At 44.9% G+C, this 144179-nt stretch overlaps 2 protein-coding genes across 2 annotated transcripts; one reads left to right on the top strand and one right to left on the bottom strand.

Moving 5' to 3' along the window:
• Window positions 1-25312: 25312 nt before the first annotated feature.
• On the top strand, window positions 25313-67419 carry CIDEB (cell death inducing DFFA like effector b). The gene is made up of 5 exons (XM_068270183.1): window positions 25313-25537; window positions 25665-25809; window positions 26537-26686; window positions 55202-55389; window positions 67196-67419. Exons 1-5 carry the CDS (start codon window positions 25497-25499, stop codon window positions 67329-67331), a joined length of 660 nt encoding a protein of 219 aa, XP_068126284.1. The 5' UTR covers window positions 25313-25496; the 3' UTR covers window positions 67332-67419.
• Window positions 67420-76315: 8896 nt separating this feature from the next.
• LOC137547040 (myeloperoxidase-like) lies at window positions 76316-111489 on the bottom strand. The gene is made up of 14 exons (XM_068270177.1): window positions 111400-111489; window positions 111236-111316; window positions 103597-103690; window positions 99641-99816; window positions 97684-97804; window positions 95497-95626; window positions 91745-91951; window positions 90789-91104; window positions 88107-88267; window positions 86315-86567; window positions 84810-84980; window positions 82817-83054; window positions 80548-80756; window positions 76316-78327 (listed from the first exon to the last, which is right to left on the bottom strand). The coding sequence occupies exons 2-14, from the start codon at window positions 111303-111305 to the stop codon at window positions 78293-78295; spliced, it is 2181 nt and encodes a 726-aa protein (XP_068126278.1). The 5' UTR covers window positions 111306-111316; window positions 111400-111489; the 3' UTR covers window positions 76316-78292.
• Window positions 111490-144179: the final 32690 nt, after the last annotated feature.

Genomic DNA, 144179 nt, shown 5'->3' with positions numbered 1-144179 from the left:
ATATCTATAGCATATTGGTGGGGGTGGGAGGGTTCTCTTAGAATGGTAGATATTTTGCTGGAGTTTATACTCCTTTCAACTAGTTAGGGCATACCTTTCAACTATTATAGGCTTTTTAAAGGGTGGAGGGTAGGTTCCTTAGAGAAGATTGTGTTTTCCATTGGAAGATTCTTCTCTTGTTCAGTTAGCACGGGGTGGGTTGTGCCAACATATACTAGGTTGGTGAGATGAAGTAGTTCCCTGGGGAGGGTGTCTGTGTGATGTCACTTTTTGCTGTGACTAGGATCTCTGCTGCGCCTTCTGCTTATCACACAAATCAGTAAAACATCTCAGCAGCCAAGCTGCTACTGATGTGTGTGATTCCGGGGAAGTAGGAGACGCAGTTTGGCTCCAAGTCTAACTGAAGTTGACGCCACACATATAGTGAACCAGAGGTGCGGGTTGGGTCCCAGAGAAGATTGATTTCCAGTGGAAGATTCTTCTCGTGTCAGGTTAGCACTGGGTGGGAAGCCGACATACAGCATGTTGGTGGGATGAAATTGTTCCCTGGGGAGGGTGTCTTAATCTGGGCGTATTTTTTTGCTGATAAATCAGCAGTGTAGGGCCATTCACCTATGCTATTGTTGGTGTCTTGACTGAAGCTGAGACTTTGATCTCTACTGCGCAATCTATTTGTCGCACAAATGAAGAACGGTATCTCCGCTGCCAGAGTGGTACTCTTCTTGGTATGTGTGATTGTCAGGGGAAGTAGAATGCGTCGTGTGGGTCCTTGTCAGAAGTGAGGTTGAGACCACATCTATAGCATATTGGTGGGGTGGGAGGGTTCTCTTAGAAGGGTAGATTTTTCCCTGGAGTTTGTACTCCTTTCAACTAGTTAGGGCATGCCTTTCAACTATTATAGGCTTTTTAAAGGGTGGGGGGTAGGTTCCTTAGAGAAGATTGTGTTTTCCATTGGAAGATTCTTCTCTTGTTCAGTTAGCACGGGGTGGGTTGTGCCAACATATACTAGGTTGGTAGGATGAAGTAGTTCCCTGGGGAGGGTGTCTGTGTAATGTCACTTTTTGCTGTGACTAGGATCTCTGCTGCGCCTTCTGCTTATCACACAAATCAGTAAAACATCTCAGCAGCGGAAGGTTCGGTTCGCGTTAAAGTTCGCGAACCGCAATAGACTTCAATGGGGATGCGAACTTTGAAAAAAAAAAATAATTATGCTGGCCACAAAAGTGATGGAAAAGATGTTTCAAGGGGTCTAACACCTGGAGGGGGGCATGGCGGAGTGGGATACACGCCAAAAGTCCCCGGGAAAAATCTGGATTTGACGCAAAGCAGCGTTTTAAGGGCAGAAATCACATTGAATGCTAAATGACAGGCCTAAAGTGCTTTAAAAGATCTTGCATGTGTATACATCAATCAGGTAGTGTAATTAAGGTACTGCTTCACACTGACACACCAAACTCACCGTGTAACGCACCGCAAACAGCTGTTTGTGTAGTGACGGCCGTGCTGGACTGGTGCGCACCATGGCGAGAGTGCAGGTTTTGGTGGCTTTACAGCCCATATGGTCGCCTGGCTGATGTAGCTGAATGACAGAACAGTGACTGTCCAGCTGATCAAATTTGGTCTGACCACAATGATGCAGTGTATGCAGTGGTGGTTTCACAGCACAGGTATGCAGTGGTGGGTTCACAGAACAGGTATGCAGTGGTGGGTTCACTGAACAGGTATGCAGTGGTGGGTTCACAGCACAGGTATGCAGTGGTGGGTTCACAGCACAGGTATGCAGTGGTGGGTTCACAGCACAGGTATGCAGTGGTGGGTTCACAGCACAGGTATGCAGTGGTGGGTTCACAGAACAGGTATGCAGTGGTGGGTTCACAGCACAGGTATGCAGTGGTGGGTTAACAGCACAGGTATGCAGTGTTGGGTTCACAGCACAGGTATGCAGTGGTGGGTTCACAGAACAGGTATGCAGCCAGACAGGAACAAGTTAAGCCTAACTAATCTTTCCCTGAGAGACAGTCTGCAGCAGCTCGCCCTACTCTCACTAACGCAGGCAGCACACGAGTGACCGTAATGGCCGCCGCTGCCTGCCTTATATAAGGGGGGGTGGGGCTCCAGGGGCTAGTGTAGCCTAATTGGCTACACTGGGCCTGCTGACTGTGATGTAGAGGGTCAAAGTTGACCCTCCATGTGCATTATGGGGCGAACCGAACTTCCGCAAAGGTTTGCCTGCGGGACGCGAACGCGAACCACTGAAGTTCGCATGGAACCGTTCGCAGGCGAACCGTTCGGCCCAACTCTATAGGAGACCGGGTTTAGCGCCAAGTCTAACTGAAGTTGACGCCACACATATAGTGAACCGGAGGTGCGGGTGGGGTCCCAGAGAAGATTGATTTCCAGTGAAAGATTCTTCTCATGTTAGGTTAGCACTAGGTGGGAAGCCGACATACAGCATGTTGGTGGGATGAAATTGTTCCCTGGGGAGGGTGTCTTAATCTGGGAGGTTTTTTTTGCTGATAAATGTGCAGTGTAGGGCCATTCACCTATGCTATTAGTGGTGTCTTGACTGAAGCTGAGACTTTGATCTCTACTGCGCGGTCTATTTGTCGCACAAATCAAGAACGGTATCTCCGCTGCCAGAGTGGTACTCTTCTTGGTATGTTTGATTGTCAGGGGAAGTAGAAGGCGTTGTGTTGGTCCAAGTCAGATGTGAGGTTGAGACCACATCTATAGCATATTGGTGGGGTTGGAGGGTTCTCTTAGAAGGGTAGATTTTTTCCTGGAGTTTATACTCCTTCCAACTAGTTAGGGCATACCTTTCAACTATTATAGGCTTTTAAAAGGGTAGGGGTAGGTTCCTTAGAGAAGATTGTGTTTTCCATTGGAAGATTCTTCTCTTGTTCAGTTAGCAAGGGGTGGGTTGTGCCAACATATACTAGGTTGGTGGGATGAAGTAGTTCCCTGGGGAGGGTGTCTGTGTGATGTCACTTTTTGCTGTGACTAGGATCTCTGCTGCGCCTTCTGCTTATCACACAAATCAGTAAAACATCTCAGCAGACAAGCTGCTACTGATGTGTGTGATGCCGGGGAGGTAGGAGACGCAGTTTAGCGCCAAGTCTAACTGAAGTTGATGCCACACATATAGTGAACCGGAGGTGCGGGTGGGGTCCCAGAGAAGATTGATTTCCAGTGGAAGATTCTTCTCATGTTAGGTTAGCACTGGGTGGGAAGCCGACATACAACATGTTGGTGGGATGAAATTGTTCCCTGGGGAGGGTGTCTTAATATGGGAGGTTTTTTTTTGCTGATAAATCAGCAGTGTAGGGCCATTCACCTATGCTATTGGTGGTGTCTTGACTGAAGCTGAGACTTTGATCTCTACTGCGCGGTCTATTTGTCGCACAAATCAAGAACGGTATCTCCGCTGCCAGAGTGGTACTCTTCTTGGTATGTTTGATTGTCAGAGGAAGTAGAAGGCGTTGTGTGGGTCCAAGTCAGATGTGAGGTTGAGACCATATCTATAGCATATTGGTGGGGGTAAGAGGATTCTCTTAGAAGGGTAGATATTTTCCTGGAGTGTGTACTCCTTTCAACTAGTTAGGGCATACCTTTCAACTATTATAGGCTTTTAAAAGGGTGGGGGGTAGGTTCCTTAGAGAAGATTGTGTTTTCCATTGGAAGATTCTTCTCTTGTTCAGTTAGCACGGGGTGGGTTGTGCCAACATATACTAGGTTGGTGGGATGAAGTAGTTCCCTGGGGAGGGTGTCTGTGTGATGTCACTTTTTGCTGTGACTAGGATCTCTGCTGCGCCTTCTGCTTATCACACAAATCAGTAAAACATCTAAGCAGCCAAGCTGCTACTGATGTGTGGGATGCCGGGGAGGTAGGAGACGCAGTTTAGCGCCAAGTCTAACTGAAGTTGATGCCACACATATAGTAAACCAGAGGTGCGGGTGGGGTCCCAGAGAAGATTGATTTCCAGTGGAAGATTCTTCTCATGTTAGGTTAGCACTGGGTAGGAAGCCGACATACAACATGTTGGTGGGATGAAATTGTTCCCTGGGGAGGGTGTCTTAATATGGGAGGTTTTTTTTTGCTGATAAATCAGCAGTGTAGGGCCATTCACCTATGCTATTGGTGGTGTCTTGACTGAAGCTGAGACTTTGATCTCTACTGCGCGGTCTATTTGTCGCACAATTCAAGAACGGTATCTCCGCTGCCAGAGTGGTACTCTTCTTGGTATGTTTGATTGTCAGGGGAAGTAGAAGGCGTTGTGTGGGTCCAAGTCAGATGTGAGGTTGAGACCATATCTATAGCATATTGGTGGGGGTAAGAGGATTCTCTTAGAAGGGTAGATATTTTCCTGGAGTGTGTACTCCTTTCAACTAGTTAGGGCATACCTTTCAACTATTATAGGCTTTTAAAAGGGTGGGGGGTAGGTTCCTTAGAGAAGATTGTGTTTTCCATTGGAAGATTCTTCTCTTGTTCAGTTAGCACGGGGTGGGTTGTGCCAACATATACTAGGTTGGTGGATGAAGTAGTTCCCTGGGGAGGGTGTCTGTGTGATGTCACTTTTTGCTGTGACTAGGATCTCTGCTGCGCCTTCTGCTTATCACACAAATCAGTAAAACATCTCAGCAGCCAAGCTGCTACTGATGTGTGGGATGCCGGGGAGGTAGGAGACGCAGTTTAGCGCCAAGTCTAACTGAAGTTTACGCCACACATATAGTGAACCGGAGGTGTGGGTGGGGTCCCAGAGAAGATTAATTTCCAGTGGAAGATTCTTCTCATGTTAGGTTAGCACTGGGTGGGAAGCCGACATACAGCATGTTGGTGGGAAGAAATTGTTCCCTGGGGAGGGTGTCGTAATCTGGGAGTGTTTTTTTTGCTGATAAATGTGCAGTGTAGGGCCATTCACCTATGCTATTTGTGGTGTCTTGACTAAAGCTGAGACTTTGATCTCTACTGCACAGTCTATTTGTCGCACAAATCAAGAACGGTATCTCCGCTGCCAGAGTGGTACTCTTCTTGGTATGTGTGATTGTCAGGGGAAGTAGAATGCGTCGTGTGGGTCCATGTCAGAAGTGAGGTTGAGACCACATCTATAGCATATTGGTGGGGTGTGAGGGTTCTCTTAGAAGGGTAGATTTTTTTCTGGAATTTATACTCCTTCCAACTAGTTAGGGCATACCTTTCAACTATTATAGGCTTTTAAATGGGTGGGGGGTAGGTTCCTTAGAGAAGATTGTGTTTTCCATTGGAAGATTCTTCTCTTGTTCAGTTAGCACGGGGTGGGTTGTGCCAACATATACTAGGTTGGTGGGATGAAGTAGTTCCCTGGGGAGGGTGTCTGTGTGATGTCACTTTTTGCTGTGACTAGGATCTCTGCTGCGCCTTCTGCTTATCACACAAATAAGTAAAACATCTTAGCAGCCAAGCTGCTACTGATGTGTGTGATGCCGGGGAGGTAGGAGACGCAGTTTAGCGCCAAGTCTAACTGAAGTTAACGCCACACATATAGTGAACCAGAGGTGCGGGTGGGGTCCCAGAGAAGATTGATTTCCAGTGGAAGATTCTTCTCATGTTAGGTTAGCACTAGGTGGGAAGCCGACATACAGCATGTTGGTGGGATGAAATTGTTCCCTGGGGAGGGTGTCGTAATCTGGGAGTTTTTTTTTGCTGATAAATCAGCAGTGTAGGGCCATTCACCTATGCTATTGTTGGTGTCTTGACTGAAGCTGAGACTTTGATCTCTACTGCGCGGTCTATTTGTCGCACAAATCAAGAACGGTATCTCCGCTGCCAGAGTGGTACTCTTCTTGGTATGTTTGATTGTCAGGGGAAGAAGAAGGCGTTGTGTGGGACCAAGTCAGATGTGAGGTTGAGACCATATCTATAGCATATTGGTGGGGGTGGGAGGGTTCTCTTAGAAGGGTAGATATTTTCCTGGAGTTTATACTCTTTTCAACTAGTTAGGGCATACCTGTCAGCTATTATAGGCTTTTTAAAGGGTGGGGGGTAGGTTCCTTAGAGAAGATTGTGTTTTCCATTGGAAGATTCTTCTCTTGTTCAGTTAGCACGGGGTGGGTTGTGCCAACATATACTAGGTTGGTGGGATGAAGTAGTTCCCTGGGGAGGGTGTCTGTGTGATGTCAATTTTTGCTGTGACTAGGATCTCTGCTGCGCCTTCTGCTTATCACACAAATCAGTAAAACATCTCAGCAGCCAAGCTGCTACTGATGTGTGTGATGCCGGGGAGGTAGGAGACGCAGTTTAGCTCCAAGTCTAACAGAAGTTGACGCCACACATATAGTGAACCGGAGGTGCGGGTGGGGTCCCAGAGAAGATTGATTTACAGTGGAAGATTCTTCTCATGTTAGGTTAGCACTGGGTGGGAAGCCGACATACAGCATGTTGGTGGGATGAAATTGTTCCCTGGGGAGGGTGTCGTAATCTGGGAGTGGTTTTTTTGCTGATAAATGTGCAGTGTAGGGCCATTCACCTATGCTATTTGTGGTGTCTTGACTGAAGCTGAGACTTTGATCTCTACTACACAGTCTATTTGTCGCACAAATCAAGAACGGTATCTCCGCTGCCAGAGTGGTACTCTTCTTGGTATGTGTGATTGTCAGGGGAAGTAGAATGCGTCGTGTGGGTCCATGTCAGAAGTGAGGTTGAGACCACATCTATAGCATATTGGTGGGGTGGGAGTGTTCTCTTAGAAGGCTTGATTTTTTCCTGGAGTTTGTACTCCTTTCAACTAGTTAGGGCATGCCTTTCAACTATTATAGGCTTTTAAAAGGGTGGGGGGTAGGTTCCTTAGAGAAGATTGTGTTTTCCATTGGAAGATTCTTCTCTTGTTCAGTTAGCACGGGGTGGGTTGTGCCAACATATACTAGGTTGGTGGGATGAAGTAGTTCCCTGGGGAGGGTGTCTGTGTGATGTCACTTTTTGCTGTGACTAGGGTCTCTGCTGCGCCTTGTGCTTCTCACAAATCAGTAAAACATCTCAGCAGCCAAGGTGCTACTGATGTGTGTGATGCCGGGGAGGTAGGAGACGCAGTTTTGCGCCAAGTCTAACTGAAGTTGACACCACACATATAGTGAACCGGAGGTGCGGGTGGGGTCCCAGAGAAGATTGATTTCCAGTGGAAGATTCTTCTCATGTTAGGTTAGCACTGGGTGGGAAGCCGACATACAGCATGTTGGTGGGATGAAATTGTTCCCTGGGGAGGGTGTCTTAATCTGGGAGGGTTTTTTTGCTGATAAATCAGCAGTGTAGGGCCATTCACCTATGCTATTGTTGGTGTCTTAACTGAAGCTGAGACTTTGATCTCTACTGCGCGGTCTATTTGTCGCACAAATCAAGAACGGTATCTCCGCTGCCAGAGTGGTACTCTTCTTGGTATGTTTGATTGTCAGGGGAAGTAGAAGGCGTCGTGTGGGTCCAAGTCAGATGTGAGGTTGAGACCATATCTATAGCATATTGGTGGGGTGGGAGGGTTCTCTTAGAAGGCTAGATTTTTTCCTGGAGTTTATACTCCTTCCAACTAGTTAGGGCATACCTTTCAACTATTATAAGCTTTTAAAAGGGTGGGGGGTAGGTTCCTTAGAGAAGATTGTGTTTTCCATTGGAAGATTCTTCTTTTGTTCAGTTAGCACGGGGTGGGTTGTGCCAACATATACTAGGTTGGTGGGATGAAGTAGTTCCCTGGGGAGGGTGTCTGTGTGATGTCACTTTTTGCTGTGACTAGGATCTCTGCTGCGCCTTCTGCTTATCACACAAATAAGTAAAACATCTCTGCAGCCAAGCTGCTACTGATGTTTGTGATGCCGGGGAGGTAGGAGACGCAGTTTAGCTCCAAGTCTAACAGAAGTTGACGCCACACATATAGTGAACCGGAGGTGCGGGTGGGGTCCCAGAGAAGATTGATTTCCAGTGGAAGATTCTTCTCATGTTAGGTTAGCACTGGGTGGGAAGCCGACATACAGCATGTTGGTGGGATGAAATTATTCCCTGGGGAGTGTGTCTTAATTTGGAAGGTTTTTTTTGCTGATAAATCAGCAGTGTAGGGCCATTCACCTATGCTATTGTTGGTGTCTTGACTGAAGCTGAGACTTTGACCTCTACTGCACAGTCTATTTGTCGCACAAATCAAGAACGGTATCTCCGCTGCCAGAGTGGCACTCTTCTTGGTATGTTTGATTGTCAGGGGAAGTAGAAGGCGTCGTGTGGGTCCATGTCAGAAGTGAGGTTGAGACCACATCTATAGCATATTGGTGGGGTGGGAGGGTTCTCTTAGAAGGGAAGATTTTTTTCCTGGAGTTTGTACTCCTTTCAACTAGTTAGGGCATACCTTTCAACTATTATAGGCTTCAAAAAGGGTGGGGGGTAGGTTCCTTAGAGAAGATTGTGTTTTCCATTGGAAGATTCTTCTCTTGTTCAGTTAGCATGGGGTGGGTTGTGCAAACATATACTAGGTTGGTGGGATGAAGTAGTTCCCTGGGGAGGGTGTCTGTGTGATGTCACTTTTTGCTGTGACTAGGATCTCTGCTGCGCCTTCTGCTTATCACAGAAATCAATAAAACATCTCAGCAGCCAAGCTGCTATTGATGTGTGTGATGCCGGGGAGGTAGGAGACGCAGTTTAGCGCCAAGTCTAACTGAAGTTGACGCCACACATATAGTAAACCGGAGGTGCGGGTGGGGTCCCAGAGAAGATTGATTTCCAGTGGAAGATTCTTCTCATGTTAGGTTAGCACTGGGTGGGAAGCCAACATACAGCATGTTGGTGGGATGAAATTGTTTCCTGGGGAGGATGTCTTAATCTGGGAGGGTTTTTTTTGCTGATAAATCAGCAGTGTAGGGCCATTCACCTATGCTATTGTTGGTGTCTTGACTGAAGCTGAGACTTTGATCTCTACTGCGCACTCTATTTGTCGCACAAATCAAGAACGGTATCTCCGCTGCCAGAGTGGTACTCTTCTTGGTATGTGTGATTGTCAGGGGAAGTAGAATGCGTCGTGTGGGTCCATGTCAGAAGTGAGGTTAAGACCACATCTATAGCATATTGGTGGCGTGGGAGGGTTCTCTTAGAAGGGTGGATTTTTTCCTGGAGTTTGTACTCCTTTCAACTAGTTAGGGCATACCTTTCAACTATTATAGACTTTTAAAAGGGTTGGGGGGGTAGGTTCCTTAGAGAAGATTGTGTTTTCCGTTGGAAGATTCTTCTCTTGTTCAGTTAGCACGGGGTGGGTTGTGCCAACATATACTAGGTTGGTGGGATGAAGTAGTTCCCTGGGGAGGGTGTCTGTGTGATGTCACTTTTTGCTGTGACTAGGGTCTCTGCTGCGCCTTGTGCTTCTCACAAATCAGTAAAACATCTCAGCAGCCAAGCTGCTGCTGATGTGTGTGGTGCCGGGGAGGTAGGAGACGCAGTTTAGCGCCAAGTCTAACTGAAGTTGACGCCACACATATAGTGAACCGGAGGTGCGGGTGGGGTCCCAGAAAAGATTGATTTCCAGTGGAAGATTCTTCTCATGTTAGGTTAGCAGTAGGTGGGAAGCCGACATACAGCATGTTGGTGGGATGAAATTGTTCCCTGGGGAGGGTGTCTTAATCTGGGAGGGTTTTTTTGCTGATAAATCAGCAGTGTAGGGCCATTCACCTATGCTATTGTTGGTGTCTTATCTGAAGCTGAGACTTTGATCTCTACTGCGCGGTCTATTTGTCGCACAAATCAAGAACGGTATCTCCGCTGCCAGAGTGGTACTCTTCTTGGTATGTTTGATTGTCAGGGGAAGTAGAAGACGTTGTGTGGGACCAAGTCAGATGTGAGGTTGAGACCATATCTATAGCATATTGGTGGGGGTGGGAGGGTTCTCTTAGAAGGGTAGATATTTTCCTGGAGTTTATACTCCTTTCAACTAGTTAGGGCATACCTGTCAACTATTATAGGCTTTTTAAAGGGTGGGGGGTAGGTTCCTTAGAGAAGATTGTGTTTTCCATTGGAAGATTCTTCTCTTGTTCAGTTAGCACGGGGTGGGTTGTGCCAACATATACTAGGTTGGTGGGATGAAGTAGTTCCCTGGGGAGGGTGTCTGTGTGATGTCAATTTTTGCTGTGACTAGGATCTCTGCTGCGCCTTCTGCTTATCACACAAATCAGTAAAACATCTCAGCAGCCAAGCTGCTACTGATGTGTGTGATGCCGGGGAGGTAGGAGACGCAGTTTAGCTCCAAGTCTAACAGAAGTTGACGCCACACATATAGTGAACCGGAGGTGCGGGTGGGGTCCCAGAGAAGATTGATTTACAGTGGAAGATTCTTCTCATGTTAGGTTAGCACTGGGTGGGAAGCCGACATACAGCATGTTGGTGGGAAGAAATTGTTCCCTGGGGAGGGTGTCGTAATCTGGGAGTGGTTTTTTTGCTGATAAATGTGCAGTGTAGGGCCATTCACCTATGCTATTTGTGGTGTCTTGACTGAAGCTGAGACTTTGATCTCTACTGCGCAGTCTATTTGTCACACAAATCAAGAACGGTATCTCCGCTGCCAGAGTGGTACTCTTCTTGGTATGTGTGATTGTCAGGGGAAGTAGAATGCGTCGTGTGGGTCCATGTCAGAAGTGAGGTTGAGACCACATCTATAGCATATTGGTGGGGTGGGAGTGTTCTCTTAGAAGGCTTGATTTTTTCCTGGAGTTTGTCCTCCTTTCAACTAGTTAGGGCATGCCTTTCAACTATTATAGGCTTTTAAAAGGGTGGGGGGTAGGTTCCTTAGAGAAGATTGTGTTTTCCATTGGAAGATTCTTCTCTTGTTCAGTTAGCACGGGGTGGGTTGTGCCAACATATACTAGGTTGGTGGGATGAAGTAGTTCCCTGGGGAGGGTGTCTGTGTGATGTCACTTTTTGCTGTGACTAGGGTCTCTGCTGCGCCTTGTGCTTCTCACAAATCAGTAAAACATCTCAGCAGCCAAGCTGCTGCTGATGTGTGTGGTGCCGGGGAGGTAGGAGACGCAGTTTAGCGCCAAGTCTAACTGAAGTTGACGCCACACATATAGTGAACCGGAGGTGCGGGTGGGGTCCCAGAAAAGATTGATTTCCAGTGCAAGATTCTTCTCATTTTAGGTTAGCAGTAGGTGGGAAGCCGACATACAGCATGTTGGTGGGATGAAATTGTTCCCTGGGGAGGGTGTCTTAATCTGGGAGGGTTTTTTTGCTGATAAATCAGCAGTGTAGGGCCATTCACCTATGCTATTGTTGGTGTCTTAACTGAAGCTGAGACTTTGATCTCTACTGCGCGGTCTATTTGTCGCACAAATCAAGAACGGTATCTCCGCTGCCAGAGTGGTACTCTTCTTGGTATGTTTGATTGTCAGGGGAAGTAGAAGGCGTCGTGTGGGTCCAAGTCAGATGTGAGGTTGAGACCATATCTATAGCATATTGGTGGGGTGGGAGGGTTCTCTTAGAAGGGTAGATTTTTTCCTGGAGTTTATACTCCTTCCAACTAGTTAGAGCATACCTTTCAACTATTATAAGCTTTTAAAAGGGTCGGGGGTAGGTTCCTTAGAGAAGATTGTGTTTTCCATTGGAAGATTCTTCTTTTGTTCAGTTTGCACGGGGTGGGTTGTGCCAACATATACTAGGTTGGTGGGATGAAGTAGTTCCCTGGGGAGGGTGTCTGTGTGATGTCACTTTTTGCTGTGACTAGGATCTCTGCTGCGCCTTCTGCTTATCACACAAATAAGTAAAACATCTCTGCAGCCAAGCTGCTACTGATGTTTGTGATGCCGGGGAGGTAGGAGACGCAGTTTAGCTCCAAGTCTAACAGAAGTTGACGCCACACATATAGTGAACCGGAGGTGCGGGTGGGGTCCCAGAGAAGATTGATTTCCAGTGGAAGATTCTTCTCATGTTAGGTTAGCACTGGGTGGGAAGCCGACATACAGCATGTTGGTGGGATGAAATTATTCCCTGGGGAGTGTGTCTTAATTTGGAAGGTTTTTTTTGCTGATAAATCAGCAGTGTAGGGCCATTCACCTATGCTATTGTTGGTGTCTTGACTGAAGCTGAGACTTTGACCTCTACTGCACAGTCTATTTGTCGCACAAATCAAGAACGGTATCTCCGCTGCCAGAGTGGTACTCTTCTTGGTATGTTTGATTGTCAGGGGAAGTAGAAGGCGTCTTGTGGGTCCATGTCAGAGGTGAGGTTGAGACCACATCTATAGCATATTGGTGGGGTGGGAGGGTTCTCTTAGAAGGGAAGATTTTTTTCCTGGAGTTTGTACTCCTTTCAACTAGTTAGGGCATACCTTTCAACTATTATAGGCTTCAAAAAGGGTGGGGGGTAGGTTCCTTAGAGAAGATTGTGTTTTCCATTGGAAGATTCTTCTCTTGTTCAGTTAGCATGGGGTGGGTTGTGCAAACATATACTAGGTTGGTGGGATGAAGTAGTTCCCTGGGGAGGGTGTCTGTGTGATGTCACTTTTTGCTGTGACTAGGATCTCTGCTGCGCCTTCTGCTTATCACAGAAATCAATAAAACATCTCAGCAGCCAAGCTGCTATTGATGTGTGTGATGCCGGGGAGGTAGGAGACGCAGTTTAGCGCCAAGTCTAACTGAAGTTGACGCAACACATATAGTAAACCGGAGGTGCGGGTGGGGTCCCAGAGAAGATTGATTTCCAGTGGAAGATTCTTCTCATGTTAGGTTAGCACTGGGTGGGAAGCCGACATACAGCATGTTGGTGGGATGAAATTGTTTCCTGGGGAGGATGTCTTAATCTGGGAGGGTTTTTTTTGCTGATAAATCAGCAGTGTAGGGCCATTCACCTATGCTATTGTTGGTGTCTTGACTGAAGCTGAGACTTTGATCTCTACTGCGCACTCTATTTGTCGCACAAATCAAGAACGGTATCTCCGCTGCCAGAGTGGTACTCTTCTTGGTATGTGTGATTGTCAGGGGAAGTAGAATGCGTCGTGTGGGTCCATGTCAGAAGTGAGGTTAAGACCACATCTATAGCATATTGGTGGCGTGGGAGGGTTCTCTTAGAAGGGTGGATTTTTTCCTGGAGTTTGTACTCCTTTCAACTAGTTAGGGCATACCTTTCAACTATTATAGACTTTTAAAAGGGTTGGGGGGGTAGGTTCCTTAGAGAAGATTGTGTTTTCCGTTGGAAGATTCTTCTCTTGTTCAGTTAGCACGGGGTGGGTTGTGCCAACATATACTAGGTTGGTGGGATGAAGTAGTTCCCTGGGGAGGGTGTCTGTGTGATGTCACTTTTTGCTGTGACTAGGGTCTCTGCTGCGCCTTGTGCTTCTCACAAATCAGTAAAACATCTCAGCAGCCAAGCTGCTGCTGATGTGTGTGGTGCCGGGGAGGTAGGAGACGCAGTTTAGCGCCAAGTCTAACTGAAGTTGACGCCACACATATAGTGAACCGGAGGTGCGGGTGGGGTCCCAGAAAAGATTGATTTCCAGTGGAAGATTCTTCTCATGTTAGGTTAGCAGTAGGTGGGAAGCCGACATACAGCATGTTGGTGGGATGAAATTGTTCCCTGGGGAGGGTGTCTTAATCTGGGAGGGTTTTTTTGCTGATAAATCAGCAGTGTAGGGCCATTCACCTATGCTATTGTTGGTGTCTTAACTGAAGCTGAGACTTTGATCTCTACTGCGCGGTCTATTTGTCGCACAAATCAAAAACGGTATCTCCGCTGCCAGAGTGGTACTCTTCTTGGTATGTTTGATTGTCAGGGGAAGTAGAAGGCGTCGTGTGGGTCCAAGTCAGATGTGAGGTTGAGACCACATCTATAGCATATTGGTGGGGTGGGAGGGTTCTCTTAGAAGGGTAGATTTTTTCCTGGAGTTTATACTCCTTCCAACTAGTTAGGGCATACCTTTCAACTATTATAAACTTTTAAAAGGGTGGGGGGGTAGGTTCCTTAGAGAAGATTGTGTTTTCCATTGGAAGATTCTTCTCTTGTTCAGTTAGCACGGGGTGGGTTGTGCCAACATATACTAGGTTGGTGGGATGAAGTAGTTCCCTGGGGAGGGTGTCTGTGTGATGTCACTTTTTGCTGTGACTAGGATCTCTGCTGCGCCTTCTGCTTATCACACAAATAAGTAAAACATCTCAGCAGCCAAGCTGCTATTTATGTGTGTGATGCCGGGGAGGTAGGAGACTCAGTTTGGCGCCAAGTCTAACTGAAGTTGACGCCACATATATAGTGAACCGGAGGTGCGGGTGGGGTCCCAGAGAAGATTGATTTCCAGTGGAAGATTCTTCTCATGTTAGGTTAGCACTAGGTGGGAAGCCGACATACAGCATGTTGGTGGGATGAAATTGTTCCCTGGGGAGGGTGTCTTAATCTGGGACGTTTTTTTTTTGCTGATAAATCAGCAGTGTAGGGCCATTCACCTATGCTATTGTTGGTGTCTTATCTGAAGCTGAGACTTTGATCTCTACTGCGCGGTCTATTTGTCGCACAAATCAAGAACGGTATCTCCGCTGCCAGAGTGGTACTCTTCTTGGTATGTTTGATTGTCAGGGGAAGTAGAAGACGTTGTGTGGGACCAAGTCAGATGTGAGGTTGAGACCATATCTATAGCATATTGGTGGGGGTGGGAGGGTTCTCTTAGAAGGGTAGATATTTTCCTGGAGTTTATACTCCTTTCAACTAGTTAGGGCATACCTGTCAACTATTATAGGCTTTTTAAAGGGTGGGGGGTAGGTTCCTTAGAGAAGATTGTGTTTTCCATTGGAAGATTCTTCTCTTGTTCAGTTAGCACGGGGTGGGTTGTGCCAACATATACTAGGTTGGTGGGATGAAGTAGTTCCCTGGGGAGGGTGTCTGTGTGATGTCAATTTTTGCTGTGACTAGGATCTCTGCTGCGCCTTCTGCTTATCACACAAATCAGTAAAACATCTCAGCAGCCAAGCTGCTACTGATGTGTGTGATGCCGGGGAGGTAGGAGACGCAGTTTAGCTCCAAGTCTAACAGAAGTTGACGCCACACATATAGTGAACCGGAGGTGCGGGTGGGGTCCCAGAGAAGATTGATTTACAGTGGAAGATTCTTCTCATGTTAGGTTAGCACTGGGTGGGAAGCCGACATACAGCATGTTGGTGGGAAGAAATTGTTCCCTGGGGAGGGTGTCGTAATCTGGGAGTGGTTTTTTTGCTGATAAATGTGCAGTGTAGGGCCATTCACCTATGCTATTTGTGGTGTCTTGACTGAAGCTGAGACTTTGATCTCTACTGCGCAGTCTATTTGTCGCACAAATCAAGAACGGTATCTCCGCTGCCAGAGTGGTACTCTTCTTGGTATGTGTGATTGTCAGGGGAAGTAGAATGCGTCGTGTGGGTCCATGTCAGAAGTGAGGTTGAGACCACATCTATAGCATATTGGTGGGGTGGGAGTGTTCTCTTAGAAGGCTTGATTTTTTCCTGGAGTTTGTCCTCCTTTCAACTAGTTAGGGCATGCCTTTCAACTATTATAGGCTTTTAAAAGGGTGGGGGGTAGGTTCCTTAGAGAAGATTGTGTTTTCCATTGGAAGATTCTTCTCTTGTTCAGTTAGCACGGGGTGGGTTGTGCCAACATATACTAGGTTGGTGGGATGAAGTAGTTCCCTGGGGAGGGTGTCTGTGTGATGTCACTTTTTGCTGTGACTAGGGTCTCTGCTGCGCCTTGTGCTTCTCACAAATCAATAAAACATCTCAGCAGCCAAGCTGCTGCTGATGTGTGTGGTGCCGGGGAGGTAGGAGACGCAGTTTAGCGCCAAGTCTAACTGAAGTTGACGCCACACATATAGTGAACCGGAGGTGCGGGTGGGGTCCCAGAAAAGATTGATTTCCAGTGCAAGATTCTTCTCATTTTAGGTTAGCAGTAGGTGGGAAGCCGACATACAGCATGTTGGTGGGATGAAATTGTTCCCTGGGGAGGGTGTCTTAATCTGGGAGGGTTTTTTTGCTGATAAATCAGCAGTGTAGGGCCATTCACCTATGCTATTGTTGGTGTCTTAACTGAAGCTGAGACTTTGATCTCTACTGCGCGGTCTATTTGTCGCACAAATCAAGAACGGTATCTCCGCTGCCAGAGTGGTACTCTTCTTGGTATGTTTGATTGTCAGGGGAAGTAGAAGGCGTTGTGTGGGTCCAAGTCAGATGTGAGGTTGAGACCATATCTATAGCATATTGGTGGGGGTAAGAGGATTCTCTTAGAAGGGTAGATATTTTCCTGGAGTGTGTACTCCTTTCAACTAGTTAGGGCATACCTTTCAACTATTATAGGCTTTTAAAAGGGTGGGGGGTAGGTTCCTTAGAGAAGATTGTGTTTTCCATTGGAAGATTCTTCTCTTGTTCAGTTAGCACGGGGTGGGTTGTGCCAACATATACTAGGTTGGTGGGATGAAGTAGTTCCCTGGGGAGGGTGTCTATGTGATGTCACTTTTTGCTGTGACTAGGATCTCTGCTGCGCCTTCTGCTTATCACACAAATCAGTAAAACATCTCAGCAGCCAAGCTGCTGCTGATGTGTGTGGTGCCGGGGAGGTAGGAGACGCAGTTTAGCGCCAAGTCTAACTGAAGTTGACGTCACACATATAGTGAACCGGAGGTGCGGGTGGGGTCCCAGAGAAGAATGATTTCTAGTGCAAGATTCTTCTCATATTAGGTTAGCACTAGGTGGGAAGCCGACATACAGCATGTTGGTGGGATGAAATTGTTCCCTGGGGAGGGTGTCTTAATCTGGGAGGTTTTTTTTGCTGATTAATGTGCAGTGTAGGGCCATTCACCTATGCTATTGGTGGTGTCTTGACTGAAGCTGAGACTTTGATCTCTACTGCGCGGTCTATTTGTCGCACAAATCAAGAACGGTATCTCCACTGCCAGAGTGGTACTCTTCTTGGTATGTGTGATTGTCAGGGGAAGTAGAATGCGTCGTGTGGGTCCATGTCAGAAGTGAGGTTGAGACCACATCTATAGCATATTGGTGGGGTGGGAGTGTTCTCTTAGAAGGCTTGATTTTTTCCTGGAGTTTGTACTCCTTTCAACTAGTTAGGGCATGCCTTTCAACTATTATAGGCTTTTAAAAGGGTGGGGGGTAGGTTCCTTAGAGAAGATTGTGTTTTCCATTGGAAGATTCTTCTCTTGTTCAGTTAGCACGGGGTGGGTTGTGCCAACATATACTAGGTTGGTGGGATGAAGTAGTTCCCTGGGGAGGGTGTCTGTGTGATGTCACTTTTTGCTGTGACTAGGGTCTCTGCTGCGCCTTGTGCTTCTCACAAATCAGTAAAACATCTCAGCAGCCAAGCTGCTGCTGATGTGTGTGGTGCCGGGGAGGTAGGAGACGCAGTTTAGCGCCAAGTCTAACTGAAGTTGACGCCACACATATAGTGAACCGGAGGTGCGGGTGGGGTCCCAGAAAAGATTGATTTCCAGTGCAAGATTCTTCTCATTTTAGGTTAGCAGTAGGTGGGAAGCCGACATACAGCATGTTGGTGGGATGAAATTGTTCCCTGGGGAGGGTGTCTTAATCTGGGAGGGTTTTTTTGCTGATAAATCAGCAGTGTAGGGCCATTCACCTATGCTATTGTTGGTGTCTTAACTGAAGCTGAGACTTTGATCTCTACTGCGCGGTCTATTTGTCGCACAAATCAAGAACGGTATCTCCGCTGCCAGAGTGGTACTCTTCTTGGTATGTTTGATTGTCAGGGGAAGTAGTAGGCGTCGTGTGGGTCCAAGTCAGATGTGAGGTTGAGACCATATCTATAGCATATTGGTGGGGTGGGAGGGTTCTCTTAGAAGGGTAGATTTTTTCCTGGAGTTTATACTCCTTCCAACTAGTTAGGGCATACCTTTCAACTATTATAAGCTTTTAAAAGGGTGGGGGGTAGGTTCCTTAGAGAAGATTGTGTTTTCCATTGGAAGATTCTTCTTTTGTTCAGTTAGCACGGGGTGGGTTGTGCCAACATATACTAGGTTGGTGGGATGAAGTAGTTCCCTGGGGAGGGTGTCTGTGTGATGTCACTTTTTGCTGTGACTAGGGTCTCTGCTGCGCCTTGTGCTTCTCACAAATCAGTAAAACATCTCAGCAGCCAAGCTGCTGCTGATGTGTGTGGTGCCGGGGAGGTAGGAGACGCAGTTTAGCGCCAAGTCTAACTGAAGTTGACGCCACACATATAGTGAACCGGAGGTGCGGGTGGGGTCCCAGAAAAGATTGATTTCCAGTGCAAGATTCTTCTCATTTTAGGTTAGCAGTAGGTGGGAAGCCGACATACAGCATGTTGGTGGGATGAAATTGTTCCCTGGGGAGGGTGTCTTAATCTGGGAGGGTTTTTTTGCTGATAAATCAGCAGTGTAGGGCCATTCACCTATGCTATTGTTGGTGTCTTAACTGAAGCTGAGACTTTGATCTCTACTGCGCGGTCTATTTGTCGCACAAATCAAGAACGGTATCTCCGCTGCCAGAGTGGTACTCTTCTTGGTATGTTTGATTGTCAGGGGAAGTAGAAGGCGTCGTGTGGGTCCAAGTCAGATGTGAGGTTGAGACCATATCTATAGCATATTGGTGGGGTGGGAGGGTTCTCTTAGAAGGGTAGATTTTTTCCTGGAGTTTATACTCCTTCCAACTAGTTAGGGCATACCTTTCAACTATTATAAACTTTTAAAAGGGTGGGGGGTAGGTTCCTTAGAGAAGATTGTGTTTTCCATTGGAAGATTCTTCTTTTGTTCAGTTAGCACGGGGTGGGTTGTGCCAACATATACTAGGTTGGTGGGATGAAGTAGTTCCCTGGGGAGGGTGTCTGTGTGATGTCACTTTTTGCTGTGACTAGGATCTCTGCTGCGCCTTCTGCTTATCACACAAATAAGTAAAACATCTCTGCAGCCAAGCTGCTACTGATGTTTGTGATGCCGGGGAGGTAGGAGACGCAGTTTAGCTCCAAGTCTAACAGAAGTTGACGCCACACATATAGTGAACCGGAGGTGCGGGTGGGGTCCCAGAGAAGATTGATTTCCAGTGGAAGATTCTTCTCATGTTAGGTTAGCACTGGGTGGGAAGCCGACATACAGCATGTTGGTGGGATGAAATTATTCCCTGGGGAGTGTGTCTTAATTTGGAAGGTTTTTTTTGCTGATAAATCAGCAGTGTAGGGCCATTCACCTATGCTATTGTTGGTGTCTTGACTGAAGCTGAGACTTTGACCTCTACTGCACAGTCTATTTGTCGCACAAATCAAGAACGGTATCTCCGCTGCCAGAGTGGTACTCTTCTTGGTATGTTTGATTGTCAGGGGAAGTAGAAGGCGTCGTGTGGGTCCATGTCAGAAGTGAGGTTGAGACCACATCTATAGCATATTGGTGGGGTGGGAGGGTTCTCTTAGAAGGGAAGATTTTTTTCCTGGAGTTTGTACTCCTTTCAACTAGTTAGGGCATACCTTTCAACTATTATAGGCTTCAAAAAGGGTGGGGGGTAGGTTCCTTAGAGAAGATTGTGTTTTCCATTGGAAGATTCTTCTCTTGTTCAGTTAGCATGGGGTGGGTTGTGCAAACATATACTAGGTTGGTGGGATGAAGTAGTTCCCTGGGGAGGGTGTCTGTGTGATGTCACTTTTTGCTGTGACTAGGATCTCTGCTGCGCCTTCTGCTTATCACAGAAATCAATAAAACATCTCAGCAGCCAAGCTGCTATTGATGTGTGTGATGCCGGGGAGGTAGGAGACGCAGTTTAGCGCCAAGTCTAACTGAAGTTGACGCCACACATATAGTAAACCGGAGGTGCGGGTGGGGTCCCAGAGAAGATTGATTTCCAGTGGAAGATTCTTCTCATGTTAGGTTAGCACTGGGTGGGAAGCCGACATACAGCATGTTGGTGGGATGAAATTGTTTCCTGGGGAGGATGTCTTAATCTGGGAGGTTTTTTTTTGCTGATAAATCAGCAGTGTAGGGCCATTCACCTATGCTATTGTTGGTGTCTTGACTGAAGCTGAGACTTTGATCTCTACTGCGCACTCTATTTGTCGCACAAATCAAGAACGGTATCTCCGCTGCCAGAGTGGTACTCTTCTTGGTATGTGTGATTGTCAGGGGAAGTAGAATGCGTCGTGTGGGTCCATGTCAGAAGTGAGGTTAAGACCACATCTATAGCATATTGGTGGCGTGGGAGGGTTCTCTTAGAAGGGTGGATTTTTTCCTGGAGTTTGTACTCCTTTCAACTAGTTAGGGCATACCTTTCAACTATTATAGACTTTTAAAAGGGTTGGGGGGGGTAGGTTCCTTAGAGAAGATTGTGTTTTCCGTTGGAAGATTCTTCTCTTGTTCAGTTAGCACGGGGTGGGTTGTGCCAACATATACTAGGTTGGTGGGATGAAGTAGTTCCCTGGGGAGGGTGTCTGTGTGATGTCACTTTTTGCTGTGACTAGGGTCTCTGCTGCGCCTTGTGCTTCTCACAAATCAGTAAAACATCTCAGCAGCCAAGCTGCTGCTGATGTGTGTGGTGCCGGGGAGGTAGGAGACGCAGTTTAGCGCCAAGTCTAACTGAAGTTGACGCCACACATATAGTGAACCGGAGGTGCGGGTGGGGTCCCAGAAAAGATTGATTTCCAGTGGAAGATTCTTCTCATGTTAGGTTAGCAGTAGGTGGGAAGCCGACATACAGCATGTTGGTGGGATGAAATTGTTCCCTGGGGAGGGTGTCTTAATCTGGGAGGGTTTTTTTGCTGATAAATCAGCAGTGTAGGGCCATTCACCTATGCTATTGTTGGTGTCTTAACTGAAGCTGAGACTTTGATCTCTACTGCGCGGTCTATTTGTCGCACAAATCAAAAACGGTATCTCCGCTGCCAGAGTGGTACTCTTCTTGGTATGTTTGATTGTCAGGGGAAGTAGAAGGCGTCGTGTGGGTCCAAGTCAGATGTGAGGTTGAGACCACATCTATAGCATATTGGTGGGGTGGGAGGGTTCTCTTAGAAGGGTAGATTTTTTCCTGGAGTTTATACTCCTTCCAACTAGTTAGGGCATACCTTTCAACTATTATAAACTTTTAAAAGGGTGGGGGGTAGGTTCCTTAGAGAAGATTGTGTTTTCCATTGGAAGATTCTTCTCTTGTTCAGTTAGCACGGGGTGGGTTGTGCCAACATATACTAGGTTGGTGGGATGAAGTAGTTCCCTGGGGAGGGTGTCTGTGTGATGTCACTTTTTGCTGTGACTAGGATCTCTGCTGCGCCTTCTGCTTATCACACAAATATGTAAAACATCTCAGCAGCCAAGCTGCTATTTATGTGTGTGATGCCGGGGAGGTAGGAGACTCAGTTTGGCGCCAAGTCTAACTGAAGTTGACGCCACATATATAGTGAACCGGAGGTGCGGGTGGGGTCCCAGAGAAGATTGATTTCCAGTGGAAGATTCTTTTCATGTTAGGTTAGCACTGGGTGGGAAGCCGACATACAGCATGTTGGTGGGATGAAATTGTTTCCTGGGGAGGATGTCTTAATCTGGGAGGGTTTTTTTTGCTGATAAATCAGCAGTGTAGGGCCATTCACCTATGCTATTGTTGGTGTCTTGACTGAAGCTGAGACTTTGATCTCTACTGCGCACTCTATTTGTCGCACAAATCAAGAACGGTATCTCCGCTGCCAGAGTGGTACTCTTCTTGGTATGTGTGATTGTCAGGGGAAGTAGAATGCGTCGTGTGGGTCCATGTCAGAAGTGAGGTTAAGACCACATCTATAGCATATTGGTGGCATGGGAGGGTTCTCTTAGAAGGGTGGATTTTTTCCTGGAGTTTGTACTCCTTTCAACTAGTTAGGGCAAACCTTTCAACTATTATAGACTTTTAAAAGGGTTGGGGGGGTAGGTTCCTTAGAGAAGATTGTGTTTTCCGTTGGAAAATTCTTCTCTTGTTCAGTTAGCATGGGGTGGGTTGTGTCAACATATACTAGGTTGGTAGGATAAAGTAGTTCCCTGGGGAGGGTGTCTGTGTGATGTCACTTTTTGCTGTGACTAGGATCTCTGCTGCGCCTTCTGCTTATCACACAAATCAATAAAACATCTCAGCAGCCAAGCTGCTATTTATGTGTGTGATGCCGGGGAGGTAGGAGACTCAGTTTGGCGCCAAGTCTAACTGAAGTTGACGCCACATATATAGTGAACCGGAGGTGCGGGTGGGGTCCCAGAGAAGATTGATTTCCAGTGGAATATTCTTCTCATGTTAGGTTAGCACTGGGTGGGAAGCCGACATACAGCATTTTGGTGGGATAAAATTATTCCCTGCCTGCGCAAAGACCCAAGGGTAAAGCAGATGCGTGCTCGGGAGCTCATCTGGATCATCCTGATGCTGGACCCACGGCTCAAGGTGAAACTGGCTCAGTTCCTACCTGTAGGAGGAGACCCTGTGCGCGAATGAGGGACTTGCAGCAGATTCTTTTTCGGCGCTTGTAGGAAGCCGTCCCCCAGACTCCCCCCCCCCCTGCTGTCACAGTCCAGACAGCACAGCAGCAGGTGTCTGCATCCAGCAGCAGCAGGCGCCCAACAAACCTGCTGTCTCTTACAAAGGCACTCTAAGCCACGCCAGTACCGCTGCCTATAGAGGAGTTGCCTGCAGCAGCATCCGGCTATCAAAGCCAGAACCAGCACCTGACCCGGACGGTGGCTGACTACATGGGGTCCTACAGTGGGCTTGACACCGACAGCCCTGTGGACCCCTTGGATTACTGGGTCAAGCACCTGGATATCTGGAGCGAGCTGGCGCAGTATGCCCTGGAAGTGCTGTCCTGCCCGCCTTCCAGCGTGCTGTCAGAAAGGTGCTTCAGTGCGGCTGGTGGCGTGGTCACCGAAAAGCGCTTTTGTCTGTCCACCCAGTCTGTGGACAGACTGACTTTTTAAAAAATGAACCAGGCTTGGGCGGTTGGTGAGTTCCTGGCCTCTGTTGTTGGCAAGAGGGGTAAATGAAGTGGCTGAGTGGGAATCACCATTCCTGCCTCACCACCCTTTACCACCACAACCTCCTGGCTCCATCTTCATTAAGCCAGGTTCAAATTTTTTTTTACAGCCATGGTACTACCAACACTAGGTGCCATAACGATTCTCTAAACACAATAGTTGTGTACATTTTTTGGAGGTGTCTGTGCTGTCCAAGTCGTGGGGAGGCCCTAACTGTGGCAGTACAACCACTTCCTGGAACCTCTCCTTTTTAATGTTTTACCTGTGCCGTGGTACCAACACTAGGTGCCATAGCGATTCTCTGAACACAATAGCTGTGTAATTTTTTTGGAGGTGTCTGTGCTGTCCAAGTTGTGGGGAGGCCCCAACTGCGGCAGTACGACCGCTTCCTGGAACCTCTCCTTTTTTAATGTTTTACCTGTGCCATGGTACTACCAACACTAGGTGCCATAGCGATTCTCTGAACACAATAGCTGTTTAATTTTTTTGGAGGTGTCTGTGCTGTCCAAGTTGTGGGGAGGCCCCCAACTGCGGCAGTACGACCGCTTCCTGGAACCTAGTCCTGATGTTAATTGACAACCTTTTTTCTTTGGGGGGGGGGGGATTTTAAGTCCCCACATCATCAATTAGTGTTCCCCTTAAAAAATGATGATGCTACATGCCTCATTTACCCTAAAAACCCTTTTTAAAGCAATTTAAAGGCCACTTCCGGTTTTCTATCCGGATATCCGAATCCGTCGGATACTGAGGTCGGATATCCGATTCGGATCGCAAAATTTTGAAATCAGATATCCGACCCGGATTGGATATCTAGGTATCCAGATCCGAATCGAATCCGGATTTTGAAAAGGGGTATCCGAGCAGCACTGCCACCACCGCCAGGTGCCATTGGGACTCATCATCACCTGCCTGCATTGTTGTAGTTTGCTAGGGACTCTGTAATTGCTTAAAGTGTATTTCCATGTTTAAAAATACTTATTACTATTATTAATAGCCACCTTTAAAGTGATAATTTCTTTAACATCGATTTTCTCAAAAACTAAAAGTTATTTTTGATTTTTTTTTTCAAGTTGTAGCCCCTTCTCACCCTTATAATCCATGCAATTTGGGAGATTGTAACATATATGAGGCTTTGCTATTAACGTTAAAGTCTAATCTGTGATCAAGGCAGTGTATACAGATTTTACAGGCAATCATGGCGAAAATCCAAGTCGAATTCGGAATTCCGTTTCAAATCCGGATCGCAATCACAGCTTATCCGGATTTTAATACCGCCGTGGCCGGATTTACTCGAATCCGTGATCGGCGGTATCCGAGCACCACTAGTTGATAGTACTTTTTCAACTACTTTAGGTACTTTTTCAATGGCTAAATACAGAAAAGTTATTTTAAAAAGAAGTTGAGAACTCCTAGGAGAAAACTCAGGCGAAAAAGTTAATTGCATATGGACCCTAGAGCACTGGCGTAACAATAGGGCCTGCAGCCCCTGCTCCCAAGGGGGGGCCCGCTCGGGTCCATTTTGGGGGGCTGGAGCTGTTGCAGCATGAGGGTAAAGCAGTGGCCACGGTCGGCGGGGAAGGAGGATATTCCCCCCTCCTTCACCTCGGGGCTCTCCCCTCTGCGCTCCCCTCCAGCTTAAATAAGTGTCCATGGGCAGCGGCGAGCAGCGACGGGCAGCAAACAGATGCATACCTTCCATGCGCTCCAGCCTGCGTTTCTCTCGCTAGCCTCTGACGCGACTTCCGGTATAACAGGAAGTCGCATCAGAGGCTAGTGAGAGGAACGCAGACTGGAGCGCATGGAAGGTTTGTATCTGTTTGCTGCTCGCCGCTGCCCACGGACACTTATTTAAGCTGGAGGGGAGCGCAGAGGGGAGAGCCCCCTCCCCGCCGACTGTGGCCACGGCTTTCCCCTCATGCTGCGACCCCTCCAGCCCCCCAAAACGGCCCAGAGCGGGCCCCAGGGGGGGCGCTCTGAAATTCTGCAGGGGGGCCCAGTGGGGCCTAGTTATTCCCCTCCCCTAGAGAGTAAAGAAAAAGAAGACTAGGAACCATCAGGAACCTCTCTGAGTAGGTGAGAATGTTTTCTTTTTACCAGTGTTTTTCTGTTTTTTTTCCCCAAAGGTACACTTTAATATGTTGCTTATAATAATATAGAGGAATGTATAAGCATGAGCAATCTTACACAGTAGTTTCAAAGTAGGTGATTTCTTTTTAATTAGTTGAACCATAAATTCCTGTAACGCCAAGTAACGGTCAACATGCGAAGTCCACATCATCGGTCGGTCATATTCTTACCTACAACTAGAGTCCAGTTCTGTAGCTGTATTATCTTTGCTTTCTGCAATCCGTAGATATGAATATGAGTAACTATATGTGACATCACTGCTGGCTTCGGTCACTGTCATAGTGTTGCAATGGCCTGTCTGAGTCTCTGTTATATTCTGCTGAACTTTGCCCCTGTGTTTGCCTGCTGGAAGGTTTCATAGTTCACCAGAGCCAGCTGAGGATTCAGAACGCTGTGAAGAAGCAAGAAGTAACTGTGTATCAGCAAACGGCCATGGACTTTATTTCAAATCTCGGTCCCACAGCTTTAATCAAGTATGTGTCTTTCGTTTTAACATTTAGTGACCATGTGTAGTAGATTGTTAGTCATGTACACAGTGATCTGACCGACATTGGCTTTGTATTTCTTCCTAAGTAATATTCTTTTTTTGTTGTTTGGCAGGTCTGTCTCTTCTGTTGGTTCAGAGATATCACGGAGGGTGAAAACTGTATCTGCTCCACCTCAGAGGCCTTTCCGTGTTTGTAACCATGACCGCAGCGTCCGTAAAGGGGTCACTGCTGGCACGCTCAGAGAGCTAATAGGCAAGGTAGGTCATTTTAGGTAAAATAGGTACAAGTGAATGTGAGGCCTCTTCCATTTTAGTACTGTAGTGATTGTAAATTTGGTGTGACCGCCACAATACCTGAATTAGGAGCCCCTAAGGAGCTTGGGGCCCTGCACAAATGCTCACTGTACCTCTCTAGAAGCACTGACCCTCTATGAACTAAGAGCTGGTTCACACTAGACTGGAAAAAACGCTCCAATTCATGGAATGCACTAACAGACGTGTCATGGATCCCATGTCAATGAAAGCCTATTAGAACAGACACTGTCCATTCTTATTAAGTTCCTGCACTTTCTTCTGTTCTCGGTAATAAGTAATACCGATAGTAGAATATCGGTAATTTTACTGATGTTCTACAAACCCTCTGTACCCTAAGTCTTACTATAACCCTCCTTTATCAATGTATCAATGCCTAACACTAACCACCCACCTTTAAAGATGCCCACTAATGATCCAATAGAGCGTTGCAATTTTTTTTTAACTGTCACTGTTACAGTGTGCATTATGCGGTAATGCACTGCAGGTAGTGCATTGGGATGCAGCACTCCACAAGATCGCAATGCACCGCACAGGTTTATCATTGCAGAGCAACCTTCTGCATTACGATGTGTCTAATAAGTTGCAACGCCCCATGGTGAACCTAGCCTAAATGTTTAATGACAATGAACCTATAAACTACACTGACAACTTCCATTTTGTTCCTTGTTAGGCTATGGATGCTCTCTTCCTAACGGGGATTGTAACTTTGGTTTTGGAGGAAGATGGGACACTGCTGGATACAGAAGACTTCTTTGAAATGCTTGAAGATGGGTCAGTGGTCATGGTCCTAGAAGCAAAACAGAAATGGAGTCCCAAGAAGGTGAAATATTGACGTGTGCAATTGTGTGTGCATGTATATGTGTGTTTAAATAAGGAACGCCAAGAGCCCCAATAGTGTAGTATGTATTGACAAAGGGGATAATGACAAAGAGTAATAGTTGTTATACTCACAAGCATGGGTCACCAATAGGCAACCACTGTAAAGGCAGGTGGGGAGATTATCCTGACCCCACTCAGGAATAAGAAGTCGCTCTCTGTAGATAGTAGAAAAGGGTCGCAACACTCCACCCAGGGTGGAAACAATATTATATAGGAGAGAACAGAGGCGCCAAAACGATAAAAGGGGTTTTAAATGAGCTTAAAAGCCAAAAATTTGGTAATTAGAGTAGGCAGTGGTGGACTTACCTCCTCCAAGCAGACACAACACGACTGTACATTTAGTCTATTTATTAACGAACTCCAGATAAAACAAAGCAACACGTTTCACGGGTCAGTGCCCACTTCCTCAGGAAGAGGGCACTGACCCGTGAAACGCGTTGCTTTGTTTTATCTGGAGTTCGTTAATAAATAGACTGAATGCACAGTCGTGTTGTGTCTGCTTGGAGGAGGTAAGTCCACCACTGCCTCCTCTAATTACCAAATTTTTGGCTTTTAAGCTAATTTAAAACCCCTTTTATCCTTTTGGCGCCTCTGTTCTCTCCTATATAATGTGTGTTTAAATGTGTGCGTACGTGTGTGGTGTGTATGTGTTTGTGGGTGGGTATTTACAGAGTACGCTTCTCAAATTTTTGTAGATATTTTACTACATCATTTCATAGGACAACACTGAAGATATGAAAGTTTGATACACTGTAAAGTAGTCAGTGTACAGCTTGTATAACAGTGTAAATTTGCTGTCTAATCAAAATAACACAAAACACAGCCATTAATGTCTACAGCAAAAGTGAGTACAGTATATATGAGCAGTATAAGTGAGTTATATATATATATATATATATATATATATATATATATATATATATATATATATATATATATAGCTATATCTATCTATCTATCTATCTATCTATTTATCTATCTATATCTATATATATATCTATATATATATATATATATATATATATATATATATATATATATATATATATATATATATATATATATATATATATATATATATATATATATAATGTATATATACAGTACAGACCAAAAGTTTGGACACACCTTCTCATTCAAAGAGTTTGCTTTATTTTCATGACTATGAACATTGTAGATTCACACTGAAGGCGTCCAAACTATGAATTAACACATGTGGAAGTATAGTACATAACTAAAAAGTGTGAAACAACTGAAAATATGTCATATTCCAGGTTCTTTGAAGTAGCCACCTTTTGCTTTGATTACTGTTTTGCACACTCTTGGCATTCTCTTAAAGAGCTTCAGGAACTAGTCACCTGAAATTGTCTTTCAACAGTCTTAAAGGAGTTCCCAGAGTTGCTTAGCACTTGTTGTCCCTTTTGCCTTCACTCTGCAGTCCAGCTCACCCCAAACCATCTGGATTGGGTTCAGGTCTGCTGACTGTGGAGGCCAGGTCATCTGGCGCAGCACCCCATCACTCTCCTTCCGGGTCAAATAGCCCTTACACAGCCTGGAGGTGTGTTTGGGGTCATTGTCCTGTTGAAAAATAAATGATGGTCCAACTAAACTCAAACCGAATAGCATGTCACTGCAAGATGCTGTGGTAGCCATGCTGGTTCAGTATGCCTTCAATTTTGAATAAATCCCCAACAGTGTCACCAGCAAAGCACCCCCACACCATCACACCTCCTCCTCCATGCTTCACGGTGGGAACCAGGCATGTAGAGACCATCCGTTCACCTTTTCTGCGTCGCACAAAGACACAGTGTTTGGAACCAAAAATCTCAAATTTGGACTCATCAGACCAAAGCACAGATTTCCACTGGTCTAATGTCCATTCCTTGTGTTCTTTAACCCAAACAAGTCTCTTCTGCTTGTTGTCTGTCCTTAGCAGTGGTTTCCTAGCAGATATTCTACCATAAAGGCCTGATTCACACAGTCTCCTCTTAACAGTTGTTCTAGAGATGTCTGCTGCTACAACTCTGTGTGGCATTGACCTGGTCTCTAATCTGAGCTGCTGTTAACCAGCGATTTCTGAGGCTGGTGACTCGAATGAACTTATCTTCCGCAGAAGAGGTGACTCTTGGTCTTCCTTTCCTGGGGCAGTCCGTATGTGAGCCAGTTTCTTTGTAGCGTTTGATGGTTTTTGAGACTGCTCTTGGGGACACTTTCAAAGTTTTCCCAATTTTTCAGACTGACTGACCTTCATTTCTTAAAGTAATGATGGCCACTCATTTTTCTTTACTTAGCTGCTTTTTTCTTGCCATAATACAAATTCTAACAGTCTATTCAGTAGGACTATCAGCTGAGTATCCATCTGACTTCTCCAGAACGCAACTGATGGTGCCAACCCCATTTATAAGGCAGGAAATCCCACTTATTAAACCTGACAGGTCACACCTGTGTAGTGAAAGCCATTTCAGGTGGCTACCTCTTGAAACTCATCAAGAGAATGACAAGAGTGTGCAAAGCAGTAATGAAAGCAAAAGGTGGCTACTTTGAAGAACCTAGAATACGACATAACATATTTTCAGTTGTTTCACGCTTTTTGGTTATGTACTATACCTCCACATGTGTTAATTCATAGTTTGGATGTCTTTAGTGTGAATCTACAATGTTCATGAAAATAAAGAAAACTCTTTGAATGAAAAGGTGTGTCCAAACTTTTGGTTGGTACTGTATGTATGTATGTATATATATATATATATATATATATATACATATATATATATATATATATATAGATTACACACACACACTCTCAACCAGTGGGCAGTTTGTAATTCAAATTTGTTTGTAATTCGAGTCATGTGTTAGGGATGGTTCAGACTGCCATCTGCCCTGTTTCCAGCAGCGTCTTGTTCAGCCTGCATCCTGACGGCAGCGTGTTCGGTCTTTTGGTGGCTTTCCTTTGCAATCAGGGTTTTTGTCCACACAGGGGGACACTAGCCGCGACGGTTAACCGACTCTAGAATCTACATGTATCGTCCAGGGTCACCTCAAATGCCAGAGAAAATGGCTATTTTCTATTGTATGCATGTCAAAGTGTGTCACACGCCCCGTAGTGGCCAGACCACTTAGTGCTTCACAATCTACATCAGCCCACAGACCATCCAATCTTGTGAATGCAATCAATATGTGTATGTAGAAGTTGGAACTGGGCAAACAGACAGGCCAGGAGAGAACGCGTGAGAAACACCAACACTTGACTACACACAATTTTACGGTAAAAGGCTGTCACTCTGCCGACGAAATAGCCTACCCATTGATTACCTCTTTTAAGATACATAAACACGTCCTGATTTTCCAAACAACTTGTCGTCCAACTTGTTATTTGAACGATAAGTTGGATGTGTGTAAGCGCAGTTGAGTGACTGATAACAGCCGGTTTGCCCGATCCGCTTGGTGGATTAGTACATAGCAAGGAAATGAGCAGCGCTACTTAAAAACAGACTAGTGCCTACCTGCAAAAGAGTGCAAGTCCCACTTGTGGGGTCGAATACACACCGAGCATACACATGACCTGTCTACCACTGGAGGATGTTGGTTTCCTGTAACAGCTTGCATGCAACCTATTAAGTACTCGTCCCTCTCACTGCGAAGAAGTCAATCCTCCATGGGAGGGGCCTAACACTAACTAAATCCTAACCTATGTATATGCATAGCCTGGGTGCGCTACCAAGTAAAATTGAAAAATCGAAAATTGCGCAAAAGGTGGATCAGCACAACACCAGGCCCCCTCCGAATGGCCTCCAATCAGAGATGCGCTGAGCCCCCCCAGGAACTACAAATGCACCTTGAACCCAAACAGAAGCTCTGCATATACACCAAAAGCATGGCTGTTAAGTGGGAGCAGCTGACCAAAAACGAATTAAATTAGTACATAGCAAGGAAATGAGCAGCGCTACTTAAAAACAGACTAGTGCCTACCTGCAAAAGAGTGCAAGCCCCACTTGTGGGGTCGAATACACACCGAGCATACACATGACCTGTCTACCACTGGAGGATGTTGGTTTCCTGTAACAGCTTGCATGCAACCTATTGAGTACTCGTCCCTCCCACTGCGAAAAAGTCAATCCTCCATGGGATGGGCCTAACACTAACTAAATCCTAACCTATGTATATGCATAGCCTGGGTGCGCTACCAAGTAAAATTGAAAAATCGAAAATTGCGCAAAAGGTGGATCAGCGCAACACCAGGCCGCCTCCGAATGGCCTCCAATCAGAGATGCGCTGAGCCCCCCCAGGAACTACAAACGCACCTTGAACCCAAACAGAAGCTCTGCATATACACCAAAAGCATGGCTGCTTGGTGGATTAGTTGGACCAACTGCTGTTCAAATGACTGTTAGGTCTGTACGTGTGTACACACGAACAGCGGCCGTTTAGGCCCCTTTTACACTTAGGGCCTGTTTCCACAACATGCAGATTGGATGCAGAATGGATGCAGAAAAACTGACTCCAATGAATGCCTATGGCCCTGTTTCCACTAAATGCGATTTTTCTGATGCAGATTTTCACATAGGCATTCATTGGAGTCAGTTTTTCTGCATCCAATCTGCGTGTAGTGGAAACAGGCCCTAAATCAGTTGCTCTCAGTTATAACTGATAAAAAACATGATTTTCAAAGTAATGCCCATGTTTTCCTAGAGCACCTTTCACACTTAACACGTTTTAACTGAAATCTTCTTCCCAATGCTGCCCTTCCATGGAAAAAACGCGTACTAACGCATACTAATGCACACCAACTGATTAAGTGTAAACGGGCCCTTTACCAACTAAAAAGTCAAAGGACAAAAAGTCAGACGACATCTAAATTGGTTTATATAGATCAGACACAAGGTGCGCTCCTTCCTTGAATAATACCCTTAATCGGAATCAATATTTGGATCGCTTAGACTTATGGTTTTGATGTCAAACCTCTCACAAATGCATTCAAATAGTCCAGCGCTCAACAAATCTATGAACAAAACATAGAATCCTATGAGATTGCTTAGTGATAACATCAGTCAGCCAGGGGCTAGAGATTAAAAATGGTTACAAGTGTTCCCGCAACACTTTTGTAACGATCGGTGGGCGCAGAGAGTATCTGATTACCGGTGATCTGCAGTATCACCGGAAATACAGATATATACCAGATTATAAGTGATCTGCAGTCTCACCGATAATCCGATATACAAACTAACCTCTGTTCGCCTGAGTAGAGAGTAGTGTTTGGTGCAACAGTAACACTTAGAGGACAAGGCCTCAATGCAGCAAGGAGTACTGCACAGATTCCTTCCGCAGACCTGAGCTCTCCAAGACGGGAGGAGTCAGACTGACAGTAGGAAGGTATATCTGAAAGTGACCCTCAGGAGGAAGGATCGCTAACAGAGCGAGGAACCGCCTCTAACGGTAAGGTCGGTTCTCGAGGTCGGACAAGCCAGGTCGTACACACACGGACAGATAAAGTACAAGATCAGGAGGCAAAGGCGGAGTCAAAGTACAGGCAGGGTTCAGCAACAGGGTATCAGATATATCGGGGTACAAAATCAGGAGGCAGAAGCAGAGTCAAGGAACGAGCCGGGGTTCGGCAACAGAGTATCAGAAATATCGAGGTACAAGATCAGAGTTCAGGAGGATAGTCAAGGCAGGCAAAAGTCATAACAGATAATCACAATCAAACTAGTACTTTAGCTATCAACAGAATCTAGCTAAGTGTAGGATTACAGCTCCAGCTGGTCCCGGCACACTTGCGGATCTGACTACGGATCTGGGTGCTCCCACATATGTGATCGCACGCCAGACAAAGAGCAAGTGAACAACCAGCAGTATTTATACTCTAGGACCTTTCCAGGACCTCCCTAATTGCTGGTCCAATGGGAGCAGTGGAATTTGTCAGCTGACCCAGCTGATCAGCCGACTCCCTTCTAACTGCTATTTAAACTCTGCCTCTGTGCTCGCGCGCGTGTAAGTCTGAATCTTGGTGGACTATCAGTCCCAGCCACACCAGTACTGTCTTGCAATGTATCTAGTGAACCAAGTGCGGGAGCCGCCTCCAATGCGGATTCCGCCGTTCCCAATGCGGATTCCGCCGCTGTCCCTGAGCGGCATGCAGCGTTTTTTCCGCGTTGTGGCGTCCTGCTGGACGCGGAAACAGCCGCCTCACCTTGAGAGGTCGCGGCTTTTCCGCGTTTCATTACAGTACCCCCCCCCCGAGGAGTGGACTCCGGACAACTCCTACCAGGCTTCTCGGGGTGTAAGGTATGAAATTCTTCCCTCAACTCATCTGCATGCATGCGAGTCCCTGGGACCCATTGTCTCTCCTCAATGCCATACCCCTTCCAGTGTACCAGGTACTGTACCGAGTTCTGGACAATGCGTGAGTCCAAAATTTTCTCTATTTCGAACTCGGGTTGGCTGTCCACCAGAACCGGAGGAGGCGGAGTAGGGCCCACATGGACTGCGGGTTTGAGCAGAGACACGTGAAACGACCTTACGCCCCGCATGCTGGCAGGAAGATCAATAACGTAAGTGACGTTGTTAATTCTCCTAGTCACGGAAAATGGACCCACAAACCTGGGGCCCAGTTTGGCAGAAGGCTGCTTCAAGGTCAAGTGACGTGTGGACACCCAGACTAAATCCCCTGGCTGAAATTTCCATTCCACGGACCGTCTCTTGTCCGCTTGACCCTTCTGATTCTGGAATGCCTTCTGCAAGTTCCCCTTAACGATTCCCCAATTGTCCCTCAGTGACCTCTGCCAATCCTCCAGTGCTGGAAAAGGAGAAGAGACAATTGGAAAAGGGGAGAATTTGGGTGACCTCCCTGTCACAATCTGGAATGGAGAGAAACCAGACGAAGAATTCTTTAAATTATTTTGTGCGAATTCCGCAAAGGGTAAAAATTTTACCCAGTCACTCTGAGCTTCCGCAACGTAACATCTCAGGAATTGCTCCAAAGACTGATTAATTCGTTCAGTCTGCCCGTTTGTCTGTGGGTGGTAGCCTGACGAAAAAGACAATTTCATGCCCATCTGGTTGCAAAATGCCCTCCAGAATCCAGACACGAATTGGACTCCCCTATCTGACACAATGTCTTCCGGAATGCCATGCAGCCGGAAGACGTGAATGATGAACAATTCGGCCAGTTCTTGGGCCGAGGGGAGTCCTTTCAGAGGCACAAAATGGGCCATTTTGCTAAAACGGTCGACTACCACCCAGATGACCGACATGCCTTCGGACCTGGGCAATTCCCCCACAAAATCCATGGACAGGTGGGTCCATGGCTCACTCGGGGTGGGCAAAGGCTGCAACCTTCCTACAGATGCAAGCCGGGAGGGTTTACTCTTGGCACATACCGCACACTCCCTGACATACTCCTTGCAATCTGTTGCCAAAGAAGGCCACCAAGCGCACCTGGCAATCAGATCCTGCGTTCTGGCAGCTCCAGGATGACCAGCATTCTTATGGTCATGAAAGAGTTGCAGGATTTGTAAGCGAAATGGTAGAGGGATAAACATGACCCCTTCAGGTTTTCCCTCAGGAACATCCTGCTGAAAGGGACCCAACACCTCTGTCCAATCCTCCCAGGTTTCCGTGGCAGCTAATACTAGTTTCTGTGGGATGATGGACTCAGGAGCGGGGGACTGTGCTGTCTCTGGTTCAAAACACCTGGAGAGGGCATCCGCCTTGGTATTCTTACTACCTGGAGTATACGTAATCAGGAATGTGAACCTCGAGAAAAACAGAGACCATCGGGCCTGCCGAGGGCTTAATCTCTTAGCCCCCTCGATGTATTCCAGATTCTTGTGGTCGGTATAAACCGTGATCGTGTGCTCCGCTCCTTCTAGCCAATGACGCCATTCCTCGAAGGCTAACTTAATGGCTAGAAGCTCCCTGTTGCCTATATCGTAGTTTCTCTCCGCAGGAGAAAACCTCCGAGAAAAATAGGCACACGGGTGTAATCTACCCTGTAAGCCTGAACGTTGAGACAGCACAGCTCCCACTCCAACCTCTGAGGCGTCTACCTCAACAACGAAAGGAAAAGAAGTGTCCACGTGTCTCAGTATGGGTGCTGAGCAGAACAGTTCCTTTAACGTAGAGAATGCCTGTAAAGCCTCAGGAGGCCAGTGAGTGGTGTCTGCCCCTTTCTTTGTAAGACTGGTGAGGGGTGCGACTACTGTGGAGTACCCCTTTATGAACCTCCTATAATAGTTTGCAAACCCCAAGAACCGTTGCAAAGACTTCAACCCCACCGGCTGCGGCCACTCCAGTACCGCGGAGACTTTGGCAGGGTCCATAGACAGGCCCGAGGTGGAGATTATATATCCCAGAAAGGCGACAGACGTAACCTCGAAAATACACTTCTCAAGTTTTGCGTACAACAAATTCTGCCTCAGCTTGTCCAGTACAAATCTGACATGGGTTCTGTGATCAGGGAGATTGTTAGAAAAGATAAGAATGTCATCCAGGTAGATTAACACAAACTTTCCCAACACCTCCCTAAATACCTCATTAATGAGTTCCTGGAAAACGGCCGGGGCATTACATAACCCGAAGGGCATCACTAGGTACTCGTAGTGCCCGTTAGGTGTATTGAAGGCCGTTTTCCATTCATCGCCCTTTCTTATGCGCACCAGATTGTATGCCCCCCGTAAATCCAGTTTCGAAAAAATCCTCGCATCAGTGACCTGTGTGAACAAATCGTCTATTAACGGCAACGGGTAGCGATTCTTCACTGTGATTTTATTTAGGCCCCGGTAATCGATACATGGTCGTAAACCCCCGTCTTTTTTCTTAACAAAAAAGAAGCCTGCCCCGGCCGGCGACCGGGACGGGCGAATGAAGCCCTTGGCCAAGTTTTCACTGATATACTCCTGCATGGCTAGTTTTTCAGGTCCAGACAGATTATACAAATGGCCTCGAGGGGGCATACAACCAGAACGCAGGTCAATGGGGCAGTCGAAAGGGCGATGCGGGGGCAATTTATCCGCAGCCTTGGGACAGAACACGTCAGCATAATCCGAGTACTGTTCAGGTACACCTTCCACTTGTACCCTGGTTTGACCTATCGTCAGCCTCCCTAAACACTGCTGGAGACAACGAGGTGACCATGCTGTTAACTGCCCCGTGGCCCAATCTATCTGTGGTGAATGGATTTGTAACCACGGCATGCCTAGGATGATTGTGGAGGTGGACATATGTAATACAATGAACTGTAGTTTCTCTTTGTGCAGCACCCCTATAGTGACTCCCACTTCTGATGTCTGTGATAACGGATGATTCCTCTGCAGAGGGGAATCATCCACTGCAGTAACCTGGACGGGTGGTTTTACTGGGGTGAGTGGAATACCCAACCTTTTAGCAAACTCAAAGTCCATAAAATTAGCTGCAGCGCCAGAATCAACAAAGGCTTCCGTGAGCTCGGTCTTACCTTCCCATGTAATCGTACACGGGAGGAGCAACCGTTTATCCTCTAGTGACCGCTCCGACCGACCAATCTGTATTGACTCGAGAGAAGGTGGGGTCACTGGGGTTGTGGCGCAAGACACCATTCTGACATGGTGACTACCCCTGGTTTGTCTTTGATAGCGCAACCTGCGGTCGATTCGAATGGCCGCTGAGATGGCCTCATCGACTGTTCTGGGCTCGGGTTGACTTAACATTAGGTCGGAGACCTCATCCGACAACCCAGATAGGAAGTAATCTAAGAGGGCATAGGTGTCAAACCTGGCCGTAACTGACCACCTACGAAATTCGGCCGCGTAATCTTCGACTGCACCCCTGCCTTGCCGTAAAAGCTTAAGCTTCCGCTCAGAGGTCGCAGCAAGGTCAGGGTCGTCGTAAATTACCGCCATGGCCTTAAAGAATTCCCTTACCGAGGTCAGAGCTGTATCTGTGGGGGGCAGGTTGTACGCCCAGGACTGGGAATCGCCAGTTAACAAAGTTTTAATAAAGATGACCCGTTGGGTCTCAGTCCCCGAGGATCGGGGTCTCAACTCGAAATAAGATAACACTCTACTCTTAAAATTCCGGAAGTCAGACTTGTGGCCGGAAAATTTGTCTGGTACGGGCATACGTATGTCATCACTAGGAGGGGATCGCACTGAATCAACTGACGTCTGGAGGGTTCGCACAGAGCCTGAAAGGACATCAATCATAGTCTTGTGGCTACCCAGCACTTGGTTGATGTTTTCCACCGAAGTGGCAAGTGCGCCCAGACGGTCAGTGTGTGCGTCCATCTGCATTTTTTGGTCTGGCGTTCTGTAACGATCGGTGGGCGCAGAGAGTATCTGATTACCGGTGATCTGCAGTATCACCGGAAATACAGATATATACCAGATTATAAGTGATCTGCAGTCTCACCGATAATCCGATATACAAACTAACCTCTGTTCGCCTGAGTAGAGAGTAGTGTTTGGTGCAACAGTAACACTTAGAGGACAAGGCCTCAATGCAGCAAGGAGTACTGCACAGATTCCTTCCGCAGACCTGAGCTCTCCAAGACGGGAGGAGTCAGACTGACAGTAGGAAGGTATATCTGAAAGTGACCCTCAGGAGGAAGGATCGCTAACAGAGCGAGGAACCGCCTCTAACGGTAAGGTCGGTTCTCGAGGTCGGACAAGCCAGGTCGTACACACACGGACAGATAAAGTACAAGATCAGGAGGCAAAGGCGGAGTCAAAGTACAGGCAGGGTTCAGCAACAGGGTATCAGATATATCGGGGTACAAAATCAGGAGGCAGAAGCAGAGTCAAGGAACGAGCCGGGGTTCGGCAACAGAGTATCAGAAATATCGAGGTACAAGATCAGAGTTCAGGAGGATAGTCAAGGCAGGCAAAAGTCATAACAGATAATCACAATCAAACTAGTACTTTAGCTATCAACAGAATCTAGCTAAGTGTAGGATTACAGCTCCAGCTGGTCCCGGCTAGTGTTGGGCGAACATCTAGATGTTCGGGTTCGGGCCGAACAGGCCGAACATGGCCGCGATGTTCGGGTGTTCGACCCGAACTCCGAACATAATGGAAGTCAATGGGGACCCGAACTTTTGTGGTTTGTAAAGCCTCCTTACATGCTACATACCCCAAATTTGCAGGGTATGTGCACCTTGGGAGTGGGTACAAGAGGAAAAAAAAATTAGCAAAAAGAGCTTATAGTTTTTGAGAAAATCGATTTTAAAGTTTCAAAGGGAAAACTGTCTTTTAAATGCGGGAAATGTCTGTTTTCTTTGCACAGGTAACATGTTTTTTGTCGGCATGCAGTCATAAATGTAATACATATAAGAGGTTCCAGGAAAAGGGACCGGTAACGCTAACCCAGCAGCAGCACACGTGATGGAACAGGAGGAGGGTGGCGCAGGAGGAGAAGAAGGCCACGCTTTGTGAGACACAACAACCCCGGCCTTGCATGAGGGCAAGAAGCGTGCGGATAGCAGGCTTTGTACCGCCATGCAGTCATAAATGTAATAAAGATAAGTGGTTCAATAAACAGGGACCACGCGGCAACGCTAACCCAGCAGCAGCAGACGTGATGGAACAGGAGCAGGCGCAGGAGGAGAAGGCCACGCTTTGTGAGACACAACAACCCAGGCCTTGCATGAGGGCAAGAAGCGTGCGGATAGCAGGCTTTGTACCGCCATGCAGTCATAAATGTAATAAAGATAAGTGGTTCAATAAACAGGGACCACGCGGCAACGCTAACCCAGCAGCAGCAGACGTGATGGAACAGGAGCAGGCGCAGGAGGAGAAGGCCACGCTTTGTGAGACACAACAACCCAGGCCTTGCATGAGGGCAAGAAGCGTGCGGATAGCAGGCTTTGTACGGCCATGCAGTCATAAATGTAATAAAGATAAGTGGTTCAATAAACAGGGACCACGCGGCAACGCTAACCCAGCAGCAGCAGACGTGATGGAACAGGAGGAGGCGCAGGAGGAGAAGGCCACGCTTTGTGAGACACAACAACCCAGGCCTTGCATGAGGGCAAGAAGCGTGCGGATAGCATGCTTTGTACCGCCATGCAGTCATAAATGTAATAAAGATAAGTGGTTCAATAAACAGGGACCACGCGGCAACGCTAACCCAGCAGCAGCAGACGTGATGGAACAGGAGCAGGCGCAGGAGGAGAAGGCCACGCTTTGTGAGACACAACAACCCAGGCCTTGCATGTGGACAAAAAGCGTGCGGATATAGCAGCAATGCTTTTTGCCGCCATGCAGTCATAAATGTAATACAGATGAGAGGTTCAATAAACAGGGCCCGGAAACGCAACACCATCCCAGATGTTCATTGGTCATGTTACTTGGTTGGGGTCCTGGAGTGTTGCGTAGTCATTTCCAATCCAGGATTGATTCATTTTAATTTGAGTCAGACGGTCTGCATTGTCTGTAGAGAGGCGGATACGCCGATCTGTGACGATGCCTCCGGCAGCACTGAAACAGCGTTCCGACATAACGCTGGCTGCCGGGCAAGCCAGCACCTCTATTGCGTACATTGCCAGTTCGTGCCAGGTGTCTAGCTTCGATACCCAATAGTTGAAGGGTGCAGATGGATGGTTCGACACAGCTACGCCATCTGACATGTAGTCCTTGACCATCTTCTCCAGGCGATCGGTGTTGGAGGTGGATCTGCACGCTTGCTGTTCAGTGGGCTGCGGCTGCATGGGTGTCAGAAAATTTTCCCACTCCAAGGACACTGCCGATACCATTCCCTTTTGGGTACTAGCTGCGGCTTGCGTTGTTTGCTGCCCTCCTGGTCGTCCTGGGTTTGCGGAAGTCAGTCTGTCTGCGTACAACTGGCTAGAGGAGGGGGAGGATGTCAATCTCCTCTCTAAAGTCTCCACAAGGGCCTGCTGGTATTCTTCCATTTTGACCTGTCTGACTCTTTCTTCAAGCAGTTTTGGAACATTGTGTTTGTACCGTGGATCCAGAAGGGTATAAACCCAGTAATTGGTGTTGTCCAGAATGCGCACAATGCGTGGGTCACGTTCAATGCAGTCTAGCATGAATTGAGCCATGTGTGCCAGAGTCCTACCAGAATCCTCATCATCCTCTTGTGAGCGTTGTGATAGTTGTTGTGATGCATCATAGTCGTCACCTTCCTCCTGGTCTGCTTCTGCTGACCATTCGCGTTGAATTGTGGAAGTCCAACGTGCACCGCTCTGGCCCTCGTCAGTGGTGGCATGAAATTCCTGCTCCAACTCCAGCTGTTCCTCCTCCTCTTCTTCGTCATAGCTGCTGGGGCCAGCGTTCCCTGAGGCGGATGGCCTGATGTTGGTACCATCACGCTGATCGTTTTCTCCTTCAGATTCCCCCAGTTGCATCATGACAGCTGTTTCCTTGATTTTTAACATCGACCTCTTCAGTAAACACAGCAGTGGTATGGTAATGCTGACTGAAGAGTTGTCACTGCTCACAAGCAACGTGGATTGCTCAAAATTTTGGAGGACTTGGCAGAGGTCCAACATGTTGGCCCAATCGGATCCACAGAAGCTTGGCAGCTGGCCGGATGCGCCTCGGTACTGCGCCGTCATGTACTGGACCACTGCACTCTTCTGCTCGCAAAAGCGGGCTAGCATGTGCAGCGTAGAATTCCAGCGCGTAGGGACATCACACAGCAAGCGATGGTGGGGGAGATTGAAGCGCTCCTGCATCTTGGCGAGTGCCCCCGAAGCAGTACTGGAATTTCTACAATGTTTGGACACTCGACGCACCTTCAACAGCAGATCGGGCACGCCTGGGTATGTCCTCAGGAACCGCTGAACTACTAGGTTCATCACGTGCGCCAGGCAAGGGATGTGTGTCAGCTTAGCCAACCTTAAAGCGCGAATGAGATTACTCCCATTATCACACACAACCATGCCCGGTTTCAGGTCCAGCGGTGCCAGCCACAAATCCGTCTGTTCCTTTATTCCCCTCCAAATTTCCTCCCCTGTGTGCTGCTTATCCCCAAGGCAGATTAGCTTCAGCAACGCTTGCTGACGCATGCCAACAGCTGTGCTGCACTGCTTCCACGATCCTACTGCTGCTGGGTTAGCGTTTCCGGATGAGGTACAGCTTTGAGATGCGTTGGAGGAGAAGGAGTCAGAGAGGTAGGTGCTGCTGTTATCCAGTGGGAGGGACGGCGGTGCAGCTGTTTGTGGCGTGGGCAACACCCGTGCCGTAGCAGGTGAGGAATCGCTGCCAGGCTCCACAAGGTTCACCCAGTGCGCGGTAAGGGAGATGTATCGACCCTGGCCGAACGCACTCGTCCAGGTGTCAGTGGTGAGGTGAACCTTGCAGGCAACGGCATTCTTCAAGCTTCGGGTTATTTTGCTGACCACGTGCTCATGCAACTCAGGCACTGCAGAGCGTGCAAAGTGGTAGCGGCTGGGAACCACGTAACGTGGGATGGCCACTGACATCATGCCCTTGAAGCTGTTTGTCTCCACCAATCGATATGGCAGCATTTCGCAGGCCAGAAGCTTGGCTATGCTGGCTGTTACTGCCACGGCCCGGGGGTCATTTGCTGGCAATTTCCTCTTGCGCTCAAACATCTCCGACACAGACAACTGAACCGTAGCGCTGCACACGGAAGGGCTGTTGGTTGTTGTGTTTGATGAACACTGGGAGACCTCAAGAGCACTACTCCGGAAAGTGACAGTGTCAGCGTCGTCTGATGTTTGTGAATGTTGTGAACCACGCAATGGCTGGGCTACTGCTGCTGCTGAGGCGGGTCTGGTGAACCCAAGGGAGGCAGTGTTGTTTCTGGTACCCTGTCCTGACGCGTTTGCCCAAAGAGTGGGATGTTTGGATAGCATGTGACGGCTCATGCTGGTGGTGGAGAGGTTGTTAATATTTTTCCCCCTGCTCAGGCGGGTCTTGCACACCTTGCAAATCGCCATGGTAACATCCTCAGTGCAGTCTTCAAAGAAAGCCCAGACTTTGGAGCACCTGCCTCCTTGCTGGCGATTTCTGTTTGCTCCTCTTTTGCCTCTCACTTGAACTTCCACGCTTGTGGTGCCTGAAATTGCGCGCCGCCTACCTTGTGGCACAAGGCGAACTCGTGCAGCAGTGTGTTCTTCAACAGACTCATCTGTGCTGCTGCTACGACGGCGATGTTCTCGTTCACAAACAAAATCTGGGTCTCTGTCCACATTGTCCATACCCTCCTCTTCCATCTCCTCAAACTCGTCATATGTCATTGTGGGCCACCGCCGTGGAGTAGAGCTCCCCACAACAACCTCTGCGCAGCACACTCCAACGTCGTCTTCCAGATCTTGTCGGCCGACCTCCTGCAATTGCAACCCCTCCTGCCCAAATTGCTCTGGGATTTGGGTTTCCGAGTCCTCTTCGGACTCGCCTCGTATTTCAGTGCGCGGTACATTTCCCACAGTTAACGGTTGTGAATCCAGGCACAACATTTCTGGCTGTTCCTCCATTGACCTTTGAAAGGTGGAAGTTTGTTGGGCTGGGAATAGCTCCTGCGAATACCCCATTGTGTCCTGAGGTAATTCATCGGACTGGTTATCTGGCAGTTGTGTGCGTGGTGTCGCTGCCGGTTGTGTCAGCTTTGTGCCCACTGGCTCCTTGTAACTGGCTGAGGACTCGGACCTCGTGCGTGATGTGCTGGTGCTGCTTAACCCACTGCTGGACGCTTGAGAGGTCATCCAAGTAATTATCTGGTCCTGTTCTTTTGGATTTGTGAGGGTTGTTGTCCTGGACAACATGGGTGGTATTGAGTGGGTTTTCTTGGGTGCTCCCCTGTGGCCTGTACGTGAACCGTCAGGGGAAACACCTCTTCCCTTGCCCCTCCCTCTTTCACCGGATTTCTTCCTCATTTCACTTATCCTTACAGTACACGCTGACTGGCAGCAGTACAGTGGCAGTACAGAAATGCTATACAGTACCACTATTCCCAGCAGCGACACAGAGCACAATGCTATACAGTGACGGGTGAGCGGTGTACCACTATTCCCAGCAGACACAGAACAGTGAACAGAATGCTATATAGTGTGGCTGAGCGAGCGGTGTACCACTATTCCCAGCAGACACAGAACAGTGAACAGAATGCTATATAGTGTGGCTGAACGAGCGGTGTACTACTGTTCCCAGCAGACACAGAACAGTACACAGAATGCTATATAGTGTGGCTGAACGAGCGGTGTACTACTGTTCCCAGCAGACACAGAACAGTACACAGAATGCTATATAGTGTGGCTGAACGAGCGGTGTACTACTGTTCCCAGCAGACACAGAACAGTGAACAGAATGCTATATAGTGTGGCTGAGCGAGCGGTGTACCACTATTCCCAGCAGACACAGAACAGTGAACAGAATGCTATATAGTGTGGCTGAGCGAGCGGTGTACCACTATTCCCAGCAGACACAGAACAGTAAACAGAATGCTATATAGTGTGGCTGAGCGAGCGGTGTACCACTATTCCCAGCAGACACAGAACAGTGAACAGAATGCTATATAGTGTGGCTGAGCGAGCGGTGTACCACTATTCCCAGCAGACACAGAACAGTGAACAGAATGCTATATAGTGTGGCTGAGCGAGCGGTGTACCACTATTCCCAGCAGACACAGAACAGTGAACAGAATGCTATATAGTGTGGCTGAGCGAGCGGTGTACCACTATTCCCAGCAGACACAGAACAGTGAACAGAATGCTATATAGTGTGGCTGAGCGAGCGGTGTACTACTGTTCCCAGCAGACACAGAACAGTACACAGAATGCTATATAGTGTGGCTGAACGAGCGGTGTACTACTGTTCCCAGCAGACACAGAACAGTACACAGAATGCTATATAGTGTGGCTGAACGAGCGGTGTACCACTATTCCAAGCAGACACAGAACAGTGAACAGAATGCTATATAGTGTGGCTGAGCGAGCGGTGTACCACTATTCCCAGCAGACACAGAGTGGCAGTAAACAGAATGCTATATAGTGTGGCTGAGCGAGGTACACAGAGTGGCAGTAAACAGAATGCTATATAGTGTGGCTGTGCAAGCGGTGTACTACTATTCCCAGCAGACACAGAGTGGCAGTAAACAGAATGCTATATAGTGTGGCTGAGCGAGGTACACAGAGTGGCAGTAAACAGAATGCTGAGCGAGCGGTGTACTACTATTCCCAGCAGCGACACACAATGACTGGGGGGGACCCTGGCTAGCGTGGCTGGAGCGCGAACTACCCTGCCTGCCTACCCAAAGCTAAACCCACAGACAAATGGCGGAGATATGACGTGGTTCGGGTATTTATTTACCCGAACCACGTGACAGTTCGGCCAATCAGAGCGCGTTCGGGTCCGAACCACGTGACCCGTTCGGCCAATCACAGCGCTAGCCGAACGTTCGGGGAACGTTCGGCCATGCGCTCTTAGTTCGGCCATATGGCCGAACGGTTTGGCCGAGCACCGTCAGGTGTTCGGCCGAACTCGAACATCACCCGAACAGGGTGATGTTCTGCAGAACCCGAACAGTGGCGAACACTGTTCGCCCAACACTAGTCCCGGCACACTTGCGGATCTGACTACGGATCTGGGTGCTCCCACATATGTGATCGCACGCCAGACAAAGAGCAAGTGAACAACCAGCAGTATTTATACTCTAGGACCTTTCCAGGACCTCCCTAATTGCTGGTCCAATGGGAGCAGTGGAATTTGTCAGCTGACCCAGCTGATCAGCCGACTCCCTTCTAACTGCTATTTAAACTCTGCCTCTGTGCTCGCGCGCGTGTAAGTCTGAATCTTGGTGGACTATCAGTCCCAGCCACACCAGTACTGTCTTGCAATGTATCTAGTGAACCAAGTGCGGGAGCCGCCTCCAATGCGGATTCCGCCGTTCCCAATGCGGATTCCGCCGCTGTCCCTGAGCGGCATGCAGCGTTTTTTCCGCGTTGTGGCGTCCTGCTGGACGCGGAAACAGCCGCCTCACCTTGAGAGGTCGCGGCTTTTCCGCGTTTCATTACAACTTTCACAAGACTATGCAAAACTGTATATTACCCTCCATAAGACTCTAGATGTGTTGTATTTAATTGCATTATGACAAATCTATGCAACCGACTTACCTTGCAGTCATGATATAGATAAAGAGCCCTTGATGTATACGTATCTACACAATAGCATGTACAGATTTCTTTAAAACCAGATACTAAGCTCCTGTCTTGTACCAACTTATGGTATGATATGCTATGTTATGTAATGACATGTTGTATGTTGTAAGTATGGAAAATTTAAAATAAAAACTTTTAGTAAAAAAAAAAAAAAAAAACATAGAGTCCTCCAATAAGTTTAGTTCAATTGTTCTAAAATCCAGTTCATATAGTCCTGAGATAATTATGTGCTCTCAGATTGTGCTCACCAAATTGTAGTGCTAATCGATTACAGATCAGCTCAATCGCTTTTGGCCTTGCCAATAATGCTTCTTAGTCTTTATCTTCTCGATACCTCATGGAAGAGAAAGGAAACTCCAATAGTGCAGTATGCTCAATCAGATTGCATCCCATTACCCACATACATACAATGCGCTCACCAAATAATATTCCTAATCGATGACAGATCAGCTTGTACACTTTTGGCCTCGCCACTCGCCAGTAATAGTCCCAGGGGATCTCTTCAATGACAGATCTCGTGGCCAATCTTATAGATCAGCAGCATCACTTTTGGCCCAGCCATTAAATCTCTCCTGATCTACAGCCTCCTTCACATAATCAGCTCCCGTAGCAAGATATAAAAGCCTCCTTTGGTGCAGTCTTCCACCTTAACTCAGCAATCCAACCACTCCAGAGGGAAATAAAAACAGAGCCTCTCACCAATGTATGTAGCTGATCCGCACGGACCCAGCCAGTATATCTAGGGCTCACTACCACATTCCTCTTCAAACAGGATCACCTTAAACTTAAAAACAGGCTCCCATAGCGTAATACTGTTTTATTGAAAATAGCTTTAAAAGTAGTGCACTTACAATTGTAGAAGTTTCTGCGCATATAAAAACAGTTGCAACAGCGTGGCCAGCGTCTCCCGTCCTGTCAACAGGCTGGCTACAATTTGGTAAACGCAATCTGAGAGCACATAATTATCTCAGGACTATATGAACTGGATTTTAGAACAATTGAACTAAACTTATTGGAGGAGTCTATGTTTTGTTTATAGATTTGTTGAGCACTGGACTAATTGAATGCATATGTAAATTGGTTTATCAGCCGCTTTGTTTGGACGTGTGTACGTGACGATTAAATGACTTGTAGTTTTCCTGACATCGTTCAAACGACTGATCCAAATGACAATCAGGTGGAAAGTTGGATGTGTGTATGCACCTTTAGATTCTTCATGGAGCATCTTCCCTTTGATATGTCAATGGAGAGTCCACACACTATATTGTCTGAATGGAATGTAGTTCCACACTAAAAGTGTGTACACACGCACTATTGTAACAAATGACGGGTCCGTCAGACCCTTCCGCGGCGGATCAGTCACAAACAGTCTTATCAGTCTGCCGACAGCCTGTACTACTGACTGCAGAACGACCGCGTCACGGGAGGATCTGACGGACCCGTCGTATATTACAATAGTGCGTGTGTATGCACCTTAACAGAAACAAAACCAAAGCATACACAATACAATCTCAAATTGGATTGTGATTGACAAATGATGTGCAAAGCCAATTGTGATTGTGATTTATCATTTTGGCCTTGACCGTGCAGCCCTCTTTATATGCATCCTAAGTTATCTGCAAGCATTATTTATATATTTATGTTATGTGAACTTTATCAGTGAGTAAGAAATGCATACAGCACACTTTGGGATTGATTCACTAAACCTTGACAACCCATATCATGGCCGCACTAGCGTTTTCGAGCGCAATCGCGAATTTACGCAGGCAAATATTCGTGATTTGTGAAAACACGCACAAAAATGCTAGAGCATCTGTGATATGAGTTATCACGGTTTCCGTGATATGAGTTATCATGGTTTAGTAAATCAACCCCTTTCTAGGGTTTCCAAGTTCTGGACTAATGCACAAAACTTCAATTGTCTACTTGTCCTCTTAAGTGCATAAAAAAATAAAACTTGTCAATTTCCTAAAAGCTCCATATGCAGAGAAGTGACAACTGTGCCATAGTGCACTGCCCCTCCAATCCACACTGGTTCCCAATACTGATGTCATCTATTTCTAACAGATAGCTGTATTTGTGTCTTGAGGACACACAGGAACTGTAACCAAAATAACATAATTAATAACATTGCTTATTATAATATTAATTTAGAAATGAGTTAGTCAGTATTTGCCCTTTGTAAAATCTTTTCTCTGTCTGAGGTGACAACATCTTTAGTACTGGCAAGTGATCTCTGCAGAATGTTCATTTACTGAGCGTTCTAAGGCCAGTACAACAACATGGTTGGTCTCCCAGAATGCTCTGGGGGATTATTCCGCATAATAAACAGACTAGGCCTAAGCCTCAGTGGGCCAGTGGGGCTATGTACTAGTAATAGCGATATATAGCTATAGAAAGTGTTAAAAAAAAAGTGGGTGTCCTAAATAATTTACTGTATTCTGCCATATGTCATTAACCTTCCTCTTTAAGGCAGAAGATCCGTTTTTTAAAAATGTTTTTTATAAAGGGTAGGTAAATTGCCAAGTGCTGCTATATGTTTAGTGTCTGGATGTGCGCTGCCCACAGTATCACCAATGCAAGTTATTGCATAGCTGTAGCAGGAAATTCATCACTCTCTACAATTTGAGGTGCTTTAGCACCACAAAAATCCAGCGGGGAGGTGACAAGCTATATCTGAGTTTTATTAATAATTCTATTGCGCCTCTCAATGTCATCTCTCTTGGGAAATTCCAGATGTTTCCTCTTATACAGATTTCCATCACGCAAAAATGTTTTCACTTAGGAATTATATATATCATTCAAACCACATATTCTGCGGTTACATATCAGTAAAGCATGTTCAGGCTTAAAGGGAACCTGAACCCAGAACTCATCTCTGCTCTAAAAGATACACAACAGCATAATAACGTTTCTTTGTTACAGCTGATACAAATCCTGCAATACATCTGCAGTGTGTCTACTCCCTGATTCATGGAAGCAGACATATTGTTAACAGCCTGTGCTTTCAAATGTGCTTATCTGCCATCTCTGGGTGCATTTATCTATGTTTTCCTTCTGTCCTGTGCAAGAGTGCAGTTCCACTTTAAAGGGAACTTGAAGTGAGAGGAGTTATTTTTTTCTTATAAACAATGCCAGTTGCCTGAGCAATATATGTGAAAGAAAGGCAGGCACTAGATGCTTGCTGGAAACTGACTGGAAATACCGGATTATGTGCAGTCAACCATATGCTCTCAGGAAAATACAGATCAATATGCCAGTAGTAGAGAAGATTGAGGGACTGTAGATTGCAAAACCTTGGGGTGAAGAGAGCCTGACAGCCGTTTCCCTTTATTAAAGCTTCCTCAGAGGCTAATAGAGGATATAGGATTATAGAATAGGTTATCCTAGTAGCCTCTGAGGAAGCTTTGTTAAAGCGAAACGGCTCTCAGATTCTCTACACCCCTACTGTATACCGGGATGTCTGTCTACTGTGATTAAGGACCAGGGGATTTTCCCCTTGTCTGTGCTGCGTGGGCTTTTTAGCCCACAGCACAGATCGTGTTGGCAGCAGGGAGATCAGACTTCCCCCCTTTTTTCCCCACTAGGGGGATGTCCTGCTGGGGGGGTCTGATCGCCGCCGGCCATAACTGATTTGCGGGGGGGGGGGGGGAGGGCTCCTCAAAGCCCCCCTCCGCAGCATTTTCCGCCCCCCCGTCCTCTCCCTCCGTCTCCCTCCTGACCTGTGCTGTGCAGGACGGATATCCGTCCTGCGCATTGTAGGATAGGCTTCAGCCTATCATATGCCAGCAATCCCCGGCCAATGAGAGGCCGGGGATCGCCGATCTGCCTTACGGCGCTGCTGCGCGGCAGCACCATATGATGTAAACAGCGGGGATTTCTTCCCCGCGTGTTTACATTTTGCCGACGAGCTGCGATCGGCGGCTCTCCAGCTGTTCACGGAGACACCCTCCGTGAACTGACATAGAAAGGCCGTTTCCATGGAAAACCACTTAAGACCTGCCGACGCCTATCGGCGTTAGGCGATCGTTAAGTGGTTAAAGGTACAAGGTTTTGCCATCTACAGTGCCTCAACCTACTCTACTACTGGCCAGTTGCCCGAGTCCTGTGCTGAAGCTCTGACTCCAATACTTTAAGTCACTGGTACCAGAATGAGCATTCAGATCAGATGCTTCAGGTCGTTTGGGCATGGGAATCGCAGACATCTAATAGACGCCTATTGGTGATGAGTTTGGTGCCCGATGTGGATAGTAGCCACTCAGCTACTATATAGAAAATAATGGTTATAGCTGATCATAGATGATCGGCTACAACTAGTGGTCATTTGAAGGCCAGCACTAGTGTTAGAGATTAGGAGGGGGAGGCACCTTATAGTGCCTTAGTGATAGACATTAGGTGAGGAAGTTAGTTAGTAAGTTAAAATTACCATTAATTTTTTTTTCTAGTGGCACCACCCGTACGTACGCAGATACTTTGACTCTGGTCTGACTCTATTGGCTGCATGCTTGTTGCAGGAGTGCGACTTAAAATCAACTAAAGCCAAAAGCTCAACATGACAGCCAGGCAACTGGTATTATGTAAAAGAAAGTGAAGATGACAGCCACTTTATTACTATTTACTTCAGGTTCATGACAATCCAATATATTTTCGTTTATAATCCACTCGTGTCAGTGACACTTTAGTGTAGCAGTCAGGAAGCCCAAAGACAGCAAGGTCATTCTGTGTAGGAGGGACTCCATACAAGACAAGGAGCAACTTACACTGATTATCTGAGACTTGACGTGTTTTTTAAAGGGAATCTGAAGTGAAAATAAACTTATGATATAATGATTTGCATGTTTAGTACAGCTAAGAAATAAAACATTAGGAGCAGAGACGTGAGTCTAATATTGTTTCCAGTACACGACGAGTTAAGAAACTCCAATTGTTATCTATGCAAAAGAGCCACGGCACTGATCTCTATGACTTTCAAAGTCGCAGAGAGCTCTGTCTTCTGAAGCTTATTATCTCAAGTGTCTGATACTGTATTTTGTTTTATTCTGTAGAGGAAAGTTAAAATGTTCACTAGCCTGCTCTTTGAAATCATTTAGAATGCTGAGTGTAGTGTGTAAACTGCAAATATTAGAGAATGATGCAATGTTATAAAAAAAAAACTATATAACTGAAAATAAAAAAAAATGAAAATATTTTCTTTGCCACTAATGTTCTAGTAATTATCCGTACTACACAACCAATTTATTATATCATAATTTTTTTTTTCGCTTCAGTGTCACTTTAATAGGGGCCCCTCACACATTATCAGGCCTGGGCCCCCAACTCCCTGGGTCCACCCACTAGCTGCTGTACCCACCCACTAGCCACCCCACCCCTGTACCAGCCACCATTTACAACAGATGTCCCCCGGTATGGGCTAGCTAGGTACAGGTGTCACCCAGTATAAGCTTGGCAGGTACAAGGGCCCTTCAGTAGTCCAGTATAGGTGAGCAAGGTACCCATGTCCCCCCAGTATAAGTTAGCTATGTGTAGGGGCTTCAGTAAAAGTTAGTCAGCAATTGGGGAGCTAGTATAGGTGCTCTAGTCCTCACCACTCTATTTCCCCCGATCCAGGAGCTGTTACTCACCGTACCTCTGTCCAGTGATCGCTGCATCCTCCCCGCACAGCTCCAGTGTTCGCTGTGGGGAGGATCGGGACTGAGCAGCTGCATGATGTCGATGACGTCATGATGTCATCGACGTTGATGTCATAACACTATCGACGTCATGACACTCAGTCCCGATTCTCCCCATAGAGAATACAGCTGGATAGAGGTTCGGTGTGTAACAGAGTCTGGATTGGGGGGGAACCTATACTAGCTCCCCAATTGCTGGCTAACTTTTACTGAAGCCCCTACATATAGCTAACTAATACTGAGGGGCACTGCACCTTTTTAACCTCCTGAGCAGCACGCCCAACACAACGTTGGACAAACTGCTCAGGAGGTTAATGCAAGCGCATTGTGTGTGTGTGGGGGGGTCTGGGCCCCTCACTCTATTGTTAGTTATCCCCCCGGATGACGGCCCTGCTTACAAACACCAGAGTGTGTTCCTATGTTCTTTCTTCAGGAGATTGCAGAATCTATCAGATTACAGTGAAATAATAATGCACTGGAGTGGTTCTGTGCCTGCAACTTAATGTAGCAACAGCAGTAAGGTGCACACAGTTCTGGGTGTCAGTGGGCTGTGGTGTGTCACACACACAAAAAAAACCACAGGAGACAGATGTACTAGCCCTCAAAAGCAAGCACTTTAATTACAGCGCAGGTAGATTTGGGCGCAGCCGCCGCCACCATAGGCTGTAATAGGAATTACAGCTATAGTAGCGCACACAGAGTAACTCCGGTGCCGTCAGAAGAGCTGAAGTTTCTTTTAAAACACAATAATTATTTCATTCCCCCACATCCATGGCGGCCTGGAGGGGGATGTAATGCTGGGGGGGTCATACTTTCTGACCACCCAGCGCAACAAGGCTTAGAGCTGAATAGTGGAAGAGGCTACATAGGCTGCCCAGAGCTCCTGCAGCTCTGGGCTTTCGATATCGCTACAAATGGAACACAATGGCAGCACAGTGCGATGTTGCGCTGCCTTAGTTCGCACTGTGCTGCCTTAGCGATAGCAAGCATTCAGACAGGTACAAGACAGGACTATAGATTGGAGCGTAACTAGTAGCAACTGCAGCTCACAGTCACGTCTACAGAAGCCGAGAAAGCTGGCTATCAACAGTCACCAGGCAAGACTACAGGATAGAACGTAACTAATAGCAACTGCAGCCTATAGTTAAGTTCCCAGAAACTAGAGTAGCAGGAATACTACCAGTCACCAACATGGTGATGGTAGAATCCAAGCTATCTGGATAATGGACTTCACTGACCCACCGCGGATGCAGCGAACGTCCATCAAGCATGGCACTAGGCAATACACAATAATAAGAAAAATAACAAACCGCTCAACTAACGGATAAATATATATTAGCAAGTCTGCATATATATTTATCAAGAACTAGCTAAAGCACAAGTAATAAGGTCGCATAGAACTACAATAACAGAACTATACAGAGTAACAAGGTGCCCAGCAGATCAGCGTACTGACCACTATGACGGGCGGGGTATGAAATGGGAGGCAGACTTTTATGCTGGCATCAACCAATGGATGCAAGTATGAAAATTTCCACACAGCTGAATGGTAATCGCTCAATCCTGAGCTGGCTTGATTACCATTTGCTAGCTGGCTGTGAATGCAAAGGACCCCCATAAGAAAGACATGCAGTATTATGTAACAACATGCATGCAGGAAATCCAGGGCTATCTGGCCGCAGCTCAGCTGCAACAAGTTATTGGTGGAGTGATGACAGCATCCTAAGCTGCCTAGAACTGCAGAGCGATTGCAAATAACAATAAGACCCATTGCAAATGCACAACCGAATGCAAGCAGATAAGCCAGAACTGTCCGTTTGCAGCTCCACTGCAACGGACAGAATACGCTACAGGAGGGATCCTTGCAGGGGAATAGTATTTAGCGCAGCCGGGAACTTGTGCAGCAGCAGGATCAGCCATATACTGGCTGTATCCTGCGCCCAAGTCTCCCGGCACCGATTTTATATGTATCCCTCAAAAGGGCTGTTTGCTTTCACAGCTAGTGAGGAACAAGGACACAGGCCTAGCTAATGCTTTCCCTACCTATCTGCAGCAAGTTTGACCCTGCTCTCACTAACAGTCAGCAGCCAGCAGAGAATGAATCCAATATGGCCACCGCAATTGCTTTTTAATAGGGGGTGGGGGGTCCAGGAGCTGATTGGCTGCCATGTGTCTGCTGACTGTGAGGTAAGGGGTCAAAGTTTAGCTCCATGATGAAGTATAGTGGGGCGAATCGAACACGCCAAATGTTCGCTGTTCGCCGCAAAATCGAACAGCCGATGTTTACAGAATACTGCTCACTGTCGAACTGTTCGGGCCATCTCTAATTTTGACACCCTTAAATAAAATAAATTTCACATGCTGTTGCTGCTTGTTCTACTACACTATTTACTGTAAATCATGGGAAATACAAATTCTCCTACTCTCAGGCACTCATCACTAAGTAGGCTAGGATTGCAGTTCCAGCATATTCTAGCTCACACAAACTATGTTAGACAGCACAGCGTCTAGTGATTAGTAGTGATGGTCATGCTAATCCAAAATTTCATACAGCGCTCAGATGTCAACAATAATCAATATGATTTAAAAATATTATGACATATGCAATGTCCACACCAATATGGTATATTCCACTAAGGATCAACACTATGTATCACACAGTTCCTATGCAATACTATGGGTGCGCTTCTGGGAAAAAGGCTTGAGTCAGTCCTTCAATGTAAAATGCAGTCTCTTTACCAGACCAGCGCTTCAACCATTAATTTGTTCTGTGGGAATTATACCACCACCAGGAACACCCTAAAGGGTCCACACTCACCGATACCGGTGGGCCAGGTATTACAGTGTCCTTATTGCACCTCTGGGGTACTTTTCAGGCTCCCCACACCCTGTGGCTGATACCACTCAGTCGGCTTTCCCTTATAACTTCTTCGATCATGTATGTACCTCAATGCAAACAAAGGCTATCATTGCGCAGATATCTATTTAAGATGACATTTTATGAAAAGGTTCCACTCACATACCATTAGCTGAAGGTAAGCCTGTGGAGTATTGGAACGGGCTCCACCCCGTGCGGCTTCCCGGGCTGGCCGCCCTGTAGATGTCAATGGGGTGCCGCTCGCTCCACCACACCACCGCGTCCCAGCGCTCCGGTGTGTGTTACTTCCGCATGTGGCTCCTCCCTATTGATTTCATCATAAATGACTCATTCAGGGGCTCATCCCCTGAATGAGTAATTTATGCATAAGTAACACACGTCAGAGCACTGGGACGCGGTGGTGTGGCGGAGCGAACGGGACCCCATTGACATCTACACGGCGGCCAGCCCGGGAGGCCGCACGGGGTGGAGCCCGTTCCAATACTCCACAGGCTTACCTTCAGCTAATGGTATGTGAGTGGAACCCTTTAGCGTGTTCCTGGTGGTGGTATAATTCCCACAGAACAAATTAATGGTTGAAGCGCTGGTCAGGTATAGAGACTACATTTTACAGTGATGGTCATGCCTAGGAGAACTCATGAAGAAACATGTGATTAGTTTGGTCAGGTGATAAATACGTAAGTCTCTGATTTGCTAGTCATGATCATGTTCCAAAGCAGGATGTGATCACAGCAAATCAGAGCTTTGCAAATCTAGCAGCTGATCAAACAAATCACAAGTTTCTCTATGAGTTCTCTTAGACACAACCATCACTAAATTAGACAATTGCAGGGCAGAACTGAACTAGTCAGCACTAGCTCTGCTATTGTTTTTTTTAAATCTTATAATTACTACAATGTTTATGTTTTATAGATGTAAAGTGAACCTAGATAGGGGAGGGTCAGGAATGTGTATGGTGGATTTTCTAGCAGTCCAGAAATGTTCTTTGACTTTGGCCATCATGATTATCTAGTAGTAGGGGCGTATCTGGGTAATATAGAGCTTATAGCAAACACTGATATTGCGCCCCCCACCTCGGATCAGAGCCCCCTTCCCCTCTAAAAACAGCATCCTTCCTCGCGTTCATTTGTTAGGTTGTCTTACTTTCTAGGAAATATTTCTACTTATTCCCTCTCTGTCCTCTTTTCTTATGCTGGGAATACACGGTTCGTTTTTTAGTCGATTAGATGGTTCGATAGATAATTTCCGACATGTCCGATCTCCCTTTCAATCCTTTGGCCACTCGTTTTCTGATAGAAGTGAATGGAAAAAGTTAAGAAAAACGAGCGGAAGATAAGAGAATCAACTGCAGAATTGAGGGGCAAAAACGATCCAGAGCAGAAACGCACGGCAGAAACGAACCGTGTGTTCCCAGCATAACACGGAGCCAAGTGCATCCTACTTACATAAGTTATGTTTCCTTGATAACAGAATTGTTATCTGAGGTCTGAGTGGCAGGGAGACACAGGGGCAAGCATGGGGGTGCAACACGGGCAGGCATGGGGGTGCACACAGGGGCAGGCATAATGCTCATGGTGCTGTGGCGCCCATGGCATGAGCCATACCTGTACCCCTCTAGATACGCCTCTGTCTAGTAGGTCTCAACAGTTTCTGCATGTTAAACCAACATCTTTTAAGCTAGTATTAATTTCCCTTCTGGTGTGCTGGGTACAATAGCTTTTAATGTTACCATGTTTCTCTACCTGATCTAAATTCAAGTTGCAACTTTCTAATTTTTGTAGTTTTCTTCAGGGTGTGTTATCATACTCCTTGCAGCAGGAGAAACCGAAGAACAGCCGGGATATTGCAAGAATAACGTTTGATATCTACAAGCTGAACCCCCGGGATTTGTTTGGCAGTCTAAATGTTAAGGCCACATTCTATGGCTTGTATTCCATGAGTTGTGACTTCCAGTGCTTGGGACCCAAGAAAGTGCTCAGGTGAGACACCCCCTTCCCTCAATCACTTCCCTCCTTCTCCCCTTCATGCGTATGCAGCGTTTTTATCTTCATAACTGTTTCTCCTTCTTATTCCTCCCTTTCCTCCCTTTTAAAATAGTTCGTTCTTTTTTCTCTTTTCCTTATTATACTTAACATACGTTCATATATTAGCTTGATGTGGTCCGTAGTCTGGGCAAGCGGAACTCCGCCCACCTGAGTGATCATTGTATAGTATGTCACCACGCGAGTGCGTCATGTGGAACGCACAGCGCGATGACATCATGGGGCGTGGCCACGCCTATCAGGAAGTAAGAGTGGCGGCATACAGCGTTATTACACGCTGTATTAGGACTATAAAAGGGGCTCCCCGTATCCAAACTTTTCATCTCTGAGGAAGCAGAGGGGGTCTGTGATACATGTGAGATGGCTTGAGGGGTGTTGGCTAGCACATCCATGGTGGTGTCTTTGGTGGTAAGCATTGCATCAATCTTTCTTTTTCTAGCCTTCTGCCAATAGGTGCTGGTTCTCAGCTTTACTATTAGACCATGTATTAAAAGTGTTGCTAGATCAGTGGAGTCTCTACCAGCGCACTGGCTGTAAATTAGTAGTTATCACTATATACCTCCTTTGTACCCATCATGTAATTATTTGCACTGATTTTGTATGTGTTATCTATGACCACTATTGTATGTGTCATTTTTGCTATCTAGCCACACCCCTTATTATGTTTTAATTGTTTTTAGAAGGGATATGTCCCTAATAAAATTGTCTATACTACATGGACTTGATTTGTCATGAGTATTAATTTATTGCTAGATGGATGGCTTTCTCTTGTTGTGTTTAGTCCTTCCCCCCTTCAATCACACCTGAACTAAACCTTCCTCCATGTGACCTTGTCATCTCTTCCTGCTCTTCATAACTAAATAACATAATTTTATGAATGCATATTGACATCTAACCTAGGTGGCCAGAATGGCAGAATGTGTCATGTTTTCATTTTTGGCAGCTGTCATCTTGCTTTTTGCAACCGACTTCACCTGCATCTGTCACTCATTTTCTGACTTTAGTAAGTTAATTTTCTGAGGCTGCGTTAAGACTATCAAGCATATTCATTAGCAGACAGAATATTGGTGTGCGTAGACAGTGCACAGCAATTTTATTGCTACTAATAGCACTGTTGGAGCACAGGTTGCAAAATTAGCGCAAAGCACGTTACCTAGGTGACACATGTATTGTGAGTGTAACATGTGGTACACAAGCAGCGTACTGAGCTTTACCCTAGCAACGTGTACATGACCTAGGTAGTGAATGATGAGCTAATTGCACAACCTGCACTACGCTAGTGGCATAATTATTGGTACTTGTGCACAGCAATTTTTCTGTCTATTAGCGAATGCCTGTTTGTGCGTTGCTGTGCACAGCACTGCTCATACCATTGTATGGGCATGTATGGGCTTGTTCACATTTCTGAATTATCTAAACACACTTTTCTACAGTGCATTTCTGAATATGAGTGAAAACAATGTTACCATAATAATTGTTCATGCTATGAAGTAACATGCAATTTGTGTTATGTCCATGTAGTAGATTGAATCAATAAACAGGAAGAAAAACACGCCAGCCACTTAAATGCACAAATCAATCATTACTCTTTGTCACAGTACTTAGTTTGTGGGTTCGCAAGCAAAAAAGTTCCAGATTAATTGGATGTCAGCATAACGTTCCTCGCTGTGCTCTCCATTACGAATGATCAAAGAGATGCAAATACTTCCAAATGTATGCAAATGTATGTAATTTTTTATGCAAATATATTGCATGCAGCTTAAAAATGGACCAATCAGGTTCCACCCAGATTTAAATTGATTGGCCCATTTTCAAGCTGCATATATTTGCATAAAAATGTATGTACATTTGCATAAACTCTGAAGTATTTGCATATCATTGATCATTCCTACTATGCACACTTCCACCTTCTGCGGGTAAAACAGAACTTCACATAGTGTGATACTGCCGCTTGTAATGTACACTGCTCTCCACCAAGTGCCTATGATTGTCACCAGTGATACGTGTTTAGATGCACAACACACATCGCCCCCCTGTCGTGCAAGAGCTTACCAAATAGTTGTCACCTCACTAACCAGGTGGATCTAATGTTTGTATAATCAGCTGTATCCTCATGACAAATTATTCCGCAGTACTCCTTAAAGCGGACCCAATCCAAACATTTTTTTAATTCAAAATATTTAGTTGCACCACTCTGACACATACAAAGATAAATAAACACTCCTTCAAACCTATGAGCATTTCAGTGCATGCTTTTCCCCCTTCTCTTTTCTTAACTAGGGTTATACAGGTGGCAGCCATTACTTCTGAGTTTAGTAGGAGGTTTTAGATCATGGGTGTGTTTGTCATCAGCTACCCTCCCTCACAGGAGTGTCGCCTATATGAAATCTCACACAAGCTGAGATCACCTCCCCTGTGACATCATCAGTAGCAGCCTGTGTTTTGTTTTTTATCTCCTCCATCAGTCCGCCGGATTCTGTCCCGGCAATATGAAAGGAAGGGAGGGGTTCCTCCAATAAATGTAAAATATTTTATATTTGTCATCATGCAGCTGAAAAAAGGCTGCTATTTATTATTATAATTTAGAAAATAGATTTTATTTCAAAAATCTTATATTTTTAATTTGGGTCCACTTTAACCAGCAATTCTTGAATATATTTTGAACACGTGGTCGAGTGGTGACCTGCTTCACAATCATACAGTTTTCCCACTGCAATACAGGATGCCTTATGATTGGCCTCCACAATGTGCGCTAAATTTAAGGATCTTTTTAAAATAGCTAGAGACAGGGATGTGCAAGCAAAACTCATGCATGGAATTGTCTTGCAAAATTCATGTTTTGCAAAACTGTTCTTGAGTTCAGGTACACCTTAAAGTAGGAGGGACAGCCATACTATCCCAGGGCAAAAAACACATATATAATTAGATTCATACTTGTTCTACGTACATAACATATGAATTGTACTGTCCACGTTTTGATTTCAGTGAATTTTATATAGTATATAAAGAGAAAACGGTTTTACGCATTTTCCACTTTTCCTTTTTCTGACTGAAGCCAATCCTGATGTCATTTCCTCCCTTACTCTTTTTGTCTCCTAGAAACTGTACTGTCATATCTACCTTGCTGTTAAACATGCGAGCACAGCATTAATCATATTATAACAGACCACAACCAATCAATGAGGAGCAGGAATGTTGGAGTGGAGATGACAAGCTTCCCTCTCGTCGGCAATGTACCAAATAGAGCCAGGCTGACTAAGATAAGATTTATTAGAGCAGAATCATTTGTGATGAAATTGCAATGCTTGCAATGCAGGGTAAGGTTGTAGAATGCATAACAAACACAAAGCAGTGGGTAAATGGGGGAATTGTATTTTGTGGCTTACAATCCTGCCTTATGCAAGGTACATATGCTAGATTTCCATCAGCAAAGACTATCATTCATAATTGTCTGGGATGGTTCAAAAGCTGTGGTTCCAGCACATTGTTGACAACACAGATATTGAATCTCTGCATTGGATTGTCCTTGTTTGACTGCTGTCGCATTTCTCCTGTAGTTCCTAAAGAGGGCACCTAACAGATAGCACCTTTGTGACAGGACTGCCAGTAACTGACAGCAAAGCTGATGCAGGGCCCTAGCTGAGTACTCCATCTCAGGAGGAGAGTGGAGAAACTATATGGGAAAAAGCAGGGATGCTGTGGTGCAGCTCCCAAGTTCTTTAACCACTTAAGGTCACAAAATAGGCCACTGCAGATTTAAGGGCTCACTGCAGGGCCGTACAACTCAGCACACAAGTGACCCTTACCCCATTTTCTGCCCACCAACAGAGCTCTCTGTTGGTGGGCTCTAATCCCTCCTGGGATGTTTGTTTATTTTTTTTATAAATATTTATCTAGTTTTTTTGTTAAATAAATAACTGTATTTTTATTTTATTTTATAGGCCACCTTAGCTCCCTCCCTCCTCCCACCATCCAGTCAGCGCAATCAGCAGCCTGTGACAACAGATTGCCTCCCTGTCGCCAAGGGGGGCAGCCATGTCACACGGCTGTCCCCAGTACAGCGCTGCCATAGATCACAGCGCTATACACAGTAAATAGACTGTGAAACAGTCTCCTAGTCTCTCAGTCTAACAGTCTCTTAGCGGCGCTCTCCTGTCCGCCCGAGTACTTTATGCCGATTGGCGTCAGGCGGTCCTGGGGCTGCCGCCGAGGCCACGCCCAATGGCCCGGCACGTTCAGCAATAAGTTAAAAGGAACCTAAAGTGAGGAAACTCACTTCAGGTTTGATACATACCGATGTACAGGGAAGGCTCTGGATATCGTAGAACCTTCATGGTCCTCGGTCCGTTCTATCATTCTTGCGGCATCCCTGGTTCAATTTATTTGACCTACTAGGTAGAATAGCTCTTTGATACTCCTTGAGTAGCTTTCAGAACTACTTACATCTCCAAGTAGTACCAAAGACAAGTGCATCCGTGCGCGCACACACACACACGCGCGCACACACACACACGTCTGGGCTTGCAGATCTGCAGTACTACGGACTTTAAAATTTTCTCAGGGATGCGAGCAGTACTGAATGTTGTGAGTAGCATGGAATTGCACTTGCCCATTATACCCAATTAAAACTAAAATAACTACACACCATTGCTGGATTAAGGCTGCGGCCATTTTTATTGGGATTTCAAATGTATAACTTTGTTATCTTTATTAAATAAGAACAATCAACATTTTCTTTATTCAGAAATACAAAAACAAACTGAAGTTTTTTATAATAACTGCCAGTAATCTTTACTGGTCACTCCAAACGGACCACCCATACCTGGGTGCCATTTCCCATGAACTTCACCTAACTGATTAGGCAAATGACCCCAATAAACAAATGGCCAGCGACAGGGAAGGGGGGGCGGGACAGCTCCTCTTCAGACGGGGATTTTGAATGACGCCATCCACCCGCTTCCTCCTTTTATAATCCACACTCGACGCGGATTGGCTGCCTTCCTCTGCCAGCCGGCTCGTGCGCCCAATTAGCGCTAACAGCTGTGAAGCTTTCCCCAGATACTGGGGGAAAGCGTGCATCTGCGTGGAGAGAAGAGAGAAAACACCTGCAAGGTAATTAAACCCCCCCTTAGGCAGGGCACGGCAATTCCATGCAATGCTTTGCTCATTCTCCGCTCTGTACATGAGTACCAAAGACCTAGGTGGACAAATAACTTTGACTGGGCGTGGCACAAGAATGACAGGATTGACCGAGGTCAGAGAAGGCTCTATGGTGTCCAGAGCCTTTCTTCTACTGTATCAACCCTGAAGGGAGTTTCCTCACTTTAAAGCAAACCTGCACTGAAAATAAACTTATGAGATAAATCATTGTATGTGTAGTACTAAGGGTAAATATAACTTTAGTAGCATAGGCCCAAAAGCAATTCAATTTTTCTCCTGAGTTTTCTCAGTGATCATTTTAATATTGCCAATAAAATGCATTTTAAATCACCAACAAGCAAGAAAATACTTAAACTCATTTTGATAGTACTTTTCCATTTACTTTTTGGTACATTCTAGTACTTTTCCAATTGCAAAGTGCTGAAAAGTTATTATAAATACATGAAAAATTGTCTCCTAGAAGAAAACCCTGGAGAAAAAGATAATTGCATATGGGCCATAGAGTCTCATATTTTCAATTTAAGGTCTAAATTTCTAAGACTAGAGTCTTAACCTCCTGAGCGTTAGCTAGCTAGTATTGTCTGCCAGCACCTCCGGAAACCTCCCCCCCCCCCTTGATCCCACCAATTGCCTGGTGGATATATTACCCTGCCTGGATCCTGCGATAGGTGCAGCCTCCCCGCTCAGCTCCAGTCTTCACTATGGGGAGGATCGTACATGACGTCATGCGCAGTCCCGATCCTCCCCATAGTTAGGACCGGAGCTAAGCGGGAGGCTGCTAGATCGCTGTATCCCGGCGTGGTAATGTATCTAGCAGGCAATCAGGGGGATTGCGGCCAATCGGGGGGTGCCGGCAGACAATACTAGCTAGCGTAATGCTAGCTAGTATCTAATGGACACAATTGAACAAATAGATTAATTCCGGCGGGTCCCGATCGACAGCAAAACCTTTGCAGCGGCATGCCTGACACAGTGTCGGGCATACCGCTAAGGAAGTTAAAGCGGGATTGCCACCATAAAAATCAAATTTCAACAGCAACTGGTCTGAGTGTATTAAATGATAAAGATGCTAATCCTGCATTTAAAACTTTCAAAACTTTTTCTGCTGTTAGGGTTTGGAGTTATTACATACCTTAGGAGCACTGGCCCTTTAATAGCCATTGCCAAACAGTTGCATGCTGAGGGGTCTTTTTATCTTTAATGTATCCTCCTCATCCCTTTATTTCCCTGCCTAGCTGAAACATAATCCTGTGCTCACTTGTGTTTACAAGCAAGGCTGAGGTGACTCAGAGATTGGAGGAGAAAATTAAAAAAAAAGTTAAGGGAAGAAATTACATCAGTATTTAGCCTCAAACTGTGGGCAAAAGACATGGTTCCCACCAGGAACAGAATTCTCTTCATTTACTATTTAAAATTCACTGTAATCAAAAGGTGGACAGTACAATACATGTGTTATGTAAGTAGATCAAGTATTTATCTACTTGTATATGTGTTTTTTTTTCCCCTGACATAGTATGGCTAATCCTCCTGCTTTTAGACTAAAGCTACATACACACGTCAGACTTTTACAAGCTACCGTGGGTCTGATGACTGGTAGCTTGTAAAAGTCTGTCATGTGTATGAACCTTAAAGAGAACCTGAGGTGGGTTCTAAGAATGCTATCAGCACACAGAGGCTGGGTGTGCATATAATGCCCAGCTTCTGTTGCTATACTGCTCCCCCCTTGCGCTCTGCTTGTCCCCCATAAATCAAATGCCATGCTAGCGAGACACAGTGTGTCGCAGCTGGCTGTTTACCTTTGGCAGTGTCAGTCTCGCTGCTCCCCTGCCTCCACCACATCGGCGAGACTGACACTGCCAAAGGTAAACAGCCGGCTGCACCACGCTGCGTGTCGCTAGCCAGGAGTTTGATTTATAGGGGGCAAGCAGAGCGCAGAGAGGGCCTGGGGGGTGCAGTATAGCAACAGAGGCTGGGCATTATATGCAGACCCAGCCTCTGTGTGCTGATAGCATTCTTAGAACCCACCTCGGGTTCTCTTTAAAGGGACTCCGAGCAGTGCAGAAACTATGGAAAGATGGATATCATTTTAAAGCTCTCTTTCTCCTCTTTCCAATGATATATAAACCACCGCCCTACGCCTTTTAGTTTTCGTTATTTTCGCTAAATGGAGCTGCTGACTTTGAGAAAAAGTCGCCCTGTGTAATACAATATAACTATGCAAAGATGGATATCATTTTAAAGCTCTCTTTCTCCTCTTTCTGACGACCCCTAAATCGTCGCCCTACGTCTTTTAGTTTTCTCTATTTTCGCGATCGAAGTCGCGGACGCGGCAATTTCGATCGCGAAAATAGCGAAAACTAAAAGGCGTAGGGCGGTGGTTTATATATCATTGGAAAGAGGAGAAAGAGAGCTTTAAAATGATATGCATCTTTGCATAGTTTCTGCACTGTTTGGAGTCCCTTTAAAGGACTTACAAGGGGAGAAAAAAAAAAAGTGAAGAATCTGCATCAAATTTGAATGTACGGAGGATGCCATCCGCGCCCTCCATGCAGTTCCGCTGGGTCCCCGCTGTTCAATCACCCCCTGGGCCTCTCCCGACCCACCAGGCTGTCTCCTGTGCGTGGATCGGGGGAGGCCCTAGAGCTGCGCAGCCGCACTCGCGTCTATGCAGACTGCACAGCCGCGGCCAACTCCGGCGGCCATTTTACATGAGACAGGAGAGCCCGAACCGGGCTGTGGGGGTCGGGAGTGGCCAGGGGGCGCCATTGAACAGCGAGGACCGGTGGAACTGCACAGAGGGCGCGGATGGTGTCCTCCGTGCATTCAAATTTGATGCAGGTACTTAACTTTTTTTTTTATTTCGCCTCGTAAGTCCTTTAAGGCTCTAAGGGCCATATGCAATTAAACATTTTATCTGCATTATCTCTTAGGAGATACTTTTTATCTTTTCTTAAAACTAACTTTTCAGCATTTTACAATTGAAAAAGTGCCAGATGTTGGTAGAAAGGTACGATCAGATTTATCTTGAGTGTTTTCTTGCTTGCACTTTATGACAAGTTATGAAAATATCACCTAGGACAGTGGTCCTTTAAATTAGGCCCGCGGGCCAATTGTGGCCCCCTGAGGCTTTTTTACCAGCCCCCCACACACAAAATGTATTACTTATAGATGTGGTCAGCTACATCTTTAAATGGAGAAAAAGTGAATTGCATATGGCCCTAAGGATTCTAAACAGCCGTCATTCGTGTGATGTAATATCTGCTTCCTTCAGTTCGAAAACAAACTGTTTGAAATTATGAAAATATGATTGTTGGCTAAAAATTGCATTGTTAATGGACACCTACTTTCTATAAGATCATTCAGACAAAAAGAAAAGATTGTGTTTAATTGATCCTGAGCATTGAAGAACCCAACTAAAAATTGTACAGTTAAAGGGTTACTTAAAGCGGTATAAAACTCTGACATAATATTCAATAAGAACATGTTTTCCTACTTTTTATATGCCATACAATTATCATATTTGCTTTTGCGCATAAGTATTATTATTCATTTAGAAATTACAAGTTCCCAAAGTACAATTTTGTTGCTCTGAGATTGACCTGACATTGCATTTTACTCATAACTGGTTTATTCATATTGTAATGTACCCAGAAATGCTTTCTGAGTATCTGTCTGTGTTCTGGAGTGTCTGAATTGCCAGAGAATGTTTACATTCCTCACTTGATAAAATTCAGTAAACACAAGATAATGTTATCTCCAGTTCAGATGCGTCCAGCTTTCCCTGAAGGGAGCTTGTACGTCCTGTGTTTAACTAGTTGAATGCTGTTCTAGTAAAAAAAAATGGTGGTAGTATATACAGGATCTTCTCAAAAAATGTGCATATTGTGATAAAGTTCATTATTCTCTGTAATGTACTGATAAACATTAGACTTTCATATATTTTAGATTCAAATACACACAACTGAAGTAGTTCAAGCCTTTTATTGTTTTAATATTGATGATTTTGGCATACAGCTCATGAAAACCCGAATTTCCTATCTCAAAAAATTAGCATATTTCATCCGACCAATAAAAGAAAAGTGTTTTTAAAACAAAAAATGTCAACCTTCAAATAATTATGTTCAGTTATGCACTCAATACTTGGTCGGGAATCCTTTTGCAGAAATGACTGCTTCAATGCGGCGTGGCATGGAGGCAATCAGCCTGTGGCACTGCTCAGGTGTTATGCAGGCCCAGGATGCTTCGATAGCAGCCTTAAGCTCATCCAGAGTGTTGGGTCTTGCGTCTCTCAACTTTCTCTTCACAATATCCCACAGATTCTCTATGGGGTTCAGGTCAGGAGAGTTGGCAGGCCAATTGAGCACAGTAATACCATGGTCAGTAAACCATTTACCAGTTGTTTTGGCACTGCGAGCAGGTGCCAGGTCGTGCTGAAAAATGAAATCTTCATCTCCATAAAGCTTTTCAGCAGATGGAAACATGAACCCACTTTTGAACCAGAAACAGCGGCAGAAGCGCCTGACCTGGGCTACAGAGAAGCAGCACTGGACTGTTGCTCAGTGGTCCAAAGTACTTTTTTCGGATGAAAGCAACCTTTACATGTCATTCGGAAATCAAGGTGCCAGAGTCTGGAGGAAGACTGTGGAGAGGGAAATGCCAAAATGCCTGAAGTCCAGTGTCAAGTACCCACAGTCAGTGATGGTCAGGGGTGCCATGTCAGCTGCTGGTGTTGGTCCACTGTGTTTTATCAGGGGCATGGTCAATGCAGCTAGCTATCAAGAGATTTTGGAGCACTTCATGCTTCCATCTGCTGAAAAGCTTTGTGGAGATGAAGATTTCATTTTTCAGCACGACCTGGCACCTGCTCACAGTGCCAAAACCACTGGTAAATGGTTTACTGACCATGGTATTACTGTGCTCAATTGGCCTGCCAACTCTCCTGACCTGAACCCCATAGAGAATCTGTGGGATATTGTGAAGAGAAAGTTGAGAGATGCAAGACCCAACACTCTGGATGAGCTTAAAGGCCCATACACACGTCGGATTTCCGCGAACGACGGGTCGTTTGAACGTCCTGTCGTTCCATCGTTCGCCCGCTAAATCGGGCGTGTGTACAGGCTGTCGTTCGCTTGATAAGGGCGAGTTTGCGGATCGCTCAAACTCACCCTTATCAAGCGAACGACAGCCTGTACACACGCCCGATCTAGCGGGCGAACGGCGAAACGACGGGACGTTAAAACGACCCGTCGTTCGTGGAAATCCGACGTGTGTATGGGCCTTAAGGCCGCTACCGAAGCATCCTGGGCCTCCATAACACCTGAGCAGTGCCACAGGCTGATTGCCTCCATGCCACGCCGCATTGAAGCAGTCATTTCTGCAAAAGGATTCCCAACCAAGTATTGGGTGCATAACTGAACATAATTATTTGAAGGTTGACTTTTTTTGTTTTAAAAACATTTTTCTTTTATTGGTCGGATGAAATATGCTAATTTTTGAGATAGGAATTTTGGATTTTCATGAGCTGTATGCCAAAATCATCAATATTAAAACAATAAAAGGCTTGAACTACTTTAGTTGTGTGTATTTGAATCTAAAATATATGAAAGTCTAATGTTTATCAGTACATTACAGAAAATAATGAACTTTATCACAATATGCTAATTTTTTGAGAAGATCCTGTAATATGCTGTAAATAATCTTTTAGAGCAAAGAAGAAATTCTGGGTTTCATACCACCTTATGTCTCCTTAAAGAGAACCCGAGGTGTGTTTAAAGAATGTTATCTGCATACAGAGGCTGGATCTGCCTATACAGCCCAGCCTCTGTTGCTATCCCAAACCCCACTAAGGTCCCCCTGCACTCTGCAATCCCTCATAAATCACAGTCGTGCTGTGAGGCTGTGCTTACATCTGTAGTGTCAGTCTCAGCTGCTCCTCCGCCTCCTGCAGAGCTCCGGTCCCTGCCCCCGTCCCTTCCCTCCAATCAGCAGGGAGAGAAGGGATGCAGGCGGGGACTGGAGTTTTGTAGGAGGCGGGAAGAGCAGCAGACTGACACTATAGAGATAAACACAGCCAGCTCTGACAAGCTGTTTATCAGCAGCGTGGCTGTGATTTATGAGGGATTGCAGAGTGCAGGGGGACCTTAGGGGGGTTTGGGATAGCAACAGAGGCTGGGCTGTATAGGCAGATCCATCCTCTGTATGCAGATAACATTCTTCAAACCCACCTCGGGTTCTCTTTAAGCCTTCCTTCCGTGACCATACAGCCAGCAGCGGTGACTCCCTCAAAACTGGCTGGTCATGGCCAGTGTTCTGCACATGCATAGTATTAATTTCCCAATACTGCGTATGCGCAGAATGCTGCCGTGCACAGGTACACAATGAGGAGGCCATTGGCTAGCCAGCTTTGATGGGGTCCCCGCTGCTATCTGGAGGGTTGCGAAAGGACAGTGCGGACACAGGATGACTGGGGGGGGGTGGGGCAGCAAGAAGCCTCAGGTAAGTAAAACTACTCTTTTTTTTAAGACATAAGAGTTCCTTTAATGTAGTGTGATCATTCAATGACAAGTGTCATTCTTCCCTTCAGGGAATTGCTACGAGTTTTGTCAACTACTCTACAAGGAGTGGGCCGCCTGCTGCTTGCTACCGCTGGAATGCTGAGACGCCTGCTGGAGGGGTCAGATCAGTGGCAGAACAACCGCATTTGTGAATACGAAGGGTGACGTGCTGCTTTGTAACGTTTCTGTCTACAGAACTTTGTCATACAGGGATGTATGAATATTTGATTAAAGGATGGATAATCTCATCTAATTAATGTACACATCATTTCTTTTAGTGAATTAAACAAAGCAACACATGTTAAAGTCATGGCACGAGCTTACCAAGCACAATATCTTACTTTGCCTGTTTGATGAATGTAGACAACAAGCTTATGTACCTTCACTAGAATTGGGATTAGTTCTGTCTCCATTGATTAGTAAGGAGCTGATTAATATTTACCTGCCTCAGATCTCCTCAGTTCTTTCTGGCAGATGTACAGTATGCTCTATGCTGCACACCTCCAGCTCTTGATCACATGACATGAATTGGGAGCTACATGATGGCAGCATAGACTGTGCGGCAACCAGGAAGAACTGAGGAGATGCAATGCAGTGTAGGATCAGGTAAAATTACACTATTCCTGCACTTTTTTGCAAATTGTGGCCAGACTTACAGAGGAAGATGGGGTTATTAGTGTTCTAAAGTCCAAACTTGCGGGGAGGAGGGATTGCATCTGCAACGGAGGGGGCCTTGGGACACTGGAGCTGTGGTGAGGGACAGATAGGCTGCCAGGGGCTGAAGGAAGCCCCAGGTAAGTAGATCATGTTTTTCATGTCACCTCGGATCTGTCCTTTAAACAGGGTACTTATGGAGGGAACCCATTACACCCTTCTGCTTTGTCTGCAAAGGTGGCCACACCCCATATAATTAAAAGATCCAATTTTACACCATTTCGATAAATATGATTGGTTGTACAAAAAAATTGAATGCTTTTTTTCATTCGTTCAAGAATTCTGATCAAATTTCCCATTTTTATTCAATAAAAGAAGACCGGGAGTGTTGGATTTTTCTGATCAATTTTTATGAAAATTGAATGGTGCAGGGTAGATTGTCAATTACTTGATGTACAGACCCAAGCAAAAACATTTTTTTTAAATTTTTAACCTCCTTGCCGGTTCAATTCCTCCGGCAAGGAGGCAGCGTAGGAGGTTTTTTATTTTATTTATTTTTTTAAATCATGTAGCGAGCCTAGGGCTCGCTACATGATAGCCGCTGAGCGGCGGCATCCCCCCACCTACTCCGATCGTCTCGGCGATCAGAGTAAGCAGGAAATCTCGTTCAGAACGGGATTTCCTGCAGGGCTTCCCCAGTTGCCATGGCGACAGAGCGGGATGACGTCACCGACGTCATGGACGTCGGGACGTCATAGGGAATTCCGATCCGCCCCTCAACGCTGCCTGACACTGATTGGCCAGGCAGCGCAGGGGTCTGGGGCGGGGGAGAGCGACTCGGCGTGGCGGATTGCGGCGGATCGGCGGCGAGCGGCGCCGATTGGAAGTTACAAGCAGCTAGCAAAGTGCTAGCTGCTTGTAACAAAAAAAAATTATGCAAATCGGCCCAGCGGGGCCTGAGAAATCCTCCTGAGTTCGGGATAACCGGCAAGGAGGTTAAACATTTTTTTTTCATAATTGGGAAAGAATTGAATATACATGTGTGGTACATTAGCCAGATTTCTGAAATGTTAGAATCAGTCAGAAAAATTGATTACAATTCTTGAATTGAAAATATATTTTAAAAATGGAATGGTGTGTGGCCACCTTTAGGCTTTGCCCTAACATGCAGGTGATTCTTATCTGCAGGAATCCAAGCAGCTAAGTGTATGTTTGTATTTGGTCACTAGATGGTGGTGCAGTCATAGATTTGTACAACTTCTTATTCACAAGTGCGCTTGGTAGTATAAATAGATCAACCTCACACAGCTTCTTATACAATGCATTTCAGATTTGCACCACTGTACCAGGTTGGTGTGGGGAGCTGCTGTGTGATCCACCTGAAAAGGCTAATGCTACTCGCTAAACTGAGAACCAAGACAGTAGTTATGGAACGTAGGGGGGTTGCTTTGTATTCATGGGGTGGGAACAGGACAAATACTTAAAAGGAAGCAGTTCCTGGACATGTAAGAACCAAAAGAGACAGATGTTGTGGGTTGTTATTTCTAAATTATAAATAATAATTTAAAGAGAACCCGAGGTGGGGTTCTGACAATGCTATCTGCACACAGAGGCTGGGTCTGCTTATATTGCCCAGCCTCTGTTGCTATCTCAATCCCCCCTAAGTTCCCCTGTGCTCTGCTGTCCCCCATAAATCACAGCCGCGCTGTCGACACGCAGCATGTCGCAGCGGGCTGTGTTTACCTCTATACTGTCACTATCGCAGCTCCCCCACCTCCTGCATAGCTCCGGTCCCCGCCCGCGTCCCTTCCCTCTCCGCTGATTGGAGGGAAGGGACACGGGCGGGGACCGGAGCTATGCAGCAGGCGGGGGAGCATGCAGAGTGACAGTACAGAGGTAAACACAGCCAGCTGCGTGTCTACAGCGCGGCTGTGATTTATGAGGGCATAGCAGAGTGCAGGGGGAACTTAGGGGGGATTGAGATAGCAACAGAGGCTGGGCAATATAAGCAGACCCAGCCTCTGTGTGCAGATAGCATTGTCAGAACCTCACCTCGGGTTCTCTTTAAAGAGGAAGTTTAACCAAGGATTGAACTTGATTCCAAGCAGTAGCTGATACCCCTTTTCCCACAAAAAAATCTTTACCTTTTCTCAAATAGATCATCAGGGGTCTGTATGGCTGATATTGTGGTGAACCCCTCCCACAGTGTGATGTCATGACAATGGTTGGTCCCAACAGTTTGCTGTCTGTAAATCTGGTTGCATTGTGGGAAATAACTGCTGAAATAGCAGCTATTTCCAACTGCCAAGCAAGCAATATCTCCCTCTGCGCATAGAACTCTCAGTAACCAACATTCCTCAGCGATAACCTGGCAGAACTAAACATGTCACCACAAATTTCAGACTGTAAATCAGGGAGAGGAAAGATTTTACAATGGGCAAATGCTAACTACATAATTTATAAGTGGATATTGTAAAAACTAAGCAATTTTATATTATTTTCACTACAGTTCCCCTTTAAAGATGCTACTTATGTGGTTTTGATTTTCCAACAAACCATTACTATGGAGCTTTGGGGGTATTCCTTCACACCTCCCCCTTATTTGGTGCGACAACTGTTTTCTTTTATTAGTCGCTCTCCTTAATGGTTTCCTCTTTTTTGGTAACATTAGGGGAAGTTCAAAGGGAGTATTAGTAAATTGGTAAAATACCATGCTGAAAAAATAAGCGACAAAAATGGAAATAAAATTATAATAGATTTCTTTATAAATGACATGTTTCGTCGATATGCACAACACTCGTCAGGTGTCTCTTTTCCCACACTAGTTGTTCTGTTCCTGGACATGGCTTTAACCAGCCGACAGCTGTAATCTTATGTCATAGTATTAATTTGCATGTTGATGAGTTAAGGTTTCTTTTTATAGCTGCTACCCTTGTTTTCTATATTAGATAAGTATTTTGAACATATCTTTTTGTTATATTTGTTACTTTGTAAAGTCATTTAATGTTGTAGAAGATGGATCAGTGTAGTAATGGGAGTTGTGTACAATGGATGAATGCACACAGCGCTGAGATCAATTTAAAACTAGTAATTTATATTTTGCCTGTGATTTCATACTGTTACTTGGTATTTGCTAATGGAAGTGTGTGTCAGTGGTCGTGCGCAACTAATAAAGACTGTTTCTTAAATAAATCTGTACAGTGGGATTGCAAACTTGTTCCTTAAATTGTCTTTCCACCTTCACTGGAGAGGAGAGCCCTTCCTTTACTTGCACTGTAATGAATGGCAAGGATGAATGGCATCCTGGAAGCTGCAAAAAGAGAAATTTTAAACCACAAAACACTGGTTCACATGACAATCAGGGATCCCGGAATCTGCCACAGACCGGGACCCCTAAACTATCATGCGATACCCAGAGGGAGATACAGGTGAGCCCTGGACCTCTCACCACCAGGGAATCACCCGCACTGCCTCTGAACTGAATGCTGACTGCAAAACACAATAAGCAAATGCGCACTCCCAGCTAGCACATTCCTACCTTATACAGTATCTGATCAGCAGACGCCTGTCGGCCAATCGGGTTCAATGGTATACATTGTGAACCAGTGTTATGTGGTTTTAAATTTCTTTAGTAGCTTCCAGGATGCAGTTGATAGGTGAGGGGTTAGGGAGGGGACCAAGTGGGGGGGGGGGGGGGGGGGTAAACCTGCACACGGTGTCCCTGCTGAGTGACTTGATCTACAATTACATCCAAACCGAAGCCTCCCATCTGAATGCAGCTAAATGTATGCAATACATGCAATTCCTGCTAGATTTAATATGGCAGACAAAGGGTATAGACCGTTGCACCTGATTGGCCGACGGGCGTCTGCTGATCAGATACTGTATAAGGTAGGAATGTGCTAGCTGGGAGCGTGCATTTGCTTTTCGTGTTTTGCAATCAGCATTCAGTTCAGAGGCAGTGAGGGTGATTCCCCTGGTGGTTAGAGGTCCAGGGCTCACCTGTATCTCCGTCTAGGTATTCAAGTAGTAAAGAGGTCTCCCTCTAGGTATCGCATGGTAGTTTAGGGGTTCCGGTCTGTGGCAGATTCTGGGACCCCTGATAGTTATGTGAACCAGTGTTTTGTGGTATTAAGTTACATTAGTTATGTTAATTAAAATAGATAGATAATATAATCTCTTACCCATCCTGTTTTAAAAGAACAGGCAAATGTTTGTGATTTCATGGGGCAGCCATCTTTTTGGTTGAAAGGAAGTGACAGGGAGCATGAGACACAGTTCCAACTGTCCTGTGTCCTGATCACCCCTCCCAGCTGCGCACGCCAGGCTTCAAATTTCAAATTCAAAATTTAAAAAAACAAATTTGCGCCAAAACAGCAGAACGAGAACAACAACATCAGAAATCCCATCATGCTTTGCACAGCAACAGGGGGGAAAAGCCCGGGCAGATTTCTTTGATGGGGTGGAGCTTAGCTTCTGTGCAGATAAAAATGAGGCTTGGGTAAGTGAAAGGTTGTATTAATGTGCTACTTGAACCACCCTGATATTAAAAGATATACAGCACATCACATTTTCATTTTGTCTCCTGTCTGGCCAGAACACACATTCTTGTGCCATACAGGAGACAAATCTGTATTTGAATACCCACTTGGTATATTACCATAAAAGCTCTTCAACAGAGATCTGAAGATTTAGAAGGACCTGGGGTGTTTGAAAATTAACACATGTAACAAATTCTACCTCTGCCAGTGTGTACAGAAAAACAAACCCTATTGTCTGCTGTCTGTACTATTGTCTCAAATAACTCACATGGTAATTCTGGTTCAATCTGGTTTTCCCCCATCATCAGTGTGTATATAAGATTCAGTTGTAAATAAAGACTTTAGATGCTGTTCCACCAACTTGAGTGTTGTGGTTTCTGTATCTCCCAGCTGGAGAGAGACTATTCACTTAGAAGGGGGAGAAAGTTAACCTGGGTTGCAGATCTGGGATCTGCTAAATCATCTTGTAGCTGCCTCCGATGAAATCGAGCTATCAGTAAGAAAAACAGAGTTCCGATGCTGTGAAACTGTTAAAGAAACACCAAGTTGTTTCAGTGCTGCTAAGTAGAATTTTAGTCTGGGGGTTCACTTTAAGGCAGTACATAACACTAAAAAGTTCTGTAAGTGTAATTTCTGTGGATCGTATGTCATGTTGAAGAGAGCATAAGAATGATGGTCACTCAATCAGGCTAATAACCATCAAATGAGGAGCTCACAAGGATGGGCAAATACACAGAGCAGCATTTAAAGAGACCCGAGTTTTCTCCTAGGAGATAATTTTTAATCTCCTCTTCAACTACCTAAAGGCAGCAACGCACCAATGGGCATGACCGTGGCGGCAGCCCCAGGACCGCCTAACGCCAATTTGCGTCTAGTCCTGGGGTCGGCTACTGCAGGAGATTGTGCGCACGCTGCACGAGCATCTCCTGCTTCAGTCTTCCAGCGACAATCGCCACTCGGAGACTGTTAGATGACGAAACCGCCGTCTATTTAGCTTAGTAAAGTGCTGCGATCTACAGCTGAAGCCTATGACAGCCGATCGCATTGGCTGGTGGGGAAGGGAGGGACTAAAACATAAATAAGAAAAAAATACACATTTTTATTGTAAAAATAAAGCAAAACATATTTACAAAAAAATAAACAAACATTAGGGGTGCGATCAGACCCCACCAACAGAACGGTCTGTTAGTGGGGAGAAAAGGAGGGGGGGATCACCTGTGTGCTGACATGCACAGCTCTGCAGCGAGGCCTTAAAGCTGCAGTGGCCAATTTAGTGAGAAGTAGCCTGGTCTTTAGGGGGGTTTAACACTGCTGTCCCCCAGGGGTTAAAATAACTTTTCAGCACTCTGCAATTAAAAAAGGACCAACAAGTAAATGAAAGAGTACTATCAAAATTATTTTGAGTGTTTTCTTGTTTGCTAGTAGCTTAAAAAACATTTTATTAAGAATTAATTAAAATATCACCTTTGGGAAAACTAAGAAAAAAAAGTGAATTGCATATGAGCCCTTGTCATAAAATGCTTTTTGAACCACCATCAAGCAAGAAAATACTCAAAATAATTTTGATAGTATTTTTTCAATTTTGGGGTATTTTTCAATTGTAAAATGCCTAAAAGTTATTTTTAAGAGAATATGAAAATTATCTCCTCGAAGATAGCTCAGGAGAAAATTGCATGTAATTGCATATGGGCCCTGGGCTCAAAACTCACAGAGAGCCAACCCAGCAGCTAACACAACGGCCCATATGCAATTAACTTTTTCTCCTGAGTTTTCTCCCAGGAGATAATTTTTCATCTCGTATTTAACTACTTAAAGAGAGTCTGAAGCGAGAATAGATCTCGCTTCAGACCTCATAGCTAGCAGGGGCATGCGTGCCCCTGCTAAAACGCCGCTATAGCGCGGCTTAACGGGGGTCCCTGTCCCCCCAAACCCCCTCCGAGCAGCGGGGGAGCGCTTCCTGGTTGGGGCAGGGCTAACCGCCGCAGCCCTGCCCCATGCGCGTCTGTCAGACGCGTACCTCCGCCTCTCCCCCGCCCCTCTCAGTCTTCCTTCACTGAGAGGGGCGGGGGAGAGGCGGCGATGCGCGTCTGATAGACGCGACTGGAGGCAGGGCTGCAGCTGTTAGCCCTGCCTCCAGGAAGATCAGGTCCAGCGACCTTTTTTCCGACCCAGGTTTGCGGGGGGTGGGTTGGGGGTGAAGGGACCCCCGTTAAGCCGCGGGATAGCGGCGTTTTAGCAGGGGCAGTCTTTAAAGAGACACTGAAGCGAGATTTAGTCTCGCTTCAGTGTCTCTTTAAAGACTGCCCCCACGCCAGTCCTGGGGCTGCATTTTGCAGGAGATCGTGCAAAGGCTGCGTGTGCATCTCCTGCTCGGCGGGCGGAGCACCGCCCCCTCTTCAGTCTCCGAGCAGCTATTGCCGCTCGGGAGACTGTTAGATGGCGTGATCACTGTCTATTTACATGTACAGCGCTGCGATCGGCAGCAGCGCTGAACTGGGGACAGCCGGGGCGATCAGACCCCACCAACAGAGAGCTCTGTTGGTGGGGAGAAAAAGGGGAGGGAATCACTTGTGTGCTGTGTTGTGTGCGTCCTGCAGCGTGGCCTTGAAGCTGCAGTTGCCAATTATGCAAAACACAGCCTGGTCTTTAGGGGGGGTTTACCACTGTGGTCCTCAAGTGGTTAAAATAACTTTTCAGCACTTTGCAATTGTAAAAGTGCTAAAAAGTAGGTGAAAATGTACTATCAAAATTAATGTGTGTTTACTTGCTTGCTGGAGGTTTAACAGGTATTTTATTAACAACTTGTGAAAATATGACCTAGGAGAAAAATCAGGAGACGTGAATTGCATATTGTCCAACATCTCAAGAGATTGTTGGTGCAACATACCCAACTGGCAAAATGCCTTCTGCAAGGCTGTATCGAGTTTCCCAGCTCTGGAACCTGGAAGAAAGCACTTTGGAAGTGCGGTTTTATTGAAAAGCAATTTTATGCATAAGGGTCCAGTTTGCAGGGAGTGCCCTCCAATGTAAGTTTTTATTGCTGGCACTTATGTGTAAATAAATGTTTGGAATCTTTGCAACAAATATTTGATGCATTCTCACGGTTTATGTGCTGGTGGACACTTGGGAGTCTGTTGCACCTGGTGACTACAGGTAGTCAGAAGATTGTTTCTAACACTGAGGAATTACTGCATCATTCAAGAAACTGGCTTACCCAGAAAGGAGCAATCCAGCCACCGAGTGAGTGAAACTGACCAAAGCCAATAAAAAGGCTTTTTTAAACATTTTAAAGAGAATCTGTATTGTTAAAATCGCTCAAAAGTAAACATACCAGTATGTTAGGGGACATCTCCTATTATCCTCTGTCACAATTTCGCCGCTCCTCGCTGCATTAAAAGTGGTTAAAAACAGTTTTTAAAAGTTTGTTTGTAAACAAACAAAATGGCCACCAAAACAGGAAGTAGGTTGATGTACAGTATGTCCACACATAGAAAAATACATCCATACACAAGCAGGCTGTATACAGCATTCCTTTTGAATCTCAAGAGATCATTTGTGTGTTTCTTTCCCTCTGTTCTCATGCACTGAAGTTTCAGGCTGCTCTTTTCTTCCTGCAAACAGCTTTGCCCTTGTCTGTAATTCTTCAGTATGTGAAAGCCCAGCCAGCTCAGAGGACGATTTATCCAGCTTGTAAAAGATAAGAGAGAAGAGAGAAGCTGCTCTAATCTAAATAACACACAGGCAGTGTGCAGAGAGGGGCCTGCAAGGGGGAGTTTATAGCAGAACCACAACACTGAAGAACTTGGCAGCCTTCCAGACACAGGCCGACAAGTCTGACAGGGGAAAGATACATTGATTTATTACAGAGACATTGATAGTATAAAGTGCTGCAGTTAGCCAGAACACATTAGAATAGCTTTTGGAACTTGTAGGATGATAAAAAACAGGATGCAATTTTTGTTACGGAGTCTCTTTAACTTTATTGTTTTTACCATTGAACAAGACATTTCAGGACTTCACAGTATGTTTACATTATCTAATGTATCTCTTATATAACAAATCTTTATGGCAGGTAAGATCTGGCTAAAGAGGATGTACAGTAACGTTTGTTTTATTTTTGGTTTAAGTGTAATCATAAAAACATAAAACCTTTTTAAAAACATTGTAAATGAATATCATAAGTTATCTCCATTGTAAACAAAATGGTGGAGTGATCAGTTATTTGATGATAGTGCCCCGAAAACTTGGTTATTAGAATATCTGAGATTTGTTTGCTGCAACAGAAAAATTACATTTGCTTGTCAAACTCGACAGATGAAGAGCCAACAATTTAAAAATATTTACCGTAGTTATTGTGCATGTAGTAATTAAAACAATTTCAGTGCCAATGTAATAATAATTGAAGGAAAAATATGTTAAAAATATACCATACATTTCCTTTAAAGTGCTTTTATAGATTAAGATAAAAACCAATAGAGACAAGGAAAAGTACATTCTAGGGTATTCTCCTCCCCGACACTGTCAGGTGTATACAATAAACTGCATTATGCAGAATAACGTGTGTAAAGTATTACTGTACGATTAGTAGAGTGTAATGCATTGCATGTAATGTCTTGCTCTCCTATGCATAGATTTAGCAATGGTTTCCATTGTTGACACTTGGCTGCTCCTAATGTCGTGATACTGCAAAGATCATATACGCGACCAAGCCTACAAAAATTGACTAAATCCTAACAATATAGTTATCAAGGTTTATTGGACTTTAAAAAAATAAGAATAAATGATAACATTTAAAAATATAAATTAGAAATGTATAGAAAGTGTAAAACATAATTATTTTACATTTACTGTAAATCAACCACAGGAGTACAAATTACTTCAACTGCTTAAAGGATGCATGAGGCAAATGTATAAAAAAAATCAGATTTACTTACCTGGTGCTTCCTTCGGCCCCTACAAGCCTACGTGTCCCTCGCCGCAGCTCCGCTCTAAGGGAGTCTTACAGGGTCCTCGCTGTAGCGGCCACTAATCTTGCCAGGTTGGCGGCTCTGCGCATGTGTGTGTGGGTGACCGTTCTACACGTGGTCTTGCTTCCGTGGCTGGGAGCATTCTGTGCAGGTATACTACTGTGTCTGCACAGAATGCTCCCGTCCACAGGAGTGACCACTAGTGGCACGGCCGCACACTCACGCATGTGCATAGCCGCCAACCTGGCCAGATTGGTGCCGGCTACGATTAGGACCCTGTAAAACTGCCTGAGAGTGGAGCTGCGGTGATGGACATATAGGCTTCTAGGGGCTGGAGGAAGCCCCTCTCAATAGAGTAGATTCCCAAATTACGCTCTTTGCATGATCCAGCAGTGAGTAAATCTGTCCCTATGGGTGATAGCACTGCCTCAATACATTCAAACGTTCATGTGTGACATTTCAGTGAATATTTTGATGATCTGATGAAGAACAGTCTCAACTTTTTTTTTATAGATGCTATAAGTTCACCAACAAATATGCAATTAATGTTTTTATATACACACATTAAAAGTAACTTTATACTAGATATTCATCTAGCTTTTGTAAACTGTATACATATTGCTTGATAAGGCAGAAACACGTTTTTCCTTATGTATCAAAAAATTACTTTAGTGGTTCTAAAGGTATTATATAAACAGAAAAAAAATTACAAAACAAATATAATTAACAACATTTTCACATTTCATGTTATATGGCCAGTCTGTAGTAAAGTCAAAGTTGGCCCTGGGAGGATGTAGCAGATGGGATTGTTCTTTGAGTTGGTATAAAAAGTAACATCAAGTTTGTAAAATCAAGAGAAAGTCAATAATCCAGCAAGGATAGATGTGCCCTGTACCGATCTCCCCAGAGGTAAGACAATGGACACTTTATATCTGTCATCTGGCCATTCTGGAGATGGTAAGGATCATTCTTCAAAACTGCTTTCTGAATTACTGTTAACTGTAATAAGAAAATAGGCACCATGTAAACAAACTTTGAAGGCGATTTTTTTCAACAATGTGATATCGTAATGCACTGCTTTGCAGCGCATAAGTGAGAACATTATATAGTGCAGACTATATATGGTGAGGACACTCTGCTATGCTAATACTCTGCAGGGAGCCTACGGAAGCGGTATAGATGGGGGGAGACCTGGGGGCGAGTCTCACTGGCTGTCAGCCCACAGCATAGATATCATCGTGGCCTTGTCCTGCCCACTTTTGACCACAATATTTACTGCCTGATCTAGAATGTGGATCGATTTCGATGGAAATTGATCAAAATTCTGATCGTTGACATGTAGGGGCATCATTCTTTGGCAGTGTTGATCACAGTGATCAATTCTACTGGGGAAAATCACATAGTGGATGGGTACCTTAAAACTGTTGAGAAATTGATCCCATATCCTTTCTGCTATAAGATGTACAATGGCCTGCTCTTAGCGCACTACTGCTTTATCGGTTTCAAAACTGCATGCCAAACTGCAAGATATTAACAGGAATGAATATATCCTCAGTACATCTGAAGGTAGAATGGAACAGTCTGACTCGGCTTAGAATTTCTGGACCTCCACAGGGCTTTAAATAATTAATTTCAACAAGTCCCCATTATACAGAACTCGGGCAACGGGAAGCCTCAAATAACCGGCATGCCTGAAGGGATTGTGGAGACTACGTTTTGGTGGTTTGAAGGGGTTTCGCAATGCTTAAATACCGGACCTCCAGCGATGTCTTCTAACCTTCCTGTAGGTCCCGGTGGCTTTTTCGGCGTCTCTGCACTGTTCCCGGCGTGTCGTGACGCGACGCGGGTCAGGTGACATTGTGGGAGCCGTGCACGGAGCACACCGGAAAGCCACCGGGAGCTGCAGGAAAGTTAGAATACGTCTCTAGAGGCTCGGTAAGTATTTATTGCTGCATGTGGGGGGGGGGGGGGAGGCACATGTATCAGGCATCGTGCAGTCTCCACCGATGACGGATACTAGGGACTTTGCTGTATATTGAAGTAATAATCCTTACTAAAAGCGCTCATCATTGATAGAATGGTCACCCACAAAACTTTATTTGTTTTTCTTCTCTCTCCTAGCCTCCTGTTTTTTTCTTATTTTCTCAGAAAAGTTATTATCTATATAAATAATATCTGGTAAATTCAGAAAAAAATAACACTGACCATCAGTGATTAGTTTAAAGTTATGTTTATTGGCTTAGAACATTTGCTTACGTGAACCTTTTGTATCACACATATAGTTTCTATATGTGTAATGACATTTATGTACTCTGGTTCCTTACATACACAGACAACCACTTTACAACATATGGTATTAGTTACATACATTTCTATGTTTGGTGGTTTGTACCATTTCATATAATAACATGTATTTATACAATCATTTGAACTTAAAAATTACCAATAAAAAAACATACATATAATACAAATGCCTTCATTATTTTCTGTAAATAAGGTAACAATATAATATTTAAACCAGCCTTTCATAAAATTTACAGATCAACAGCTTTAATAGCTGTATATTTTCTAGTATATATTGGTAGTCAATAGAGTTGGTCAATTAAATGCAAATAATTCTAAGTTGATGCAGGTTTATGCAAATTTTTTTATGAAAATGTCTGCAGCTTGAAAATGGACCAATAGAATTTCCCCCTGGCTGGACTCAACTGGTTAGTTTTCACAATACATAAAATTGCATTCTAAAGCTGCATCATCCTGCAACAACTCAGAATTTTTTGCATCTCATTAACCAACTTTAATACCCTACATAATTTTATGTATGGATAAGTTATCTGTTTGTAAAAAAAAAATGGATTGCTGGCTGAGATTTCTCCTAAGTGATATTTTCAAACTTGTCAATAAAATGCCTTTTAATTCACCAACAAGCAATAAACTACTTTAAAAAGGTTTGATAGTACCTATTTACCAACTTTTTGGTACTTTTTCAATTGCAAAGTGCTGAAAAATTACTTTAAATACAAAATGAAAAAATATTTCCTAGGAGAAAACGTGAATTGCATATGGCCCATTCTGTCTTAAATTCCAAATTCCACTAATTAGCTCTAAACGTGATACATTCATGACCTTTATCTCTCAACACATCTGTCAACAGCAAGGTGGAGTTAAAACCCTACATTAAGAAAAAGAATGGCTAGCTTATGGCAGTACTGAACTTACCAGCTGTAGGGGACTCCTTCCATGGACTCAGGTCCAACGATGGGATGCTGGAACAATCAACAAAATCTCCAGGGTACTGGTTCCCCAAGAAAACATTCAGAGGTACTTCAGTGATGTTTGTATTGGCACAGATTACCTGGGCCATTGTCACTCTCTCTATGGATATTCTCTGAGCTGGCTTGAGAACTGATGGGTTCTCATAGTAGAACCTAAACATAAGAAAATTATTGATTATCATAAATGATCCATCTATATACAATTCTTGTCACCAAGACTACTCTGTGGGATTATAAGAAATCTCAAAATAAATATCCTCAAAACATAAACATACCATAAATGGAATTCAATATAAACATATTGGCGTACATAATTCTGGAAAAGAACAGTGAGCCATTAATAATTGCTGCACTTCACCCCATAGTGTTGGAGGAACATTCTTATAAACTGGTTTACAGTACTCCTTCATGACCTCATCAGCATGGGCAGCTCTACACTGGGGCACGCTGGGGCACTGCCCCCCCCCCCCCCTGGGAATGACTGTGCCCCCATGAGTGCCCCCCTCCCCCTTTAACTGTTTCCAAGCTCCAGTAGTGTACAGTAAACAGGATAGTGTGTGACATGTCTTCATGTCAGTCTGAATCTATGTAGACATTAAGGCTGGTTTCACAGTGGGACGTTACAGGTGCACGTTAGAGCAGCCTGTAACGCAGCCCACCGCACAGTAATGAAAAATCAATGGGGCTGTTCACAGTGCGGACGTTGCGTTACACTGTAACGCTGCGTCACAAGGCAACGTACTGCATGCAGTACTTTAGACGCGGCTGAGCCGCGTTAGACTGCTTGCACATGCTCAGTAATGTTGGGGAGAAGCGGAGAGCGGCCAGGCACATGGCTAATTAATATGCACTGCACGTTATGACGTGCAGTGTTTACTTCCTGGAGCAGCCGCTCTGTGCGGCAATTGGCCGGCGGGACCACGTGATGCCGCATAGGCACAAGAGTGTGCATCACGGCATCACTGACGCCAGAGTGAGCTGCACAACGCGGCTCACTCTGACGTCCAGATCCAGCACCACCAGGCGTTGAGTTAGGGGGACGTTATGCGACCTTAACGCCCCCTCTAACGCAACGTCCTGGTGTGAAATTAGCCTAAGGGTCTTATCTATTTGCCATAAATACCTCTCAATCCTTTCAAGACCCCTTGTAATTAATGTATCTGGATGACATGCATCCCCTAACAGCCCATTCAGTAAGCCACCCAGGAGCATCAGGTAGTGTTGCCAAAAAACTTCTTACTGGTTGGGTAATGGCAGCCAGGATTAAAACCTTGTACACCAAACATGCTGTCGTTAACCAGTACACTATTAAATCACTCTATAAACATTTATTTTTTCCTGATTTTCTTGATAATCTTGGTTATGGGAAACTAAGGTTATCATCCCTTCTGCACAGCAGCGTTATAACTACGTCAAATGCTTCAATCTATGGTCAGTTTTGGACAATTGTACATATCATAATTAATTATGATTAATGTTGTTAACAAATTCTAACCATTATATTTTAGATTTGGCAGCCTCTTAAAAAAAGTAACTAAGTACTGAAACCCCAGACTTTTTATTCCATTTGGATAGACTGGGATAGACATAGAATTTGTCATAATGCTGGGAATACACGTTAAGTTTTTACTTTAGATAGATGGGTTCGATAGATAAATTCCAACCTGTCGGATCTGGTCGATTCTACTTTCGTTTCGATTCTCCTCATTCAAGTGAATGTAATTGATAAGAAAAGATAAGGAATCGAGAGGGGAATCGAGCAGTGAATCGAGAGTAGAATCTATCGAAAGCGAAAACGACGACAAAAACGAACACAAAAACGCATCGTGTATTCCCGGCATAACCTTGCATGCAGAAAAGTTCCAAGTTCCATCCCATAATGCCCAGCATGACCTCTGACCTGAAGTCGGCTGGCCAGTGGTGTTCACAAACTGCAGCAATGTTGTTTCATGAAATCAGTCACTGTGGCAAACTTCATCCCTACTGGCAAGCTGACAGGTCAGAAGTCATACTGGGCATTATGGGATGGAAGTTTGCCACTAGTGAAACTATTTGTGGCAAATGGGGGAATCCTTTGTGAACACCATCAAGGGATGGGAAAATCTGTGTAACAGAGGCATAACCAACAGTAAAATTTTGTCAGAGATTGCATTTTTTTTCATTCTGTTCAAAACTATTTTTGTTTTAAGTTTGAATGAATTATGGAATCTTACCTGTCACCATCTCGAGTCCTGCGGAACTGATCACCAATAAGACAAGAGAGCAGCTTCCCAGTCCTTCCACCTGACACCAAGGGCTCAGACACGCCTCCAACCCAGAGGTCCATGTTTTCAGGTGTCCCATAGAGATTAATTAATTTTTGAGCTAGATCCCTGTTGTTGAGCACTGTAGTCAACTCGTCCAGATTACGAGGGGCAGAAAGTCCACAGAATCTCCTCCAGGCATTATATCCTATATAAAGCAAAAATTATTAATTGTGCACTGAAAGAAACACACATCACATGCATGTGATCACAACCTTTATGAAATACACACACGCACACCACACACACACAAACACACGCACACCACACACACAAACACACACAACACACACCACACACACACAAACACACACACACAACACACACACACCACACACAACACACACACACCACACACACACAACAAACAAACACACACACACCACACATACACACACAAACAAACACACCACACACACACACACATTTCTTCAAACAGACATCAAACAAGTGACAGTGCTCCAGGCTGCAAACTGAAATGAAAGCCAACAGAGGCATACAGAGCCCAACTGGGGCTAAATACATGCCTTGAATGCAAATCAGATGCAAATTATGTACTAATTCCTAATCCAAAAATGTGAATGCAGATTGAAGCACATGAATGCAGCTAGCCAAAAAGTATACTTACATCAATTTTGTACAGCAGGAGAAATTGGCAGCGCTGTCACTTGTTTGATGTCTGTTTTCTGTTATGTGTATACCATTTATGATTAGCAGCACTAGGAAAAATTATGTTTTTATTGATAGACTAGCAGTAGGTCTTCCCCGTGAGGGTCTTTCATCGCCGTGGGGAAGTCTAGTAGGGAATAATTTGTGCACATATTATTTATACTGCAGCTAACGCCCTCCTTTGCTGTACCTGTTTTGAATGCATGTTGTGTAATTTTGTCCTTATTTTGGAGCTCTGCACATCTTTGCAAATAGCTAATTCAGGTACAGCTTCTGTCTCAAAGCGCTGCCAATTTCTCCTGCTGTGCAAAATTGATGTAAGTATACTTATTGCCTAGCTGCATTCATATGCTTCAATCTGCATTCACATTTTTAGATTAGGAATTAGTACATAATTTGCATCTGATTTGCATTCAAGGCATGTATTTAGCCCATGTGGGGCTCTGCGCACTTGTTCAGGGTCTATGGCTTAAAGTATTAGAAACACAGGATCAGGAAGACAGCCAGGTAACTGGTATTGTTTAACCTCCCTGGCATTCTGATTTCCCGTGGCCACACGGCCGCGGGTGGTTTTTTTAACCTAATTTTTTTTATCATGTAGCTAGTCTAGCACTAGCTACATGATACTCCCCTCCCTGCTCCCTCCCTCCCACCCTTCTGATCGCCGTCGGTGATCATGCCCATCAGGAAATCCCGTTCTGAATGGGATTTCCTTCAGGGCTTCCCCGTCGCCATGGCGACTAACAGAATGATGTCATCAATGTCGTGATGTCACCGGGAGTCCCGATCCACCCCTCCGCGCTGCCTGGCACTGATTGGCCAGGCTGCACACGGGGTCTCAGGGGGAGCCCTATTATGCGGTGGGTAGCGGCGGATCGGCGGCGAGCAGCGGCGATCGGAGAAACTCTCAGCTAGCAAAGTGCTAGCTGCGTGTTTCAAAAACAATTATTCAAATCGGCCCACCAGGGCCTGAGCGGTGCCCTCCGCCGTTACTGGACAAGCTCAGTTTGTCCAGAACGCTAAGGAGGTTTTAAAAGGAAATATGTATGGAAGCCTCCATACCCCTTTAACCTCAGGTTCCCTTTAAGCCATAGAGTTAAGAAGGTAGTAAATGGTTATTCATAGGAATCACACAGGCCATATGGCAACAATGGGTTGTTCTATCTATTTCCTTGCTTTAGCTTGTGGTGTGGTCAAACTCATTTGTAATATGAAGCTGTTTTCCATATCTTACCTGGTAGCCCATGTTCCCGACCTCTTTGAATATTAAGTGCTGCTAAATCAAGACCTACGCGCTTGACCATGTCAAAGAGGCGATCTCTTAGTTCATCAACCATGATCTGATTCTGGCGGTTCAGTTTAGCCTGATTGCCCATCATGCCCCGGAGGAAAGGGTCAATTCCACCTGCAAGTGAGATTGTTGTTTAGATTTGTACATTTACAATAATTACATATGAAGTGCTGTATATATATTGTTCCACCATTATACTGGGACTCATTAATAGAGCTGTTATAGTACAAGAAGCAAGTCTGACAAAGGATCTGGTATGTCGAGTCCTCATGTTGCACATGGAGTCTAGAACACTATTCTACATAATTATTGGTAGTCCCCAGCTTATGAACAGTTGACTTACACCCACTGATAACAACAGCCTGAAAATGGGAAATTTGAATCTGTGAGAACACGTACATTTTCTTACTAAAAACAAAAGTTTGCTTTCCTAAAACAGAAAGAATTTGCGATAATTCAGGTTGGCGTGAGCTTGAGATGTCTCCCAAGGCACCACTGCTGAATATATGCAAATTAACCATTGTACCCTTAGAAGCTAAACACACCTCCAGAACCGCTGGAATGCAATGATGTGTCAGCTTGTTAATATGTACAGAGCCATAATAATCCAACATGCATACAGACTGTTTTGGATTGTTTGATCCTCATCAGTGCATGGCATGGATTAATTTGGCTCTATGGAGTAGGGCTTGTGCTTCTTACTAAAAGACATTGTCGTTTTTGAGATTTTAAAAAATGTTAAGAAAAGATGGTTTTTAAACGGGTAAAATGGCATTTTGCTGGGGTACACTGAGCGCACAGGGGGGCAGAGATGACACAATGGGGGACACTGGAGGCACAGGGGGGCATAGAGGAGGTACAGGGGGCAGAGATGGCAGAGTGTTTCAACTTATGGACAGATTCATGTTAACAATGAACCTAGAGTCCCTATCTTGTTTGTTAACTGGGGATTACTAGTAGTCACAAGTGTGGTCCAGTGTTAGTCGAGGAGCAGAAATGCAGACATCAAACCAGCAATCCACATGTGTTGTTTTAATGTCTGCATTTCTGTAGTCAACACGAGATACCTCAATTTTAACAAAAAAAAAAAGTTTCCTTTTAGCACATGCATTTGAAAATATTATCATTATAAACCATTTTACCCAGCGGCGTAGCTGAGCAGCTTGGGGCCCCAGTGTGAGTTTTACTTGGGGCCCTGAGCAATCTTGATATGAAGCCCCAAAACCTACCAAGGACAGTTTCAGTGTCAGAGAGGTGTAATCAGAGTAGGTAAACAGTTAAGGACTACATCTATTCAATGCACAAATAGAGGTGTTCATTACCAACATAGCACCAATGAAAACCTAATAAGGTGGCTTAAGGAGGGATCCCAATGTGCCCCTCTGCTCCAGGAGCCCCAATGCGGTCACAACCTCTGCATCCCCTATTTGCTACGCCACTGATTTTACCTTGTTTCACTATCCTCCATGTGGCAAAGAAGATCAGGTGAAGAGGGACTGCAGGGTCTATGTCATGGAGGCGGTATCCATCCTTCATGCGGTATAGCACTGGCTGCACCATAGTGTGCCCCATTCGGAATGCAATAGTGAAGACATTCGACACTCTTGGATCCTCTGTATTGTTATAAGACGTATATGGAGGAAGAACACGCACAGTCTCACCGCCGAGCAATAGTGGGAGCCAGTCTTTGTATGTTATTTTCTGTGAATAAATATTGTTAAATGGTGTGAGATTTGTAGATAAATAGATGGACACAAGTCCAGAGAGAGAGATATATACATCAATAGACACAATAGACACATCATACATCAGTAGATACCAGGCAGAAAAGAAGTCATACATTCGAAGTTGGAAAGCTATGGTTAGGGTGGCCATACATGGTACAATAAAAATGTTCGATTATCCCGTTTATTCGATCTAAATCGAATCGAAGGAAAGTTGAAAATATCGAGAATCGAGAAAAATCAGATCGGACATGCTGGAAAAAACTTTATATTCGATCTAACGGAATAGTCGAACTAAATTATCTAATCGAAAAAAATGAAAAATTGTACCATGTATGGCCACCTTTAGAGTGTTTCAGAAGACCTCTTATATGTCGTCTGCAGAATATAAGGCTCTTCAATAGCTTAAATGGAAGATGATGCGGGAGCTATATGGAGGCTGCCATATTTATTTCCTTTTAAACAATACCAGTTGCCTGGCAGTCCTGCTGATCTCTTTGGCTGCAGTAGTGTCTGAATCATACACCTGAAACCAGCATGAAGCCAATCCGGTCAGAGCACCTGGCCTGTATGCTTGCTCAGGGTCTATGGCTAAAAGTATTAGAGGCAGAGGATCAGCAGGACAACCAGGCTATCGGCAGTATTTAAAATGAAATTACTGTCATCCTCCATATTCCTTCCACTTCAAGTGTGCTTTAAAGAGGAACTTTAGGTAAAAGGGGAACAAATAAATGAATACATTTTAAAGTGAGAAGTTAAAAAAAATAGGAGAGATCAAGAAATGATTAATATTTATCACCATACTGTATAATTTGTTCATATTGTTTGATTCTCAATCAGCCTGCACATAATCATTTTACTACTGGTAAACATGAAAAAACAGAGATTGACAACTGCCATTATCTATTATCACACCCCTAACAATCCGATCGGCTGAAAGGTTGTATTTTTTTTATAGATATATATATGCACAGAGGGAGATACTAGTTGCTTGGCAGTTGGAAACATTGGTTATTTCCCACAATGCAACAAGGCTCAAACACAGGAAACTATTAGGACCTAGGTCCTGACATCACACTGTGGGGCGGTTTCACAATATTAGCTATAGAGACCCCCCTGATGATCTATTTCAGAAAGGAGCATCAGTTACTGATTGGGATGAAGTTCAATCCTTAGTTAGAGTTCCCCTTTAAAAGCCTCATAGTACTACAGGAATGAATGTGGGGAATGGGCTGGGAAGGGAATTAAACCATTTGGAAAATGTTGGTGTCTTGGTGACATAAAGGACATTACATATAGAAAATATTTAACATGAGCACATCTTAAAGTACTTCATTACTGTTATTACTAGAATAGAACGATTATACTGTCTGTATGCACTGGCTTAGAGCAGCAAATCATATTCAACTATTTTTCCCATTCGCCATGTAGTGCTGAATATGAAGACAAATGAGCGCTAGGATACCAATTTCTTTTTCACAGACTTTAACAACAAAAGTACATTAAGCCTACCGACCTGCAATATGCTTCCGATGATCTTGCGGGTCTCTTGGTACAGGATCTCCCCAGACCAGTGTGGATTTAATTCATGAAGCTTGGTTGCAATGCGGTTGTGTTCCCGAAGAAAGAGGGTGTGGAAAGTTGTAAGGCCAAGCTGCTCATTGACCCGACCATCCCCTGGAAGACAGGAAAGCCATCAGAACCAAGGCCAAATTTATACTCCCCACCTCCTCTCTGGTCAAGTAAATTGTGGCGCCCCTCCATGTGCAGCCCCCCTTCCATGTGTAACATCCATGTACTGCAGCCCCTCACTTTCATGTACAAACTCAATTGGGCATCATTTTTCGTTTTCATGTATGGGACTGACTTTGCACGCAGGAACAATCTGATTTTATCTCCTGCAATGCAGAATTGGGCTGACAACGTTTTACGTGTGTCCCCTCTTCAGATTCCCTTGTCTAAATATCTCTTATAGGTCAGTAGTAAGGATGAGCTCAAACTTTCCGCAAAGTCACGTTTTTAAACTGAAGGCTACGTTTTCCCGATTGGAACTTTTGACAAAAATATTACACATTTTCATACAAATGAGACTTCAATGCATTTGGCAAATGTACGTGTTTTGTCATGCCCAAACATTTCCCAAATATTTTAATCTGCGCAAACAAATGTGAGACTTTTGTGCAGCAATCATCATAACTAGTCAATTATAGTGAACTTTATTTCACATATGCACTAAAAATAATCTGGTCATGCTAAGCTTTTACTCAGATCTTTCTAAATAAGCACAACTTGGTATTTATGGTAAGGACTGAATCACAAACCAACAGAGAGATGTGTCCAATGTCATTCCCAACTGCTACCTCCTTATTGAAGGGAGCATTTACAGAGGCATTATTATCAGGGAGAATACTTTACATATCAGCCTCAGTTTCCGATCTGCTTAGAACCGATTCATCCACCATTACATACAGATTTGGACTGCTTGTATTAAAGAGCCACCCACTACAGATCACCACCAGAGATATTCTAGAACTCATCATAACTCTTACTCATATAGTACAGTATATACCCCAACAAAGCAAATAGGGAAACCAGTTGGGTAGACAGGAGGCAGTAATCTTGGTTGATGCGAGATATACCACTGACAAAGCGAATAGTGAAATTTGTCAGGTGGACAGCAGGCAGAAACCTTGGTTGATGTGAGTTATACCTCCTGTATAGGTTCTGCAGAGGAATAACTAATAAAACACACCTCAGTCCGTGTCCCCCTCACCCCCCCCCCCCCCCCCAAAAAAAAAACCCTCAAATCTATCACCTGGGACTTGATTCACTAACCGGGGCTAAGCCAGTTAATGTGCCCTAAATGTTAGTGTGCGCAAATCATGGCGTTAGGTGGTTTGCGCCCACACAGTTGAAATAATCCGCTCACTGCGTGCACAGCGCGGATAATAATGCGCATTGCTGGTCCTTAAAAGTCGCACCCGATGCGCACTACATTGAGCGCACTATGCGCTGTGCAGAGCGAGATGTAGCTTTGTGAATCTGCACAAAGCTACATAAGGGGCACTAAGTGGCTTTTCACTCCGGCGCTAACACTTAGCGCCGGTTAGTGAATCAAGCCCTATATGTGTATATTTAAATGTTACAATTTTTTGCAATAGTGGTTTAATGTGCAGGAACTTAGCTGTCAGTGATACTGTAGATTCTTAGGCCTGGGAGCCACTGGGGGATTGCCGGTGATTGACAAAGCGCTTCAACAGTGAAGCCCTATGAGGTGGTTCCACTTGCAGTGTAGCAATCACAAAGCACTACATGTGGCGTCACGTTTAAAATTGCTGAACTTTCACGATTCAGGAATCACAAGAGGTTTGCGAGCTCCTGAAAAGTGCCGCCAGTGGGCCCCAGGCCTTAGGCCCCTTTCATACTGGCACATTGCGTTGGCCTAATTTGCTGCAGGCCAACATTATGCCAATGAAAGTCTATAGGGCTTTTCATACCTGTGCAGATGCGATGCCCTGGAAGTGATGTTTTCGCCGCACAACCTACGCTAGATGGGCCAGAAGTCATGGAAGTCTATGGGGTGACGCAGATGTTTTATCAATCAGGGCTGGTGGTTCTAGCTACACTGTGGCCATGAGGAAAAAGTAACTTGGGGGGGCCCTGACGACCCCCTTGCAACCAAAACACCCCCAGAGTCCTGGAGCCGGCTGCCAGGCTTGATCTAATCCCCCTCCCCTGGTCAAAGAATATCATTAGGTGTCCAAATGTCCCCTAAAAATCATTTTTGGGGTTCCCATTATTCACCTCCTCCTTTTTCTATATGGCGTGTACACACAGCATCCCCACTCCCATGGGTCATCATAGCTCGAGGGGAGGGGGGAAGCACTTTGGGGGGGTCCCTAAAGGGCTCTGGGGCCCTAAGGCAATTGCCCCCTTTGCCTCTATGAAAGCGCCAGAGGGCTTCCATAGAGTGAGCGCTACAGAGCCGCACTTCCTGCTTGGCTTTCAGACAGAAAGGGGATTACATTGACTCAAAAATCCCCGAATGCTGTATTAGCGCTGCAGTGTGATGCGATCATCGCACTGCAACACCTTCCTAACACCAGTTAGCAGTGCAAGACTGGCCTAAGGAAATAATAATGGCACTATAGATATATATTTTCATCAATCACAGCAGTATAGCTTGCAAGATTCTCACCTGCTAGAAAACAGGGAATTGCAGCAGACCTGTTTGTACCGGCACACACGTCCAATGAGCTTCCAGTGAATGGCAAGAGGGAATATCCATTGTCTGTGTAGTTCTGATTAACAGCCAGTAGGCCTAGATCATTTGTATTGTTACGAAGTTTCTCAGCAGCAGCTATGTCACTGCCATATACTTGGCTTCCATCCACATATGATGTCAGGACATTGATCTGTTCACGCACAGGAGAAACTATATTGCACACTGGGGCTGAGCGGAATAAAGGGATACAGTCACTCGTGTTCCTAATCCTGGGGTCATTTGCTGGAATCTGTAAATAAAACACATCACAGTTTAACAGGTGAAGACAGGTCAGGTGATTTCAAAACATGGAGCCCCACAGGATAACTTTGTATCTCTGCTACAGGGCACTGTTGCAGAGGTTACAAGACAGTTGTGCTGTAATACACTATGATATCTCTCCTACAGGCCAAAGTTGTAGAGCTCACAGGAAAGCTATGCTGTAATACACTATGATATCTCTCCTACAGGCCAAAGTTGTAGAGCTTACAGGAAAGCTATGCTGTAATATACTATTATATTTCTCCTACAGGCCACAGATGCAGAGCTTACAGGAAAGCTATGCTGTAATATACTATGATATCTCTCCTACTGGCCAAAGTTGTAGAGCTCACAGGAAAGCTATGCTGTAATATACTATTATATTTCTCCTACAGGCCACAGATGCAGAGCTTACAGGAAAGCTGTGCTGTAATATTTTATTTATTTAAGTATTTATATAGCGCCGACATATTACGCAGCGCTGTACAGAGTATATTGTATATATATAGCCAGCGCTGTGTAATATGTTGGCGTTTTATAAATACAATAAATAATAATAATAATATTGTCAATCAAAACAAACTAAATCCAAAATAAATACAGCTTTACTGGCACAGTATATTTCTTACCATCAGTGGGAAACAGGGATGGGACTGGACACAGCTGCTGTCACAGTCTACACCACCAAAGAAAGTTGATCTTGCTGGGGTGTCAGGGGAGAGGTCAGTGTCATGATCCAGGAACTGTCCCCACTGCATGAACATGAGTGATCTGTCTGGATCCAGTGTCAGAGTGTTGTTAGGAAACTGGACAACCTGATTTGACACGTTGCGTGCCTGGCAAAAGAGTAAAGAAATGTAGTTGAGTTTTGACACTTGTCCCATAGCCATGGTAACAGCAGTAACAACAACAGAAAGAGCTATCTGGCTTCTGTGTCAGATCCTGAAACAAGAATACTTTTCCTTTACTTCTTATTGCACCTACATAATATTATATCATCAGCCATTATGGATTTATTATTAATACGGAAGAGATTACCTTATGCAGTTATCTTGAGCAATGCAACATTTTTGTTACAATAGGGACAACTGTAGTAGAGATCTAGGCAAATCTGATTCCAGAGGAAGTTAGCAGAGCCCAACTAAAACCAAAATAGAGGGCAAATTCTAATAGCAACCAGGAAGAAGAGTAAATATAAATAGTGTATAGCATCAAAGTGCCAGACAGTATGCCTTCTCATGGACTAAATGTACTTGTGACTGCAGTACATCTTTCTCTCTCCCTCTTGGTTGCAGCTGCTGGGAGGGCCAGCCAGCTGTGATCAAGTGACACAAAAAGTAGGAAGAACAATAGATGACAGAATCTAAGCACTCCAAAGAAACCACACAAGAATAGGCGAGGTAAAGGTGCCCATACATTAGGTGATCAAGAGACAGATCTCTCTCTGAAGAAATCTGATCGTGAGAGATCTGTTGCCTGCCCATACACTGCAGGCAGATTCCTGATCAATTTCAACATGAAATCTCTTGGGAACCGGCCTTGTGCAGCCACATTCGCGGCCCTGGCACTGCTTTCCCCCTCCCCCAGGGACCTGTGTAGTATACTTTACCTGTCGCTTTCTGCCGCTGGCTCCAGGCTCCGTCCTCATACACGCTCCAGGCTCCGTCTCATACATGTGCCCCAAGTGTTTGCCAGCGTAATGTGGGCATGTGTGTGATGTCACACATGCACCCACGTGTACGCCGGCAACCACGTGGGGCGTGTGTATGTGAATGGAGGACGGAGTGCGGAGTCAGCGGTGGACACTAACAGGTAACACATATTTTACACTAGAGGGTACAGTACCAGGGGTCCCGTCGCGTTTATCACTCATCCCAATTTGCGAAGGCCATTACTGCCGTGCATCCGATCAAACATGGTAGCCCTACAGCTTGCAGCATGTCCAATCGACACACACTACCAATTTTGGCCCAAAATTGGTTGCAACGTCGATCGAGCATGCTCTTGGCAGCACCTATTTTCATCTGATCTGATTATAATAATCGAATCGGATGGTCGATTGCTGCCAAGTCACCTGATGTATGGCCACCTTTCTATTTCACAGGAAGTAAGTGTAAGACCCCATCTATGATAACAGGAAATAACAGTCCCTAGAGGACTTAAAGAGAATCTGAAGCGAGTATAAAACTCGCTTCTTCTATATCTATTCAGCAGGGGCATGTGTGCCTTTGCTAAACGGCTGCTATCGCGCCGCACAACGGGGGTCCCTTACCCCCCAAATCCCCTCCATCCTCGCCGGGGATCTCTTCCGCATAGAGGCAGGGCTAACCGCTGCAGCCCTGCCTCACGCGCGTCTGTCAGCGCGTATCTCCGCCTCTCCCCCGCCCCTCTCAGTCTTCCTTCGCTGAGAGGGGCCGGGGAGAGGCGGCGATGTGCCACTGATAGACGCGCTGTGAGGCAGGGCTGCAGCCGTTAGCCCTGCCTCTAGGAGCAGCAAAATCTACGACCAAGTTGGTTGTACATTTTGCAGGGGGGAAATTGGGGGGTAAGGAACCCCTGTTTAGCCGCGGGACAGCTGCGTTTTAGCAGGGGCACACATGCCCCTGCTGAATATAAGAGAGGAAGCGAGTTTTTTACTCGCTTCAGTGTCTCTTTAAAGGGAGTCAAAAGTCAAAACAAAGAAAAAACACTTACCTAAGGAGGGGGAAGGCTCTGGGTCCTATAGAGCCTTCCCGTTCCTCTCCTCGTCCCGTTGTTCCAGTGCTAGCTCCCCCATTAGCAGTTTCTGACCCATGGGGAAGAGACTGCTCTCTTCCGCTGTGGGTGGGCTTCAGAAGTCTTCAAGAGCACTAAGGCTCCCGAAGACGGGCCGCTCCCTACTACACAAGTGTAAGCGCCCTCTCTCGTGCACTCGCACATACGCAGAAGGAAGCGGCCCATCTCCGGGAGCACTTAAAGACTGCTGAAGCTTTCCACGGCTGGAGATTTAAAAAGTAGGAGCCTGCGGGGGACTGAGATGATGAGGAGAGGAATGGGAAGACTGTGTAGGACCCAGAGTCTTCCCTCTCCTTAGGTTATTATCTGTTTTGTTTTGTTTTTTGCTACAGATTCACTTTAACCATTAATAGATAGATGAACACCAACAGCAAGAATAGCAAAAACAAAGCATTTTCAATCTGAAAAGTTAATTTTCAAAGTTAATCATAACTGACTCTATTCAACATTATTTAAAAAAAAAAGGGGGGGTCACCTTGTTTAAAGGACCTCTATCGCGTAAAAAATGTAAAATTTAAAATGCATGTTAATAAGAAGTACATTGCCCCCAGATTGAAATGCAACATAAATTACTTTTCTCTTATGTAGCCGTGGTTTACCATAGGAAGTTAAAATCTGACAGGTTTTGGACTAGTCCAACTCCTCTCGGGGGATTTTCAGTATTTCCTTTATTCTTAACTAAAGGGCTCTATGAAAAGGATCTACATAAGGATGTTGGCTGGTCTACCTACTCGGTTACAAGCTATTTTGGCAGTTGGACTGAGAAACTTCCATTCAGTAAGTGCTTTCAAAAATAAAGAAAACCCTGGATAATCTGCCATGAGAAGATGGACTATTCCAAAACCTCACAGATTTGGCAGATTTTTACTGCTTACTGTAAGTGACAGCAGGGGCATAGCAATAGACCCTGTAGGATGCAGCTGCAGGGGGGGCCCAGAAGCTGCAGGGGGCTCCGTGGGGGGAGAAGTTTCCTTTCCCTCTCCTGAGAACTAAAGCATGATAATTGCTATCACAGCAGTTATCACGCTATCTGCCGCGCACAAAGGTTTACTTTGCATGATAAGCGAAGGTTTGCGTGCGATCCCAAGTGCTTTTCACGTGAAACCTTTGCGCGCGGCAGATTGCGTGATAACTGTTGTGATACCAGTTATTACGCTTTAGTGAATCAAGCCCCATGTGTGTCTGTATGTGTGAAAACATGCACGTTTTATCACAGAAGCTAATGTAATTGATAGAGAAAATGTGTGCAGTGCTTCACTGTTTTCTGTTTTTATCTGCATGGGGAAAACACATTTTGCTGAGAATCCCTCATGAAGAGATGGACTAGTCCAAAACCTGTCGCTTCTGTCAGATTTCTACTACCTACTGTAAGTGACAGCAACATAGGAGAAAAGTAATTTAAGGCTCATTTTACTCTGGAAAAAACATACTTCTTATTTGTATATGTCTGGACATATTTTACAATTTTTCGCCATAGTGCCCCTTTAAGTAGTATATCTAAGCTCTGGGCTCCCAAGAATTCATTTCCCGGCATGGTGCATAAACCCCGATTACTATTCATTGTTATATACAAGGCAAGAAAACATCTTTGCTATGCTAGCTTTACCATAGGTAGAGGAAATCCATTAATCTTGTTGGTCGCAGTCCAGCCTTTAGGTAGTGAAATCCCATCTTCATAGTTTGGTGGCAGCAGGCGCTTGTAGCCTGTATTTGAGGCACCAAGGCTGGAGTTCTTTCTGTAAAATCCACATATAACAACACCAGTGAGAAGTGATAACAAAGGGCTTGTATATAAGACACAATGGGCCAGATTCACATAGCTCTGAGAAAATTGCAGCGCCGCACAGCAATATTACCATTACTTATGCCAGCACAGTAGCGCGACCCATGGTACGTAGGTAATGCTGCTTGTATTACCCCATGTACCGTAGGTCACGCAAATTACGCGCGCTAAGTACCAGTAATATTGCCAAGTGCTGCCTGCACACAGGAATTTTACAGAAGCTACATAAATCAAGCACAATAGGTTCAGACAGCAGAGCTGGATCATCCACAAGGAAACAAAGGCAAATGCCTAGAACCTGGTTTTCACTAGGAGCCTGCATACCAGTCCTTACCAAAAAAAGGTCAGGTGCCAAGCTAGTATTTTGCCCCACTTCTCCTCAATCCTTCATTATCAGATAGCGCACAAAGATAACAGCTTGCATATACAACAAGGGAAGTAGAAGGGAAGGAAAATGAATTTTCCTTAGGTCTGAATAAGAAAAAAAATCTTTATTTTTGTGCTGTTTTTTGTGCACTTTGGTTTCTCACTGTGAAGGTTCATGGAGGAAATGGGGCTGATCTTCCAGCTTTATCTGCAGTCTCCTTTCTGTAATATTTACCCATTATAAAACAGTTATGGCAAGCTGCTGTGCAAAAACCTTTGCCATAGATCTATTACGTAACTGCAACATAAACAAGGTAAAATCAATTCCTTTATGCTACATTACGTCTTGTTTTAGGGAGAATCATGGAGTGTAAGGGCTCAGACACACTATAAGCGCTTTTCTGAGCGCTTTTTGGCCTGCAGAGCTTTCTGAGAGCTTTTTAAAAAAACTCTCCCATTGACTTACATTAAAATTGCGGTAAAATCGCAATCGCAGTAAAATCGTACGATTTTATCGCAATTGCGATTTTACCTCGATTTTACCGCAATTTTGCTGCGATGTTAATGTAAGGAAAACTCTCAAAACGCTTTGGAGGCCAAAAAGCGCTCAGAAAAGCGCTTATAGTGTGTCTGAGCCCTAAGGCAGCTATCAGCAGTGACTCCTGATCACATGAATCATTTGTGCATCCTCATTGGCTAGTCGGAAAAATTGTGCAGCATAGAAGAATATAAAAAATACATAAAGAAATAAAAATAAGGGTTGGGAAGTGTAACATAGATTGTTGTACGTGGAAGAATGAATCAATTGAGTCAACTATGAGAAATCCATTATGTAATTCAGGGTTTGGAAAGTTTGGATCAATGGAATCACATGACTGTATATGAATAAATATTGATTTTTTTTCAAGAATAAATGTATATTGTTCTTTAGGGAAAGACAAGACATCCCCTGAAAATAAGCCGTAACTCATCTTTGGGCAAAACCTAATAGAAGACCCTGGATTATTGTCGGGGAAACACGGTAGTAAAGCCATGATTGGAGTACACAATGCAGGTAGTAGATTTTTAAGTCAACCCCATTCACTGTGGAATAGTCCTGATCCTCAGTGAACAAATACAGATTTGATAAAATGAATTTGATAATAAAAGGTTGAAAAAAAAGTTTTCAAAAAGTTTACACATAAATGTAGGAATTTTTACACAATGCACTAAAAGTTTTGTTTGATAGCTGTCTTTATTTTCTTCACCATTAGGCCTCATTCACACTGCATGAGTCGCCGTCCGTATTTTGGCAACGTGTGCGGGAGGCTGACACGCACCAACATCAGAAGTGCATAGACTGCACTGTCTGATGTTCACATTACATGCGTTGCGGACCAGTGCATTTTTTAGCAAAATGCGTGGCTGACCCCTTCACCACAGTGAATGGGGTCAGCCACGCAACGCATACAAATGCAGATTGCGTGCGATTGTACGCATTGCGTTCTGATCGCACGGCCATCTGCAGGTTGTAATGTGAACAAGGCCTTACCATGGTTTAGGAGAATTGACAGTAAGTCCAGCATTTCATGGCCCCCACGTGATGTAATGTCCATACTTAGCACTCTCTAGTAAAGTTGCGGGGAGGACTGTAGACACACTTACCTGTTATTGCATTCACCATTAATGCTGCGATAGGGAGAGAGCGGACACTCTTTAGGCAGGAACATGTAAGCACACCCAGTCAGTTTAGAAATGATTTCTTTTTGTTCAGGGCTAAGTACATCTAAATAAAACAGCAGAAACAAAGCTATTTGTTATTTATCTCCATAACTAGTCATATGGCATGTGCTACGCTGGTCATGAGGGCAACTGACATGGCCAATAACTACTTCAGGCAGCCAATGAAATCTGCATGCAGAGCCAGTCGATGAGAGCGATGTGGCCAATTAGAGCGGGATGCACAGAGTGAGCGTTGTGCAAGCCTCAGCCAATCAGAGTGAGGCGGGAGGGGGGCGTGTGCGGGACAGAAGGATAAACAGACATGGAGATACAGCAACTGGCTTAGAAATTATTCTTATAGATGTCATATAGGAAGTTCAAGCAGAACAGAAGATACATTAAAAAAAAGGAGATTCACTTACCTGGGGCTTCTCCCAGGCCCCTGCAGCCGACCTGTTCCACGCCGGTCCTCAAAGATCCTCGGTCCCCCGCCGTGGCTCAGTTTCTTCACCAGCGACTTGCAAGTTGACGGCCACTGCACCTACACAGTCCTGGTCCTCATTCGCAATCCCATGGCCGGGAGCATCCAGCGCAGGCACAGTATGAGAAAATCTCTTCTGCACCTGTGCAGGATGCTCCAGGCGACAGGAGAACGAACGAGGATGCGCACGGCCAGTGCCGCACAGGCGAATGGCACATTAACTGGCAGAAGAGAAAGTGAGCCGCGGCAGGAAAACGGAGGATCGTTCCAATACGGCGCAGGCACAGGACGACTGCAGGGGCTGGGAAAAGACCCCGGTAAGTGAATCTTTTTTTTTTTCACCTATCTTCAGTCTCGCTTTAAAGTGAACACGAGGTGAGAGTTATATGGACTCTACCATATTTAATTCCTTTTAGCAATACCAGTTGCCTGGTAGTCCTGATGATCCTCTGCCTCTAATACTTTCTGTCATAGACCCTGAACAAGCTTGTTAGCTGCATGCTTGTTTTTGGTGTTCTTCAGACACTACTGCAGCCAAATAAACCAACTGGGCTGCCAAGCAACTAATATTGTAAGCAAACAAATATGGCAGCCTCCATATCCCTCTTAACCACTTTAAGGGGAATTCTACGTTCATTATAAAACTACCACAATATGGATGGGATCTGAACAGGTAGTTCTGAAACTTTATTTTATAATAACAACCTTTCCATTCCAGTATGTAATCAGCCATGAATGTCTACAAAGCTAGTAAGCTTAAATAGTAGCTGTAATCATAATATGAAATGTGTACTTTTGCATGTTCTTTCCCTGAAACTCCTCACATCCCAAAGCTAGCTAAAAATTAGCAAAACTTACTGGAAGCTCAAACTTCACTCTGTACAGCATTGGCAGGAGTGATGTGTTTGGAGTACTGTTGCTATGAGCCATCCCAAAACACCCACCTTGCTGCAGGAGCACACGGCAGGAGTCTATGTTCATTCTAACACCTGGACTACTTCAGTGACAGGCAGCACACTTTGAGACTCCAGTTGTGTGCTTTAAAAACCTGAATTACCCCTTATTTATAAAGTGGGCCACTTACTGCTCCTTATGCTGGAGAAGAGTAACAGCCACAGTTGGTGATCCATTTAAGAAAACAGAACTGTGATTCACCAATTTAAATTAATTTACAGTACTGCCAATCAAGCACCCATTGCAAGTGTAGAAAATGTGACTGCTCTTTTAAAAACATGATTGTGGAGAAAATCAAATTTTAATCTATTTTTGTTCTCCACTTTTTGATAAAGAAACCACACTGATTTTCACTGAACAAAAGTAGATTTTCCCTTTATGTAGTACTGGATTTTGGCCACTGGAGGGCATTTCTGAGTTATTTTTTGTTCATGGATTGTGCTGTATTGGATGTGTATCTTGTACCTGAAATATTCTTGGACCCAGGATAGATATATCCCAACTTCTGAGCTAAAACCAGGAGTGTCATATCCATATAATCAGCAGATCTGATGGCATTTCTGCTGACAGCCACAGGTTGCTTGAAGAAGGCCATGATATCAGAAGACCGCACTACATCTCTCCTTAATCGCACCTTCAGACTACAAAAACAAAGAACATATTATTGTGTGTTTATATAGCACTGACATCTTCTGCAGCACTTTACATATTGTATATAGTTGTGGTTAAGTGTCCCTCAGAAGAACTCATTGTCTAATTACTACCATAGTCAGCAGGGTGTAACTTGAACCTCACTGGCCCCCACAAAACTCTGCTGGCTAAGCCCTCCTGCAAACCCCCATCCCCTTCTTAGATGGTAATGTGCCTTTAATACAGGACCAATTCCCCCCCCCCCCCCATTATAAAGCAGAGCCGTGCGACCGAACACACAAATTAATCCCTCTCCCCTTTTCTGCCCACCAACAGAGCTTTCTGTTGGTGGGCTCTGTGATCGCCGCTGCAATGTTTATTTATTTATTTATGTGTTCTAAAATAAATGTCGCTATTTTTTTTTGTTTATTTTTAGTACTCCCCTCCCTCCCGCCAGCCGATCACAGCAATCAGCTATGAGGGCCGATCGATCACTCTCTGTGCCTCTCCATCGCGATCCCCTGCAAAACCCTGTCCCAGGACTTGACGCCTTTCGTCGTTAGGGGTTCCTGGGGCTGCAACCTTCCCAAAGCCTATCGGTGTTAGGCGGTCGGGAAAGAGTTAAAATAAAATGTGCTTTGATACATTAAATCCACATGTTTTATTGGCCCATTTGTCCCGGTTATTACAACATTTAAATGGTGTCCCTAGTACAATGTATGGCAATAATATTTTATCTGGAAATAGATGTGTATTTTTTCAGTTTAGTGACTATTAATACTATATCACTTATTACAAGACTTCATTTGCAAAATTAACAGTAATACACCCTCATGACATACTGTACATCATAACCACTTTAGCGACTGCGGTGGTAAACCCCCCTAGTGACCAGGCCATTTTTTACTAAATAGGCCACTGCAGCTTTAAGGCCTCGCTGCAGGGCCGCACAACTCAGCATACAAGTGCTCTCTGTTGGTGGGGTCTCATCCCTGCTGGGATGTTTGTTTGTTTTTTATACAAATATATATATATTTTTTTTAAATAAATGTTGGTATTTTTTTACTTATTTTAGACTATCCTTGCCCTCCCTCCTCCCACCAGCCAATAACTGTGATTGGCTGTCATAGCCAATCACTGTGATCGGCTGTCATAGGCTTCAGCCTATACCAGCGGATCACCCCTGAGCCTGCCAGGGGGACACGGCTGTCCCCAGTACAGCGCTGCCTTAGTTCGCAAAACTGTACAGTCCTATTAGACAGTCGTTACGCCTTCTAACAGTCTCCGATCGCCGCTGGGAGACTGAAGGCAGAGCGGAGCTCCGTCATTCATGCGGAGATGCGCACGGAGGTGCGCGCAAGATCTCCTGCAATCCCCACCCGCAGCCATTCACGCCAATCACCGTGGAGTGCTCCTGGGGCTGCCGCCACGTTCATGCCAATTGGCTTGGAGCAGTCGGCAGGGGGTTAAAATAGTCCTTAAAGGGAACCAGAACGATCCCTAAAAAATGAAAAAAGATGTTATACATACCTGGGGCTTCCTCCAGCTCCATAAGCCTGGATCGCTCCCACGCCGCCATCCACCGCTGCCTCTGTCTGCTGGTACCGGGTCCCGTCACTTCCACCGGATGAGACCAGTCTTCAGCATGAACAGCGGCTCCCTCCAGCTTTGTACGCATGTGCCTGTACAGTGCGGAGGGAGTGCACTGCGCTTGCGCCGACTGGCTCGACTGGCCGAAATTACGGGACCCGGTACCAGCGGACAGAGGCAGCGGTGGATGGCGGCGTGGGAGCGTACCAGGCTTATGGAGCTGGAGGAAGCCCCAGGTATGTATAGCATCTTTTTTTTTGTCGTCTCTGGTTCTCTTTAAGTTAACTATTTCTGTAATTTTTTTTTTGTAATGATGAAGTAGTTAAATATTAATGTCAGGCACTCACCTGTTATGTCCCGCGATGCAGCTGTCTCTGTCGCCGGTCCCTCCGATCAGTGCACTTCCGGGTCTTCTCATGCACATGACAAGCGTCCTTCTCGACGGGGCTGCACGCGCACATCGCGGCCAGAGCAGGGAGCACGCGTATAGGCGTCAGCCTACGTGCTTAGATGGAGGAATACTTAGTGTCAGCTGATACACTTAGTCAGACACGTGGCAGGTTTTGTAAGTTTGTGTCAGCTGATCCATTAGTCAGGCAGGGGTTGCTGCTGTCTGACTGTGTATGTGGCCGCCTGGCTAGCCACTGATTGGATTCCTGTTGTATAAAAGCCTGCTTAGTGCTACTGATCATTGCCTGTGATAGCGATAGCTGTGGCTTGTTGCTGGGTGCTCCTGTATTGCTGTTTATTGTATTTCCTGGAATTGACCTTGCCTTGTACCTTGACTATTCTTGATTACTGCCTGGACTGACCTTCTGCCTGGATATTGACCTTGTTTGATTGCTGCCTGGATTGACCTGACCCTGCTTTGCATCATCCTTGTGTACTTCATTACTCTGATCTCACGTGTATGACCCTGAATTGTCTCTGGACTGTGTTTCTAGCTTCTGTTTGGCTCTGGTGGGTTATTTGTCTACTATACAGTACGTTCAGCTCCTATACTTTGCACCTTTAAAGGCCTGGGTGTAACAAAAGTCGGGCAGGGGGTGAGGGGGTCGGGTATTATTTCCTCATCTCCCATTCAAGCGGGGACGTGCCACACAGGTTGAAGACGGTGGTGTTAGATTGGGGCATAGGAGCTGATCTGTGGACAGATAGGCTGGCTAGCCTAACAATTAACCTCAGTTTCTGCTGAATTTCTCTGCAAAAAGTAGTTTTCATATCCTTTCTGTCCTGTAACTTACCAAAATGTGTCTAGCAAGGGTCTAGTATAGGGGCTGTGCGCGGCGGGGTTGATACGATCCTTGCTGGAAAGAGGCAGTGCTGGAAAAAGGCAGGGTGAGTAGCGGTGCTGGGGATCACTGCAAGGGGGTGAGGGGACACTTTAACCATTTGAGAACTGTGGTGTTAGATCCCCCTAGTGACCAGGCCATTTTTTACTAATTGGGCCACTGCAGCTTTAAGGCCTAGCTGCAGGGCCGCACAACTCAGCGCACAAGTCATTTTTAGGAGTAGGAGGACAAATACAATTGTTTATCTCAGTTTATTTTCGCCTTGGGATTACTTTAAAGAGGAACTGTCACGAAAATCTTGAAATTTAAAACGCATACAAATAAGATATACATCTTCCTGAGTAAAATGAGCCACAAATTACTTATCTCCTATGGCATTTACAGTAAGTAGTAGAAACCTGACATTACCGAAAGGTTTTGAGTTAGTCCATCTCTCCATAGTGATTCTCAGAATGGCCTTTATTCTTTATAAAGACACTCCTTGAAAAAGATTCATACAAAGATGCTAGCCAACCTCCCTGCTCACCGCACACTTTTTTGGCAGATGGATGGAGCAACCGCCATTCACTAAGTACATTTTGAACATAAAGAAATCCCTGTGAACCCCAATGAGGAGATGGGCTAGTCCAAATCCTGTCGCTTCTGTCAGATTTCTACTACCTACTGTAAGTGACAGCAACATAGGAGAAAAGTAATTTATGGCTCATTTTACTCTGGAAGAAACCTACTTCTTAATTATATATGTTTACATATATTTTAAATTTTAAATATTTTCGGGACAGAGGTCCTTCAAGAAAACAGACATTCTTGTCCTAGCTGAAATAACTCATTAAACATTTACATGATACATCTGCATGCCATTCAATTAAAACCAGCACTCTGCACTTAAACATCTCCATCTTAACTTACTTGTTCCTTGTTTCTGCGTAAGCCTTGTCCACCAGAAATTTGGCGCGTGCGAAACTGTTCTGAATGAAACTGTTGCTTACATCTCTTGTTCCATCTGAAAAGGAAACGGCAAGAAGTCAAGAATTTGTCTGTGTCATTTTCTTCTTTAACCACTTAAAACCTGTCCGTACATGTACATTTTGGCAGAATGGACGTTAATATTAAACGTCCTAATTGCACTAATTACTGCCTCAATAGGTCATTTATGAATGTCCATTTTAAAATAAAATATGCTTTTAATTTACAATAGCAAAGAAAGATGCAAAATATAAGAAGCAAATGCTCACTCCAAGACAGCAACTGGTCATTTAAATCCACAGAAAGCCTGTCGCTGTCAGCCGATAAAAAGATAAAAATACTGTATAGTCCAGCATATAGGACGACTGGGCATATAAAATGACTGGGCATATAAACCGACCCCCCAACTTTTCCAGTTAAAATATAAAGTTTGGGATATACTCGCCGTATAAGACTACCCCTCTTCCAACGCACGCCAAATAGAAATTTAAAAAAAATCATATACTGGTGCTATGTATGAACAGATACTGGTGCTGTACTGTATGTGGTACCCAGTATATAGGCAATTGACTGGTTAGATTGGTCAACTTTCCTTGTTTATCAGAGCGGTATGGGAGAATAGATCGCACTGTGCCCATAAAATACGTCTCTTTCACCTGTCTGGCCTGCCCTTGTATCCTACCTTCTCTGCCTCTCAGATCTCGCAGAAGTGCACCTGCAGGCTGCACCGCTTCACTACAGTCCTCAGCAGCGAGATCTGAGAGGCGGTAAGAGGATAGGGCGTATCACCCAGCACCAATGACACCCGGCGTATAAGACGACCTGTGACTTTTCAGAAGATTTTCATAGGTTAAAAAGTAGTCTTACATGCCAGAATATACAGTACATGCACTTTTGTCTGCAGAACCAAATCTAGCAGGAGCTGAAACAGATAGCCATAGACAGGGTATAGAACTCAGTCACACACAATCATAGATTATGTGACCAGCACGGGGCACCGTATGCAGGTATCCCTATCCAAGCCAACCTCCCTACCAACTGACCTGTCACAAGGTGCAGCAAAAGCAAAAGTGAGATTTAAACTCCTAAAACACATGAGTGGTGAAGGCCAGGGCTCTGCCATTACCCGGGACCCTCACTCCACATTTTTCCTTTTGCTGCTCTGACAGGTCAGTTGATAGGGAGGGGGGCTTGGAGAGGGATGCGTGCATACAGTGCCCTCTGCTGGTCGCATTATCTAGGATTGTGTGCGACTGAGCTCTCTCCCCTGTCTACGGCTGTCCTTTTCAGCTCTTGCTAGATTTGGTACTGCAGACACAAGTGCATGTATTTGCATCTTTTTATTGGCTGACAGGTTGTCTGCAGACTTATCTAAATGGCAAGTTGCTGTCTTGGAGTGAGCATTCGCTTCTTGTGTTTTGCATTTATCCTCTGTGGCTGCCATAGGTGACTCCCCCGGTGGTGAGAACACTGGGGTCCACTGCCCTTTTGGTGTTGCATGTGGAGTGTGGGTACAGGGTAGTGGCAGAGAATGGGGGTGCTCCAACACTTTATCCTACACGTCGAACTAACCTACATCCCATAGACTTTTACTATCCCTTCCCCTTCCCCAACCCTAACCCTAACCCTCCTGGTATACGTTTGATAGTGGATGTAGGCAAATTCGACGTGTAGGTTATCACGTCGGAACAGGGGCCCACCTTTCATGTGCCCCAGTGTTTTGTAATAGCAAAGAAAGCACTGATTTGTGATATGATTAGCTCAGCCTGCATCCCGGAAATGCATATGTACAAACACTTCACCATTGCCTAGAACAAACTACCACAATCTGCAGTTTCCATCAGGACTCAGGGCAGTTGAGATAAGACTTTTCCCTGCATCGTATTCTAATACATTGAATCAAATTTTGAGAGATTTACATTGATTTTAGGGTATGTTCGCTTTATTTGCATTACAAAATACAACACCCACTGTGCATGTAAAAAAACACGTACGTTAATTCATAGTATGGTAAATCCAAAACTTCACCAGAGCCTGCAATGTCTACCTCTGTAATATCTCCAAGATCTGCCCTTTTCGACTCCAGACACTACTAAGCGGTTCATCCATGCCCTCATCATCTCCCGTCTTATTTACTGCAACTCCCTTCTGTCTGGCCTAGTGGCCTCCCCTTGAAACACATTGCCCCCTTCAATCAGTTATGAATGCAGCAGCTAGACTAATGCATTATTTTTACTGCTCCGCTTCCACATCTCCCCTCTGTAAATCCCTGCACTGGCTCCCTATCCGATTCAGGATACGCTTCAAAATTCTATGCCTGGCCTATAAATTATATGCACAAAAACCTGCCCTGCCTACATTTCAGAGCTTCTTCACAGGTGTACACCAGGTTGACACCTTCAGTCCTCCAGCAACCTTTGCCTAACTGCCCACGCATTTCCCACTCTCATGTGTGCCTGCAGGATTTCTCAAGTGCCGCCCCCACCCTCTGGAACTCATTTCCACCACCCATCAGACTTGCTCCCTCCTTCAATACCATTCAAGCGAGCCCTCAAAACCCACCCTTTTAAGATGGCCTACCCACCCCCTTCCACACAGTAACTATCTACTGAATGTTTATTCCACAGCCCTACCTAGTGTGTCTATCTCCCCTCCCCTTAGAATTTAAGCCTTTGGCAGGGTCTTCCCTAGTGTGTTACATGATCGTGTGCTCCTTTCCTATGACCGCCTTGTACTTATATTACTGGACCTACCTAATCAGCCCAAATGGCACGATCATGTACTTTGTACCGTTTGCCTTGTATAGCTTTGTCTTATGTTATATAACCTTGTTACGTCATCCTTTATCACTGTATGTATTTATTATCCAGCACTGTGTAATATATTGGCGCTTTAGAAATACAATAAATAATAATAATAATAATACATTTCAGTGGAACTTGCACATTTTTGTATGCATTATCCAGAAACACACCGTAGACAGCATGTTAGGATCAGACAATCTGTTACAATTAAAATATGTAAATATGCCCTTACAGTTGTATGTGAAGTAAGTAACACGCGGCAATGCTTTGCCCAAAACAGGGACTTCATTCACCATTTAAAGTGTATAGATATAGTCTAGTAAATATTCAGATATGTGTTACAACTTTTGAATGTTTGGATAAAATACAACTCAGGTACATGAGGAGCTTCTTTTGCAATGTGGAAAAAAAAAATATATTTTTTTTATTGACTGACTTTATAGCTTTTTTGAACTTTCATATTGAATTTTGTTAACTTTGAAACTATTTCAAATGTGCATAGTGGTAATTTCTAAAATATTTCTTTATAAGATGGCACCCTGCAGAAGTCTAGTGCGTCAGTTGTCTCAGCCTTCTGTTCGCTACTTTGTAGAAAATGACAGTGACTGATGCAAAGCTGGGACACAGCACTGTGGAGTAAACTGAAGCAATTAGAATTCTCTTTATATGCTGCCACTCCCAAGTAATCAGGAGTAATAAGAAGTTCTTTATCTCCTTGTATTGAAATCTTGAATTTTATGGATCTATTTAATAAGGTCATATGTGTGTGCCTTGGCAGGCCATCAATTTTCACAAATACGGCAAGGGTGTACTTCTAGTAATTGTAAAACAAAGTGTGATAATTGCACGTTGGAAGTGCACACATACCAAAGTAGGCAATTCGGATGCCGCCATAGGTGCTTTTGAAATATAAACATTGAGGGGTAATTTGGGCGCCCTCGGCACCTGATAAATAGCAGGCGCTGGTACAGTGGGCGCCCAAATTCGACCTCAATGCTTATATTTCAAGGCACCTATGGTGGCAGCCAAAAAATTTTTCCCCTTGTGGCAGGGGCAGCTATTGGCAGCAGGGGGGTTAAGGATAGGCTTGGGGAGGGGCGGTTAGGGTTAGGCATCAGGTAGTAATTTTGCACAGGGGGAGGGGTTTAGGGCTAGGCGTCAGGTAGGAAGGGCGGGGGGGGCAGGGGGTGAGGCCTCAGGTAGGAAGTTTGTGTTGGGGAGGTTAGGGTTTGATGTTGGGTAGGCCGTTTGGGAGGTTGGGGTGAGAGTAGGCTTAGGTTTAGCCATAGTAAAATATCAGAATTTAATACCAGTATTTTACACTTTCATAGTAAAATATTGGTATTAAACACCAACATTTTACTATCAGGATTGCTGGGCTCCCAAATTACCAGTGGAATGCAGTGGAGGACATATATTCACTCCAGCCCTAGGTCCTCACTCCAGCTTGTCAGTGTGTAGAAGCATCCCTCCATAGGCTCTTGATGGATGTCACATGACATTGGGGGCCTGTGGAGGAAATTTTCTGCATGCTGGCCATCTGGAGTTAAGAGGACCTAGTGCTTGAGTGGTTATATATGCTTTGAAGTGGCTGCTCTGCATTTTTCATAGGGGAGAATGATTTGGGCCCCTTAGCCCCTGCCCCCCCCTTCACCACCACGTCAACCACCAAGGGTGCTGCTGAGGCTATAGCTACACCCTTGGATGGGTGCTACCCTCCATGCACATCCCTTCCCCCTTTGTGACCCAGGGTGTCATATAACAAGGTTGGTGACCATGAATCTCCCCATCCCAAATAATTGTAGGGCCACAATGATTTCACCCACCCTTAACAAATGTGGCCAAGGCAATGCCTGGGCCCCTGTGTCAGAGGGAGGTAAGGTAAGTGCTTGGGGCCCCCACAGCCCTGGGCGTATGAATGATGACTCACCCTGCTGCTGAGATTCCAGGCGGCATTAAATATTATTCCCCCTCTGAGTTATAGCAACTCAGAGGGACACTTCATTTGAGGTCTGGTCATTGCTGGTTATTACCAGCACCCAAATTACACTGTAAATCCTAATGACATTGCATCTATGGTGGCGCCCAAGTCGGGCAACACGACCTGTCTCACAGCCCTGGGTCCTCTGCAGTCACAAGGGCTGCTTCCCCAGTAGTTATGCCCCTGTCCTAATGTGAGTACAGGCATTTCACTGTATCATTAGCCTCCATTTTAGCAACCTCCCCTGCTGCCCAACTGTGATTTCTGTTGTGTTCTGCACAGTGGGGGTCCCTCCTGATTTTCCTCCCTCCTCTCCATAGAACAGAACCTAAAATCATCTCTCTGGGTGATGTAACTATGTATGTGCCTTTAGTTTTGGCTAGCATTAAAGAGACTCTGTAACAAAATGTTCAGCCTTAGTTCTTCTATCCTATAAGTTCCTTTGCCTGTTCTAATATGCTCTGGCTTACTGCAGCCTTTCCTAATTGCACAGTGGCTGTGTTATCTCTGTTATATGATCTAATCTGTTTTCTTCAGTCGGCTCTGTCGGGTAAAGGCTGGAATGTGCGGAATGTGCAGGGCTGCTTGTGATTGAATAGAAGTGATACACACCCTCTTCAGGCCCCCTGCAGGCTCTGTATGAGTCACACACTCTGCTTATGTGAGCCTATCACAAGCTGGTTAGTTTGTTTGTAAACACTGCATAAAACTGTTAATTACAAGCCAGGATTGCAGCAGAGAGTGGCAGAAACAGCACAGAGGGGCCCAGGAGAACATAATGAATAGAATGGTATGCTTTTTGCTGTAAAAATTTTAGAGTACAGATTCTCTTTAAAGCCTGGTACACACTTTCAATTGTGATTGGCCAATCACTAACCAATTTTACCACCTATATGTAGTATGAGGGAGTACCTACACAATCTGCTCATAGAATTCAATATATGTTGGCCCTCATAATACATGAAGGTGGTAAAACTGGTCAGTAATTGACCAATCATAATTCAAAGTGTGTACCTGGCTTAAGGTATGCAATTTTTATTGGCTACTAATTGACCAATTTTACTTCTTTCATGTAGTATGAAGGACCAACAGATTTTGAATACTATGAACAGATTGTGTGGGTAAGCTCTTATACTACATACAGGTTGTAGAATTGGCCAGTGATTGGCCAATCAAAACTGAATGCGTGTATGCACCCTAAGCTGGAGGTAAAGCCTTGTACACACTTTCAATTATGATTGGGCAATCTCTGACCAATGTTACCACCTCCATGTAGTATGAGGGCTTACAGTACTTACACAATCTGTTAATAGTATTCAATATCTGATGACCCTCATACTACAGAGGTAGTAAAATTGGTCAGTGATTGGCCAATCATAATTGAAAATGTGTACCAGGCTTTAGACAAAATCTCCCCAACGAGAACGAACATTTAGGCTAGGTGCACACTTAGCAGAAACGCAAGCGTTGTGGAAAATACTGCATTTTGCCGCTAATGGAAGTCTATGGGCCGCATGAAAAAATGCATATAAAAAACGCATGTGTTTTGTATGCGTGCGTTTTTAAAAACGCTGGTTTTGTTGCATGATTTTCAAAAACGCATCAAAAACGCACATAATGAAAGTCAATGGGAATGCAATGGTATGCGTTTTTCATGCGTTTTTATATGCGGTATTATTTATTGCTTTGTGATGTATTTCTGCTTCCTGTTGTCTTCCTAGTAATTTGCATAAATTAAATTATTAAAATACATTAAAAACGCAAACCGCAAATGCATTAAAATGCACGCAAAACGCTTGAAAAATGCATCTGCGGTTAAAAAAATGCTAACGCAAACGCAGCAAAAACGCACATGAAAAAAAAAATATGCACATGACATAAAACACAGCCTTTCATGTTATGTTATGTGTTATGTTATGTGTGCACCTACCCTCAACCTTTCACAATGTTAACTGAGGCAGATGTTCCCACTGTAGACTGAGTGTTCCCACCATTGCCACAAGGTAACTCAAGTCTGACCAGGAGGATTTTGGTGCATTCAGATATGTGGCTCCCTTCATTTGTATTGATGGGGCTATAGTGCACCACGCATAGACAACAAAAACAATAAAAACACAAACAGAAGCTCTAATTTCTCCCTGCTCTATCAAAACATCAGTTAAAAGGCATTTATTTTTCACTTTAACACTTTACCTGAAGATATTTAAATGACAACTGTAAGGAAAGGTGTATGGAGGCTGCTATATTTACTTCCTTTTAAGGAATACCAGTTGCCTGGCGGTCCTGCTGATCCTCTGCCTCTAATACTTTTAGCCTTAGCCCCTGAACAAGCATGCAGCAGATCAGATGTTTCTGACATTCTTGTCAGATCTGACAAGATTAGCTGCATGCGCTTGTTTATGGTCTAATTCAGACATGACTGCAGCTAAATAGATCAGCAGAGCTGCCAGACAACTGGTATTGTTTAAAAGCAAATAAATATAGCAGCCTCCATATAACTCTCACTACAGTTGTCCTTTAAATATCCTCTGGTAAAGTGTTAAGGTGAAAAAAAAAACATTTTAACTGATGTGTGGATAGAGCAGGGAGATATTAGAGCTTCTGTTTAGTGTTTTACACATTTGAAAATGAACAGTAAGGCATTCCCTTATAATTTTAAGAGATTTTAAATGTTATTTTCTGTTTTTACATATTTATTTATTACATGTTATAGAAATAAAAAAAATTAAAAGAAGTCTGTTTTGAAATATTCTTTCTATATGTGCACAGTAAGATTAAAAAAGGGGAAGGAGTTTACCTTCATTGACAGAGGCTGCTGTTTTAAGAGATGCTACAAGGATTACGGCAAATATCAGTAAAAACTTCATTTTTCAAGTGTCTGTAGGAAAATATAAAAAAAAATTAGTACATTTAAAATTAAAATGACAGAAGTAAATATAGCAGCTACTAAGCTTCACCTACCTGTGAAGTCCTGAGCACCACTTGCCTCCTTCTAAGTATAGTACAGTAGTAAACTGTCCCTAGTCCTGAATTTATATAAGCCTCAGTCCAATGGTGTGATGGAGAGAGACACCCATGGGTGCAGCCAACAATGGTGGGGCAGCACCTGAGCACGGGTTCCTGGAGGATGTCAGTAAATGTTAGTTTAAACAAATCAGTCAAACATTCTTGGCCATCATCCAAACCATTGACCAAGTATGACATATATTGAGTGCAGTAGAAATCAATTTTAGATAGCAAAATAAATGTATGCAGAACTTCACTGAAATTTCCTTGTCTGGCTGACAGGATAAAGCCAGCAAAGTAAAATCATACAATTTCAGGGATGTTAAACTGAATATGCCATGAGCATATTTTTCCAGCATTTGCATTTTGTTCTTTTGCACTTTATGAGTGTTATGTTTTGTGTGTTTTTTCCATTATACATTTTTAATGTATATTTATACTGGGCATATGAAAAACATAATTTTAAAATAATTTTTCCCATTTTTTTTTTTTACAAAAAAAAAAAACGCATGCGCATTATGTACATGCTTTTTTGATTTCCAACAGAGAAGTATTGGCATTGGTTTTTCATGCACTTCCATTTTGCTTTTTAATAAACATTTATATACCACAAGTAAAAAAATACAGCATCAGATAATAAAAAAACAAACATGTGAATCATATGTGATTCGCATGCATTTTAGATATCCCATGATTGGATTGTGTGCAATCTGCATACATAATGTGGGAAGAAGGAACTTGCTGTGCAATATTAAGGCGCATATAAAATGGTATTGCAACTGCACATCAATGCGATTTTTGTGCTGCCCATAGACTTACATTATGTGTGATTTTTCATGTGTTTTCCTCAGTAAAAGGAAGACACAGAGGAAATAGAATGGAAGCTAAATGGGGGGAGGGTTTAAGAGGGAGTATTACAATACTCATCGATGCACTGATTTTTTTTTTAAACATGTTTATTAGCGGAATTGCGAGATCATACCACATAGTACAGTATACATAATACAATAATGAAATGAAAGTGGTAAAAATCCAGATACATGATGAATTGTGTGCCAGTTACGTACAACAGAGTATATAGTCTAGACCATGGGTGCCCAATAAGTCGATCGCGATCTACCGGTAGACCGTGACTGCCTATTTGGTAGATTGCGGCCTCGTTGCCATGTCACATCAAATTTTGCGGCTGGCAGTTGTACAACGTGGCGAATAGAAAAGCAGGGGAGGAGAGAGGCAGCACGGCTGCGATGTCATGGCTGGGGGCAACGCGGGGCAAACCGCATTCAGGCACACTGCCTGCCGCCCTCCGCCGGAGCGTTCCCTGAGCCGCCGCTGCTTATCTGCCGTCCAGTGAGCCCCAGACACCGCCGCTGGAGCTGGAGGAAGGTAAGTGTCATCTATACCCTAACTACCTACACTGCAGGCACAAATACCTGGCTACCTACACTGAAGGCACGGATACCTGGCTACCTACACTGAAGGCACAGATACCTGGCTACCTACACTGAAGGCACAGATACCTGGCTACCTACATTGAAGGCACAGATACCTGGCTACCTACACTGAAGGCACAGATACCTGGCTACTTACACTGAAGGCACATAAACCTGGCTACCTACACTAAAGGCACAGATACCTGGCTACCTACACTGAAGGCACAGATACCTGGCTACTTAAACTGAAGGCACAGATACCTGGCTACCTACACTGAAGGCACAGATACCTGGCTACCTACACTGAAGGCACAGATACCTGCCTACCTACACTAAAGGCACAGATACCTGCCTACCTACACTGAAGGCACAGATACCTGGCTACCTACACTGAAGGCACAGATACCTGCCTATCTACACTAAAGGCACAGATACCTGGCTACCTACACTGAAGGCACAGATACCTGCCTACCTACACTAAAGGCACAGATACCCGCCTACCTACACTGAAGGCACAGATACCTGGCTACCTACACTGAAGGCACAGATACCTGGCTACCTACACTGAAGGCACAGATACCTGGCTACCTACACTGAAGGCACAGATACCTGCCTACCTACACAAAAGGCACAGATACCTGGCTACCTACACTGAAGGCACAGTTACCTGGCTACTTACACTGAAGGCACATAAACCTAGCTACCTACACTGAAGGCACAGATACCTGCCTACCTACACTAAAGGCACAGATACCTGGCTACCTACACTGAAGGCACAGATACCTGGCTACCTACACTGAAGGCACAGATACCTGCCTACCTACACTGAAGGCACATATACCTGGCTACCTACACTGAAGGCACAGATACCTGCCTACCTACACTGAAGGCACAGATACCTGCCTACCTACACTGAAGGCACATATACCTGGCTACCTACACTGAAGGCACAGATACCTCCCTACCTACACTGAAGGCACAGATACCTGCCTACCTACACTGAAGGCACATAAACCTGGCTACCTACACTGAAGGCACATATACCTGTCTACCTATACTGAAGGCACAGATGCCTGGCTACTTACACTAAAGGCACATAATCCTGGATACCTACACTGAAGGCACATATACCTGTCTACCTATACTGAAGGCACATATACCTGTCTACCTATACTGAAGGCACATAAACCTGGCTACCTATACTTAAGGCATCTATACCTAACTACCACCTATACCTGGCTACCTATACTGAAGGGACCTATACCTGCCTACCTATACTGAAGGGACCTATACCTAGCTACCTATACTGGAGACACTTGTACCTGGGGGCTTTTCATGACAACCGGGGTGGGGTGATTCTGCAACATTCGAAGTGTTGGAAGATCTCCTGGACTCGGCAAACTTTAAAGTAGCTCACAAGTCGAAAAAGGGTGGGCACCCCTGGTCTAGACTAACTGCTCTGTCTCCAGTGCCTTTCACTACTTCCGTTACTCCCTCTATGTTGGGTAGAGCAACAGGAGGTCATTTGCATACAGGATGAGGCCTGGTGCTGGGTAGAATTTTAGGGCTCCAGCCAGTTGGTTATTGTATATGTTAAGGAGCATTGAGCTCAGACTGCAGCCCTGCCTGACTCCTCAACCCTGCTTTAAGAACATGCTTCTCTTCTTGTTCACTTTCACACTGCATTGGTTCTCGGTATATGAACTCTTGATGACATCGCATTCATAAGTTCTTCCTTCTATTCTGCTCTCTAGGAATTTTAGGAAAAGACCTGGGTGCCACACCAAGTCAAATGTCTACTGGAGGCACCTATACCAGGTTACCTATACTGGGGGTAACTATACCTGGCTACCTATACTGGGGGCCGGGCCGAGGCAGATGCAAGAGAGGCTCCAGCCTCAGGGCTCAGTGTAGGAGGGGGTGCACAACTCAATCAACTATCATTCCCCTATTGTGTTTGAAGCAGAGAGAAATAAGAAAAAAGGGGATACATGGCAGTGACTGCAGCCAGATAACTAGAGGACTGGGGTGCGTCTTAGTCTATTAGCAATCAGTGTGTGACGGCTGGGGTGGGAGGAATGGAGCGGCACACTTTGGTGTCTGAGCCTTGGGTGCTGGAGGACTTTGTCCCGGCTCTGGTACCTATACCTGGCTACCTATGCTGGGGCATCTACACCTGGCTACCTATACTGGAAGCACCTATACCTAGGTACCCATATTGGGAACACCTATAGCTGGCTACCTATACTGAGGGGCTAAATATCACATTGCAAATAACGTTCTCAAGCCCATGGCGGGGGGGGGGGGGGGCAATTTTTGCACCTGGGAGTAATTAAGCCCTGGAATTGCCTAGATACAATGGGCATAAATAATCTGTCACCTGGAGTACTCTTTGCTCTGGGTGACTTTTCTTCTACATATGTACATAGCTTTAATAATATTTGGATAAACATGTTATCACAGGAAATCATTGAAATATATTAACTTGTCTGAGAATGTTGCAATGTAAAATGTATTTCTTGTGTGTGTGTCTTTCTGTTTTGGTACTTTGAGGAAACTACTGTATGTACGCTATTTAGAGACACTAAAAGGAAACAGTTGGGAAAAAACCTTGGTCACATTCTACTGTACAAACACATGCCTTTGAATTGCACTCTCAACACAGGAACCCAAGCAATAATAGAAGAAAAGCACTGTTAGGATTATGTTATAGCATAACTATGTACACAGTCACTTGTTACTGGCATGATAACTAATGGTAGCACAGTAACAAGTTGTACATGTAACTACTAGCTACGTGGATTGAGAAGAGAGTTCACTCACTAATACTCAGAATAATGATCATTTAGAAATGGAACAATTACCGTAATTGTCTGGCAGTTGTGGTAAATTGGCAAGTATTTCTGGCAAGGAATCAGTAGGAGCTTTATAGGTAAATCATATAAAGAAAAAATTAACAAACAAAAAAACCCTCATATTTACCTAATAGCAGCGACTTACCTCCCTTCCTCTTTTGTGTGTGTCAAAATGTAAACTTCCACCGCTTAATACTACTTATGCTAGGTACACATTTCAAACTTCTGTGCATGAAAATTGGGGGAAGCAGGAAATTGGGGCGCTGGAGGCAGCGTGAAAGTTTGAGCTGCCATAGGTGCCTATACAAAAATTATTTATGGCTTAAAATTTGGGCACTGAAGGTGCCCGATAAACATGGCTACAAATTTGCATCCGCAATTCGTAGCTGCAATCACGGGCATCAGCACGTAGGGCAAATTGGGGCATCTGCCCTCCCCTAGATGCCCGCTGCCCCTCCTGGCCGCCGCTGCCCCCCCCAGCTGCCGCTGCCGTCCCCGCTGCCAGCGTCAGACCTCTGATCAGCCAGCGACCACTAGTGCAGGAGCTAGGACTTAGGACACCGCACTGATATGTGGAAGTGACATCACGTCCGCATGTATGCGTGATGTTCACGAGTACCGTGCGCCCGCTCTGGTCGAGTCGCCGGCTGATCCTGAGGTCTGAAGCTGGGCTGTTGGGACATGGTGAGTGAGGGGCACCTGTCACTACCTAACTGGAGGTCCCTGTCATTACCTAACCTGGGGGGCACCTATCACTACCTAAACTAGAAGTCCCTGTCACTACCTAACCTGGAGGGCACCTGTCACTACCTAACCTGGAGGGCACCTGTCACTACCTAACCTGGGGGGCGCCTGTCACTACCTAACCTGGAGGGCGCCTGTCACTACCTAACCTGGGGAGCGCCTGTCACTACCTAAACTGGGGGTCCGTGTCACTACTTAACCTGGGGGGCTCCTGTCACTACCTAACCTGGGGGTCCCTGTCACTACCTAACTGGGGGTCCCTGGTACTACCTAACCTGGGGGACACCTGTCACTACCTAATCTGGGGGGGCACCTATCACTATCTAACTGGGGGTCCCTGTCACTACCTAACCTGTGGGTGCCTGTCACTAACTAAACTGGGGGTCCCTGTCACTACCTAACCTGGGAGGCTCCTGTCACTACCTAACCTGGTGGGCTCCTGTCACTACCTGAACTGGGGGTCCCTGTCACTACCTAAGCTGGGGGTCCCTGTCACTACCTAATCTGGGGGGCACCTATCACTACCTAAACTGGGGGTCCCTGTTACTACCTAATCTGGGGGGCTCCTGTCACTACCTAAACTGGGGGTCCCTGTCACTACCTAACCTCGGGGTCCCCGTCACTACCTAACCTGGGGATCCCTGTCAATACCTAACCTGGGGGGCACCTGTCACTACCTAAACTGGGGGTCCCTGTCACTGCCTAACCTGGGTGGCGCCTGTCACTACCTAAACTGGAAGGCTCCTGTCTCTACCTAACCTGGGGGGCGCCTGTCACTACCTAAACTGGGGGTCCCTGTCACTACTTAACCTGGGGGGCTCCTGTCACTACCTAACCTGGGGGGCTCCTGTCACTACATACACTGGGGGGCTCCTGTCACTACCTAAACTGAGGGGTTCCTGTCACTAAATGAGCTGGGGGCTCCTGTCACTACCTGAACTGGGGGCTCCTGTCACTACTTGAACTGGGGGGCTCCTGTCACCACCTAAACTGGGGGGCTCCTGTCACTACCTAAACTGGGGTGCTCCTGGCGCTACCTAACCTAGGGGGCACCTGTCACTACCTAAACTATCCATGCCAGCCAGCCCAGCATCACCACCAGCCAACCAGCCCAGAATCACTGTCAAAAAGGCCACAGCATCACCACCAGTCAGGCCAGCATTAACTTCAACCAGCCAAGCACAGCCCAGCATCACCGCCAGCCAGGTCACACGATCACCGCCAGCCAGCCCGGCCACAGCACCACCGCCAGCCCAGCCACAGCATCACCGCCAGCCCAGCCACAGCATCACTGCCAGCCCGGCCACAGCATCACCGCCAGCCAGGCCACAGCAACACCGCCAGCCCGGCCACAGCATCATCGCCAGCCCAGCCACAGCATCACCGCTAGCCCGGCCACAGCATTACTGCCAGCCCGGCCACAGCATCACCGCCAGCCCGGCCACAGCATCACCACCAGCCAGGCCACAGCATCACCACCAGCCAGGCCACAGCATCACCGCCAGGTCTTTCAGCCCACACATCATCCCTAATCCAGCCAAAAACAGTATTGCCAGGCCAGCCAGGCACAGCAGCCAGTAGAGGAGAATTCAGAACCCAGGTGAGAGATGTCTACCATATTAAGGGGGCATTCTGCCTATTTATGTGAAATGCTTTCTATTTATGTGCCTCATGACTGCTGAATTTGTCTTGTTGGGGGCCTCATGATTGCTGAATTTGTCTTGTTGGGGCCCTCATGATTTGTTGGGGGCCTCAAGATTGCTGAATTTGTGTTATTATGGCCTCATGATTTGTTGGGGGCCTCATGATTGTTGAATTTGTTTTGTTAGGGGCCTCATGATTTCTGAATTTGGGAAATTTGAAGGCCTAATGAATGCTGAATTTGTCATGTTGGGGGGCCTCATGATTGCTGAATTTGTCTTGTTGGGGGCCTCATGATTGCTGAATCTGTCTTGTTGGGGGTCACATGATTGCTAACTGCAAGACTATGGGAAAAGCTGAATCATCATCATATGAGACAACAGCATTAAACCTACTTTTTTAGCTTTTTAAAACAGAAAATAAAACTGGGAGGTTCTAAAAAAATGAATACATTTTTTCAGGAGTAGGATGGATGAAATTGTTTATCTTCACAGTTTATTTTCAACTTGGATTTTCCATAATGTTCATGTATAAGTTAAAACGTTTGTATTTAGTTTAAATTGCTGTTGCCACTTTGCGATAGATAAGTGACTTTTGGGTTGCAGTTTGGGCACCCGGCCTTCAAAAGGTTCGCCACCACTGTCCTAATCTAATGTCCCACCATTGCAAAGTTCATGTAAATTTGTCTCCACCCGTGACCACACCCACTTTCTGGTCCATGGCCACACCAATTTTTTGGCGGCCGCACAACGTTACCCATATATTTCTTTGCCCCACTTTTTGCCCCCCCTGGAAAATTTTCTGTGGACACCCATGGCTGAAATTTGCATAGCGGCCTAAGGCCTGCTATATGCAGCCATAAACAATACTTGCATGAACGCCTTTGATGTGCTAAAACTTCTGCAGCGCCTCTGTTATTTATTTATTTTTTTGCCACGGATTTGCAGTTGGGAGGGGCAGTTAAGATTAGGCATCAGAAAGGGGGTTTGCAGCAAGGGGAGGATGGTTAATCTTAGCCATCAGGAACAGAGTTTTCCGGGGGGAGGGGAAAAGGTTAGAGGTTTGTGGCGAGGAGTACAGCATCAGGAAGGGGTGTTTTGAGGTTTCGCATCAAGGGGGGGTGGGGGGTGTTAGGAGTAGGCATCGACAGGAGAGGGTGGTAAGGGTTAGGCATTGGAGAGGGGGTGTTCTGTGTGAGGGTAGAGTTTACTGATATTTTACTATGGGAATCATCCCTGTAAAATAGTAGATTTTGAATACTTAAAAAAAAACTTTTATGTAATATGCAACAGAATAAAGGTTAATTTAAATTTAAATGGCAGCCCTGGTTCGAGCCTACAGTTTTAAAAGATTGACACACACTCACAGGGAGAGCCTGTTCTTTTCACCTTTCCAGATGCTGTACACATCTACGGTAAAGAATGGCTGCACACCTTTGTTTCTTATCTGCCACAGTACCTCAGTTATACACAAGCTCCCCCAATAGTTGCCCAGGGGGTCATTTGCTTTTTTTCTTTGGATTTCAAAAATAGCTTCTCTATTATTTCCCTGCGTAGTATCCAATCAGCTACTTCTGAAGCCAATTAGTTTCTAGTATCGTATCGAGCGCCCAGCTCACCACCTTAGGTTTCTGCTGATGCTCACGGCCAAATTACCTGATGCGTGGAGGAGGAGGAACAACATGTGCATGGTGCACAGCAAGGTAATTTATGGCGAGTGGGGTGAGAAAGAGAACAGTGCGCTCAGGGGCTGATTGGTGTCCAGATGTTGCTAAAGACCCGGTATGCCTTATGTTTAGGTGTCATTGTAGACCTCCTTTACACACTCTATATTCTCAGCTGGGACTGTTCTTAATAGCCGCCTCAGCCAAGTTTAGCCAAGGCTCATACACACATGCAACTTTTCCACCCATCCATCTCCCAAACTTGGTCTGTTGGATGATAGTTGCTTGTGTGTACGCGTGACAAATGACTATGCGAGCGACTGATAACAGACGGTTTGCCCAATCCAACCGTCGGATCAATTCATACGACTGTTGGGCTGATATTGTGCAGTTGGCCACATGTGTACAAGTTGTTTGAATGACTTGTCTGTTGTTCCGCTTGCGTGTGCAGTATGCAAATGAGTTGATCATTCAGTTGGAGCGTGGAAAATACAAGGTGTGCAATCACTTGGTCATGTCGTTGGATTGGTTGTGCGCCTTTGTTAGAAGTGTGTATGTGCCTTCAAGGGGTACTGTAACCAAGGAATGAACTTCATCCTAATCAGTAGCTGATATCCCTTTCCCATGAGAATTCTTTACCTTTTCTTGAATAGATCATCAGGGTTTTTTATTATTATTATTATTATTATTATTATTATTATTATTATTATTATTATTATTGATTTATAAAGCAGCAACATATTTTGTTTGTATGACTGATATTGTGGAGAAACCCCTTCCATAGTCTTATGTTAGTACCATGGTCCTGACAGTTTGCTGTCTGTTAACTTTGCTGTATTGTGGGAAATAGCAGCTGTTTCCACCTGCCAAGCAACCAGTATCTCCATCTGTCCATATGTATATCTATAAAAAAAAAAAAACTTTTAGCCTATCGCATTGTTAGGAGGTGTGATTATAGATAATGGCGGTTGGTGCTGTCTGTTTTTTTCATGTCTGCTAGTAGATAAAGAGAAACTTCGACCAAGAATTGAAGTTTATCCCAATCAGTAGCTAATACCCCCTTTTACATGAGAAATCTATTCCTTTTCACAAACAGACCATCAGGGAGCGCTGAATGACTGATATTGTGGTGAAACCCCTCCCACAAGAAGCTCTGAGTACCGTGGGATTCCTGGCAGCTTCCTGTCTGTGAACCTTGTTGCATTGTGGGAAATAGCTGTTTACAGCTGTTTCCAACTGCCAGCTACATCACCTGCCAACAGTAAAAATGTCACCATGTGATAAATGTCAGAATGTGAATCAGGGGTTTAAAAGATTTTACCATGGGCAAAAACTGACTAAATCATTCATACATAATTATTGTAAAAATGAAGCACTTTTTTATTACATTATTTTCACTGGAGTTCCTCTTTAAGCTGATTACTTGCAGGCTGATTGTGGCTCAAACAATATGAACAAATTACATGGCAAATATCAATTATTTCTTGTTTTCTCTTATATTTTAACTTCTCACTTTGCAATGCATTGATTGCTTTTTTCCCCTTTTCGCTTAAAGTGAACCTTAACTGAAAAAAAGAAAGAGTTTCACTTACATGGGGCTTCAACTAGCCCCCTGCAGCTGTCCTGTGCCCGTGTTGTGCCAAATCGATCCTCCGGTCCCCCGCCATGGGTTAGTTTCGTTTCTGTGTCGGCGAGTGTGTCCTGCGCAGGTGCAGTAAGAGAGGACCTCTTACTACACCTGCGCAGGACACGCTCACCAACGTGAACGCATACGAGGATGCGTGCAGCAAAGGCGCAGTGGACCCCCGATTGATCAGTTGGCAGAAACTTAACTACTAGGGGGACTAGAGGCTCAGTTCGGATGGTGCAGGCACAGGACAGCTGCAGGGGCTGGTCGAAGCCTCAGGTAAGTGAAACTTTTTTTCTTTTTTACAATTAAAAGTTCACTTTAAGTTCCTCTGATAAGATCTCCAAAGACGTTCTAAAAGCTATGTATACATGTTGGATTAAAACATGTATACATAGCTTTAGAATTAGAATATGTTTGTACTGTAGATCTTATCAGCATTTCAGCATAAGCTAAGTACAGAGGGGTAGGGGCCACAGATAAATCATTTCTGAATGTAAACAATGGCAGTGACATGCTATTTTTAAAAATACAACTTGCATTATTAAATCAGACCATTATTTTAGGACATTTAACCATTAACAATCACATTTAAACAACACTTAGACTAACATTTCAAATGCCCTGAAGGTGCTTGGCCCATGATTGAACTTAAATAAAACTAAATTTTCATCTTTCATTGAAAAAGTACCGTAAGTAAAGTTTTGCTGGCTTAAAAGGTATCTTATTGATAAGATGTAAAAATATCACTTAGGAGAAAACTTAAGAAAAAAAGTGAATTGGATTGGGCCTAATGGTGCTACAGAATTAGCACCAGAACTATACAGAGACAAAGGGGTTGATTTGCTAATGTTATTAATATTAATATTATTATTTATTTTTATTAGTAACAAACAGTTACAATACACCTTATATGAGAATATTCATATGACAAATCCAATCTTGAAATTGGATTATAACAGCTGGGCCCATATGCAATTAACTTTTTCTCTTGAGTTTTTTCCTGGGAGGTAAAAAACAGATGGAGATCAGATGGATATTTAGATTGCATACACTTATACCCAGAGGTTTGAATACTGACATGTCTCTGGTTCCTTTTCTGCCAAGATGATGTGGAGTGCTCTAGGGAGGCCGCTGTGGGCTGGGGGTTGCTGTGGTGTGGATTAAAGAGCTGAGCAGCCCCTACGCTGTGGTGGGTCCCTGGGCGCTCTGTAAGAGGCGGTGGACATGAATGATATGTGTACTGTTTGTACTTGGGGTGCTGTGATCGGGGTGGGTCGCACACGTATGTGACCCTAGGCGTATAAATTGTCAGGATCACATTGTGTGCGTCCATACCCGGCTACAGTTAATTCCATTGTGCTCTCTATTTTGAAAATACAACTGAGTTTGCATCTGCATGATCTTCCTGCCAATGAGTACATTGATAAGCCAGTGATGAAAGAATGACCGGTATACTTTATTTCAGTACAGCGTTAGAGGCAACCAGAACTCAAGTAGTTAAGTTGTTGAGTACTGTGAGTGAGGTGGTGATAGGTCTACAATTCCATCATCTGTTGCTAGGTAAAAAAGGTCTGAATTTTAATTGGACAATCACGAAGCATGTGACTAGCCAATAAAAGAGGCTGTAGCCAATCCCAACTAACGTTTGAGAAAGCTCGGAGTAGTATCGAGCGAAACATGTCATGTGACACGGTCATCACGATCAGCTGACCGGAACATCAGTAAGCGGAGCACGCTATACGCAACGCCTGGAGTCTCTGCAAGTGAATGCCCCCGCTAGACGGAAATACGCAGCAGCGGAGTCTGGAGCTGTGATGCAGGGCAACAAGGCGGACAGTGACACGCTAACCAGCTGTGGTGAGAGCCCGCAGGGCAGTACTGTGTATCCGCAGCTGTATGTCCGCTTTTGCATGGCATGCTATATATGTGACTGTTTATTCAAGCCTGTGATTGGAGCTGTGGTAGTGTGACACCACTTGCAGTAGCTGTGATTAAGCTTTAACTCCAGGAGAAAGGCACCATATGGATCCCTTTGCATGTGATTCTGTGATGGGCATGATGGAAGTTATAAGGTGGTGATGAGACTACCCGAGTACTATACAACCTGTAACCAGAAGCTGGGACAATGATTGAAATAGTGTCCATGCTTGCAATTGAAGGAATCGTTGAAATTCATGTTACATTGAAGCTGCCTAAATCGCTCCTCCAGTGTATCCGCTGCATGATATACATCAGTTTGGGCTTTGGTACAATCAAGTGACATTATATCATCACATAGCGAGATTGCTAGAGACTTAAGAGTGCCAATCAAATCCCTTGATGTAGGGAATGTTATGCTAGCAATTGAGGCTGCCTAATAGTGCTAAAGTTGAATGTGTGTGGAGTCAGCTGATGTTTGGAAAACACGGCCGTGTTTTTTAAGGAGGGAGAGGGGTAATGTTATGAAGGTGTTAATGATATTCTAATAAAATGTTGATACTGTTTTGAAGACACCCTCTGCAAGTTGTTTCACTACTGGTATTTTTGTGACAGTGGGTGGCTCCCCTGAGGGGTCAGTGTATGTATATGCTCTAGCGCATCCCAATCTTTTTCTTTTGCAGGTAATTTTTCATCTTCAATTTAGAATGGTTTATCAGCACCTTGCCATTGAAAAATTACCCAAAAGTAAGCAAAAAAGTACTATTAAAATAATTTTGAGTATTCTCTTGCTTTCTGATGATTTAAAAGGCATTTTATTTACAAGTTGTGAAAATATCACCTAGTAGAAAACTCAGGAGAAAAAGGGAATTGCATATGGGCCATAGTTTTGATAGTCAAGAGCCCATATGCAAATCACTTTTTCTCCTGAGTCTTCTACTAGGTTATATTTTTACACCCTGTCATAAAATGCCTTTTTAAATGACCAGCAAGCAAAAAAATACTCAAAATAATTTTCATAGTACTTTTTCTCTAACTTTTGGGCACTTTTTCTAATGTAAAATGCTTAAAAGTTATTTTAATCAGAAGATGAAAATGATCTCCTAGGAGATAACTCGGGAGAAAAAGTGAATTGCACATGGGCCCAAGTATCCAAAAGTCACCATATGCGAATTCTCACAATGTATATTTCCACTAGATCACACTTTTGTTGTCTTATATGCATTGCATAACGCACACTGGCCAATATGCAATTCCATTTTTCGCCTGAGTTTTCTCCTAGGTGATATTTTCAAACTTGTCGATAAAATGTCTTTTAAACCACCAGCAAGCAAGAACATACTTAAAAATACTATTGACAGCCGTTTTTCACCTACTTTTTGGTACCTTTTCAATTGCAAAGTGCAAAAAAAGTAATTTTAAATAGAAAATGAAAAATTACCTCCTAGGAGAAAATTCAGGAGAAAAAATTAATTGCATATGACCCACTGGCTCAAGCCAGTGCGTAAAACTGTAAGGAGTCTTTAGACAAGGTTCCCTAATGATCCTGGTAGTCTGTGCAGCCCTGAAGCACGTTGAGTCTGCCAGGAGAAAAGCGCAATATAAATGTTCTGTGTTTTGTCTTATCTGGTCTCACATTACAATGTGTGTGAACTGCAATGGACACTGCTTGCATTATACCATACATATTAATTAACACCTGGAAGCAGTGTGTGGCCAAAATCAAATATGAAGGTCCCAGTTCTGTATTTTGTACCAGTGTTCATATTTGATGCATATCATTGCTTTATCATTATGTACCCCTTGTTGTTTTCCTACTTTATACGAGGCCACTAAATATGTTGGCGCTTTATTAATTAATAATAATAATTAATATTAAGTTCTCAGTATAGTTTTAAACCTCTTTCAATGAAAAACATTTTTTTTACTAGTTTACTCCTCTTCCAGTCCCCCCAAAAAACGAATTTTTTAAAGCCTGGTTAAAAATATGGGAAACTTTCAGGGGTGAGTTAGTGCGGGTTTGTGCCATCCATCTCAAATTTTTAATGCCTGTCTAACCCACTTTGGTGTAGAGTCTGCCAGTATTTGGAACAAGGGAGGTATATAGGGGGTCCCTGACAAGACTCTCACCCTATTTGTTAGGGTCTCTTCTGAAGAAATCCAACCTTTATCTTATTCAATAATATATTGTATATTATCCCAATCCAGCATTGTATTAACCACTTCAACCCGCAGATGTTTTGACCTTCAGGACAGAAGAAAAAACAAAAAAATCAAACAACAACAAAAGTCCATTAATAGTTGCCTTAGGGACTTATCTTTTATTAATATGTATGGCGTGGGTATTTACTGGTTTGTTGTTTTTTTTTAATACAAAATCTGTGCAGAGTAATTTCACTTTTCACCACTAGATGGCGATAAACACGCCTTGGCTTACAAGGCAGTGTTTTAACGTTAATAAAGTAAAAAAAAAAATTACATTCTTATCAATGGACATGGCCTCTGATAGGGGTCATGCCCTTTCATCACAGGCATTGCGATTGGTTCAGAGAAGTGCACCCCGACGGTTCTGCTGTTTGCAAACTGGACGAGAATTCTCGTCCAATTTGCCTTTAGCTGCACCTATCTGGACAAATATACTCGTCCAGATAGGCTTAAGTGGTTATTCATGGATGCTTTACAATAATTATAAAGGTCAGGACGTCTCAAATTACCTTGTGGCTTAGACCTAACTAAGGGCCATATTCTATTGCTGAACTCGCCAGCGCTAAGCACTGGCGAGTTCTTAATTTAGGCGATGGGGGCATCGCCTAATCTAATTAAACTTTAGACCCCCCGAGGCGGAAAAGAACGTGCTTGGGCGATATAATCGCCCAGCGAGTTCTTACCACGGAATCCAATTACCCTTATCATGTCTCCGGGAAGCGATGCTTCCCGGCAGACATGAGCGTTAGCTTAGACCTGCAAAAAGCAGGTCTAAACTAGCTAATGCACGTCGTCGCAGCAGCATCTGGGGGTCTCCTTTAATATCTGCAGCCGGGCTCCCCATTGGTCTGCTGTCTGAACCAATAAAATGGCTCAGACAGCAGACCAATGGGGAGCCCGGCTGCAGATTCAAAGATGCTTTGCCCGGGCCCCTTTATGCGGACAGTAATTACAGTGTTAGATACACTGTAATTACGTGACGGATTTTGCGGCGAGAGGCGGCGGGTGATCGGCGGCGGTACGTATGACAGGGGAGCCTTTGCAGAGCTGCGCGGGGGCTTCTAAACTGTGTGGCGACCCGACGGGGAGCTCTGGGGGTCTCCTTATTAAAGGAGACCCCCAGATGCTGCTGCGGAAGATGTCGGCGATGTTCGGCAGGCGAGTGCGCATGTGTGGGGAGTGAGGCCGTGGTGCTGATGGACAGCACCACAGCGTAAACCTCACTCCCAATCGCTCGGTAAAAGGGAGCATCGCTCAGGCTTTCGCCTGAGTAATACTCCTTAAAGAGTAACTGTCAGGCTGCAAAAGCTAATTTAAACCTATATTCTCCTGTGTTAAACAGTTTAGAAGGAAGCCAAATAGGCAATACTGCAGTTAAAAATCTCTCTTACTTTAGATGTTTGCTGACAGCAAGGCTCCGTATTCCCAGGCTCCTAAGGAGGACGCGAGCCGAATAACAGATACTGCAAAGCATTCTGGGGCCCTCCCCTAGCTGCTAGTGAGGCTCAAGTTACAACAGCATGTAACAGTCTAGCTCACAGCACTAATAAATCTCAGGGCAGAGTACACTGCAGGAGTCCGCTATTGTTCCTAGCCACATGGCTAATTAATATTCACTGCACAGTAGTGTTATTCATTACCAGCGTTTGTGAGAGTGGAATCATCAGGAAGCAGGCAGGACATGACGACACATTTGGCTTCATAGGAGACAGACAAACATGGAACCTGCCATGAGCTGTCAGGAGCATCAGTCTCTGCAAATACTATATAAAAATTATGTGAAGTACAAACATAGACAGTGAAATGCATATGTAATGTAAGTACAGCCAATCTTTAGCTACTGATATATGTGTTTATTTTCTCTGAGACCTTATACCTAACAGCTCCTCTTTAACGGTCGGCCAATGCGCGAAGGATATGGGCAATAGGATTTGCCGGTAATCCTCGCACGATGGCAAGGTGATAAGTAGCTCGCATCTGCAAGCTACTTATCACCTTGAATAGGATATGGCCCTAAGAGTTTATATGCCCATCTTGGCTTTTTAGCCTTATGAACGAACTTAAGAAATATTGATTTTACTTTATTAAAATATTTTAAAAGGGACTAATATCAGGATCATCATTATGGGAAGAAGGAGCTGTGGTAGAATATTCATTTTTAGTTTAGCTATTCTTCCAAACCAAGTAAAGCTTCTTTATCACTAGATAGCAGTAATGAGCCAAAATGCTGATATTCTTTTCATATTAACCCATTCAGGTTCCGTCGTTTTCACGTGAGAAATGTTCACCTCCCATTCATTAACCTATAACTTTATCACTACTTATCACAATGCACTGATCTATATCTTGTTTTTTCCGCCACCAATTAGGCTTTCTTTGGGGGGTACATTTTGCTAAGAGCCACTTTACTGTAAATGCATTTTAACAGGAAGAATAAGAAAAAAATGGAAAAATTCATTATTTTTCAGTTTTCAGCCATTATAGTTTTAAAATAATACATGCCTCCATAATTAAAACTCACATATTGTAATTGCCCATATGTCCCGGTTATTAAACCGTTAAAATTATGTCCCTATCACAATGTATGGCGACAATATTTTATTTGGAAATAAAGGTGCATTTTTTCCATTTTGCATCTATCACTATTTACAAGTTTAAAATAAAAAAAATATAGAAATATTTCATCTTTACATTGATATTTAAAAAGTTTAGACCCTTAGGTAAATATTTACATGTTTTGTTTTTTTTATTGTTATGTTTTTTGTTTTTTTATAGTAAACATTTTATTTGGGTACTTTTGGGAGGGTGGGAGGTAAACAATAGATTTATAATGTAAATGTGTGTTAATTCTTTTTTTTTTTTTTCAGGTGTAGTATTACTTTTTGGCCACAAGATGAGTTTGTTTACATGACGTCACTCTAAGCGTAGCACGCGCTTAGAGTGACGCATCGGGAAGGAGACAGCCAGAAAAAGCACAGCTTCCGAGAGAAGCTGTCGCTTTTTCAGCGGGGGAGAGGAATCAGAGATCGGGCTTCATAGCCCGATACATTGATTCCTTGGCTATCGAATCTGCGGCCAGGAGTGCGCGTGCACGCGCACGATCGGCCGCGGGAGCGCGCGGTAGCGCGCATGGTTCCTGGACGTAGAAACTACGTCCAGGAACCAAAATAGGTTAACCACTTAAGCCCAACTGGACGAACATTTTCGTCCAGTTGGGCTGCGCACACTTCCGTGGGCTGCGCGTGCTCCCGCTGCCGGCCGTTAGCCCAGCGATCAATGAATGGGATTATAGATCCCATTCATTCATCAAAGTCCCCCCCCCCCAGAAAAACTGACAGCCTCTAATCAGAGGCTGCAATTTTTCCAAGTGAAAAAAAGTTTCCCACCTTCATTCTTGTTCCTGGGAGCGAGATCGATTGCTCCCAGGACTTTTTGACTGTGGCCATCTTGTGGCCAAATAGTAAAACTACACCAACATCCACTTTTTATTAAATAAATAAATTTTTTAACATTCAAAATTAGCTGTTTACCTCCCACATCAAAAAAATACCCAAATACATTTTTTACTAAAAAAAAAAAAATTACAATAAAAACAAACCAAAACATAAATAGTTACCTAACTTTTTAAATATGCATGTCAAAGGAGTATATTAATATATTTTTTTTTTAATTATGGGCTTGTAAATAGTGATGGCTAATTGAAAAAATGAACCTTTATTTCCAAATAAAATATCGGCGCCATACATTGTGATAGGGACATAATTTAAATGGTGTAATAAGCGGGACAAATGGGCAAATAAAAGACATGTGTTTTAATTATGGTAGCATGTATTAATTTTAAACTATAATGGCCAAAAGCTGAGAAATAATGATTTTTTTCCATTTCTTTCTTAATATTCCTGTTAAAATGGATTTAGAATAAATTAGTTCTTAGCAAAATGTATCACCCAAAGAAAGCCTAATTGGTAGCAGAAAAAAACAAGATCAATTAATTGTGATGAGTAGTGATAAAGTTATTGGCAAATGAATGGGAGGTGAAAGTTGCTCAGATGCAAATAATAAACAACCCTTCGGGCTTAAGTGGTTAATTTTCGCAAAAAACAATGAAAAATCGACTTTCCATTAAAAATAGCTTTAGAAATAATTTTGTAATATGCATGCAGTTTTTCAAGTTTTTGCAATTTTTTGCTTTGAAGGGTGTCCTTTCCTGTTAAATCATGAACTAAATTTTGTGTTTTTTGCGAAAATTCATGTTGTGCCTTCTTTCTTATATCCATATATCACAAAAAATACAATGTACTTTCGAAAATATTTTTTCAAAATTGAAACTAGCATTTTCAATGGGAAAATAACTTTGGCGATTCTCCCCAAGCAACTTTAAGATGGTAAATCCCTAGTAATCTTGTACAGTAGAGACATGTATGTAGTCTAGTGAAAACAAATCTTTTAATTCTACTGGGAGTTGGATCCCTAGGTATTTAAGTGCTTTTAATTTGTATGCAACGATGACAAATTACAAGAAAGATTTATATCGCGCTTTTCTCCTGGCGGACTCAAAGCACCAGAGCTGCAGCCACTAGGATGCGCTCTATAGGCCGTAGCAGTGTTAGAGAGTCTTGCCCAAATGATAGGTTTTGTTGGATCATGTCCAGAGTATCAATAGATTAATGACTACTAATACATTTAGATTTGCCAAAATGTATTTTACCGTTGGATATTTCGTTAAATAAAGACAAATTTACTTCACAATACTTGGTAATGTAGTTATGGGGTCTGTTAAACAAAATAACATGTCATCAGCATAGACTGTAAGTTTGTATTCCTTATCATTTATACGCATCCCATGAATATTTTTGTTCATTCTGATTAAAGGTAAAAGTTGTTCTAATCGTAACAATGGTAACAACGGCAACAATGCGCTAATTCTTGGTTCTTGAGTTACCATTTAACTCTATCAAAGGCCTTGTCCACATCAGTGGACAAAACCATTAATTTTTTTACAAAATTAATATCCAGCGCTCACTAAATATACGTTTATTGTGTAATACCCTAACTGATTAGGGGAGCCTGAATGTGATAAAGATTACTCTAGACAAATTCACAGTGTCACTCAGTCTGCATTAAACACACTATAATTTTTTTGGTTCCGCATACTATGCGGAACCAATAAAATTATAGTTTGTTTAATGCAGGCTGAGTGACACTGTGAATTTGTCTAGATTAATTTTTTTATGAAATTTTGTCCAGTGAATAATATTTAAAGTGTGCCAGAGGCCAAGACTAGTGACAGTTTTATACATACCTGGGGCTTCCACCAGCCCCATCCGTATGGTTCGTTCCCACGCCGTCTTCCTATGCCTCCTCCAGCTCTGGTAACGGGTCTTGTAACTTTGGCCAGTCGTGGCAAGTCTGAGCATGCGCAATGCGCTCTCTCTGTCTCTCTCTGACAGAGTACAGTGCTGTGCAGGCACAGTACTATTCTCCGCCAGAGAGAGACAGAGGGAACGCACTGCACATGTGTCAAGCTGTCCGCGAATGCCAAAGCTACAGGATCCAGTACCGGAGCCGGAGAAACCTGAGGACGGTGGTGTGGGGAATGATCTGTGCGTATGGGGCTGGACGAAGCTCCATGTATGTATAAAACTGTCACTTGTCTTCATTTCTGGTACACTTTAAAGGTTTATATGAGTTATCCCTCGCTTCCCTATTCATAATAAATCCAGCCTGATCCAGTTGAATCATTTATGGTATTTTTTGTCTTTAATCTTTTTGCCAAATTCTTAGCAAACAATCTGATATCTAGATTTATGGTATGGTCTTTGTCTGGTTTAGCTAGTACTGTAGTATGTGCTTCTAAGCTTTGCTTAGAAAACTTTTCGCCCCTCCGCAATACCATTAAACCTCCGCAATACCATTAAAGTCATCGGTTTTAACAAAATATCTGCGTATGTTACATAATATTTTTTAGTAAACACATCTGGGCGAGGGCTTTTAGCATTTGGAGACAGTTTAAAGAGAACCCAGGCCGAATGTTGGGTTCATAAACACATACTTATCTAATGAGATGGATGCCTCTGGATCTTAATGAGGCTTCCCTTGTTTCTCTCTGGTCCCTCATTGCTGCTCCTGGGTGCCTATCTATGTGTACAGACCACTTTGCTCCATCACCTTCTTCTTGTGTGATTTTGTACCCATACGGTTACACTTTAAGTTCTTCTATTGTGATCTTGTTCTCCATTTCAGAATAGCAGGTAGGTTTTATTTTATCTCTTAATATTGTAAGTAACTTCTGGCTCGAGCACATGGTCTTAGGGACTTAGATTTTTAAATATGTATGCCATGAGGGCATATAACTGTTGTTTGTTTTTGCAAAGAGTACAATAAAAAAAAGAAAAACAAACGTTTTATTTTAAAAATATCATGCCGGGAAACTGAGTTTTCAATTTTTTTCTTCTTTTTCCCTTATACCCTTAAAAATAAAAATAAAAAAATAATAATTCTTAGCAGGCTAATTTGTGGTGAAAAAAAAAAAGTGCTGAATGAATGGAAGCAGCGCTGAAATGTAAATTGCTCTGGATTTTAAGGGAAAAAATCCTTAGTGGAAGTGGAAATACATCCCTGAATCACATCTCACATATATTCTTCTTTGCTCCTCTAGCTTCCGTGGTCTCTTTTTAAAAACGCAGGAATCTACAAATATTTCATCATATGATATCTACAGTCATGCATTATAATAAACATGAAAAAGAAGAATGATAGCCAGGGAGAGCGGTGCTTGTGTTCTACGTGTGATTTGTCAGGATTTTCAGAAACAGAGATACAGAGAAGGCCTTTGGCGACTTGAGCATTAATCTAACACCCCTATGCAACTCCACTTAAGTTATTACATGCCACATGGTGGAGTTGTTCTTTAACTCACATATGAGAGAAAGCTGAAAAGCTATTATGAATCATTCAGTAATAAATTATGCTTAATGAGACTCAGAGCTGAGTCTTCCTGCTGTTTTTTTTACTTACCTGGGGTTCCACCAGCCCCATAAGTATGGATGTGTCCCTCCCCGTCCTTCTCAGCGCCTCAGTTCAGCCACACTCTACCCCGGTAAGCGGCTCAGTGACGGACCTTCTGCACATGCGCGGACCTTCTGCGCAAGCGCAAAAGGCCCCGGCTGACGTCACTCATTCAGTCTGAGCTCCACTGAGCCGAGTAGTGGGAGTTGACAGCGACTGAACGGAGGACGGCGAGGGACACATCCGAGCTAAAAAAAAGCAGGAAGACTCATCTCTGAGTCTCTTTAAGTTCTCACATTAGTGCTAAGCTACATGAATGTGGGCAAAGAACTAACACATTTTTTTCTCAAGGTTGCTTAACCCCTTTGATTATGCTAGGTGCCGATGTGTGAACAGTGCTGTGACATATTTCACAGCCCCATACTCTCAGTCCAGTACACCTAGGGGTCCCCGTTCTCTTCAGCCGAAATCTTCAACTGTCTTTTACTTCGAATATGGGAGTGGAGGAAATGGCAGTTAACCTTCCCGGCGATCACCAAGAAATAAGCACCACCACACAACTCTGTCTTTTACGCCCTGTCAGCTCTCCTGCCACGCTGCTGTATGCTCTCGTATCTGCCTTCATATTCACCGATATGGCACTGAGTTTCGTGTTACTTCTGGGTCAGTGCCATAGCAGTGAAGATGCCTGCAGATACAAGAGGACACGGCGGCGGAATGGGATAGCTGACAGGGCGGAAAAGACAGCGAAGGGATCCAGGAGTAGGTGAGTTGTGCGGTGGTGCTTTTTTTTACAGGTCTTAAAAGGTGGGTACAGGAGTACTTTAATTGAAGGAAATCTCAAGATAACAGGAAATCAGCAATCTTAAAAACATGACGTGGGTATGAAAGGCACTAAAAAACTTTTGTGCATTAATCACAAAGTAACAGGAAATGCACAAGATGATAAAAGCTTTCTGGTCAAAAGTTAGCGTAAACAAATGTACCTTGGTTACACATTCATAAAGACGAGCAAAAGCACATAAAGAAACTGCAATAAAAGGAGCTCTGTCGTCACCAAACAAGTGACCGTTACACTATTTGAGTTTTACTCGTTTAACATGTTGACATTTGAACATAATAAAACCAAAGTGAATAAAGTGTTGTCCTAACGTTTGAGTGTTAAGGGGCTTATCAGTTTTTTAGAGTATGGAATTCAAAAGTTGTTTTCGTGTCCTTTTGGCCTGATAGATCATATGCGAGGGTGGCATAAAGGCTCTGAGACTGTCCCTGATATATTTTCAGGAAGTTAGACACTGGTTAGTCGCTCGAAACGGCAACAGTCTGTAGTGAGCAGACCTGGCTGCAGCGTGCACATAGCCCCTGCAGCTGAGTGTGTCCTCTATATGCTGCTTGCAGCAAGAGCTATACATACAAATAAGAGCTGTAAGTTACATCCTTCTTTGTGGCTGAATGTCCCGGCTGAAGTTGTTCACATTCTGCAAGTGAATAACTCTACAGTTTGAACTACCCAGTGCTGGTCACTTATATTCTTAGGCACAATTTTAAAGAGAACCTGAACTGAAAATAAAAAGTCAAAATAACCATACACGGTTATTTTGTTTGTCCACTTTGATCAGTGGATATCTCCGTCCACCATTTTAAAAATGGCTATTACCCCATAACAGCTTCCTGGTCAGCACACTGTAATATCACCCACTTGAGCCATAGGGAAACATGGACATTACCTTGTACATTCAGTTGTAACTGACAGCTGCTGATATATAACTGACAGTAACTGGTATATTTCAGTTCTGACAAAATATTGTCAGAACGGGGGAGTGGGGGTTTGCAGGCACACACATTGGCGTAAGCCATGCATAAGGAATCGAAGCTGACTATCTTTGTCCCTGGAAAAGGAAGAGTCTTCCTGCAGGGCATAGCTATACAATTCCTCTCAGAAGCTCACCATTTGCTTCTAACAATGATTCCTTCCAGTTCTGACAAGATATTGTCAGAACTGAAATATATCAGTTGCTGTCAGTTAGATATCAGTTGCTGCCTTTACAACTGAAAGGACAACTGATGTGCAAGGTGATGATGTCCATGTTTCCCTATGTCTCATGTGGGCCAAACGTTGTGCTGACCAGGAAGCTGTTACAGGGTCACCGCTATTTCTAAAATGGAGGACAGAGAATTGCATTGATCACAGTGAACAAACAGGCCATGGTAGAGGAGAAAGAGGTTGATAAGTAGACCTCACGGAGATACAGTGGGATGCGAAAGTTTTGGCAACCTTGTTAATTGTCATGATTTTCCTGTATAAATCGTGGGTTGTTACAATAAAAAATGTCAGTTAAATATATCATATAGGAGACACACACAGTGATATTTGAGGAGTGAAATGACGTTTATTGGATTTACAGAAAGGGCGCAATAATTGTTTAATTAAATCAGGCAGGTGCATAAATGTGGGCACTGTTGACATTTTATTGATTCCAAAACCTTTAGAACTAATTATTGGAACTCAAATTGGCTTGCTAAGCTCAGTGACCCCTGACCTACATACACAGGTGAATCCAATTATGAGAAAGAGTATTTAAGGGGTCAATTGTAAGTTTACATCCTCTTTTAATTTTCTCTGAAGAATAGCAACATGGGGGTCTCAAAACAACTCTCAAATGACCTGAAGACAAAGATTCTTCACCATCATGGTTTAGGGGAAGGATACAGAAAGCTGTCTCAGAAAATGTTCACAGCCAGCAGTGCCGTTGCCTACAGCAATAGCATGTCATAGGTCTGAGGGCTGGTGCACATCATAGCGGTTCTGGAGCATTTTTTAAAATGCTTGCAGGAGGAAAACCGCTTGGCTAATGAAAGTGAATGGGATGGTGCACACCAGAGCAGTTTGTTTGTTCTACAAATGCAAACTCGGGGGCTGCAGCATTTTTTTGATTTCTGAGGCATTTCTGCCTCAAAGTATAGGAAAGTGGAAAAACACTACATCAGAGCGGTTTTCCAGGCGTTTTTGTTACAGAAGCTGTTCAGTAACAGGTTTTACTGTAACAATATTTGTAATCTGCTACACAAAAAATGCTCCAAAAAATGCTAGGCATGTTTAGAAAATGTCTCTAAACATGCCTAGAATCACTCTGAAATCTGCTTCAAAAACTTTAGCGTTTTGCACATCTGCTAGAGCTTTTTGGTGTGCACTGGGCCTAAATCTGCAAATCTTGCTGCTCCATTGCCCATAGCAACAGCACATCAGAGCTCTAGTCATACTCTGTTACCAGGAGATACTGAAAGTCAATTGTCATTCATGGGAGTCAAATGCACTTATTATTATTATTATTATTATTATTATTATTGATTTATAAAGCGCCAACATATTCCGTGATGCTGTACAAAGTAAGAAACAAACATGGGGTACATCATAATACAGACAATGGTGTACACCAATATACAGAATACATAATTGGTGACAAAATACAAAGAATAATACAAAATACAAATTATCGAATTGGTAATGACAGTGATAAAATTAACATGATGAATAAAATGTATAATGGTTACCAAGACACAAAAGGGGGAGAGACTTATGAAACTATACTGTAAATGAATTTTTGTTTTACAGAATTGTTTGAATATTCTCATGACAAAATACTACAGAGTATTGTGCAAATTAAGTGCAGCAGGGAGTTTTTGCAGATTCTCAGATGAAAGATTTAATAAAGATTTTGCAAATTCTTGAGGCTAGGAAACACCTTAGTCATTATGAAGCCAGTCAGGTCATTTCCTTGTCAGTGTATATTTCTTGCATAAAATCTCCTGCAAAAGTATGTCAGATTATTACTGCTCCTGTTATCTCCATGCAGACAGTTCAAGCTGTAGATTATGCTCAGGATAATTTTCCAGCTCCTGTCGAGAGTGAATGGGATCTCCATTTGAAAAATGGGAAATTGAAGCATTAATTTATGAATTGGAGTGTGATTGGAAATTGTTTAGATACTTTTTTTGAAAGCATGCATTGAGTCTGCTTTTACTTTAATCGAAACGAATCTGTGTGTGCATGAATTTGTGATTTTTCTCACTGATTTATGCATGGGAAATGATTTTGCATGATATCTCTGGTAGTCTGCATGTTAATCTTGTCTCTCCGTTGTCCCTAGCAATGGCCTCACCTGCTAGCTTTGATCCTAACAACCAAGAGAAGATGCACATCTTACTTCTCTAACTCTTTATAATGAAGGCAACAAGTCTTTCCCGACTTTGTTGCGGAATTGCCAAGTTTTTAATTAATGTTCTTTCTTCAGATCAGCTACAGCATTTCAGCAGTCCAGGTTTATTATCTTATACCTGCTTGATAGCAAGATGAGAACTTGGGCTGAGGAAGTTGCTGATGAAAGTGAGGAGGTCTTGGATGACCCCCTGAAATTTGTTAAATTGATTGCAAAATGTTTTGCAAAAAAACCACAAATTCCTTCTGATTTGTTTCCTTGATCCTGTGGACTGCAGGATTCAGTTGACACCAATAGATGTACTTTGTTAGTTGCCAGCCCTTCAGTTCCTGAGTCTCACAAATCCTTTCTAGTAACCTTAGAACCCCAGCATCTGATTTTCCAGTTTCACAATTGAAGAACTTGAGTTTGGATTCACAAATTTTGTGCTCTGATCCTCCTGTTTCAGCACTTTTGTCTGGTTCAGTGCATGATTCAGAAGCTTTGTTATGTGAACCTGAAGTCACTGAATCATTACCTTGTCCAGGAAAGGCTCTAGTAATGTGGCCCTGTACCATGGATTACTCAGTAATCCTGTCTAATGAAGCTCAGGTCACCGAGTCACTGCCCTGTCCAGCAGGTGTTTCTATGGTTTTGCCCTGCACCATGGATTTTTCAGTGATCATTTTAGTAGATACTTCTATAGCTTCATCCTGCTCTATGGATGATTCAAAATCTCTAGCAGACTCAGAAGTCCTGCTGACTTCAGTTGGTGTTGTAGTAATACTCACCTGTTTAGCATCTGTCTTAGAATTACAGTCTAGTCTAGCCAATGCTGATGAATCTCTGTGCAGTGAAGCAGAAGTTATTGAATCATTGTCCTGTTCAGCAAAAGCTTTAGAGGTTTTATCCTGTATAGAGAAGGCTCAAACCTTCGATTTTTGGTTCACAAACCTCGAACATGAACTTCCGCAAAAGTTTGGTTCGTGCAAACTTTTGCGAACCGCAATAGACTTCAATGGGTATGCAAACTTTGAAAACTAGAAACATTTATGCTGGCCAGAAAAGTGATGGAAAAGATGTTTCAAGGGGTCTAACATTTGAGTTTTTGCATGGATGAGTGGGATACACTCCAAAAGTCCCGGGGAAAAATCTGGATTTGACACAAAGCAGGCGTTTTAAGGGCAGAAATCACATTGCATGCTAAATTGGAGGCCTAAAGTGCTTTAAAACATCTTGCATGTGTATACATCAGGGATGCTCGGATGTGCCTCATCCACGAATTCGGAAATCCGCGTGGTTGCAAAAAAAAATCCGCATTCGGCCCCGCCGCATGCGGATTTTCGTCCGCGTCCACGCAACCACGCGGATTTTTTCCCGTGAATGGCGTAATCACGCGCGGATTCACGCCCGGAGGCGGATTTTCTTTTAACGTTAATAACAAAGCCCCCATACATGCTACAGTCCCCCAAATAGCATGGATTATCGAGGTGATAAGGGGCAACATAACTTCAACATAAAAAATTCCCCCAAAAATTTTTTTTCTAGAGAAAATGGATTTTAAAGTGAAATCAACACTTTAAATGGGGCTATTAATTGGTAATAAGTGGTTTTAAAAAGGGATATACGCGTTAAGCAGTCAAAGAGGTGAAGGCGAGTTCCAATGGCACTTGGCGGCGAAGGTACCGCTGGAGGAGGATGAGTGGCTGACGGCAAAAAGGCTCCAGAGAGGTTTTTGTAAATTTTTTTTTTTTTTTTGCAGCAATTAGCAATGACATCGCAGCAGAGTTGTCAGTGGACACGGGCAGTGTGAACGCAGAGTGCAGTGGTGGTAGCGACTGAGTCAGGAGAAGGTCTATGCGGGCGGTCAGTTCAGCAGCACAGAAGGACCACGGCAACATACTGGTAGTAGTAGTAGCAGCACAGCGTCATAGTGCTGGCCAAAAAATTAAATGCACCCGGCGACCCGGGCAGTGTGAACGCAGAGTGTAGTAGCGACTGAGTCAGGAGGACAAAGCGGGCGGTCAGTTCAGCAGCAGCAGCACAGTAGTAGTAGCACAGCGTCATAGTGCTGGCCAAAAAATTAAATGCACCCGGCGACCCGGGCAGTGTGAACGCAGAGTGTAGTAGCGACTGAGTCAGGAGGACAAAGCGGGCGGTCAGTTCAGCAGCAGCAGCACAGTAGTAGTAGCACAGCGTCATAGTGCTGGCCAAAAAATTAAATGCACCCGGCGACCCGGGCAGTGTGAACGCAGAGTGTAGTAGCGACTGAGTCAGGAGGACAAAGCGGGCGGTCAGTTCAGCAGCTCAGAAGGAGGACCATGGCAACTTACTGGTAGTAGTACCATAACACCAAAAAATTAACCAAGGTAGGCACTAGGCAGGTAGTAACTGTCTTTATAAAGGCAGGCATAGTTAACAACAGCACATGCAGCAGCCACTTCATGTCCCCCTGTGTCCGACAATAGGGGCCAGGAACTCACCTTCCACCCAAGCCTGGTTGATTTTCAGGAAGGTGAGTTTGTCCACAGAGGCGTGGGAGAGCCGAGAGCGCTTCTCTGTGACCACGCCACCGGCCGCACTAAAGCATCTCTCTGAGAGGACACTGGAAGGAGGGCAGGATAGGAGTTCCAGGGCGTACTGGGAAAGCTCGCTCCAGATGTCCAGTCTCTTGACCCAGTACTCCAAGGGGTCCACGGGGCTGTCGGTGTCATTGAGCCCGCTGGATGACCCCATATAGTCAGACACCATGGTGGTCAGTCGTTGCTTGGCTGGTTGGTGGTGGATGCTGTGGCGGGCACCTCTGTTCTGGGCTGCTGCACTGCATACAGGCTCTTGCTTAGGCTCTTCAGGTCTCCGGGGCGCCAGTTGCTGCTGCTGCTGCTGGTGGTTGTTGTTGTGCTGCTAGTGGCAATGGCAGGCACCTCTTGCTGGCTTGGCAGAGCAGTTACAGTGGGGGTGGAAGGCTGGGGGAATGCTTCCAGTAGTCTGCGCACAAGGGCCTCCTTCAACTCCCTTGTGTGTTGCTCGGTGGTGGGTGGCGTCATTAAGTCTCCCAGCTTCCCCTTCAGACGGGGATCATGCATCAAGGTAATCCAGATGTCCTCCCTTGAACGCATCTGGATCACCCGGGGGTCCCTGCGAAGGCAGCGCAACATGTGCACAGCCATGGGAAACAAGTGGGCCCTGCCAGCAAGATCTTCCTCGTCCTAGCCATTGTCCCATAACGCATGCCTGTCCTCTTCCTGTGCCATGTCGTTGTCCTCCTCAAACCGCCATCCACGTACAACGCCTGCTGCACTCTGCTCCTCCTCCTCCTCCTCATTCAGGTTAGGGACCTCCAACTCTTCCACTACCTGCTGTGAGCCCTCCTCTGAGCTGGACTGTGCTGCCATCTGCTCCTGTTCTTCCAACTGCCTCAGGGCTTCATCCCCACGCTCAATTAAATTGTCCATTGCCTGCTCCAGTAGACAAACCAAGGGCACCCACTGGCACACAGAGGCCCGCTCCTCACTGACCATCTTGGTTGCCTCCAGGAAGGGACTCAGCACCAGGCATACTTGCTGCATCAGTGTCCACTGAGTGGCAGTAATCATGGGGACTTGCTGGTTGCTGGGGACACTTGGGTCTAGCATGTAGGCCCTAAGAGCCAGCCTGTGCTGACACAGCCGCTCCAACATGGCCAGAGTCGAATTCCAGCGAACTGGCATGTCGATGATCATCCGGTGTTGTGGCCTTCCATACTGCTGCTGTAAGGTGGACAAGAGTGCAGAGGCAGTGGCTGACAGGCGGAAAAAGCGTACCACCGCCCGGGCATCCTGCAGCAGCTCGCTCATCCCCTGGTAGGTGCGCAAGAAGCGCTGCACCACAAGATTGAGCACGTGGGCCAAGCAGGGGATGTGCTGGAGGTTTCCCTGCTGCACTGCTGCCACCAGGTTGGCCCCGTTATCGGCTGCCACATACCCCACTTCCAGGCCTCTGGGGGTCAGCCACCTCCGCTCCTGCTTCCTGAGGGCGGCCAGGACGTTGGTGGCCGTAAGCCTCTCCTTCCCCAGGGTCACCAATTTTAAAAGGGCTTGGCAGTGCCGAGGCTTGGCGCTGCTGCTGCCGAGGCGGGCTTGCTTTCCGGGTGCTGAGGGAGTGTCGTGACAGGACCCTTCTGCATCCCCCCTGATCCCGCGTGGTGGCACCACTAGCTGGGCTGATGCGCTCTTGTCCTCCCTCCCTTCCATCAGTGTCACCCAGTGGGCCGTAAAGGACAGGTAGCGACCTGTCCCAAATCTGCTACTCCACGAGTCCATGGTCACGAGGACCCGCTTGCCCACAGAGTAGTCCAGGGAACGGGCCACGTTTTCCACCGCAAACTTGTGGAGTGCTGGGATCGCGTTCCTGCTGAAATAGTGGCGACTCGGGACTTGCCACTCGGGGATGCCAAATTGGAGCAGCGTCCGCATGGCGCTCCCCTCCTGCACCAGGGAGTAGGGAAGCAGCTGTGATGCCATGGCCCGGGCCAGCAAGCCATTTAGTTTGCAGATCCTCCTGTGGCTTGGAGGCAGAGGCTTGGTCAGACCCTGAAAGGTGCCGCTCAGCAGGGTCTGACGACGCTGGGATGCAGGGGAGACAGAGGAGAGAGACGAACACTGGCTGCCAGCCTCAATGTCTGTGTCCTGAGCAGCCGAGGTGGAAGAGCGCTTGCGTGCTACTACTGCTGCTGCTGTGGGGGATTCACGACCCTGAGGGAGGGAGGATGCTGCTGCGCTGGTGGGCCTTCTGCTCTCAGGAACCCCTGCCAGCAGTGCCTGCTTCCTCTTAAAGTCCGCATACTCGCGGCAGTGGCGGCTTCTCAGGTGGCCCTGGAGGGATGAGGTACCCATCTTGCTCAGACTTTTCCCACGGCTCAATCTTTTGCTGCATAACCTGCACACCGCATACCTTTTGTCATCAGTACATTCCTCAAAGCAATCCCACACTGGTGACTTTAATTTACTGCGGCCCCCACTAGCAGAGGGTGCAGCGGAGCAATGTGTGGTAGTAGTTGCCGGGGGTTGCATGGTGGTGGTGCCGGCTGAAGCAGTGTCCTGTCTACTTCCTCCAAGCCCACTGCTGCCGATGCCCCTGCCCCTGCCTGACATATGGCGATTTCCTTGCCTAGGCCGAGGTGACTCGTCATCCTGCTCTGACCATTCTTCCACGGACTCAGCAGGCTGCACATAGTTAGGGTCCACAACGTCATCATCAGCAGCATCATCATAATCCAGCTCTTCCTCTGACTCCCCCGCCTCCTCTTCTGTCACTACATCCCCAGACACAGACCCCTCTTCTTCATCACCAGAACTCAACAACGCTTGTGATTGTGGCCCGATCTCAATCTCTGCCACATCAGTCCCCAGTAAGTCCTGTGCTTCTTGCATCAGCAGGTTCCCAGATGCCGGACTGAGGGACAGAACGCTGTCATCCTGGGAGGGCTGCTGACCAGTGGGTGCTGGGGTGGATGTCACAACAAGCGTGGGATGTTGGCTGCTGCTGCTACTGCTTGGAGTGGTGCTCACAGTAGAGGTCTGGGAGGAAGTCATGATGTCCATGAGTACGTCAGGTTCCATTTGCTCAACCACCACACGGGGACCAGAAACTTTAAAATATTTGGACAATGGCGTCCGCTGACTCGGCCCAGGCTTTGCTGCCCCCTTTTCTGCTGCATCACGACCACGTACAGCTGGGCGTCCTCTCCATGGACGTGGAGCAGTCCCAGAAGTGGCTGAGGCAATTGAACTCCCTTTCCTCTCACCCCGCGAAACCCTGCCAGACATGTTGCTAGTAATGAATCACTGGATGCAGTGGGCACAGTACAAGGTCACTGAAGGATGCAGTGGGCACAGCACAAGGTCACTGAAGGATGCAGTGGCCACAGTACAAGGTCACTGAAGGATGCAGTGGGCACAGCAGTGGGCACTGGATATACAACTAGGTCACTGAAGGATGCAGTGGCCACAGTACAAGGTCACTGAAGGATGCAGTGGGCACAGCAGTGGGCACTGGATATACAACTAGGTCACTGAAGGATGCAGTGGCCACAGTACAAGGTCACTGAAGGATGCAGTGGGCACAGCAGTGGGCACTGGATATACAACTAGGTCACTGAAGGATGCAGTGGGCACAGTACAAGGTCACTGAAGGATGCAGTGGGCACAGTACAAGGTCACTGAAGGATGCAGTGGGCATAGTACAAGGTCACTGAAGGATGCAGTGGGCACAGCAGTGGGCACTGGATATACAACTAGGTCACTGAAGGATGCAGTGGCCACAGTACAAGGTCACTGAAGGATGCAGTGGGCACAGCAGTGGGCACTGGATATACAACTAGGTCACTGAAGGATGCAGTGGCCACAGTACAAGGTCACTGAAGGATGCAGTGGGCACAGCAGTGGGCACTGGATATACAACTAGGTCACTGAAGGATGCAGTGGGCACACAAGGATGTCACACTGTGTAATGAGATGCTCATATGCCAGCGAGCGAGCGAGCAGTGGGCACTGGGCACGGCACAAGGTCACTGACAGAATAATTGAACAGCGCTGGCAGAGAGTGGCGGCGCCGGCGGTGTGACTGGCTGCCTGCAAATAGTACAAGTGTATAACTGTCACTGGAATATACAAGTGAACACTGCAGCTGCACTAACCTGCCTGCCTGCACTCTATACACAGATATTTCCCACTCCCACTACACTGCAGCACTGAACCTGCCTGCACAGCACTACACACAGTTAAATAATCACTAGACTCCCACACTCCCACTACACTACACTGACTACAACTGACTACAGCAATCACTCACTGACTAGCTAACTGTGTACAGTATAAGAGCAGTGTTAGCAAAAAAAACGCTTTGTTTTTAACACAATAAATGCACTTGCTCAAACAACAATGGCCTGGAGATAATCCTCTCAGCACCACAGTCTAGTAGCAAGGACAGAGCTTTTCCATCATGGCCGCCGCTTTATATTCAGGAGGGGAGGGCATAGCTCCCCTCCTGTGATTGGTTGCTAGGGCCTGGCTGGGGCACTCTGATTGGCCTGCAATGTGTCACTTCCGCATAGTTTGACGCATTTCCGCAAACCACGACTTCAGCGCCGGGTTTCACGAGCGTGAATGCGGATTTTTGTCCGCATTCACGCGTAGCCGAAGCAGATTTTCGTGGTTGAAAATCTATTCATGGCTTAGCGTGTCCGAGGCGGAATGCGTCAAAATGGTCGTGAATCCACGCGTAAGCGTGATCACGACCTGGCGGTGAGCACCACTGGTATACATCAATCAGGGAGTGTAATTAGAGTACTGCTTCACACTGACAGACGAAACTTACTGTGTAACGTACCGCACACAGCTGTTTGTGTAGTGACGGCCGTGCTGGACTGGTGTGCACCATGTCGAGAGTGCAGGCCATGGCAGT

Source organism: Hyperolius riggenbachi, chromosome 2, assembly GCF_040937935.1.
Source record: "Hyperolius riggenbachi isolate aHypRig1 chromosome 2, aHypRig1.pri, whole genome shotgun sequence".
Taxonomy (NCBI): Eukaryota; Metazoa; Chordata; class Amphibia; order Anura; family Hyperoliidae; genus Hyperolius; species Hyperolius riggenbachi.
The sequence above is the reverse complement of the archived record's forward strand: the minus strand, read 5'-3'. Positions and strand labels throughout refer to the sequence as shown.

Excerpts from the sequence above, each read along its gene's own strand:
- LOC137547040 (XM_068270177.1), bottom strand. The coding sequence starts at position 111,305 with ATGAAGTTTTTACTGATATTTGCCGTAATCCTTGTAGCATCTCTTAAA. Across the intron at positions 83,055-84,809 it reads TCGGGAACATGGGCTACCAG|GATATAATGCCTGGAGGAGA; the intron begins GTAAGATATGGA and ends TGCTTTATATAG. Across the intron at positions 78,328-80,547 it reads GAAGGAGTCCCCTACAGCTG|TTAACAGTAATTCAGAAAGC; the intron begins GTAAGTTCAGTA and ends TTCTTATTACAG.
- CIDEB (XM_068270183.1), top strand. The coding sequence starts at position 25,497 with ATGGACTTTATTTCAAATCTCGGTCCCACAGCTTTAATCAA. Across the intron at positions 25,810-26,536 it reads TCAGAGAGCTAATAGGCAAG|GCTATGGATGCTCTCTTCCT; the intron begins GTAGGTCATTTT and ends GTTCCTTGTTAG. Across the intron at positions 55,390-67,195 it reads GGACCCAAGAAAGTGCTCAG|GGAATTGCTACGAGTTTTGT; the intron begins GTGAGACACCCC and ends TCTTCCCTTCAG.